Source organism: Anguilla anguilla, chromosome 11, assembly GCF_013347855.1.
Source record: "Anguilla anguilla isolate fAngAng1 chromosome 11, fAngAng1.pri, whole genome shotgun sequence".
NCBI classification, from domain to species: domain Eukaryota; kingdom Metazoa; phylum Chordata; class Actinopteri; order Anguilliformes; family Anguillidae; genus Anguilla; species Anguilla anguilla.
The window spans coordinates 5,796,885-5,936,893 of NC_049211.1; the positions used below are offsets into that span (position 1 = coordinate 5,796,885).

The 140,009-nt window shown below is 44.9% G+C and overlaps 9 protein-coding genes and 2 long non-coding RNA genes across 23 annotated transcripts in view; 8 read left to right on the forward strand and 3 right to left on the reverse strand.

Annotated features, from left to right (window-relative positions):
* The first annotated feature begins 418 nt into the window (after positions 1-418).
* On the forward strand, positions 419-8,982 carry LOC118208616 (Golgi integral membrane protein 4-like). Of its 3 annotated transcripts, XM_035383465.1 has the most exons (14): positions 420-875; positions 1,193-1,369; positions 1,599-1,983; positions 2,808-2,882; positions 3,019-3,068; positions 3,161-3,214; positions 3,931-4,081; positions 4,514-4,596; positions 5,080-5,208; positions 5,853-5,933; positions 6,591-6,739; positions 6,845-7,035; positions 7,483-7,538; positions 8,034-8,982. In XM_035383465.1, the coding sequence occupies exons 3-14, from the start codon at positions 1,797-1,799 to the stop codon at positions 8,118-8,120; spliced, it is 1,293 nt and encodes a 430-aa protein (XP_035239356.1). In that variant the 5' UTR covers positions 420-875; positions 1,193-1,369; positions 1,599-1,796; the 3' UTR covers positions 8,121-8,982. The 3 variants fall into 3 exon arrangements, with proteins under 3 accessions (XP_035239357.1, XP_035239356.1, XP_035239355.1); XM_035383464.1 differs by lacking the exon at positions 1,193-1,369; XM_035383466.1 differs by lacking the exons at positions 1,193-1,369; positions 3,161-3,214 and having other exon boundaries at positions 419-875.
* On the reverse strand, positions 4,103-14,258 carry LOC118208617. Its single transcript, XR_004761597.1, has 3 exons — positions 13,902-14,258; positions 4,998-5,251; positions 4,103-4,617 (listed from the first exon to the last, which is right to left on the reverse strand). It is a non-coding gene; the product is annotated as an uncharacterized LOC118208617 (long non-coding RNA).
* A 410-nt stretch (positions 14,259-14,668) lies between these two features.
* tmem240a (transmembrane protein 240a) lies at positions 14,669-26,914 on the forward strand. 5 transcript variants are annotated; one of them, XR_004761375.1, is made up of 5 exons: positions 14,669-15,820; positions 16,207-16,313; positions 19,105-19,316; positions 25,226-25,890; positions 25,922-26,914. XR_004761375.1 is itself a non-coding variant. In XM_035380904.1 (4 exons), the coding sequence occupies exons 1-4, from the start codon at positions 15,770-15,772 to the stop codon at positions 25,381-25,383; spliced, it is 528 nt and encodes a 175-aa protein (XP_035236795.1). In that variant the 5' UTR covers positions 14,669-15,769; the 3' UTR covers positions 25,384-26,914. The 5 variants fall into 5 exon arrangements, 2 of the variants coding, with proteins under 2 accessions (XP_035236795.1, XP_035236796.1); XR_004761373.1 differs by having other exon boundaries at positions 25,226-25,775; positions 25,818-26,914; XR_004761374.1 differs by having other exon boundaries at positions 25,226-25,733; positions 25,818-26,914.
* A 542-nt stretch (positions 26,915-27,456) lies between these two features.
* On the reverse strand, positions 27,457-40,529 carry LOC118207313 (ATPase family AAA domain-containing protein 3-like). Of its 3 annotated transcripts, none has more exons than XM_035380778.1 (17): positions 40,137-40,529; positions 39,240-39,316; positions 37,748-37,849; positions 37,462-37,521; positions 36,067-36,136; positions 35,710-35,875; positions 35,211-35,280; positions 34,888-35,043; positions 34,219-34,275; positions 33,190-33,315; positions 32,376-32,500; positions 31,621-31,672; positions 31,420-31,490; positions 31,130-31,297; positions 30,458-30,566; positions 27,966-29,099; positions 27,457-27,914 (listed from the first exon to the last, which is right to left on the reverse strand). In XM_035380778.1, the coding sequence occupies exons 1-17, from the start codon at positions 40,327-40,329 to the stop codon at positions 27,594-27,596; spliced, it is 3,057 nt and encodes a 1,018-aa protein (XP_035236669.1). In that variant the 5' UTR covers positions 40,330-40,529; the 3' UTR covers positions 27,457-27,593. The 3 variants fall into 3 exon arrangements, with proteins under 3 accessions (XP_035236669.1, XP_035236670.1, XP_035236668.1); XM_035380779.1 differs by having other exon boundaries at positions 27,457-28,040; positions 28,368-29,099; positions 40,137-40,527; XM_035380777.1 differs by having other exon boundaries at positions 27,457-29,099.
* Positions 40,530-48,554: 8,025 nt separating this feature from the next.
* Positions 48,555-78,860, forward strand: atp13a2 (ATPase cation transporting 13A2). 2 transcript variants are annotated; one of them, XM_035382084.1, is made up of 29 exons: positions 48,555-48,690; positions 52,553-52,629; positions 55,330-55,497; positions 56,324-56,382; positions 56,915-56,984; positions 57,081-57,160; positions 57,644-57,721; positions 58,055-58,124; positions 58,272-58,406; positions 60,515-60,581; positions 61,360-61,491; positions 63,779-63,940; positions 64,819-64,929; positions 66,075-66,121; positions 67,250-67,438; positions 68,874-69,080; positions 71,808-71,921; positions 72,147-72,303; positions 72,654-72,765; positions 72,967-73,091; positions 73,411-73,574; positions 73,989-74,081; positions 74,481-74,560; positions 75,075-75,227; positions 75,578-75,674; positions 76,237-76,460; positions 76,928-77,079; positions 77,591-77,763; positions 78,455-78,860. In XM_035382084.1, the coding sequence occupies exons 1-29, from the start codon at positions 48,681-48,683 to the stop codon at positions 78,614-78,616; spliced, it is 3,468 nt and encodes a 1,155-aa protein (XP_035237975.1). In that variant the 5' UTR covers positions 48,555-48,680; the 3' UTR covers positions 78,617-78,860. The 2 variants fall into 2 exon arrangements, with proteins under 2 accessions (XP_035237975.1, XP_035237976.1); XM_035382085.1 differs by lacking the exon at positions 48,555-48,690 and adding an exon at positions 50,623-50,773.
* On the forward strand, positions 78,860-85,410 carry LOC118207902 (microfibrillar-associated protein 2-like). Its single transcript, XM_035382086.1, has 9 exons — positions 78,860-79,070; positions 80,889-81,012; positions 81,827-81,892; positions 82,169-82,198; positions 82,405-82,476; positions 82,576-82,617; positions 82,740-82,827; positions 83,549-83,622; positions 84,296-85,410. The coding sequence occupies exons 1-9, from the start codon at positions 78,885-78,887 to the stop codon at positions 84,397-84,399; spliced, it is 786 nt and encodes a 261-aa protein (XP_035237977.1). The 5' UTR covers positions 78,860-78,884; the 3' UTR covers positions 84,400-85,410.
* Positions 85,411-89,541: 4,131 nt separating this feature from the next.
* On the reverse strand, positions 89,542-94,016 carry szrd1 (SUZ RNA binding domain containing 1). 2 transcript variants are annotated; one of them, XM_035381043.1, is made up of 4 exons: positions 93,810-94,016; positions 91,610-91,659; positions 90,835-91,104; positions 89,542-89,696 (listed from the first exon to the last, which is right to left on the reverse strand). In XM_035381043.1, exons 2-4 carry the CDS (start codon positions 91,654-91,656, stop codon positions 89,585-89,587), a joined length of 429 nt encoding a protein of 142 aa, XP_035236934.1. In that variant the 5' UTR covers positions 91,657-91,659; positions 93,810-94,016; the 3' UTR covers positions 89,542-89,584. The 2 variants fall into 2 exon arrangements, with proteins under 2 accessions (XP_035236934.1, XP_035236933.1); XM_035381042.1 differs by having other exon boundaries at positions 93,822-94,011.
* Positions 94,017-95,133: 1,117 nt separating this feature from the next.
* Positions 95,134-103,981, forward strand: LOC118208456 (F-box only protein 42-like). Of its 2 annotated transcripts, none has more exons than XM_035383161.1 (10): positions 95,134-95,588; positions 98,245-98,505; positions 98,749-98,865; positions 99,568-99,702; positions 99,853-100,006; positions 100,189-100,299; positions 100,743-100,839; positions 101,005-101,061; positions 101,325-101,441; positions 101,950-103,981. In XM_035383161.1, exons 2-10 carry the CDS (start codon positions 98,250-98,252, stop codon positions 103,036-103,038), a joined length of 2,133 nt encoding a protein of 710 aa, XP_035239052.1. In that variant the 5' UTR covers positions 95,134-95,588; positions 98,245-98,249; the 3' UTR covers positions 103,039-103,981. The 2 variants fall into 2 exon arrangements, with proteins under 2 accessions (XP_035239052.1, XP_035239051.1); XM_035383160.1 differs by having other exon boundaries at positions 95,135-95,588; positions 98,249-98,505.
* A 2,075-nt stretch (positions 103,982-106,056) lies between these two features.
* Positions 106,057-110,359, forward strand: tmem82 (transmembrane protein 82). Its single transcript, XM_035383162.1, has 6 exons — positions 106,057-107,106; positions 107,292-107,364; positions 107,946-108,132; positions 108,575-108,989; positions 109,636-109,823; positions 110,026-110,359. The coding sequence occupies exons 1-6, from the start codon at positions 107,022-107,024 to the stop codon at positions 110,116-110,118; spliced, it is 1,041 nt and encodes a 346-aa protein (XP_035239053.1). The 5' UTR covers positions 106,057-107,021; the 3' UTR covers positions 110,119-110,359.
* Positions 110,360-116,767: 6,408 nt separating this feature from the next.
* LOC118208474 lies at positions 116,768-119,246 on the forward strand. Its single transcript, XR_004761573.1, has 2 exons — positions 116,768-116,932; positions 118,287-119,246. It is a non-coding gene; the product is annotated as an uncharacterized LOC118208474 (long non-coding RNA).
* A 990-nt stretch (positions 119,247-120,236) lies between these two features.
* spen (spen family transcriptional repressor) overlaps positions 120,237-140,009 on the forward strand; it is a 48,558-nt gene continuing 28,785 nt past the window's right edge. For both annotated transcript variants that reach the window (XM_035381192.1, XM_035381193.1), the window contains exons 1-2: positions 120,237-120,657; positions 132,922-133,242. In XM_035381192.1, coding sequence (XP_035237083.1) covers positions 120,575-120,657; positions 132,922-133,242 — 404 coding nt within the window. In that variant the 5' untranslated portion in view covers positions 120,237-120,574. The remainder of the gene's footprint in view (positions 120,658-132,921; positions 133,243-140,009) is intronic.

Below are 140,009 nucleotides of genomic sequence, written 5' to 3' on the forward strand. Positions count from 1 at the left end.
CGTAAATGGATATTGTACATTCATATTTTAAAGAAAGATTTCGCATCAAGTGCGTGAGATGATTCCCATATACAATACCATTTTATCCAAATATATTTTTATTTTTGTTCTGATAAATTACATTAGAAAACCAAAATACCCTTCCCCAGTAATACAATATCAAAGAAAATGCAACAGGTCCAAGATTTGTGATGACAAAATGTGTTTTCTGGACTTGGATTTAATTGACTGAATGTAAATCGAGAGGACCAGCAAGAGCGTGCACTAAGTGCACAAAAGTAAGTTAGGCCTATATGTTGGCATATGACAATGTGTTTCATCGTGAATGGCAAACTGTAACTGGTCAAAAGTTCACAGTCAAATATTTTTGCAAATAAACCGGGGAGTTACTTTCAATCTGGCAACCTCGCAGGCTCCTCTCCACATTTTGACATCAACACAACAAGACGTCGAACTACGCACGAATACGGCGCTATGGGTGTTTCGCTTTCCTAGTCAAACGCGCACTCACACTTACGTGTCCGGCGGGACTTGTATTGATCCGATCTGCTCGCTTTGTTTGCAAATGCACTTGGTCTAAATAGTGATCATACACAGAGGAGAGCATGTGTGGAAATAATTAAACGGCAAAGGGGATGGCTAGCTAGTTAACTCTGGCTAGCTAGCTTCCTACTTTCTGAACGCGCAAAAGACAATTGAAAAACACTTTTTTTTCGCACCAGATCCCAGGAGAACTTGGAAGAAGGGAAAGAGAGTCAGAAACCCGGAGGTGGGAAAGAGATCGGAATAAAGAAAAGAAACAAGCTGGAAAGAGGGAAAACAGATCTTCTTACACGTCTACATGTCGGGAAATTTGGCCCGGTTCCCGCTATATGGTATGCTTTCTAATAGTCTCTACACCTGACTAGCATAACAATGTTTTAGGTTCCAGACTAGCGTAGCTAGCCCCCGCAGGTGTCAGGTTAAGTAACTTGCCAATAGCAGTTGTAAGCACCTGTAGCTAGGAGGCTAGTGGTTCTGCTGTAACTAATGCATAGCTAAGTTAGATTATATATTTTGCTTGTATATCAGGTTGTAATTATGGAAGTAGACGGTGTTATCTGTGCTGCATGTGACTTGTAATCTTTAATAGTGGCAGCTCTGACAGCTGAAGTAGCCTGGCTGTATGCGTATTTTTTTCTGTGCATTTCAGCGTGTCTGGGTGAACAACTTCAGTATCCTTCGTTTGAATGGCAAATGCAATGACTATCCCACTACTGACTGCAATATGCAATTCCCAGGGAGTTATTTGGCAGTGAAAATTTTTAGGAATACCACCTCTTGGATAATAAAAACGTGGGGAGTAGTTCCCCAACAAGAGAAATCGAAAGTGAGTGAGCTGTCCGTTTTATTTATGAACCTTTCTGTTATTACAGTGGGCTACCAAAAAAAAAAAAAGAAGAAAAAATCACTGTTGGGATGTACTGCTTGAAAGGCACATTTACTTTAGATAATTTCACTAATAACATTTACTCGGGTTGAAAGTACACTGGATGAGCATATTCATAAGTACTTATAATCTTATTTTCCACCCCCCCCCTTTCCCCCTCCTTCCATAGTGAGTCAGTGCCATCATCATGCCTGATTCAGTGTGACCGGGACACCTGCCAGCACCCCAAGCCCAGGCCATCGCCCTAAACACCCCATGCCCCCACCCCCCCACAAAGACTGTGCCTGCCTCTCCCTCTCTGTGCCTCTCCTACACTCCCGTCCCCCCGTCCCCCTGCCGCCCCCCCTCCCCCCTCCCCTCTGCCGCCATGTTGGGGCTGTGCTGGCGCAGGCAGAAGTGCAGCGGGCTGACTGCGCTGTCGGCGTTGGCGGCCTGCGCGGCGTGCGCGGTGCTGCTCCTCCTGCTCACGCGGCTGCGCGAGAGCGCCGCGGACCTGGCCGCGCAGGCCCAGCGCTGCAGAGACCAGCAGGAGGCGCTGTCCGCGCAGCTGCAGGGTGAGTCGCCCGCAGAGCAGAGCAGAGCAGCGCGTCAAATCCGCTTATTTTTCTGCGTAAACTTTTTTTTTCTTTTTTAACACAGAGAACTGGCGCAAAAAATGCCTTAACATTTTAGAGCAGAAGGAAAAATTTGGCAGAAACCAGGCCCCCCCCACCCCCCCCCCCCAAAAAAAAAGCGTGAGGTAAAAACTTCCCAGTGAGCACTCGAACGGTGCTGAGATAAAACTCCCCAAAGGGAAGAACTCTGGGGGAAGAATGCATGGTAGCAAATGTAATGAGATGTCTATTACCAGAAGTAATCAAATGAGTTTAGCAGGTTATAGCACGAGGCGTCTAACTAGCTGGTAGTAGGAAGTCCAAATGAACAGACGAGGTGCAAGGGCATGCAGTTGCAGACGTAGCCTCAGTTATCAGTGTATCGTGTGTGTGGGCAGAGGAGCAGCAAGGAATTGTGGGACCCCTGACAGAATAATGCTCTCGGCCCCTTAGTGGGTGTGAAGCATATCGCAAAAATCTTTTGTCTCCCCGCCCCCCCCAACTCTGGGCTTTGGGCCCATAGAATTACCACCTTTCTCCCCACTTACAACAGTGCTGCTTGTGAGGCAGGTGTAGCACAAAAACAGCTAGAGAGTGAGGCCACCATAGTTATACAGTTTGAAAGCATCTTTGAAAATTGTGAGAGCCGCCAGGCGATAATTTCACACGCTGAAACAGTTCCAATCGAAGAGTATTTTTTTTACATGTAAATATAAATGTGTGTACACATTTGATTTACATGTACGCAAATGCAAACACGTTTTGTATTTCGTTTTTTCTCTCAGTGGTGTATGAGCACCGATCTCGCCTGGAGCGGTCCTTACAGAAGGAGAGACTGGAGCACAAGAAGACCAAGGAAGGTCAGAGGTCACGACGTGTCATTCGCTCTCCCCCCCCCCCCCCCCCCCTTGTCGTGTTTCTTAACGCCTGTGGCTCTCTTGCCCCTGCGCCACCCCTCACCCCTGCTTGTGTTTTCGTCTCTCGAATCCGCTGCAGATTTCTTGTTATACAAGCTGGAGGCCCAAGAAGCCTTGAACAAGGAAAAGGTAAACGATGATTTAAGATTTCACCCTGTTCACCAGTTTGTTTTGTCCGCAGAGCAGTTTTGTAGCGATTATGCTTCTCTGTGTCTGAGCAGCAGGACGCCATGAACAGATACAGTGCCCTCAGCTCCCAAAACAGTATCCTCAAGGTAAAAAAAAAAAAATATGATCTATTGTGGGTTGTGGTGAAGGCAATGGGCCTAGAAATTTAATGTTTATAATTGGGTGTCTGCAGAGTGTGAAAAACACTGCAAGGACACTGCAACTCATCTGTTGACCAGGAGACTAGAACTGTCGCATTCTGTTTTGTTAAGCAATAAGCACATTTTTGGAGGTGGGGTACAAAAAAAACATGAAAATTGTAGCTTTGTATGCCAATGTTCTGTTCGCACAGTACATGTATCCATATTTCTCTTCTTTCATTAATTTTTATTATGGTTTTTCCAAAAAAAAAAATACATAGAGGAGGAGTCAATAAACTTAAACTACAATGTTCATAGGTCAGAAAATACCAATGGGCACTGTTTCTCCTCCAGTTCTGTTTTGATCACATTAGCAGACCTGGGCCAAATACGTATTTGTTTTGGGTTCAAATACTTTTCTGTGCTCTATTGATCTTGCCTGATGTGATTGAGCCTGCCAATAATGACCAGAAGGCGGGGGTTTGCACTTCTTGAGAGTATTTCATTGGTTCCAATACACCAGTCAAGATCAGTAAAAAAGTGTAGAAGAAAAGTATTTGGATCCAAAACAAATACGTATTTGATCCAGGTCTGTCACATAGAGTAACCCCCTCACCTCACCCCCCTGATGTTTCATATCCATGTTCCTCCTATGATAGTCGCTCGTTTGCTTCTCCCTGCAGAACCAGCTAACGGACATGCGCACGCAGCTCCTGTCCCAGCAGACGGCCAATGGGGAGCTGCAGCTGAGTCAGCGCAAAGCCCTGGAGGAGTGCAAACTCACGGGGGCGCTGCAGCGCACAGAGACGCAGGACCGCATCCTGTCGCTGCAGGGTTCGTTGGCCGACCGTTCGTGCACCGCGTAGCGCCGCAGCACGGACACGCCTTTAATTACAGACACCCGTTAATTACAGACACCGCTTCACAGCTACACACAGGCATCACCGTGCCTCGAGACGCCTTTAAGATGCTTTTATGTTCAAAACAAAGATATCTTGAGATATTCCTGTGTGTCTGTGAAGATGTCTTAAGACATTAATATTAATGATCTTCTCTATAAAAGTCTATAGACATCGTATACATGTCCATAGACATATCTCAAATTACTGAGACAAGCCCTTAAGACGTCTGAAGATCTCTTCTCCAATGTGTATTGTGATTTCCAGAGTCCATGTATACATTGTGGTTCTGTAGTTATAGACTCATCGGGTGCCTGTGAGTCAGGTGGTTGGTGTGATTCCTCATTCCGTATTCTCTGCACCTCAGACATGGTGATGAAGCTGAAGGAGGAGAGCAGGCTGCTGAGGAAGGCTCATCAGGATGTCCACAGCCAGCTCGTCAATGCCCAGGTGGGGGAGTAGGAGGTGTCTCTGTACTCACCAAATTCAAATAAATAAATAAATAAAAACGCGCCTTTTCTGTGTGTATTCCTGTGCTGGTGCACAGTAAAATGTCCAGTGTTAATTCAACCCACTCTGGAATGTGGGAGTAAATGTTATTTGTTAGGGGTTGAATTAGCACTGTTAGACTCTAATTAACATGGGGGGGGGGGGGGGGGGGGGGGGGGGGGGGGGGGGGGGGGGGGGGGGGGGGGGGCACCAGGGGTTGACACAAGTCGGATGCAAGTATGCATACACAGCAAAAAAGATTAAGATTAAAATGTACAACGATTTTATGACATTATTTTTAGGTACGCTTTTTCATTAAGCTCGATTTAATATTATTTGGCGCGCGTGCATGCATGCAGTACCTGTTACCTGTCAACCTCTGTGGGGCACGTGGGGTACTGCTGCCGTCCATGTCAGTGTGCTGTCTCCTCCTCTGCTCTTCAGGCACAGGTGGAGGGATTCCAGCAGGGGAAGCAGCCCCCGCAGAAGGCTCCTGGAGGGAAGGGGCTGTCAATCATCCTGCCGCACATCGACACGGGGAAACAGACGGGTCCTCAGCTGCGAGAGCTAAAGGTTCCTCATACGGACACACTGATTGGTCGACTGACCGACACTTCTGGGGGAAAAAAAAAAGCAGTGTTTTAGCAGGAAATGGGTGTGTTAAGGATCTGCTGTATGTCTTAGCCTTGCTCTATGTTGGTTTTTTATTGAAAGGATTTGGCTAACTCTTCTCCTCTTGTTCAGAGTTGCCAGCCATGCTCCTAGAAAATCATTATTTAACGTCTTCAAATTTAGTTTCAGTTTTTCCTTAGGGTCATATTTTGTGGTCATATTCAAGATCGATTATGCCCTTACAAGGTCATACTGGATCAGAGTAGAGTCTACATTCTACTTACTGTGATTGGGCTCTGAATAAAGCATGTACTTTACTGGTTGTCTCCAGCAGCTGTGATATTCTCCTCAGTAAGATTTATATGGGGGAACTGGACCTCGAAAAGACTCAATGAGTCCTTGACTTGCTGCTGAGAGTGAAGTAACCCTGCTTGTTAAAACTGCTAGAATTCACCGAGCAGGACTGGGGGAAAAAAATCAGCTCGATCTGGCGCATCTGGAATTACTCTAGAGCTGCTTCTCTTGGATCAAAGGGCCTGGCTTGATGCTTGTACACTGCAGTGTGGGGAATCCATTATAAAAAAAACACGTGGCTATTTTCCCAGGATTCAGTTGGATCACCAAGCTCTGCCCCCGGATTGAAATTGCTATTGGTTAATTCCACACAGTCTGGACACCATGGACAGGTATTCATCAACAGCAGCCTTGGTCTGTGGTTGGCCCTGTCTGTTTTATACGTTGTTACTTAATTTTTAACATCGGTATTTTGATTATTTCTTTTTTATCTGGTTAAGAAATTGGCAGTATTTGTGTGATTGTTTAGTGTTTATTTGTTAGAAAGGAAACCTGTCACAACGTATGAGTCACGGTTTTTGATATAATTGTTTTGATATGCAACTCCGACACTTAACCTGGAGCTTGGCCATTTTGGAGAAATAGAAATCTCAGTTAGCTGTCTTTTATCCAGTGGTGTTAAAAATATGAAAATGTCTTTTATATACACCATTATTCTAACAAAATGTATTCAGGTTTAAAAACTTTTCATGCATGCAATCAATGCCTATTTACCCACCATATACCAGTCTATAATATTTTCAAGGAATTGCTAATTGTGTTTATGTCATTGCATTATAAAAGCTGATGATTTATATCAGATGAACACAGTAGCAGAAACTGGCACGACTTAAAATAGTTCTGTGTACCGTCATCAGCTGTATTGCCTCCACAATAGCATTTGTTTACCACTGCACAAAACAGTTTGTCTCTCTGCGGTAGAAAGTGTGGATCTGGTCCAGGAAGCACATGCCAGTGGAATTAACTCATTCTAATTGCTCTTTGCATAGGTCACAATCGCTCCTCTCAGCCAATCCAAACAGAGGACACAACTGGACATTGGGTTGGTTGGCACACGCTCAACCAATCATAAGGACTCCATGGTGATGACCATGGATAAGTGGCCAGGTGAAGAAGGACAGGAACATCAATTAGACAGGTATATTGTAGGTAGTTTATATAATACTTCTCCTTTTTTGAGTTCAGTTATGGCATACCTGTTACTTCATTAATTAGTGATACTCTCTGCTCTCTTTGCTTTCAGTTGGAATAGCTTGAACAGGAAGAACAATTACAACCAGAGTCCGGACAAGAATTTCCTCTCAGCGAATCAGAGGGCTTCGTCTAAGCACTGGCGAGGTGTGGCAACCAATGAGATTAAGAGCACGGTGCCAGAAGAGATTAATGAGGACAGAGATTTTGTAGAAAGGCTGGATAATGGAGATCTGGAAATTGGTGAGACTGAGCTTTGTTAATTGTATGGTGAGCATGTTTTCAGCAAAGGGTGGTGCACAAGCAAGCAAGAAGGTCCCGGGTTCGATTCCCTGGGTTTGTTTGTGGAGTTTGCATGTTACCCCCGTGTCCACATGGGTGTCCTCCGGGTACTCTGCTTTCCACCCACAGGTTGGTTAATTGGAGACTCTAAGTTGCCAATAGGTATGAGTGTGTGTGAGTGAATCATGTGGGTGCTCTGCCGTAGATTGGCAGCCTGTCCAGGGTGTATTCCTGCCTCTCACCCAATGCATGCTGGGATAGGCTCCAGCACCCCCTGCGACCTTGCCCTGGAATAAGCGGGTATAGATGATGGATGGATGGATGGATGGATGGATGTTATCAGCACAGCAGCTTAGTTAATGCCGCCCTCTTTTCCTCTTCCTGTGTACCTCCTCTTCCTGTCTCCAGACTCCCAGGGGGAAGAGATGGCACAGGGCCCGGGCGCCATCGCCCAGGAACCAATGGTGGGTCCAGAAACCGCACCGCAGGCTTTTTGATTGGGTGCAAGCACTCCCCTATACAGCGCATTAAAAAAAGTACACTGCACATTTCGTACTCGTCATTAGCACAAAAGCAAAGCTGTTCACCCCCCCCCCCCCCCGAGAGAAAGATCCAGAATTGTAATTCCTTTTAAATGTTTTTGTCCTTTTTATGGCTCTTGTTATTCTGGGAATTGCGCATCCATTTCCCTGTGGTGGGCCAATCGCTTGTTAAATTGATAAACTTTATTTTAAAGTGGTGTTTATAAGGGATGACATGTATCACCACCTATTAAAACTTGAATGTTGCATCTTTCCAAACTGACTTTTAAGCTCATGCACCCCATTGTATTTCCCATAACACACCCACAAAGACAGAATTATGATGTATCCATAAACTGCCATTTCTTACTTTTAAGTAAGTACTGTTTGCAGTTTGAATGACCAATGTCTTGAACTCTCATAACCTCTCACTCCCAGGAGGACGGGAGAGTGGGAGAGACGGAAGATCAGCTCGAGGAGGAGGATGAGGAAGACGACGACGGCGGAAACGAGGAAGAATATTAACACCCAGAGCTGCCTTTTGCCCTTTCCGACAAACCGCCTCTTCTTTCTCCCAGTCGCAGTTCAGCCATGCCACTTTACCTCAATTCTCCACCGTTGGCCTTTACCTCTCTCTCGTTCTCTGTGTCTCGCCCCTTCATACTACTGCTCCCTGCTTCTGCCTCTCTCCTTAACCCTTTGAAGAGTAGGTTTTTTTGGAATGTTTTTTTTTCTTCTTCTGAATTCCAAGTCAGTGTTCTAGAACTCCAGTTCTATCAATCCCCAGCAGTGACTGTTACATCAGCATTAGAATGTTCAGTTAACATTCGAATCACAGTTATCACTACTCCTTAACAGGTTAATACATCACTACTTACTGTGAGTTATATTTCAGGAAATAATGTTGCCTTATCATTCCATTTTCCCTCACAGGGAACAGTTGGAAACCAGTAGTTATACTTTATTGGACTGGAGTCACACTTGTTTGCATCAGATGAAACCAGTTTATCGATGTGCGTACAAGTTACATTGCAGCTATTAATACTTTGACTGTTATATACAGGTACATGTGATTTGAAAACAAATCTTTTTTTCTCTGAATTATAATCCAGGCAGTGGTTAGTTGATGCTTTTTTCTACTTTTTTATACAACTTTTTTCCTTCATAAAGGAGCAATAGTGTTTTAATGGTTAACTTTTCACTTTTACTGAAATGTCAGTACAGTTGAACACGTGTTGCCACAAAGTTTCCATTGTGTATGAACAGGCTGAAAACAAGAAGTATGAAAGCAATAGTATTGTTTCTCTATAAGTACCAATTTGTTTAAATGTTAAAACACCATTGTCTACTCTTTCAATAAAAAGCAAGTTTGTAAATATCAGCCATACTTTGGCACCACTGTGTCTGCTATTCTACATTAGTGAGGTAAAAGTATATTAAACAATGAACACATATTAAGTGAATACTATTTTTAAATGGTTCTAATTATTGCCTTGCATCAGGTTGTCTTAATAATTATATGGAAATTATTTGAAAACTGAATGCTCTCAGTACTGGGAGAAATTAACTGAAATTCATGAATGCAAAAATTCTATATATGACCAAAAGTACCTAGACACCCTTGGTGTGGGATAGGTCCGTTAGTTCCAGTGGTGAAGCCCAAGGCAAATATTAATGCTACAGCATAAAATCACATTCTAGACAATTCTGTGCTTCCCCAGCAGTTTGGGGAAGGCCCTTACCTGTTTCAGCATGACAATACCTTCGGGCACAAAGCGAGGTCCGTGTAGAAAATGGTTTTGTCGAGAGTGGTTTGGAAGAACTTGATTGGCCTTGACCTCCAACCTTGACCTTGAACTCCAACACCTTTTGGGATCAAATGTAAGGCCAACTGCGAGCCAGGCCTAATAGCCCAATCAGTGCCCGACCTCACTAATGATCTTCTGGCTGAATGGAAGCAAAACCCTGCAGCAATGCTCAAACAACTAGTATAAAGCCTTCTCAGAAGAGCGGAGGCTACTATAGCAGCAAAGGGTGGACCAACTCCATATTAATGCCCATAATGTTGGATGAGATTTTGGATGACTGGTGTCCACATACTTTCTTTGAAATAATACTGATCCCAACTGAAGCTGAATCTATTTTATGCAGCCCTTTCAAAACTGCTTAAATACAGCATTTGCAATCTGCTAGGGCATGTTTTAACATGTTTTACTGTTTAAAAGCCCAGTTGCTGAATGTGTATAAAGAGCTGCCCATTGAAGCTATTAAAGGGAGCATAATTATCTTTTCATTTTATTCTATTTGTCAAGATTGATTTAAATGGCTGACATGACATGAATATTAAACTTACAGTTTGTTACATCTGTTTATGCTGTAATTAGAAACAATTCCTACCATCTGTGTTCTAGTATTGTACATACATGTCATTAATATAGCTTTTAACTGAAATGAAACAGAACACAGAAGAAAAAAACACCATTAAGTTTAAAAAACCTTTAGGGCAAGATTGACACACAGCTCCATCTGAAGTGTATTTTGCTTGACTCAGAGAGAGGTGGTGGGTGGATAGCTACTCGGATTAAGTTGGAACACAGTGAGTGTGCGTGTGTGTCTGTGTGTGTGTCTGTCTGTGTGCGTGTGTCTGCGTGTATGTGCGGGTGTGTGTGAATGTGAGTGTGTGTGCGTGTGCGGGTGTGTGTGTTTGGTTGCATGTGGCCACACCAGCTTCTCTCTTCCTACCTTCTTCCTCACTTCTTCTTTTCACACGGCTGTAGTTTTTTCTCTCACCACTCCTTTAACTCTCTTGGGATTTCCCTCTCTTTCTTCTTGCATCATAGTGTGCAATGGGGTAGCAGTGTCATGATGACAGCGTAGGTTTTGCAAATCGTTAAAACTTCCCTCCTAGAGCTCAGTACAAGTTGACTATCAACTGCTAGGGCAGTGGTAACAGCCATATTCCTGTTGGCTTTCACTCCAACTCTAACAAAGTACAACCTCATTTAGCGGCTAGAGATCTTGTCCAGCTGTTACTTAGTGGAATCAGGTGTGCCAAATTAGGGTTGAAATTAAAAGCTACAGGACGGTAGATCTCCGGGAACGAGGGTTGGTTACCACTGTGTTAGGGTGATGGGAGTGGGGGTCGTTGCATTAAAATTATTGGAGAATATAATGTTCAAATAAAATTTAGTTTAGGTCTGTTTGTTTTTTCCAGGGCACCCTGTAATGTTTCCCTCTTTTGCAATTATTTATGTACACTCTCCTTCATCCAGTGATGGAAGTGGGTTTGTACTGCAGCGCTAGTATAGACAAAGCAAACTTTTTATAGTCTTTAAGCTTTACATTTTAGGGATTGTTCATGTGTTTATTGTACACTAGAGGGCGCTGTAGTATGCTTTTCGCTGACCACCAAAACAGTGTGATTAAGACAGACCTCCACCATGGACCTCCATCTGTTACTCTGTGTTTACCATTATGCACGTCGACGTGCTTGCAGGCATGTACAAACACACCCTTTGGTACGTTAATGCAATGGTATGCTTCCGTGACAAACCTTGGCTATGCTTCTACTGATTTCTGGAATGTTCCGTGGAGAACGTGAAGCATCTATGCTCTATTTTATTTGGCAGCTGGTTTTGAGCTGAGTGTTCCGTGTGCTGCTGTATTAGATCTTTTTTTCTTTTCTTTTCTTTTTTTCCCCCGCATTCCTTGACCTGAACCCCTTGCTTCAGATGTTGACAGAATGGAATCCTCCTCAAGCTTTAACTGCGACCAGTGAATAAATAAATAAAAATCTCTGTCTGAACGCTTCCAGAGCCGCTGGAATCGGTTTGACCGGGTCACCGCCCAGAGCCGGCTGCTGGCATGAACCGTCTACGCGGTCGTTTAGGGTCACAACCCAATCCTTGGATCGCCAAATTCAGGTTTTAAACATTTTTTTGAAAGGCATTTTAATTGCGCGGTATTCACAGGCTGGCGGATATGTTTTTTTGATGCTTTTATTCTTGTGTTCTCTGGTCCGCAAAGGCTGACAACACCCCCCCCCCCCCCCCCCCCCCCCCCGCAACCCAATTCCACAATTGGTTCCACCAGACTCATTCCCCCTTCCAGACTCACCTCACCTCTCAGTATATGATCAAGTACTGAAAACTGCAAGTGACCTAACTGAAAGCTTAGCAAGCTGTGGTACTACATTTTTTAAAATCTTTTGTCTAATGTATGCTCAGAACCCTTAATGTTGTTTTGTTTTTTATGCATGGCAAATTGCTTATGCATGGAAAATTGTGGTCGGTCACTCACTCACTCACTCACTCACTCACTCACGGACGACCTTTGAGGGACGTTTTGTGGGACGCCGTCGCAGGTGGTGCCAGCTAAAATGTGTCTGCGGAAGTGAGTTGCTTCTGTGGGTCTGGATGGTTACGTGCTTGTTTAATTTTTTTATTGTAGCAACACTGCCTCACTTGTTACATTCCTTCAATTACCGGTTGATTTGGGACCCCTGTGAACATGACAATCAATGTATTTCCGTCATCCCTGGTATTACATTACAGGCATTTAGCAGACGCTCTTATCCAGAGCGACTTACATGACTTTCTACATAACATTTTACATTGTATCCATTTATACAGCTGGATATATATACTGAAGCAATTCAGGTTAAGTACCTTGCTCAAGGGTACAACGGCAGTGTCCTACTCAGGATTCGAACCTATAATCTTCCGGTTACAAGCCAAGTTCCTTACCCACTGTGCTACACTGCCGCCACATGATATGCTGATGGTACAGCACGGATGGTTCATTTTGAAAGGGAACTAACTGACAGGATAAAAAAATATGTGAATTTTATGTGTACCTTTTATTTGGAAAAAGTAAAATAGTTTTAACTTTGATAAATTTGATCATTTGCAGCAGTGATCAAGGCCCAGATTGCCTATATGTTTATGTATTAAAAACATGTTATGTTGATGAATAATGTTGAAATCTAGAGTTGGTCCTTGTCTATGATAAGCAACTTAATTGGTGGCACATTTCTTGTAGAAACAGGAATTTAAGGGATATGACTGAGTACTGACCTTTACATAGCTACTGTCGTAGCAACTCATAACGTAATAATGACGTATAATGTAATAACTGCATATAATGTAATCAAACATTTAATCAGAAACTCCTAATGTAATCTGCCTATAATGTAATGAAAATAAAAATGCATAACATAGTAACTTTTTGCTTATTACATTACACGCCAAAAAAATTAATTCCACCTCCTGGCCATCCAAAGCCAGGATAGGCCACCCGTGCTCTATATTATACGCAAACAGGTTTTTACGCTATGCGCTCAACATTGCTATTACATTACAGGCAGATGATTACATTATGAGTTTTTTTATATTAATCTTTTTATTGCATTATATATGCAGTAATTAAATAATGTGCAGTTATTACATTATAGGTTGCTATATGTATGGAAGGTTCAGGGTGGCTGCCCAGCCCCACCTTTTTTAGTGAATAGAACCTTTGGTGCACCATTTTGGTCTGATAAGCAAAAATAAAAAGCACTGGTTTAACGTTTCCTATACAGTAAATGTACCGGAGGGGGACTGACATACTGGGAACGTACTTACTTTTGCAGTGCGGAAACAAGGGTAGGGCTGCACCGGTCCCAAAGCTGAGCAGGATACCCATTTATAAACATGTTACAGAGCTACAGTGTATGGCATCACACTGTGTAATGCTTCCTCTGTCAGGCCCCTGTAACAATACTGGGCTAATGACAAGGGTTATATACTAAATTACATTTGACTGACAAATACCCGACTGCCTTTTGTGGAGGTCTGGACCCAAATTCCATCTGAGACACTAGAGAAGAACCAACCATCAGAACCTGCTGAGAACAGGAGCATCAGACTGGTATTAAGGAATTAAGATATTTGGAATACTCAGCTGATGCTCTTAAGGTGCTGGGCTGGGAATACAATTGGGAAAATAAAGGCCAATACACACAAAATGTCTTCTTTCTTGCTTTTTTTTTTGTTTGTTTGAAAAAGCACAAGCCTCCATATTACATAGGTGCATTTCAGCCTAATGTCATCCTGTCATCCAATAAAGGACATATCAGATAATGACTTCATTTGAAGAATTTAAATGGTCTGACCTAGAAGTTTGCCATACCATTTTTTGAAATGATGAGAAAATGTACAGTTAAAAGGTGCGTAAATGACAGCGATGCATATGTTACAATCTCACAACAGTCCATAAGAAAAATACAGAAGCCCATTTACATACAGTTTTATAGCAAATACTTACTGTCTTGGTGTCAGAGTGATGAAAATGTTAAAATATCAAGTCCCCACATTCCAGAGCAGAAATGCCTGAGTAGATGGGTACACAATAATCATTGAATTCCATGTTAACAGCCAGATATAAAGATGTGTCATACTGTATGTAATATCTCCCGGATCCTTAAAAGCTCACAAGCCTCAGTGTGCTACTGAAGATGAACTGCTCACCAGTGTGTAGGCTTGAAAGCTAAAATTGTTCAAGAAGCACTGCCTGCTCCTTCTACGCCCACAGAGAGCACAGAGAATGTGATGACACCTTTGCCCTCCCCTGTAGCCGTGCTCCATAATCCTAATATTCAATATTTTCAACAAAAAAAAAAAGAAGACAAAGAAAAAAACCCAAGTGGGAGACTGCCGGAACAAATCTTTTCACAGCGCATGCATAGCTAAATTAAACTGTGTATTGTGGCAGCATGATATGCGCTCACATCCTGATCCCCTTTTTTTTTTTTGGTCTACCCCCCCACCCCTCCCTCCCTCCCTCCCTCCCTCCCACCACGCACCACCAACTCTGAACACAACCCAAATTCTGTCTCCTCCAATATTCCACTGATCAAAAGAGGCTACAGTTCTGTGGGTGGGCATCATAAAACTCAGTTTACATACGGACATAGAATACAAATGTAATCTGCAATGTACATGTAAGAGAGAGAGAGAGGGAGGGAGGGAGGGGGAGAGAGAGAGAGAGAGAGGGAGGGGGCGAGAGAGAGAGAGAGAGAGAGACAGAGAGAGAGAGAGAGAGAGAGAAAGAGAGAGAGAGAGAGAGAGAGAAATCCCTTACTGAATCACTGAGGAAGGTTTAAGTTAGCCCGCTTTAGATTTGGTTCTCATACCCAATCTCTTTACTCAACCAATTCGGAACAATAGAACCGCACTGACTATGTGACTTTTGATCTCTCTCTCACTCTCACGCACACACAAACACGCGCGTGCACGCAGACACAGATGCACAAGCACACAGGCATACGTACACACAGTGGGGGAAAGATGCTCTTTACCAGGGATGGCGGCGACTGTACGAAGACTGGACACGTCCGTCTGCCTCGGGGTGTTAACAACAGAGCCGCTGCTGCCTGATTTCGGCTGGATTGGGTAAAAGGGATGAGAGCCAGTTCCGTCTTCGATCCGCCTCGGCATTGATGCCGTCTTCGCCACAAGACCCGAAAAGAAAAACAACAGCCCCTCAACCTGCCTGCCCGACCTATTTAAAAAAAGAGTACGGCGCGGAAAATTGTTTAATTAGCCTAATAGCCAAACAAACATAGTCTGTTACAAATTAATGAACGAATTAAATAATTAATGTGTTGAATATTTAATTAATAAAGCGGGGGTATCTCCATTTCCAACGACTTGTTACAGGGGCACACCGGGACAGAACCGTGACACCCTGCAGTTCGCTGTCCTTCGACCTTGCCAGGGTTTTATGATTTTTTCCCCCCTAGCGCTATGGAGTAAACATTAATCGTTGCGCCGTTGAAGCCGAAAAGGCCACCTTCTGTTGCATAGTTTCGACCGTATAACCGCCGCTGGCCGCAGCACTGAACTCAACACAGCAGTAGGCTACTTGGTTCGCTGGGTCCAATCGCCGCATCGCCGGGCGGGGAAGAGCCGCAGGTGCGTTAGTGAGCGGAGAGAAAAAACCGGGCCACCCCACCTTATGCCCCGTAAGATCATACCCCGAGCTGGCGAGCACAGACGGACGGAGAGTCGCACACAGCGAGGAAGCCTCCGTGAGGCGCATTTTTCGGAACTGTGTTCGCCTTGAGTCAACTGGATCCGTTGACTAGAAGCGGGGAGAGAGAAGGAACCGCGAGTTTGGAAGTTTTGGCGCATATGATCGCAACCACCATGATCTTTATGATTATTGGGGCTTCTGTTGTTATGGTAAGAGGATCTTTCTACACTCACACCCCTCGCAGCTTTAGAGCATCTTTCAGCGAAGCAATAAGCGTACATTTTTTACATAGCATATTAAAATGAGAAAATGAATAAGTGGACATTTTTGGCAGAGAAAACTACAAGAGGATAACGATTCCAAGAATACGTACAGACTTGTAGAAGTGTTCGTACAAACAGTTCTATTTATCATGCATAAAAAGCGAAGGACATTTCTCCTGGAAGCACTTTTTTCGTTTTTATCCTTTGGTGGATTATAATACTTATTTCGATGTGATGTGGCTCCAGTGAACCGCTTTGACAGGTCGTGTAGCGGTTCCTGGTATCGGAACACTTGCCCGTTTGTCCCAGTTGACTCGAATGATTCTTTGCAGGCGATAGCGTGTTTAATGGACATGAACGCGCTACTGGATCGCTTTCACAACTATATCTTACCGCATTTACGAGGGGAGGATCGCGTCTGTCATTGCAACTGTGGAAGGTAAAAAGGCACAAATATGAACAGAAAAATAAAAAAAAATATTATTTATTTTTTTTAATTATAAATTATATAAACCCCCCAAATGAAAATGTGTCAGGAATGTTTTATTTTTGTTCATTTTTTATTATTTACAATTTATTCTTATTTTATTATTCTTTTTTTTTTTTTTTTACAAATGCATCCCAACTGTAGCTACAATAGGCCTGTCGCAGGTAGATTTCTGTCGCTGAGCAAATTTTCACTGCCACCAAATCAGAACAGCGCTCTCTTCGGATTCCGACGCTCAGCTATTTCGTTGGTTTGTTTTCATCCCCGAGGAGGGCTGCATATTCTGCGAGTGACGGTGGAATGGTCGAGACGATTTAGGAACTAATGAGCTGAGGATGGCGCTTTGTTCATTCCCTTTTTTTTTGTTTGTTGCGTAAACAGCGACAGAATTCCCCACGAGCTCTATGCATGACTCGAATACATTCTTTGCGTGTGCATGTGCGCGTGGATGCCAGGAATCCGGAGTTTGTATAGTCTAAAAGGAAGCAGGTATACTGACGTATTTGCTGAACAGAAGCAGGGTCCACACGCAGAGATGTATACGCATGTGTTCTCAGATTTCTTGTATATTAGATGACAGTCGACTTATTTGAATTCATAGTGAGGAACGAGCATCGGTGTGTGTGTGTGTGTGTGTGTGATGATGAGATTTTTAAAAATCATATATGCATCTATCACAATGCACCCGCTAGTACATGTATGTAATGTATAGGGACTGACATTAAAAATAAAATCTCCCTGCCTGTAAAGGTACACGTGAATTGCATTGATACAGAGCACACTACGTATTAGTCTGTTTTAGGAAGTGGGAATATGAAGTAAGCCTCCTCCTGAGGCCCAGCTGTAACAAAGCTGAAAGCATCGACATTTCATGACCTAGGGCCTAATACGAACATTGCAGTGCAAAATGTTTCCAAAAATATTATTTCTTTTATTTTTAGCGAATGCCTTCTTGTGGTGCAGGTTTCAGCATAGTAGGATAGGCGGGCCCTTTGAGATTAAGCCTCACGTTCCCTACAGGGGACTGAAATGAATCGCCAGTTCTTAGGAGGGTACGACCGCAAATGATTTGAGAATTGTTTCTATTGTAATATGTAATAACGCTTTTACCCAAAGTGGAATTCCCACATACCCGGGCCTATGCTGTTAGTTTAATTGCTCTTCAGAATTTTATATCCAATTTGATATCAGTTGTTGTCTCAAGAGTGCTGAGAACCTGAGAAGGTTTTTTGAAATTCAGTCACACTTATTCCCACAGTGTTTATATACGTGTGATATGTATCCGTGCTACTCTTCTTGAGCATTTGAAATACACGCACAGATAATGTATTACAGTACAGGCGCACTACTTCATCATGCTTTTTTGCATTAGTGGTAGCTGAATTATTTTTGGATTTGTGAGGAACCTGGGTTTTAATTTAAAGGCGGTTTGGTATTCCATTTACGTTTGCCATATCAACAAACGTAAAAATTTAAGGACAAAAACCGATTGCATTTTTTGGCAGATTAAATTTCATAAATTTGCATGCCTGAAAGTGCATTATTGCATGACCCATATCTTCCAGTGGGCTGCAGATTGGAAATATGCTCTGCTCCTCCAGTTTATGCACACTGCTGTTTAGCACTTGCTAATATGATAATATACTTTTTTTTTTTTTTTGCCACGGCTGGATGTCAGCTTTTTGATATTATGTTTTTATTTATTTATTTATTAATTCTGTTTTCTGTTAAACTGTAAAACACTGAAAGTGTTATGCTGTGTATGCTGAAATCGGTAGTGAAACCATGGCGAGAGAGGTAGGAAAACGATCTCTCACGTCCTGCACCTTTTGGTTTCTGTGTGAGAGCCCACTCCTGTACCTGCTCTTTCTCTCTGTCTCTCGCTCTCACTACGTGCACTCTTCTTCATCTTTGTTTCTCCCTTACTATTTTTTTTGTTTTTTTTTCCGAGCACATAGCCCGGAGAGATGTGTAGCTCAGTAGGAACCCTTCCCTGTCTCCCCCAGGGCAGTGAGCTCTGCTGGGAGGGTGAAGGTCTCTGCCCCATTTGCCCTTCAGCTCCAGGTCCTTTGCCCTCCCTTTTAACCATTTGAGAAGTAGGGTTTTTTTAAATGATTTTTTTTCTTTCAAAATCCTAAGTCAGTGTTCTAGAACGACGTGACCAGTAGTGATTGTTACATCAGCACTAGAATGCTCAGTAATTAACATTCCCATGACACATTTGTGATATCACACCTTAGAAGGATTAAATGCTCACTTTATATAAAACAATCCCAAGTGACAGTGGAAATGTGTTGGTAAATTATGTATATATAAATGTAAATATTATTATTAATCTAGATTTTTTTAAACAGTGACCAAAAATAAGTTTCTACATTTAACATGGCCTCACTCAATCAATGCTGAAATGCATAGCCAGACAGAAGACTTATAATGTATTACTTATATTTTTAAGTTTTAAGTGTAATGTGTATAATTCTGTGACAGGCCTCTTCAACCACAACCCCTTGTTTCTATTCTCTCTTCCCCACAATCTAGTGTTTCCTCTCAGTATTCCTTCGTCTCTCTTTCGTGTCCTTATTTGTACACGCTTTCAATCCACCACTCACACTCGTTCCACCTACCCCAACCTCCCCTCTCTCTTTCTCTCTCCCTCTCTCTCCCTCCTCTCCCTCTCTCACCCTCCCTCCCTCCCTCTTGCCCCCTCTCTCTCTCTCCCTCTCTCTCTCATCCTCCGCCCCAGGCACCGCGTGCACTACGTGATCCCGTATGACGGGGACCAGTCCCTGATGGACTCCTCGGAGAACTACTTCGTGAGTGACAGCGTGACCAAGCAGGAGATGGACCTGATGCTGGGGCTGATGCTGGGCTTCTGCATCAGCTGGCTCCTCCTCTGGCTGGAGGGGGTACTGCAGTGCGCCCTGAGGGCCTGGAAGGCCAGCCCCCGCCAGTATGGTGAGTAGGCTGGGGCAAGGGGGGGGGGGGGGGGGCACAGGTTAAACCATGTAGAATTTGGGGGGGGGGGGGGGGGGCACAAAGGTTAAACCATGTAGACCGAAGGGGGGTATAGGGTGAAGCGTGTAGACTGGAGGGGGGGACACAGGGTAAACCATGTAGATTAGGGGGGATGGGGCATGGAGGTTTGACCATGTAGACTGAGTTAACATTCACGTTTAAAATGAGACTTTTTCAATGAAGATGATCTCAAAATATGGTCAAATTATTGTTTGGAAAGGGGATCTTGTAAAGTAACAATTCCATCCATTTTGCATTATTATACTACCGGAATGCTTCACAATGTAGCAGGATAACCGCTGTAGATGACAGTAATATACTCCGATTTGAATCTTGAAACGATAAAACATCATCCTGTGCGGCAGCATTATTGTTCCCGCGCGTGAGTGAAGTCGCTCACAATGGCTGGAGAGTTATGCCATCCGGAGAGCGTAATTCAGCTGTTCTCATTGCATAATTGCGTTGCTGTCGCTTACGGAACGCGACACTCTCATCCAGAAGCGGCTTACAGAAGTAGGAGAACATCGTCGTTAAGTCTGAGGAATACAAAAGCGGGGATTCACCCGGTTTTGTAATACCGGCCTAATTGTATTTGTCAGGTGAAGTGTAGCTCCAGCAAGGCTGCGTGCTGTACGTGCATAACATTCTGTCGCGCAGAAGAGGGCCAACAGTCAGTCAGTCATTTCACGATGTCAACTGAAAATAAATCATATGCAACGTATTCACATCATTGTGTCATATTTACATTTTACAGAATGGATTCTCAAAACGAACAATGCCTTAGACTTCGTGTAGTCGGAATAGTAGACGGTAGTTTTGGATCTAAAATTTGATGTAAAATCAAAAGGGGGGGGGGGGATTAGATTAAAAAATCCTTTGCGTGACATTGCGCTTTGGGTTTTAACCCAATTCTATTCTGTTTATGGCGGCGATGAATCTGTACTTTCACCTCAACTAGAAGTAATGATACGCAACTTCACCAGAGTATTTTAGAAAGGGGATACAGAACAGGCCTTGCATGTGCTGCACTGAAAACAATGCTTCGTTGGATGAACCTAAAATTTTGCTTAAGTTTGTTTCACCTATATTTTTTTCAGGTTTTAGGTTCATTTAGTAGAGAAATTGTTCATTGAGAAAACCCATAGGTGTAACAAAGTGAAGTAAAAGTGTTTGGTTTGTCCAATTAAACATTTTTTTCAGCGCAGGTGTTGCATGTGCTATGAAGTATCCTAATTTAGCACATCTGTGGAGAACCCATGATTGTTTCAGTCTGGCTGTAGGATAGAACAGTTTCTCTGGGCTGTCAGTTCTGGTGGGGGGGTTATGGGGGTGTATGGGGGGGGGGGGGGGGGCGCTCTGCTCTCCATTGCACAAACGCCTGGCTTGCGATAAAACTCCTTAATTGCTGTCAGTTTAGACAAGTTTAAACCTGCTTTCTTCAACCTTTGCCTTTCTCACAGAGAGTGTGAAAAGAAGTACCTCTTGCCACTTCACGTCGTTAAAGAAAAATTAAACATTTTTGAAACGGTGTTTCTGTCGATGTTTCATGCGTCACCTGGCTTGTGTAGTGTCAGTCGTGCAGTTCCTTCGTGTCAGTTACGGAGTTCTCTTCTGCGATTGGCTGCCGTTGCTTCTCCAGCTGTTGGTGTTCAGTGTGGGTGGAGTTGCCGGGGTGATGTTAGGCAAGCTTGGGTAACAGTTTAGCTGAAGCATGACTGGCAGGCGGGTAAATTAAGGGCAGAGTGTAACAGTAACCTTGCCCCTGCGGGGGGGTAAGTGAACACCTTTCCCCCGCGGGGGTAGGAGAACACAAATGCCGGAGAAAGTTGTTTATAAAGGACTGGTAATGTATCTCAGGGTTGCTTTTAGAAGTCAAAACGTCTGGAAATGAAATGTAAGTACAGCAGCAGACGGCTATAGGAGAGAGCCCCCCCTGGGAAGATGGTAAAAGCAGGATTTAGATGGAGGTGGGGAGGGGGGGCGGGAGGGGGGGGCGGGTTCAGTCAGCAGTAGGATGGAGATGAGAGATTAACCTGAGGAAGAGACAGGGAAGGGGGAGCGGCGGGGGTGGGGGTGGGTTTGGAGCAGACCGATTCATTTAGCATCGCACTTGGGGGAGAGCTGTTAGTACCCGGTCACCTGAAGCTCGGTCGGACGGTGTTTAAAGGTCAGCGTGTGCTTCTGCACAAGTAGGCCACCCGGTTAACACGCACTTTCAATTAATGTCTGCATGCTATCTCTGTGATCCAGCATTGACAGGATAATGTATTTTTTTTTTGGTTTTTTTTTTACCCCCCCACACACCCCCGTTCATTTTTCGTGTTGCTCTGAGAGCTCTGTGGGAGTACCCCTTGAGGGTCTGCCCTGCTCCCCCCCCCCCCCGAATACGAGGCCAGGCAGGCGGGTCGGCCCCCTCTGCCGGGGTCAGCGTCCTCTGCGCGGGTCAGCCCCGCCATGATGGGGGGCGAAGAGGAGACTGATGAGGCCAGGGGCATGATGGGAGACGCTGTCACTCCCCCACCCCCACCCCCTCCAACCACCCCCGCGCCCATCCCCTCCCCCCCTCCCCCCGCCATCACACTGCACCCTCTCGCCTCAGCAGCTAAAAATAGCACACAGCGAGAGCAACTGGAGAGAGGGGGTTGGAGAGACATAACCCCCCGCTCACACACGCACACACACACACGGACGCACACACACACACACGCACACACACACACACACACGGACGCACACGCGCACACACACACACGCACACACACACACACACACACACACACACACGGACGCACACACACACACACGCACACACACACACACGGACGCACACACACACGCACACACACACACGGACGCACACACACACACACGCACACGCACGCACACACACACGCACACACACACACACGCACACGCTCACACACACACACGGACGCACACACACACGCACACACACACACACGCACACACACGCGCACACACACACGCGCACACACACACACACGGACGCACACGCACACACACACACGCACACACACACGGACGCACACACGCACACACACACACACGGACGCACACGCACACACACACACGCACACACACACGGACGCACACACGCACACACACACACGCACACACACGGACGCACACACACACACACGCACACGCACACACACACGGTCACACGCGCACACACACACGCGCACACACACACGGACGCACACGCACACACGCACACACACACGGACGCACACACGCACACACACACACGCACACACACACACGGACGCACACACGCGCACACGCACACACACACACACGGAAGCACACGCGCACACACACACACGCACACACACACACGGACGCACACACACACACACGCACACACAAACACACACACACGGACGCACACGCACACACACGCACACAGACAGACATGCACACACACACGCTCGCTCACACACACACGGACGCACACGCACACACACACGCACACAGGCAGACATGCACACACACACACGCTCGCTCACACACACGCACACACAGACACACACACACACACACACACACTGTCTGTCTGCTTCTCTCATTTTCCATCTGCAGTGCAGTGCATAAGTGTTTGACCATCGACAAAATTTTTGTTGTTTTGGCTCTGTACTCCAGCACATTGGATTTGAAATAAAACAATAAATATGAGCTTAAAGTGGAGACTGTCAGCTTTAATTTGCAGGTATTTACATCCGTATTGGATGATTCATGCAGCACACGGGTGTCCAATCTTATCCAAAAAGGGCTGGTGTGGGGCCAGGTTTTTGCTTTAGCCCACTATTTGATATGATGCCTGATTCAACTAATTAACTAATCGTGGTCTTCAATCAAGACATCGATAAGTAGAATCAGGTGTTATTGCTGGGCAAGACAAAAAACTTAAATTCTAATTGGCCCTCTTCGGATGAGATTGGACACCCCTGGTGTTGCAGTTACATTACAGCCATTTTTAGACACAGTCCCTGTCCAAACGCTTGCGCACCGCACTGTAGTTCCGGTTCCCTCTTTCATTCCCCCCACCCTGCTCTCCATCGATTAATAAATTAAATAATTTATTTAAAAATATTTTAAAGTAATAATTCTCCTCGCACAGCACCGACGCTGCTCGTGCTTGTAGAGCTTCTCTCAATCAATCGATCGTTTAAAAAGAGGCGGTTATTTTCAAAGCAACAACAACGAGAGGATAAAATAGAGCAAGGCCAATGCAATCAGCGACCTGGTATGGATAGTTCCCCTGCTCACGGACAGCGGCCCCTTTCAATTAATTTGGAATTATAGCACATACACAGAGAGCCCTAACTCTCCCTACCCCCCCCCACCCCTCCATCTACCATTTATCAATGCACTGCATGCTCATTCCAGTCTCCTCCATCTCTCTCCTCCTTTTTATATATATATAATTCCTGGTATTCAGACAGGTGGAGAGTAGAGATGGTAACGGATGGAGGAGGTGTTATAGCTCAGAAGGTGCCGTGGTAGGGGGTCAAACCTCCCAAGAGCTGGCTGCCGTAGCAACTGTGCTGCAATCTTGCCATTTTAAAATATATTATGAAGATCAAAAAAAATATTCACAATATTTGGGTTTATATGGGCATACACATTATGGCCACTTACAGATATATACAGTATGTTTTTCAAAACGCGCATTGCGATGAAATATATTAATAGTTCACATATTTACAATATATGGAAGTGAATTCTGTTTTACATTCAGTTTGGTCAAATTCGTTGTTTTTTTTTTTTTGGGTGTTTCATGGTCTGATCAGCTGGTATGCAAAAACAGGCGTATAATCACAGTGCCTTGTAAGTGTTGCATTCATAATTACAAAATTTGGTCCGGTGTGTGGGGTCATCTTTAGGGTTTGCCAAAGGGTTTGTGTAGCAGAAATTATGTTTCACATTAGCTCAGTGGTTCCCAGCCCCGTTCCTGGAGATCTACTGTCCTGTAAGGTTTTCACTCCCAACTCTACAAAGCCACACCTCGTTCAACAGCTAGAGATCTCGCTGAGCTGCTAATTAGTAGAATCAGGTGCAGAGGTGGGTAACCCAGCTTCAAAGAGTAAAAAGACTGACCATGTATTTGCTCCACCACCATGCACTAAACCAGCTGATCATAATAATTAGTTCTCCTATCATGCTGAAGAGCTATGCTAGAGTCAGCTGGTTTAGTGCATGGTGGTAGAGCAAATACACGGTCAGTCTTTTTACTCTTTGAAGCCGGGTTACCCACCTCTGATCAGGTGTGCCAGAGTAGGGCTGCAATGAAAACCTGCTGCACAGCAGATCTCCAGGAACAGGGCTGGGAACCACTGCCATCGTTACCGACCTCATAGTTCACACATACCACAGCCTACACACGTTTCAGTCTGATTTCATCAGTAAATTAGCATCACACTCTATGAATGAGTGGTGGAGAAAGGTGAAGAGCAGGCTGAGGAGATACGTAGGCTGGGGCGTCTGTATATAGGGCGAGATGCTCAGACTCACAGTCAAATCACTCACACACTAGCACACAGCCAGCCGTGCAACAGCAGCTATATAAAGCAACAAAAAGCTCTTGGGGAAAGTGAAACCAGCTGTGGCAAGATGTGGAGTGAGAAGAGAATATGAAGGGGAAGATTATTTGGGGGGGTTGGGGGGGGGGCTATGTCTTTGATTCATAGAGTGTGACAAAGGAACTGAAAACTGAAAAGAACAGTCTGACCTTTTTTTCCCCTTTTTTGTCATCCTTGTCCTCCCTTCTACCCCCCCCCCCCCCACCCCCCCCATTTTGTTTTTGCCTCTGTTTCCCCCTCTCTTAGACGGCCCGTCCTGGGCGTGGCTTCCCCGCTTCTGTAACCTGCGGGAGCTGCGCAGACGGCTGCAGCTGCGCAGACGGCTGCAGGACTCCGGCGGGAACATGGTGCACATCAAGCAGAAGCTGTACCACAACGGCCACCCGAGCCCCCGCCACCTCTGACTGTCACCCGCAACCCAGGCCGGCTCCGCCTTCTGCTGCTCCCGCCGAAAGCCTCAGCACCAACCGCCCCTCCCAGGCCCTCTCAGGCTCCGCCCCAGGTCACCCAAGCCCCGCCCCGGCCCACTCAGGCTCCGCCCCAGGTCACCCTAGCCCCGCCCCGGCCCTCTCAGGCTCCGCCCCAGGTCACCCGAGCCCCGCCCTGGCCCTCTCAGGCTCCGCCCCAGGTCACCCTAACCCCGCCCCGGCCCTCTCAGGCTCCGCCCCAGGTCACCCTAGCCCCGCCCTGGTCCTTTCAGGCTCCGCCCCAGGTCACCCTAGCCCTGCCCCGGCCCTCTCAGGCTCCGCCCCAGGTCACCCTAGCCCCACCCCGGCCCTCTCAGGCTCCGCCCCAGGTCACCCTAGCCCTGCCCCGGCCCTCTCAGGCTCCGCCCCAGGTCACCCTGGCCCCACCAGGCTCCGCCCCAGGTCACCCTAGCCCCGCCCTAGCCCACTCAGGCTCTGCCCCAGGTCACCCTAGCCCCGGCCCGAACCAACCCAGGTCACCCTAGCCCCGCCCTAGCCCACCTGGCCCCGCCCCGGCCCAACCTGGCTCCACTATAGGCCACACTAGCCCTGCCCCAGCCTAAACAGGCCCCGCCCTAGCTCACCCTGGACCCACCCCCCTTTGAGATTGGCTACAATTATCCATCCAGACACAGCTGATGACCTGTCCATTCCAACTCCAGCAAGAGAAAGAATATTTTTTTATTAACTAAGCGCCCCCACAAAAGCATCCATTGTACGTGGGATCCATTTTTAAGAGGGTGTCGTCTGGACAGAGAAGTTGTTGAAACGCTTTCCATGCCGAGAGGACAGGGTTTTGGGTGCTTTTGAGGCACGAATGGGGAGGATTATTTTGTGTGCACAAAATGTGTTCAGGGGTGGGTGGGTTTCAGGGTTTTGAGATTAGGCAGTTGGGAGACTGCCACTTATGTAAATAGATATAAATATGGGTTCGTGGGAACTAACAGGAGGAAGATGCCGGAGGAGAGAGACAAGCCTGCAGAGGCGAAGAGCAGAACAGACGGAAAATTTTCAAAAAAAAATTTCCTTTTAGCGAAACGAAACGGATCGGAGGAGAAACGAGAGTAGACGTGACCGCAGTACAGACTAAATTAGCTTTGTTTCTTAGTGACTTTGATGATGAATGTAGTAATTTTACCTGTAAATACTTGAGGGGAGGGGGGAGGGGGTGGGTAAGAATTAAGTTGTGGTTGAGGTGCTCGTGTTGTACTGTTCTGAGGGTTCGTGATGTATTCGTAGAGGAAGAGACACAACGGTATAGGAACAGCACAGAGGGCCGAGGAGGAAGAACGTTTGGCCTGTCGTACCTTGCGGTGTCCAGGGCTTGAAATAACCTGCTCAGCAGGTGCACACAAGCCTGCCAAGTAGAGAGGTGTTTGAACCCCCTCCCCCCTCCTCATCCAGACATTGCTGTTGTGAAGATAAAATGTCTGTTTTAAATAAAAGTGCCACTGAAGCACCACAGTGACCCCTAGTGTTTGGATACGTGTTTTCCCCTGGACAAAAAAAAAAAATCAGACAAAAACGACGACACACAAGACAAACACACTCCGTCGCGTATATGGGTAACAGAAGATTAACATTCATATCCAGGCTACATTTACAATAGTGCTGTTTTCAGACAGCAGGGGAGAGTGTCGCAGAACCTTTTTTCTTGTACTCCTTTAGCCAACAGGTGGGTTTAGTGACAAAATAGGTTGTAAAGTCAATTTGAGCAACGGACAAAGAATATTTTTGACTAGCAGATTGGCAACACGGTGTTTGGAAAGGTAAAAGTGGTTGTGAACTCTAATCCGGAAACAGTTCCTGGGTCAACCGTCAAGAGTACTGCAATGTACAGCCTTAAAGGGACCCTCCCTTCAAACCCGTCACACAAATGTCACCGGTCTCATTGGTCACTCATTCACCTGTACGCTGAATGAACACTGTCAAATGTTCGCCAGAGAGAGAGCGATTAAGAACCATTCTCCCCTCGATGGTTCCAAAAAAAAAAAGAATCGGATGAGACACTGAATAACAACAGTATTTTAATCACAGGAACCCACAGGCAAACCCACCACCGCACTACAGATTTAATTTCCTTTACCAGGCCCACCTAATCCCATCCGACCCCCGCCTAGCCCAAAGCAGCCATTTCCCTCCACCCGCTACACAGGCGTCCCATCCTTAGGGCCGCTCCCTGCGTCCGTCTGCTTTTTCGGGTCCTTGTCCTTGAGTGCAGGGCTCTCGGCCTTGCTTCCGCCATCTGTGCCTCCCTCCGCGGGCGGGACGGTGTCCTCTGAGGAGGCGGAGTCTTTAGGGGCGGCCTGATCGGCTGGTGCACCGCCGTCCACCTGAGGAGGAGTAGCCTCTGCCTCTGCCTCCTTCGCTGCGGGGGCGGCCTCAGCTTCTGCCTCCTTTACAACGGGGGCTGCCTCAGCTTCAGCAACAATGGGGGCTGCCTCAGCTTCAGCAACAACGGGAGCTGCCTCTGCTTCTGCCTCCCTTACAACCTCAGGTTCAGCGACAACAGGAGCTGCCTCTGCTTCTGCCTCCCTTATAACCTCAGCTTCAGCTACAATGGGAGCTGCCTCAGCTTCTGCCTCCCTTACAACCTCAGCTTCGGCAACAACGGGGGCTGCCTCAGCTTCTGCAGCCACAATAGGGGCTGCCTCAGCTTCAGCTACAACGGGGGCTGCCTCAGCTTCAGCTACAACGGGGGCTGCCTCAGCTTCAGCCACAACGGGGGCTGCCTCAGCTTCAGCCACAACGGGGGCTGCCTCAGCTTCAGCCACAACGGGGGCTGCCTCAGCTTCAGCCACAACGGGGGCTGCCTCAGCTTCAGCCACAACGGGGGCTGCCTCAGCTTCAGCAACAACGGGAGCTGCCTCAGCTTCAGCAACAACGGGGGCTGCCTCAGCTTCAGCAACAACGGGGGCTGCCTCAGCTTCAGCAACAACGGGGGCTGCCTCAGCTTCAGCTACAACGGGGGCTGCCTCAGCTTCAGCTACAACAGGGGCTGCCTCAGCTTCAGCTACAACAGGGGCTGCCTCAGCTTCAGCTACAATGGGGGCTGCCTCAGCTTCAGCTACAACAGGGGCTACCTCAGCTTCAGCAACAACAGGGGCTGCCTCAGCTTCTGCAACAACGGGGGCTGCTTCAGCTTCAGCAACAACAGGAGCTGCCTCAGCTTCTGCAACAACGGGGGCTGCTTCAGCTGCAGCAACAACAGGAGCTGCCTCAGCTTCTGCAACAACGGGGGCTGCTTCAGCTTCAGCTACAATGGGGGCTGCTTCAGCTTCAGCCTCCTTTACAACCGGGACTGCTTCAGCTTCAGCTACAATGGGGGCTGCCTCAGCCTCAGCCTCTTTGATGAGTGGAATGGCCGCCTGGACCAGAGGGATCACCGCCTCCTGAGGCAGCGCGGCCCCCGCCTCGCTTTCCAGCGCCTCCTGGGCCAGCGGGACCCCTCCCGGGGCCGCCGCGAAGCCCATCTGCCCCCCCGGGACGCCCCCCTCCCTGGGCAGCGTGATGCCGATCTTGCTCCCGCTCTCGGGGCCCCCCTCCCTCTGCAGCCAGTCCATCTTCTGCAGGTGCTGCTGCACGGCGTCCACCACCCGCGCGTCAATCATGGCCTCCGTCAGGACCCCGTCCTCCGAGGAGTACGCCGCCGCCTGGGGGGGGGGGGGAGGAGGAGGAGGAGGAAGGGGAGGGGGGGTTAAATTATGTGCTAGAAATTACAAATCAGCAGAGGGGAAACGACAGACCGCTGTTATTCTCACTCTCTCTCTATCTCTCTGCCAGCTCTAGTGTAACGTCGCCATAAATCAATGGACTTGGGGAAAAAAAAAAATCAGCCGTCTTGACAGATGATGTAAACACAATGTCCTTTTTTTCCCCATTTAAAAAAAAAAAAATTCAGCGGGTTGGCCTGTTTGGTTTGACCCACCGTCATCGGGATATTTAAAAATATGCCGTCTGCAGATCTGCTTATACGGATATAATTTTACAGATAAAATTTATTCTGAATCTGAAAGCCGCAATCACACTCAAATCAGCTCACTTTAAATCACTACACTTTGTCTAGATAGAATCTCCTATAAAGCAATTTTAAACATAATTTCTCAGTTGTTACGATTTCTGAGTACTTTTTAAACATCACGAAAAAATGCACAAGTGTCTGTGTGCAATAGCAGACAAATTAAACCCCCATCTGCCAGCTGGCCTGAAAAAAACACCCTAATCATGTTACTTTTTATGCATTTACTAATCCTGTCACTTACCTGAAGAGAATACGGACCAATCAAAATGAAACACTCAAAATGAAATGCTCACTCTAAATAACCTGAACCACGAAGGTGTACTGTTAACATAGTTATAAATAATTTGTCAAGTTTCACACCAGTAATGCGTCAGTTTCATAACTGCACAACATGAAAAAAAGCCATATTGCAAGTTGGCAACAAAATAACACACAAAAAAAAACAAGGATAATGTATGGTAATTACATATGGGAATTAAATAGAACTAAATGTATTAGATTTCGAATTCATTTAAACTCTGGTTTTTCCACTGCTTCAGCAAGTCTTGTGTACAGACTTTGAGCTGAAATGAATGTATTACTTCTGTTTTTAATCCAGCCGTACACAAAGTATTTTTATTTATAAAGCGATTTTATCTTCTCCCTAAGGTTCAATAAGGAGTCAGCTCTCTAGTCCTAATGCTCCAACCACGGCACATTTTTATCTCTTATTAGTTCTTCAGAATACAAACAACTGGGTTTTCTTATAACAACATTGTCCCAAAACCTATTTCTTGGGTAAATCTCGTGTCATGGCAATTAAGTCTATGCCACGGAATGGAACTTAATTGAACTGAATTGAAATGAAATGAACTGAACTGCAAACGAATGGAACTGAAATTAACTGAATTAAACTGAACTGCAAGTGAACTAAACTGAAATGAAAGGCACGCTCGGCTGAAATCGCTCCCAGCAGGCCGAGCGGGTGAAACGGGCGTGCGCCCTGCTCACCTGCCAGGCCACGCCCAGTTTGGAGATTTCTCGGCCGGACATGCCTTCGACCCGCTGGGCAATCTCCGAACACTTTTCCCCGTAGTCAAACTTGGCCAGCTTCAGTCTCCTATAGAGAAAACACAGACGGGGAGGAAGAGAGCCACAGTAAAAACCTAACTGCCTCTTCATTTCACACCTTCTTTAAATGCAGCTGTTTTACATTTGAAAGGATCACCTTTTGAAAAAAAAATGTACCTTAAAGTCTATTTTTTTCCCAGTACAATTTACATTTACATACATAAAATTGGTTTTAAAAAAGTGCAGGGGAGGGGGGTTGGGGTGGGAGGTTCAAGTATTGTAATGCATTTTCACATGTTGGGAGAGTCTTCTTTAAAGTGAGGTTAACAATTTAACAGTCACGTTCCTTAACAAAGACTACTTGCGTACTGCATTATGCGAAACACATTCGTTACCATGACAACGACTTAATAATAATACCACAACATCATGCACTAATCTGCCGCACATTGATGCTGAAGAACAAAAGTTGCATCAGCTGCGGGACCCCGGGGACCAATAGGACTACGGGAGGCTTCCGTCTGTCAGCTGCAAAAGACCAATCGATTCCAGTCTATTCCAGTTGTACAGAACAAGTTTCAATGTGTCAGGACTGCAGCAGCGTGTACTCACTGGCGCCCTCCGGTGGCAGGCCCCAGCACATAACGGTCAAAGTACAGCCGCACCAGTCTCTCCCGTTCCTCGGGCCCCGGCAGGGCGAAGTTGACGATCTCATCGATCCGGTCGTTTATCGCCCAGTCAAACTGCTCCGGCTGGTTACTAGCTAGCACTAGCATAAACCTAGGGAAATATGAATACATATGATGCACAAACAGAGCTAAATACGCACAAGAATTATTTGCACTGCCTGGAAACCAGACAAGCTAGCTGTGGCCTGAAGAAGAGAATGTTTTTAAACACACTTGTTGCTCTGCTCTCCTGTGCGGTAGAGGAATGCGTTCAGTGTGGCCCTGAGGTCCTCACTGATCTTCTCCTGAAAAAATTAACAAAAAAAAAAAAAAAAAATTTAAAATCACAAAACCTCACTGTGCAAGTACACAGACAAAACCCCGCCATACCGCCATTTTCCCCAACATGAGCACGCGCGCACACACTCAACTCACAGTGGCTCGTTTCCGTAGGAACGCGTCGGCTTCGTCTACGAAGAGCAGGACTCTGCGGGAGGGGAGACAAGACAACGTCAGACGCTGAGGGAGGTAAGGAATTCCAGGTCGGCCCAATGTTTCCAAAAACGTAGCCAAAATTCTAAAGCAGGACCAGAGAAGGAAACCGAAACCCAAAGACAGGGGCGTAATGGGATAGGTCCCGTATAATCTCTCCCCCATCACTCGCTCATAAAGGTGTGTGTGCATATGGTGCTGTTACTAAAAGTACGAGTACGATCATATAGGGTGTAAAAACTTTCATTTGACACACACAAACACATGCAGTCAACAATCAGGGGTTTACATCCTTTTCTGATCCAGGGAACCCCACACAGGTTCAACGGGCAAATCCTAATTATACAGTAAACAGGAAAAAGGGTCCTCATTTAAAAAATATTACTATTTAAGTGTTATATCTAGGAAAAGTGTTGATACGAAAATTATTCCAAAATATTTAAATCAAAATTTTAAATACATAATATATTTTATAGGTTTAAAATTAATTGAAAATACGCCCCTGTCCTCCGCTGTCAGAGAGCTCCTTATGGAGACTAAACAGGGGGGCGGAGAAGGTGGCGGGACATTTTTCGGAGGTTTTCGGAGATTTCAACAGTCAGAGCGTTCTTGGGAAACGTCTGCACTGCTGACACAGACGCACTCTGACCCCCCCCCCCCGCCCCCCCCCCCAGCGCCGGCCCGGTCGCCCGTCCTACCCGCGGCGGCTGGTGCTGGCCCAGTCGAAGACCTTGTGCATGGCGGTGACGCCGTCCCGCCCCATGGGCGCCACGTCCCCCCCGGTCATGATGGCGTAGTCCATGCCCGAGTGCGAGGCCAGCTTCTGCTCGGCACAGACACACAACCGTCTACGATTAACGCCCCCCGGGGAGCAATGAGGCCACATCGGGTCCTTCACATCAACCACGACACAGACACTACACATTGCAATGTTTTACTAATACACAAACCGAAAAACATGAGTGGGGAAAAAAACATTTAAAAAATGTAAACTGTAAAAATTTTTCACTGAATCAACCAGTTTTTCTGGATTAGGGAACGGATTAGGGATTTTTAAATAGTTTACAACAGATGGGCAACAAAGATACAGCTTTACCGCAGAACAGCGAAGAGAACAGTTGAGAGAATAACTATTCCTAATAAATACCCCTTAACCTGACAGCGGTACAGGTTACAGTACAGTATCTTACGTATAGAATAACACAGGCACAGTAAAATCTGACCCCATGTTTACAGTCTCCCGCCATTACTGTGCCTGTAGTTATAGTGTACAGGCACATGAGGTGTGCATCGGCACAAAGGGATGGTTATACAAGCTCAACATAAAGGTCCTTAACCCATGCAGGCAAAACATTATCTCAACTTATCTAACTTTTTTATTGTGCGTTACGCGTTTGAGCACGGCACGTGCCGTGCCTCGCACATGGAAGTTCACGCTCCCGTGACAAACACTGGTAGTGACAAGCTCCGTGGCAACAGTAACGCGTGGCGACAGGCAGTCCGGTGCGCTACCTTGGCAAAGAGGGTCTTGCCGGTGCCGGGCGGGCCGTACATGAGAATGTTCCGGTAGAGGCCGCGGTTCTTCCGAGTGTTCCGGGTCGCTATGGCGATGTCGCGCACCCGTTCCTCCAGAGGTGGCTTTGAGAGATGGGGGTGGGGGTGGGGGGGGGGTATGGATGAGAGCGAGGAGGGATTATACACACAGCACACTTTTTTGGTGTCCTGGTAGTTCAGCAACATTTTGTGCAATGGTTACTGCAAATTGAACCCATCAATAATGCACACCAAACATGGGGGTTAGCACTGACAACAGAGAGGCCATTTTGCCTGTGTATTATTTATTTGCAGTTAAAGCTTGGAAATGCATTCCTCCACACTTCAACGCTGAATGCATCAGAAAGCCTGTCTTGTGTGATGGTACAGTAGGTTTGGCTGTTATCCCGCTCATTTAGCTCGGACAGGACAACAGCTCAAATGACGTCAAAACGCAATAAATAAATAAATAAATAAATAATTGAACCATGAACCTTTCAGCCAAGGACATGCAATGTCATAGGTTTTCATGTTGATTCAGTTTTGTGGGCTTTGCATCTATTCCTCGGCAGTCCTTTTCCCCTGGCTGTTCCGGCATTACCACAGTCTGCGTGACGCAGGATGTCAATATGCAAACCTGCAAATCCTGAGGCCCAGGCTTCAAGCCCACAAGAGCTCATGTGCTTTTTTTACCCCCCAACTGTAGAATTAAACTACTAAAACCTTTTCATATTACCACAGAAACTGAAAAAATAAATGATTCTTTGTTTCTTTGTCTTATACGCTCAGATCCCTTCATATCTGCTTACAGCTATATTTAAAAATATATATATATATAACATTTATTATTTTTTGTGCTAAAGCTAGATTTATACATGATATGAGGCTTCCAATATGAATTACGAACCTTTTTTCCCCCAGATATTAGCCAAAGGCACTAATTAGGCCTGCTGTGTGTTGTCTTGGTGGTTCTGTATTTATAGTGCACTGAGTTCTGTCAATACTCACACTGAGCACCACTCCCTCTAGGGCATCCTCTGGCTTACTCATCACCCGCTTGGTCACCTGGAGAGGGGGGGTGGGGGGGGTGAGGGAGGGCAGAGCGAAGGGGGGGGGGGGCACAGTGAGAGAGTCACACCTTTCATCAACTACCCAACGTCAGTATGACACACAAACGATCTTGGATATTCTGAAGCAGTGGTTCTCAAGTTCGGTCTTGGGGATCCCCATGTGTGCTGGTTTTCGTTCCAACCACAGTTGCAATCCCAGAACTTTAACAAACTGTTCATTTTTATTAATTACCCTTTTCACGTTTTGAGTGTTAGGTTACCTTCAACCACATTATGTCAGAAATAGCTATGACTATCATCAAGAACAAAAGTCCGATATTCACATTTTGCTATATTGCCAAGAGGTAAAACAAAACAAAAAGTTATAACTGATCAAACTAAAAACTAAGGTGATTCAACAGGCTCCTAATTGGCGATAGTGTGTTCAAATGGCCACTAAAAACTAAGTGGTAGGTAGATAATGAAGAATTCTAAGACAAAGCAAATGATAACAAGTCCAACAACCTTAACTGGGCCGGAGCAAAAGCCGGCATACACAGGCGTCCCCAGGACTGGGGAGCCACTGCTCCAAAGCACAGCCCTGGCGATGCTCTCCGGAGTGACGCACCTTCACGGGGTGTTTGATGGCCTCCCCCACGGTGATCCTGGACGTCTCTCTGACCAGCGAGGGCTTCCCCAGCCTGGCCTCGATATAGCGCCCTGCCACGGCGGTGGCGTTCCGGGCGGAGTACACGCCCACCGCCAGCAGGGTTAGGCCAGCCGCCTGCGGAGAAATGGGCACCGTCAGCCTGGTTAAAGTATCCTGAACTCCAGGTGAACACTGGTACAGGTGTGGGGGGGATGTAAGGATGCTGTAACATTCCAGTAATCAATAAATAATTCAAACAATCAGAATAATTCTCTCATCTAGTAGCAAAAGGGAATGTTCACCGTCACTGTGACTTTGTCCCAGTCCGACACAAAGGCTCGAAAACCTTCCCCAAACACAGCACCAGCGGTCCTGATGGGGGCAAAACACAACCAGTCCCAAAATGGCTCCTGATCCAAAGTCCACAGTACAATCCCAGCCGTCAAAAATAGTACCCATGCACGTGTCCTTCTCTGGGCCTTCTCTTTCTCTTAACCTGGGGGTATCAAACTGCAGTCCTGGAGGGCCACAGTCTGCTGGTTTTTGCAATTTCTTTGCAATACATTTTGGGCTCAAAAGCAAGGTGTGCAGACTCTTTAGCAAATCAATGACTTAAATTATGCATTTCAGTAACCAGCAGGCACAGTGGCACTCCAGTTCAATGCATATGCATCTCCCAGAATAACTCACATTTATACAAGAAAAAAAAAAGTTGAAACTTATTGGCAGCAGAAACTGAGCACGACCAGCATCATCTTTCCTAAATAAAATAACCCCGAAGCCGAAAACGCAGCCTCTCACCGAATGGACTCCAGGACAGTCTGACGGTGCTCGGCAGCTTTCAGACGGATCTGCTCGCGGTTGATGTCCGCGTTCTCCCGCTCCACGCGGGCGCGCGCTTTGTACTCCGCGTCCACGCGCAACAGTTCGTTCTTGTGCCGCAACTCCATCTCGTGCTCGATCGTTGCTAAGAGACGGATTTAAACAGTTACGCGGCAGAAGGCAACTCTCCGCGCTAATTATCAACGCTTGACTCTCCCGCAAATACAACTGCAAAGAGGCGACATTTATAAATGAATGACGGCGAATGCGTTTGAAAGACGTGCTCTTGACAGAAACGCAAAATGGATCACGGCAAAACTCGGGACACCGCAGCACCTTTCCTCATGGCTTCCTGTTTCTGCACGGATTCTTCCTGCTTGCGCAGGTTCTCCTCGTTGATGGCTTGCTGCAGAAACAGAGCAGTGTGGTCAGACTCATAGACAAATGAAGACGTATGCATGTGAGAGGGCTCAGTGCTGGACAGAGAGGAACCCAAGTAGCCTTAATGGAGAACAGGAAAGGAAGAGGGTGAAAATGTGTTGCTTGAGCTTTCTGTTCCTGTCTACAATAGAAAGGGCTTTAGACCTTTGTCTCAGACTGTTTTCAAACTAGATCTTCTGAATTAGGCGACCAGAGGATTAAAAAAACAGGCCGTTCTCGCATATAGAATTATAAGTCATAAAACACACAACAGCACAGCTCAGCTAATAAAAATCTAAATTAATTTTATGTATTTATACCTTTTATTGAGGAGAGTAGTCGAGCCACTGAATTTAAACGAGATGCCGTTTCATGTTGGCTACTGAATTTTCATAAAAGTAATGCAGCCTGCTCAGAAGTCTGATCACCCAAATCTTTTGTATTTGAGATGTGACAACCAATATGGAAAAAGTCTGAGACTAGAGCTCTATCTGATCATGGAACAAAATGTGCTTAATTTAATTTTGTTCCAGGGACCAGCACCCAGTTTCACAAGGCAGGATAACAGAGTTAGCTGGATAACTGTGCTGAGTAAAACCCATTGCCCTCCCAAATCTGGAATATGGACTGAAGTAGAAAGAGCGGTTCTGGGTTTTACTCAGTGCGGTTATTCAGAAAACTCATTAAACCTGCTTCCTGAAATACCCTCCTGGTCCCAATGCCTATGTTCACATGAGGAATGACTGGTCATTAATTCCAAAAAGATTCTCAGCCAACATTCCAAATAAACAGTTTATATGACCAATATATTCAATAGGTTATTCAAGGTACCCAATTACGATGTAAAAACACAAAATTTGAATAAACTATTTGAATAACCTATTAATTTGCATTGTGTCGTTTGGTTTCACAAATGTTGTTGAGTCAAACAGAACTGCAAACAGATATGCCATTCTGATTGATCATGCAATCTGAAGAACAATTTTACATGCTTAACATTCTCTTTTCAAATTCATGATCAAAGTTATAAACCAATTCTTATTCATATTTTCTTTAAATTATGGGCTCGTTCAGAACTGTGTATATAAGGTTCTTTTGTTATGACTAATAACGGATTATTAGCCTGCATGTAAAGGCCAGTCAAGTCATCTGGAATGACAAAATATTCCACATGTAAAACCAATGGGAAAGGCCCAGCAGACAATTAAACAGACAGACAGATGGAAAATACAAACTTTGAGAGAAACACAGATAAAACATATGAGAAGGACAGTCTGAGGCAAATCCCTCAGGGGTCCCAGTCAGTCTCACCTGTTGCCTTAATTGATCCTCGTACCTCTGCCTGGCTAGTTTGTCTTGGTACTGTGCCCTCTGGAAGGGGTAGAGAGACACAAGAGAGTGACAAACTGTCCATATTGCCATATTGAACTTTGTCCCCCATCCACCTGGGTCCACACTGCCCCCCACCCCAGACATGCATGGTAACACCACCCCCGACCCCCCAATCCACAATCACAGTGTCTCTCTTCTCTGCTGTCTCTGGGATCTTTAAAAAAATGACTAAACTTTCACTCCCCCCTCCCCCTTCCCCACTCACTGCCTGATGCTGTTTGGTCTCCTCGGCGACGGTCTTTCGCCGCTCCTCCCCCTGGGAGCGGATCTGTTCCCCCTTCAGCTGTTCCACAGCGGCTTCATATTCCTGCGGGTCAAAAAAATTAATTAATAAACAAAAATATGATTTCAAAAATCACTTCACTGCTTTACTGCAGCCACCCCCCCAGTGATTCGTTTAAACTCGGGCAGACCCTACGAACCCTGTTCCTGGAGATCTACCGTCCTGTAGGTTTACACTCCCAACCCTGACAAAGCCACACCTCAATATTACATTACATTACAGGCATTTAGCAGACGCTCTTATCCAGAGCGACTTACACAACTTTTTTTTTTTTTTTTACACAGCATTTTACATTGTATCCATTTATACAGCTGGATATATACTGAAGCAATGCAGGTTAAGTACCTTGCTCAAGGGTACAACGGCAGCGTCCTTACCCGGGAATCGAACCTGCGACCTTTCGGTTACAAGCCCAGTTCCTTACCCACTGTGCTACACTCCGTCCTCCTCAATAAACAGCTAGAGATCTCACTGAGCTGCCAATTAGCAGAATCAGGTGTGCTAATTTAGGGCTGAAATGAAAACGTACAGGACAGTAGAAACAGAACAGGTGATGATTTACTAATGCTGGAATTAAAACAGGTGCGATGTGATATGAATGTAATTGATGCCCGGTGGGACTGCCCCTCTGTGGGACCTTTGAACATGCAACGTGTTCTGTGAACTGACCCCCCATCTGCAGAATAACAATCACCGATTATTTACAGTTCCGGATTCGAAAATTCTTCTACCAACTCTTGGAGCCTTACAAGAGTATCCCTAAGCCTCATCATGCAATAGTGACTTCTCTTTGTTATTTGGGTACCACCTGCAGTCTACCTGCTACGGTACACTCTTCAAATTTTACAGGGGAACGTCTACAGAAATGGGATGAACATACAAATATCAATGTGCACTGAAAATTGTAGAGTTTTTTTGTGTGCCAGTGAGCAGCGACAGAACCGTTAGGCCCCCGCACTTGAGTTAAGAACAGCAAAACCAGCTCTGCCCTGTGCCAGGGACCAGGGAAACTCTGTGCGATCGGTCATGAGGAACACTACTTTACTGCTCCACAACAAAGATTAACACATTTTCAAATGATATGTACTGCAAGAGCTCCTCACGCAGACAAAGTTCACAGGGCAGGAGGGAGCGTGTTGCACGTGAGGCTGACTGTTTGGCTGCAGTGTAATAATAATGGGTAAGGAACTGGTCACGGGTTCGATTCCCGGGTAAGAATAGACACTGCCGTCGTACCCTTGAGCTTAACCTGCATTGCTTGCTTCATTCATTACATATCCAGCTGTATAAATGGATGCAATGTAAAATGCTATGTAAATGTTGTGTACGTCGCTCTGGATGAGAGCCTGTAATGCTAAATGCCTGTAATTAATGTAATTAACTGTCACTCAAAAAGGAAGTAGTCCCAACCAACCTTCAGCTTGCTCTGGTGCTCCATCTGCAACGTCTGCTCTTGCAGTCGGGCCATATCCAGCGCCTCCTTTGCATGTTCTTGAGGTGAGAGTGGCAGAAAGTGAGTCGCACTGCTTGTAGCTGCACTTACTTTCTAGTCACTCACATACCCCAGGTGGGAAGCTCATACCAACGCAACAAAATATGCCACTTCAAAGTTCTGATTTTGATTAAATAATTTCAAATTTGTTCTGAAATGTTACAACCCCAGGACCAAAAAAAAAAAAAAAGATTTTTTTCTTTCAAGTGGTATGTTAAGGCCACAGAAAGGCCAACTGGTAACGACATCTGAACTTTTAACCTTGGCAGTGCTGTAACAGACACAATTACACACGCCATACGTTCTATATCACTCATTCGCAGACAGTTTCTAAATATACTCCTCCATGCGGTTAGACTAGAAAATTTTTCTTTCGCAGCTACACAAAAATCTAGTGATACGCACTCGTTGGACTTACAGCCAAGCACCATGCACTAGTTCTTTACGTTACCCCATGTACAAAAATATACCTATACTGCACACAGAAGAACTGGAGTCTGTAGATCATTTTTCGAGTATTTGTTTATTTTTATTTATTTATTTTTATTTAATCATTCATGCATTCATTCATTCATGAATTCATACCCATTACATTCCATACTCTCGGGCGATTAGTACTGATGTTCGAAAAGGTTTCCTGGTGTACTTAATGTTCTCCCCAAAATGTCCGGCAACATCATTACATAAGTTTTCGAATTCCGCGAGCAGCGGGGCTGTTTCACTTGTTGGTTTATTTTAACTGATGCCATTCATGTCGCCAGCATTTTTCAGTAGCCTATAGTTACATCTATTTAGTTACCGTTATAGCAGTTTACTTACGGGACTTGTCCAGTTCTCTGGCCGCCCGTGCAGCTCGTTCCAGTCCAGTCGGGTCGAAGTTGCTCCATTTGTCCTTGGGTTTATCGTCTCCATTTCCCCCCGAACCCCCCTCTGACTGAGGAGTTGACGGTGTTTCAGAAGAATCAGGTGGTGGAGCGGACTGCCCCCTTCTCCAGCCGAACAGCCAGGACATTTTTGACAAAAATAATTAATTCACACCTGCAGAGCACTTTGCAATCTGGAATCCTTTCTTTGATTACACACACCCACCACACACGCGTCCTGTCACTGCGCAAGCGCACTCTCCGATGGGCAGGCGTACAAAATACATACATTTTCTATAGAATAGGCAGTCTGTGCTTCTTATTGGCTACCAAGAACATGGCTAGCCTATGTCATTTGCTGTTGCACTGTCACATGTCAACCACGCCCACACTGTTGCTTGTACCCAGTGAACTGCCTGTTCCTGAGCGAGGGTCGATTTTCAGTGGGTAACGTGACAGTCTGTGCTTGTGGAATCGACGTTCTGCACGTGCAGAACAGAATTGCCAAGAACAAAGCCACACCACCCGCACACTTAAAACCATATTTAACGTATACATACAATACATCTCGCGTAGTGAAATCGGCCTAGTCAATATTTATGTAGTAAGGGTATTCGGTCACAGCCAATCTAACCGTACATGTTGCCTATAATTAAAAAAAAAAAACTGTCGTCACAAAGATACGTGACGGAGGGGTAAGGGGTGTATTGCTAGGTCATAAGGAACAACATGGAAACTAAGTTGTGACCAAGATCTTATAGCTCAATTTCGGTTTCAGTTAAAACTGCGAATAACTAAGCAAAGCTATTCTGCATCAACGTAGATTTAAGCGCTAACTATGTCCCTAGCATGATGAAGATGAGTGTTTAAATAACAAAGGCAGGCATTTTTTCCCCTTCTTTCTGGACCAGGATTCTTAAACAATATTTTTTCCACCTGGACCGGGTTCCTTTTAACAGTGCCTACAGGGCAGATACAGTATTTTCCTCATACAGTTTATAAAACACATGAATAATATGCATTGCATATGCATGCAAACACTATACACACCTTAAAATATGTATAGCTTTTGGTGGATGTTGTTTTTCAAAGTAACTTACATTGCTAACATGACCATACAAAGATCAAGGATCAAGGTACTGTAATTCTCTAGAGGGAGGAAAGCATCATCTCAGGAGAGAAACAGCAAGTGTAGACTTGATTTACAACTAAATACGCTATTAAACATGAAACTAATTTGGACAATTGGCCATTAAACTACATCATGCAAACAAGAGCAAAGAACTAACAGCTCTGAAAACTGAAAAATAAGTTGTACCTAAACAGGTGTAGGGGCCAGGTTAGAGATGGTAAGGGTGGAGGAGCTGATACAGTCTGAAGAAGTGTGTCTTCAGTCACTGGAATATGGCTGATGCCTCCGCTGGTCTGATCACTGTGTGAAGCTCGGTCCATCAAGGAGGGGCCAGAACAGGCAGAAGACGTGATCAGGAAGTGCGGGCACAGACCGTGGGAGGAACTACATGTCCCAAGGTTGTGGAACGGAGGGGTCTGGCTGGTATGCGCAGCCTGATAATAATTTCAAAGGAAATTCCTTTTGCTAGCCCAGCTGGTTAGAACCAATGGGCCTCATTCACAAAACATGTGTACAATCACATTTGATCATAAACTGTGTGTAGCATTCCAAAGAACATTTTGGCATTCATCATTTTTTTCTTATCTGTATTTGTACGTATCTGTTGTCTGTATTTGTAAATCCCATTTAACATGATTGCACATAACAAATTTACAAACAGCCAGCATTCGTTGTCTCATACACCTGGCATATGCACAAAAACAAAGGTCTGTGTGTCATTAATCTGAATTTTTTTCCCCCGTAGGAACATAATTGTGAACGAAAGAAAGAATAATTTAAGAAAATTCTTGTGAATGAGACCCAATGTTTTAAATGTGATGCAATGTGATTGCCAGTAGCCAGTTTACAGGCATTTAGCAGATGCTCTTATCCAGAGTGACTTACATTGTATCCAATTATACAGCTGAATATATACTGGAGCAATGCAGGTTAAGCATCTTGCTCAAGGGTACAACGGCAGTGTCCTACCAGGAAATCGAATCTGCAACCTTTGCAAGGTTACAAGACAAACTCCTTAGCCATTATACTACACTGCCAGTGGCAGGCAGTGAGGAGGAGATGACATGGGACATGGGAGACATTTGGAAGTGTCTGTTACTTCTTATCCTGTCTCTATTGGGAGGTCTGTTGACAATAAACAGACGCAGAACTGAATGTAGTCACAATTTTTGATACATCTGAGTAACACTGAATAGTCAATGATCAAGGATCCAAGCAAATATGGATTAACTTTTTATGTTTTTCCACTGTACTGTCAGTCGGATAGTTCTATTCTATACACTCTAATAGCCATTTACATGTGACATGGGGTAACAAGATCAGCAAGAGGAGAGAGTACTTTGTAAATGAAAAAAAAGGATTTTATATCTAATGTAATGCACTCACTGAGGACACAGTAGGACATTTTATGGTGTGTTAAAAAGCATGGTTTGTCAAAATGATGCCAGTTTTGCATGTTTTTATATGAGCTAATAGATTTTTAATAACACCTCTGAAGCCCATGTTACTAAAAGAAATTCACACACAAATATTATCATTTGTAATCCAGTCCTCCCAGTACTGTTTAATGTAGCAGTGTAATCTTACCTGTAGCACAATCACTGCCGAACCATAAGAGACATCAGTCCTATTTCATGCAAATTAAAGGCGCATACAATTTGGAATTCCACGGGACCAGTGTCCAGGCTAAACAAAAATGTTCTAACTGCCCACACTACATAATCCCATCGCTGCTTTCGAGGGGCGTGTTGTAGGCTACTTGTAGCCACAGACAGGTTTACCAGTCTCTGTTGCAACGAAAAGCACATGGCCGGGTTGAAAGGGGCGCTATCGTTCCGACTTGAGCGTCAATTGGACGGACGGACTGTGATGACGGTTTCCGAGTTACGTAAATCAAACGAAGGATACAAACATTTTAGAGTTTAGCGAGAAGCAAGCCGAATAGTGTGTAAAAATATCAATTGTATGTTTCTCCTTGTGTCGCAGCGGCGCTGTGGCGATTCGTTGCAACACTGCGATGTTCGTAAGTTTGAACAGTTACAGTTAACCAGAGAAGAGGAACATTGAATATTGAGAACGAGATTAGTAAATTATAGTAAAGGGGTTAATTTACAGAACTCCCACGAGTGTTAGCGACAATGTTAGCTAGCTAGCTATCTTAACGCTACTTTTTCGAACGTTAACGGAAGCTAGCCACCTCGTATTTGTTTTTGTGGAACGTTACACCAAAGTTTAATACATTCAATATATAACTACTAAATCAATTGGCTACAATGTTTTGTCATCAGTAACTCGTCGTAGACATGACTAGTAAAAGTCAGCAAAAGTCCTCGATGATGCTCAATATCTGTGCGTGATCATGAATGGGCTCACATTTTATTGTGAGAACCTTTTTTGGTATTTTGAACAGACTCACACAAACAGTCCAAAGTCTCGTGGAAACCATTTCCCAGAAGAGTGGAGGCTGTTATAGCAGCAATGTGGGGACCAACTCCATATTAATGTCCATGGTATTGGAATGAGATATTCAGCAAGCACATATGGGTGTGATGTTTGGGGGTCCACATACTTTTGGCCATAGGCTACATACTACATGCACACTACATACATATAATCTCCAACACCCTAGTCAGGTTGTGAATCATTTCATTTAAAATCCCCTCTTTCAATGAGTATTGTACCTCAAACCTGTGTTTTGTAGTCGTTCCAATGACCATGATTATGCACTTTTCTACGTCGCTTTGGATAATAGCCTCTGCTAAATACATGTAATGTAATGTTTAGACGGTTAGGTCAGGGGAAATGGTTATAACCTTCAGAACCCTTTGATGCTACTAGAATATGGGGCACTCAGCTGCTGAGGTTGATATTAGAGAACACAGATTGTGTAAGCATGCGCTGCAGTGTGATGTTTCTTCACTCTCTTTCTCCAACATGCTGACTAAGAGGGTCACTCAGACTAATGACTCTGCAGCATTTTTCCACAGAAAGAGCTTGCATCTAATTCTAACCCCCCTCCCCCCCCCCCCCCCCCCATATCATTGAATGAAGATGCATTTGTTAGCCTCAAATACCAGTGTTTCCTCAGAGATGGGTTTTTTTTTTAAATTTATCGATTGATAAGCCGTTTATGCATAATGTATTTGAACTGCTCACAGTTTTTCCTCGATGTGTCTCCTGCAGTCACTGCGCTGTGTGCAGATGGCTGCCGCCCTATTGGTGCAGCCCAGGATAAAGAAGTTCCAGTTTTACCAATGGAACCCTGACGAACGTGGAGACAAACACGCAAGTGTGGCGAAACTGCCAAATGAGGCTAACTGCCAAATGAGGCTATACCAGGGGTAGGCAACCCTGGTCCTGAAATGCCATATGGCGTGGACGAAGAGGACAGGAATGCTGAGTGATGACATCACAGTAGACGGGGATCTCAAACTCTAATGCTGGGTTACTTTTGGTTTTTGTTGTGTCTGTCCATGTGACTGCTTGATTTAGGTCATTGATATGACTGAACAATCCACACAGCCTCATTTCCATGGCCTAAACTGACTGCTGACCGAAAGGGGTTCACAAAAACCTGCGCACAGGTGCCCCTCCAGGACTGTAGTTTGTTGACTCTTCGTGTGAATGTGCTGCATCTGCCTTTAAGGCCAATAATCTGTGGTAGATTGGCGCTGGGCGGTGTCTGCTCTCCTTTTAGCTGATATGAATGTGAAGCTCTGACCAGGGTTTGTAGCGGGGCTTCGTGTGAGCTGCAGGGTTCGCTGTTTTGCGTTTTAACCTTAAAATGTCCAACACATTCAAACTCAAATAACCTGGGTCCTGGTTCATGAAGCAGGGGTTACTGGATAACTGTGCTGAGTAAAACCCAGAACAGATTCCAAATCTGGAACACAGACTGAAGTAAAAAGAGCTGTTCTGTGTGCAGTTATCCAGCTAACTCAGTAACCCTGCTTTGTGAAATACCGCCTAGGTGAGTTAGCTGTGTAATCAACTGCTTTCATTGATTGACAGCAAAGCAACAACAAAGGCCAGCCACGCGGGGGCAGGATCGCAGGCTCCCTGCTTGGATAAATTCAGTGCTGCTAGTGCAGCTGCCCATTTATCTGCAGGGCTGTATGCAGAGTTGTCCTGTCATTTTGTGGTTGCCTGTGTGTCTGTGTGTGTGTGTGCATGTGTGCGATTGTCCAGGTATTTGTGGCTCGTGTACAGTGAACATTAATGGGGGCAACACGCTCGTTTGCCTGGACAAGATTGACTCCAACACAATTATTATTATTATTATTATTAATTACATTTATATAGCACTTTTCCATATGCTCAAAGTGCTTTACAGTGAAGGGGAACTCACCTCACCCACCACCAATGTGTAGCACCCACCTGGGTGATGCACGGCAGCCAATCTGCGCCAGAACGCTCACCACACATTAGCGAAGGTGGAGAGGGAGAAAACATTTATTTAGCCAATTAAGTCTTGGGGATTTTTAGTGGCAAGTTTTTGCGAGAGCCAGACACTCTCAACACAAGCAAGGTGGCAAGGATCTACCCTTTACCACACATGTAGGTCATCAAGGACCTGGTGCCCGTGAGTACCTTCGTCGCAGTGGTGATGCGAGTATCGGAACTATGCCAGCATGATGCATCCCTGTATGTCTGTGTGAACGTGTTTGCCAGCGTGTTGATCAGTAGAACCCCTTCTGCAAATAAGTTCAGCTGTCTGCAGCTGTCAGGATGGCCTGCGATGGAGCTATGGTTGTTGTGCAGGACATGAGTAACTTCTATGGTCAGTATAAATCCATCGAGCCCTATCTGAAGAGGAGGGATGAATTGCAGTTAGGCCAAGAGCAGTACTTGCAGTCTGTGGAGGACAAAAACTGGTATGAAATTTGACTCAACTGCTGAACAGGCAGAAGAAGAAAAAATCCTATGCGACTGCAATAACTGACACAGCCGTGTGCTTTGAGCTGAGATGTGTGAAACTGAGCAAAACGGATTACAGTTCCCAATGTCTGCTGCGACCACGGAGTATTGCAGTTCATGTTCGTTCCTGCGAACATTTTCCAATGCACGTGTGTTGTATGCATATACTGTATTTGCAAGCATATATACAGTCACCGGCCACTTCATTAGGTGACTGTGTGGCATCCGTTGTGGTCTTCTGCTGCTGTAGCCCATCTGCTTCAAGGTTTGACGTGGTGTGCGTTCAGAGATGCTCTTCTGCATACCTTGGTTGTAATGGGTGGTTATTTGAGTTACTGTTGCCTTTCTATCAGCTCGAACCAGTTCTCCTCTGACCTCTGCCATCAACAAGGCATTTTCGCTGGATATTTTTTCTTTTTCGGACTATTCTCTGTAAACCCTAGAGATGGTTGTGCGTGAAAATCCCAGTAGATCAGCGTTCATTAGCATTCATGTCCTTAAGACTGGTCATATATAAACTATTACTCATCGCGAGCTTGGGTAGAGCCGGTTGGAGCAGATTGTCCCCTGCAGTAACTGTACCCTACCGGACAAAACAGAAGAAAGCAATGTGAACTAGGCTCTACCGTCGTATAGTTAAACCTGAAGATCATTCAGCGTGTAATAACGTTGTAACACTGAGCTACTGTATGTGAACATCAGACTCTATAGCAGTCTCAAACTCCAGAAATTACACCCAAATAAAGGAAGTCTTTGATTCCACGTGTCTGAGCTTGAAAGCTGTTTTATTGTCGGTGGCCATACTTACCGATCCGCCTCGTTCTGCGACAACTTCTGGGTGAAAATATGCACTGAAAATGCTAACTGTACTGGTTGTTGTAATATTGCAGTGCCCATGGGCTCCAGAAATAAAAACCCATTTCTTTTTGGCCTCTTCATTTTTATGAAAATAAAAAGAACGTATTGCTGTCTCTGCATCCAGAGGTGGGGCGATGCTCAGGCATTTCTCGACTAATCTTGCCATGCCTGCACAAATGTGGCAAGAGTGTCATGTATGTATTACATATAGAGAGGATTTCACTGGACTTAAGGTTGTTTTGTTACATAACGTAACACCTAGTTAACCCCGCCCACTGAAACCCTGGCGTTTAGACCAGGGGGGAAAGCAAGCCAATTTCAACACAGGCTGTTATACTTTTTTTTTTTTTTTTTTTTGGCACAAATCTTTTCAAAAATAGAAAAATATGTCTTGGCTGTTTGTGAATGCAAAAGTATTAAAACAACACATCAGCAAAGAATATAAAACTTAAGGTAACTAGTTGGAACAAAAACCAGCACACAGACCAGCCCTCCATGACTGGGGTTTCACCCTTGCTGTAGACAGAGCTGCGAGTTGGTATGTTTCCACAGCTCATTATATCACGATGGATAACTGCCATAATGAAATGTATGGGACATTGCAGGTAACAGGAATTGACAGGACAAGGGTTGAACAGTGAGTGAGCGACTCGGAGGGATTATACTCTTGAGAAGTCACCTTTTATTTTTAAAGACACAACTTAGAGAGATCATACAGGTGATGGTGAACTTTGAGTCTAGTCAATTTACAATCAAATCATTTAATAGATTTTATTTTTTGTTTTTGCCTTTTCAGCGACTTACAAATGTCCATATTAATATGGTGAGCAAACAACGGTTGGAGTAAGAGATAGGCAAAATTATGAACGTTAGTGTCACCGTCAGAGTGCATGCCACGAAGTCCTCTGAAATAAAGGGACAAAAATTATATTTGTTCATTAAATAGAAAACATTAAAATATTTTCTCAAATGTGACATGTTTGACAGCAGTGAATCTGCCTTCCTGATTCATTATTCAAGACCAGGCATTTAACAGCATTGTCACCGAACAGAATCATTTATGAAAAACCATGAGGTACGACTTCTCAGTGTTATAACCATAGTCTGTACAAAAATATAACCTAGCCTGAAACTAAAAGATGCAAAACTTTGTCAGGGCTTTGAATGGTGAAGTTAAAGATTGCTTCAACAAAGATCGTCTCTCACTACCTCAGTTAACTTAAAACGCGTTTTCACATTGCGACAGTCAAGTTCAATTTTTCTGCTGTTCTTAATTCTCCTGAATGAATCGCAGCATGTGCCTCGCTATCTGTTCTGGTCAGACCGTTTGACAGCGACGGTCAGTTGCAGTGGACTTGCGGACCCGTTTCGGTACTAGATCAGAACTGGATGAAAGAGCAAGTCGTCTGCCGTTTTGACAAATGAATGGTCTCTGTTTATAGGCGGAGCTTTCAATCCGCAAGTAGGGCCCGTATGTGGATAGAGTAACGTCACACGCTGGGAGTCAGTATGGCGAACACAGCAATGTTGAATGGGCGGTGCGGAAGTATTGTAGCAAATATTCACACACGGATACCGGCTGGGCTATGAGATATGGCTTCAGGTAAGTTATTCTGGGCTGAATGAAAGGGCTGCCTTTTCAGAAACCATTATTTACATTTTATTTTAGTTCCGTCTAAAAATGTCCACCCTATTCCGGTTTGTCTGCCACGACTAACCTTGCTGCATGTTGTTATTCATGCTGGTGTAACTAGCTGTCTACATAGTCATTTACAGAACGTTAGGTTGTATATTTTCTGGTGGAAGATTATCCTATACTGGAAACCAATATTGCCAGTCATTTGGAGGGGTCTGTGATGCTGTTTGCAAACAAGTGATTCTGTCTGGTTTACAGTTTCAAGTAGACTAATCTATTCTCGGCTGGCTAACGTTTGTCTACTACTTTGTGATAGTTAACCAACATTATAGGCTATGTCAAACGTTATCTAAGCTAGCTCCCTGCTTTAACGTAGCAAGCTTGGTTAGCTGGTTTTTAATGTAAATTGACCCGCTAGCTCCCATCCATATGCTAGCTGTTAAGTGACTTATTCGCCTTTGTCATGTTAGCAAATTTATATGGGCTGGAGCTAGGCAAGAATCCGTTGTAGAACTGCCTCGCACTTTATCTAGTCAAGTTTAGATTTGTGGGAATTTTATTAGAACACAATGTGTTTTATATGCGTTGCTACTCCTTTGAAGCTCTGTGGGGTGCTTAACCCCGAGAGAGTCAGAACCTCGACCAGAGAGTAATTTGTTCGTACTAACGTTATACACTTCTTCGTGGTGCATGTTTAAAAAGTTGGCTACATTAGGCATTTGTTCATGAAGTTACGCGACTGAGTAAATTCATTCACTCGTGTCGTCGCACTGTCTTACTGGGCTGACAAATCGTCTGACTAGCTTTGTTTCGAGATCCCTGTTTTGCTTTTCCACATATATATGAACTGTATTCGTATTCGTGTAAATGTGCATGTAAGTTGCAATATTAATATCGGTAGTCTCAACGCATGCCCAGAGCTCAGTCTTCGGACTGTTCTTAATTTACATGCAAGTTATCATTTGTTCCTTGACATGGAGTCTATTCCACCCTCTTTGCCTCAGTTTTTCATCTAAAAAAAACTCTGCTAAGGACTACCCTATCACTGCTGGGGCAAGATATTTCTCTGGGGTCCAGAGGAAAGAGTTCCCCCTACTGGTCCAAGTCCTGTTCCCGCATCAACTTTTGGTTTTCAAGTAGCCTGCAAACCGAGTTCACGCATTACAGTGCCCGTGCTTATCTGACATAAAAATTATTGCTAATTAATGCTCTGTTGTGACAATTTACACCTTGGCCTAAAGGGAATGTAGTGAGCGTAGGATGTGAATGTATGATTTCTATTTGTGATTGTAATTTGCCATGTTTTCTGCCGATTGAATAAACTTGAACCTGATATAGAGTTGGCTTTGACTTTGGATAATTTTTTGGATAACTATTTGGATACTTTTTTATTTTTACTGACCTATCAGTAACTATGGAGGGCTTTTATTCACCAAACCCGCTTACCTACCAGTGTAACCCCAGATGACACATATTGCTGAGTTATCTTGCATAATCTTGATCATAGTTTCACTGGACGTGCGTTTGCGCAGTTATGTGCAAGGAGGCTACAACACATTTGCCGTAGTTTTATACATTTATGTGCTTAAAAACATTTTTTTTAAGATGACCAAATACATACTTTTACTCATGAAAACGCGCTTTATTTGTTTCTTGGGTTGGAGGGGAGTGGGGGACAATAAAATATTGTTGACTGATATTGCAGTGTGTGTTGTGTTCCTTGAACCGTTTATCCGGACGTGATATATTCCTCGCAAATTTCAGTCTAAAAACGGAAAACTTGCCTCACCAGTCCACCTGTTTAAGCCCCGTTCAAAGAACCTCCGGATCAAATAGTAAAAGTAACTTTATTTTGGCAATGACAGGTGCATAAATCCTCTGCCGTAACTAAGATATTTATCGGAAGTAAAACACTGGGAGCTCGACGGAGAGAACAGCTGAGCGCCTGCGTACGTGGAATCTAGCAGTGAGTACAATATCGCGCAACACCGGCAACAACGGCGCATATTACTGGCCATCGTATGAGAAGTTTATCGCCTCGTTTTACCAGGTAAATCGGGTATGGGTCGGCATTCGATTATGTACAAAGCGTTGTCATTTAAAGTAGCCTACATTTGAGGTTCGCAAATACATTCTTGCCCAGCAAGTTTTAGCTAGGCGACGTGCTGTCAACCTGTATGAATTGAATGGAATTTGTTGGGTAATTGAGAGAACTTTTATGAACTTCTAGAATTGTTGAGGTTAATAGCCTACATTCACATTAAATTACATCGTTACAATAAAAATCTATGATAATTGGATTGCCCCGTCCTAGTTTCCGAGGACTGGATGTTGGAGTCGCTATGGTATGGAGTCGGTTTCGACAAACTCGTTTCCTGGTTGATGAAAATAAAAAGACGTAGGCTAGTCTCTGGAATCCTGTTTATTTCTCTCTCAGCATTTCGTGAACTAAACATTTTATCAGTGTCCAACGAATATCATGATACAGATGTACACGATTGACTACTGTAGGCTACAATATGTCTGTTTATAGATAGTTTGTTTTTCCATCTTTGACACCTGTCGTGTTTTTTAGTCATGCCCACTCAACTGAAGTTAATGGAGCGGCAGACCTACATCATTTGAAACGGCTTTGCGCTTTTACTGATGAATATAGCTTGATTCAGCCATAGACCCCAGGTTGTTACTGAACTTAATGCTAAGATGTTCAATTTACACGTGTAGTTGTAAATTGTTTAATTTCCACGCACTGGTGTCTGTGTAGCTAGACTACTTCAGGAACTTACTGTTCAGTTTGCTGTTGGACAAGACCATGTTATTGGCCCGCTGTATAAATTACATTACATTACATTACAGGCATTTGGCAGACGCTCTTATCCAGAGCGACGTACAACAAAGTGTATAACCATAACCAGGAACAAGTATGACGAAACCCCTAGAGAGAAGTACCGGTCCAAGTACAGGGAACAACCGCATAGTTCAACCTGGACCCTGGTGGTTAAACTGATTAACACTAACAACGAGAACGGCAACAACGCAATCTATGGAAAAATAAAAATAAATAAAAATACAAGTAGTCGTTAAGTCGTTTTCACTTCAGTGGAAAGCCTCAGTGACAATATCATGGTCATCTTGCATGGTTGTGTGTGTGTGTGTGTGTGTGTGTTGTTTAAGCTGTGGACAATGTGAACCAGGTGATCAATATAGCTTATATTGTATTTTAGTTCAATGAGTTGTGATTTCTTGCAAATGCAATTTGTCTACTTTTTTCTCAAAATACCTTTCTGGTTATCATATGCACTTCAGCTTGTGGAATTTCCCCTGTCTAGCGCTCAGTGCTGCACTGTGTCTTTTCAACATAGCTCTGATCAGTAACCTACCTTTGGAGATGACGTGACGGAAGGCCATTGCTGGGGAGGAGTTCGAATACATAGTTGCATACACATTGGGCTGCACTGTCGCCTCACAGCAAGGAGGTCCCAGGTCCAAACCCCAGCTTGGGGCCTTTCTGTGTGTGGAGTTTACATGTTTTTCCCTGTGTCCGCGTGGGTCTCCTCTGGGTACTCTGGTTTCCTCCCACAGTTCAGAGACATGCAGGTAGGCTAATTGGAGACTCTAAATTGCCCATAGAGTGTGTGAGTGAATGGTGTGTGTGCCCTGCGTCAGACTGGTGGACTCCAGGGTTTGCTTTTGCCTCTCGCTCCAGCACCTCCCGCAACCCTGCTCGAGAATACGCGGCCATAGGTAATCGATGGATGGATGTATGGATGGATGGATGTGCTCTGTTTTCCAGATGTGTGAAATACGCATGGCTGCTTTTGTTTTGCAGAGAACGGAGCGCCGCCATTGGGTGAGCCTTCCACCCTCACCTCTGGCCCCCCGCCCAGCAGCAGAGTTTCACACATGGTACGTTCCTTCCTCTCCCGCCTTAACAAATGGTACGCTCCTTCCTCGCCCACCTTTAGTAAACAGGGTGATGTTTCTTGCTCATCTTGTTGTTGCACGTGCTTATTTACAAAGCTAGTAAATGTACCTGGCCAAAAAGCTTCATTTTGGTCTCTGACCATATAGTACCTGGTCCCAGTAGCATTGAAACAGCCAATTGGAACCGGGTATTTTGGTGAGATGACGCCAGAATTGAGCTTCTTAGTGGTGGGATCTGCGTCTGCAGAAGCATGACTGTGTTGAAAAGGACGTCATGCCTGTGGTGATGTATTGTGGTGGATCTTTGAAATTATGGGGTTGTGTTGCATGTGTGCTTCCTGGGGATCTTGTTAAGGTAAATGGAATCATCAAGTTAAATGAATAACAGTAAGTTGGTCACAGGAAGTGGCCAATATGGTGGTTTGACCCAAGACACATGTCACACTTACAATACATCACATTTACCTTGTACATGAAATAATGTTATGGGTTAGCCTAATACTGAGACAAAGTAGCCAGAATGTGGGTCAGTCCATGGCGAATATGCTAGATAAAAGGACATTTGTTGCTTGTCCATGTCAGATGTCTACCTATTGAGCTGTAAAGGTAGCTGTGGGAAAGCTGTCTTCTCCAGGAAACAATATTCCCCAGGGCTCATTTTAAGTAATGTATAGCCACTATTTTCAGTTATTTCACAGATTGAATTATCGCATGATGTGCTTGATTCCAAAACCGATTCCTTGCATGGGGAACAATCTATTTTTAGAATGCGTCTTGGCGGCACCCCAGGTTGTATAGAAAATGCATATGTGCATAACAATACACACTAGTACCCAAGTGTTTCCATCATAATAAAGTCTTAATGCTTCACCTATTGTGTCAAAAAACACAGTCAGTGTGAGAGATGATACAAAGAATTTTATTCTCAACACACAAATATTGCGTGCCCGCAAAACCAATATACAACAGCTTGACTGAATACTCAGTTGTGATTGGCTGGGTCGATGCTGGGTGATGACAAAATTGTGAGACCATTTTAACCAAAAAAAAAAAAAAAAAAACAAACAGAATTTTAATATTAGGTAACTCAGTTGAGGTAGGCCTGCTTAAAGACACATTCGTTGCTAAGCGGTGTAGGGTATGGAATATTTACTGGAATACTTGCGTAACCCAAGTTTCCATGGCAATGAAATCACATATTTTGAAATGCAGTGTTTCATTACAGTTGACGGAGGCAGTGAATTCACCTCTGTAACTTCCTCAGCGTGAGGCATTATGCATAACTGCCTAATGCTATGGGCGGGATAAATTCATTTATCCCGCCTATGTAACAGGCTTACCAACAAAAAGGACAATGGCAATCAAAATGTGCCTTTCAAAATATACATTTGTTTTATTCTGTTCATATTAGATGAAAAAATACCCTCTATTGTAATGTGTTTTTTTTTTCTTTCTTTTTTTACATACATAATTGGAGTCAGGTTCCGAGACATAGTTGTACATGCATAGCCTTTATGAGAGAATAAAAAAGAGAGAGTAGACCCTTTCTAATAGCCACCTTGCTCTTTTGAGAGGAAGTACTCAGGTTTAACCTACCGCCTTATTATTATTATTATTATTCTTCTTATTATTATTATTCTTCTTGTTCTTCTTGTTCTTGTTCTTCTTCTTCTTCTTTCCGCACATTTCCACACACCACCCACTACCCACTTTTTTTTTCTTCTTCTTCTGTTTTCTTGGAAACCGGTGCTGACTTACAATAGATCTGTCCCCTCTGGCTGAATCTGTGCTGGTGAGTGATTCTGGAATGCAAGTGCAAGCGTACAGGATGTGCTCACTCGCGACCTGTCTGTGCCTCTGTCTCTCTCAGCACATTCAGGGGTACATGTTCGTGACCTGTCTGTGCCTCTGTCTCTCAGCACATTCAGGGATACGGGTTCATGACCTGACTCTGCCTCTCTCTCTCAGCACGTTCAGGGGTACAGGTTTGTGTGCTGCACACTCGTGACCTGTCTGTGGCTCTGTCTCTCAGCACATTCAGGGGTACATGTTTGTGACCTGTCTGTGCCTCTCTCTCGCAGGACATTCAGGGGTACATGTTTGTGACCTGTCTGTGCCTCTCTCTCTCAGCACATTCAGGGGTACATGTTTGTGACCTGTCTGTGCCTCTGTCTCTCATGACATTTAGGGGTACGGGTTTGTGACTTGACTGTGCCTCTGTCTCTCAGCACATTCAGGGGTATGGGTTCATGACCTGACTCTGCTTCTGTCTCTCAGCACGTTCAGGGGTACGGGTTCATGACCTGACTCTGCCTCTCTCTCTCAGCACGTTCAGGGGTACAGGTTTGTGTGCTGCACACTCGTGACCTGTCTGTGGCTCTGTCTCTCAGCACATTCAGGGGTACGGGTTTGTGACCTGACTGTGCCTCTGTCTCTCAGAATATTCAGGGGTACGGGTTTGTGACCTGACTGTGCCTCTGTCTCTCAGAATATTCAGGGGTACGGGTTCATGACCTGACTCTGCCTCTTTCTCTCAGCACGTTCAGGGGTACGGGTTTGTGACCTGTCTGTGCGTCTGTCTCTCAGAATATTCAGGGGTACGGGTTTGTGACCTGTCTGTGCGTTTGTCTCTAAACACATTCAGGGGTACGGGTTTGTGACCTGTCTGTGCCTCTCTCGCAGGACATTCAGGGCTACCGGTACGTGCGCTGGCGCACGTGGCTGTACTACGCGGCCGGGGTTCTCACTCTGGGGCTGCTGCTGCTCCTGTTCCACTGGCGCCCGCGTCTCCGCGTCCTGGCTCGCTGTCGAGCGTGCTCGCTGGGCCTGGCGGACGTCCTGCTCCTGAAGGTAACGCCGCCGCGCTGACACACGCCGACGCGGGGCTGCGCGGGAGCATGAAGACCGCTTATTACGGAGATACTCAAGATGCTAATGTAGCGGGCGTGGCTCGGCTAGTTCACTAGCGAAGCACAGGAAAGGCGTCGTAAAAGCTAAGGTTTTTGTATTACGTTACCGTGACAACACTCCCTGTTGATGCTACCCTCAAATTAAGATAAATAATTTTTAAAAAACTGTTGCCCTTGGCTAATGGCGATTTTGCCTTTAGCTGACTGGTAATGCGCTTACCTATGAAACGAATGGATCAGTGAGAGGCCCGGGTTCAAATCCAACCTCAGACTCTGGGAAGTCTCTCACTCGTTCATTACACGCAGTTAGCACTCAGTTTCAGTTCCAGCTGAGCTCTTGCGTCATCCAACGAGGTTACCGTGGTCTTACATTCCATCCCAGATGTGAAGAAACATTTTCTTTTCCCATTCAGAAATGTGTTTTCTTGACCCACTCTGAAATGCATTTTTTTGTATCTTGTCACATCAACTCAGTTCAGAAATCCTGTTAACATGGTTTGTTGCAGCCAATTAACAATTAACCCCCGCCCCCTCCACACACACAAATAAAAATAAAAACTGAAATTTGACTCTTTGACATTTGTACATATATATATATATATATATATATATATATATATATATATGGCTCTGACAAAATGACTATCAATTTCATTTTAACCCATGCTGAATCTTTAAGAACCACTGACAACAGATAATTGCACTAAAAAGCTCGTGTTAATTTTGTGATGGAACCGTGCATTTCTCTGTCTGTCTTCCTCCCTCAGGACAGCTGTGGTCAGCATTATGTTGTGGAAGTGCTGACAGCGGAGATTGAGGAGGGCAGGTGGGTAAAATCTATGCTGACTGGCTGTTTACCTGCCCACTGACCCGTGAACTCACATGCACCTGTATGACCGACAGTGTGCTTGCCCTGTGCTGGCTAGATTTGAAATACCATTGACAGTGCAGGTTATCACAGCAACATAACATATAACATAACATAGCATATAACGTAACAAAATGACGAGAACAGGCCATTCAGCCCAGCAATGGTCGCCATTATCCTGACTAAATTGTACCTAGTGCTCTGATTACCTGCAAACTTGATAGTATCTTAACACTGTATCAAATCCACAGATTTTCTGACTCTACTACGTGACCTGACAGAGTATTCCACGCATTGGCTACTCTCTGTGAAAACATTCTTCCTAATGTGTGTACGGAATTTACCTTTTTGCTAATTTCCATTCATGTCCCCTCGTTCTACTGACAGAACTCAACCTGAAGAATCTCTCGTAGTTCGCTTTGTTGATCCCCTTTATGAATTTAAAAGCATCAATCAAATCCCCCCCCCCCGTGCTTTTATTTGTCTTCAGTTTGGAGCAGCCAGGGACCGATATTGAAGAGAATGAATTGAGGGACACTATACAGCTGTACAAAGATGAGGTACAGAAAGGGATTCTGGGGGAAAGGGGGGGGGAGATGATGTCATATGGCATTGTAATTTTTTTTTTTAACCCAGTCAACTTGCCTGTCTTTCAGAAAGCTCTGCTACGTTACTATGTGTTCGAGGGGCTCCGTTACGTGTGGATGTCGAAAAAGGGAGCCTTTTGTCCGGTCAGGTACTGTGGGGGAGCGGGGGTTGGGGGGGGGGGGTGGTTTGGTGGAATGGGGGTGCGCCCCCCCGTGGTGGGACCAAAAAGCGCAGATAAGGGAGGGAAGGGTCTTCAGCTGTTCATCTAGAACCTGCAGGACGGTAGATCTCCAGGAACAGGGTTGGGCAGCCCGGATCCAGGCCTTTAAGCATGTAAACCCCATCAGCTTTGGTTCCTGTTCAAGGAAGAGGGATCTCGTTTAACCTCATTCTGTTCCTCGTGTAAGGAAGGGGAATTGAGTGTGGGGGAGTGGCTGTTGAATGAGTGGGTCTCTCTCTCTCTCTCTCTCTCTCTCTTTCTCTCTCTCTCTCTCCCTCTCTCTCTCTCTCTCTCTCTCTCTGTCTCTGTATCTCTGTCTAGATCTCTCTCTCTCTCTCTCTCTCTCCCTCTCTCTCTCTCTCTCTCTCCCTCTCTCTCTGTCTCTCTCTCCCTCTCCCTCTCTCTCCTCAGCGCACTGAATGAACACTGGACCTGTGACGATCTGTACAGGCAGCAAGCGGGACTGAGTCCCCAGGAACAAAGGGCCCGGTGAGTCATTCCAAATAGAAACACACACCCACTATACACACATAATGCGCACATACACACACACACACACACACACACACATAATGTGCACACATCATGCACACATACTGCACACATACGCATACACACACACAATACACACACACACGCACGCAATGCACACACACACACACACGGACGCACACGTGCACACACACACACACACACTGACACACACACATACATGTACACACACATACATGTACACACATTTTTTCGCCATGAGAACCTGTTACTGTGACAGAAAAGGTAATGGATCTCTTTTCTTCCGTCTCTTTTTTGCCCTCTGGTCAGGCGGACTGTGTATGGCGAGAACTTGATCGACGTTCCAGTGAAGTCCTATATGCGGCTGCTGTTTGAGGAGGTGACAGAGTCTCTCTGCCATGCTGTGTGACACGGGCGTGGTCCCTAGGGACTGGGCGGTGGAGCACTATGTAAAGGTCAATGGTCATCCCGTACACTGACTGATCCTTATTCTCTTTCTCTTTCTCTCTCCCTCTCTGTCCTCCAGGTGCTGAACCCGTTCTACGTGTTCCAGGTGCTCAGCATCATCTTGTGGATAACGGATCACTACTACTACTACGCGGGCTGCATCATCCTCATCTCCGTCATCTCCATCGGCATCTCTCTCTACGAGATCCGCAAGGTGAGAGCGGGAGTGTCGGTGACTGCTCCTGTGCTGCGGTCCTTTGTCTGTAAAGTAGGCAGTATACTTCGTAAGAAGTAGAACTTTTTGAGCAAAACGAAGCAATGGGAACAACTGAGGAACAAAATGACGCGGTGTTGTGTGTTCTCACGGTGCAGTGTGCACCAGCCTCCAGGGAGAACTTTTCAAAAACTTCTTTCTTGTTCTCCGACCTCCCCCCCTCTCAGCTATTGGTCCAAATGTCACATGGTTGGGTACGTCACGGTTGAGAGTTCAGAGGGCAGACTTCACATGCTAATGTAAGCCAATCTCTCTTCTGTAGAGATGGGAATTCTGTGAGTTTGTTTGCATGTTTGATGAATGGTGCTACTCGTTTCAGCAAGTCATCAAAACGCCTAGCACACATTCGGAAATAAGAGAAAGTGGACCCCCTCGTCTAAACTCCGCATTTGCCGAATGTACAGACAAAACCATCCATTCTCCGTCCTACTCTGATTTAGAGGGCGAACGTAACCATCACCTTCGCCTTTTTTTCTTCTTTTGCATAGCTAGATAAACCAAAGCCACTTTAAACACTTTAAACTTCTTGTTTTGCGTTGTGATCTCGCGTAGCCCTTCTCTTTATACGTCTATGGCGTAGCCACGAGACAGAGGTCTGGGCTGGATTCCGGCCCCGGTTAATGGCTGCCTCCTAATTATTCGTGATTATTCACACCCCAGCGGAACAGTGCGGTGTTCTCACCGAGCGTACCGACAACGGTGTTCGGGGACATGTTCACCGGTGGTTCTCAATCCTGAAGTTCTTTCTTCTTTCTGAGTATACTGCCAGCTTAAGCCAGCGACGGCTGCCTAACGCGGGAAGTGTCTGACGCGTGTGTGGTTCGTCGCGTTTGCGTTCGGTCCGTGGTCTGCCTGTTGTGGCGGGGCCCTTGTGACTGCTCTGATGACAGAACACAACCCTTCGTGCGGGAATCTAAACCACAACGTCTCTCGAGCGTGGTCTCCGAACGCGCGCTCGCACTTCTCTACCGTGGTGACGGCGCGGCGCGGCGCGGTCGAAAGCGGTACGCTTCCTGTTACCTGGCACCTGTCATCACCTCGAAACTGCACAGGGCGCCAACTGTGGCGAGCGCGTGAACTCAGAAAGCGCCTGTCAAGTGCAGCGGCTCCAGCAGAGAGGATTCTGGGAGCTCGTCGTGGAGCTCCGGTGTTGACGGGCACTTTCTCTGGCGGTAATTAGCAGCAAGCTGCCACACGCCAGTGAGATGCAGTCATGGACGTTGAGTTCACTGCGATCATGTTGACGGTGTTATGCGTGGGTAGATGCTCGGGTATAACTGTCTGGAATCTAGCTAAATGCAAGGTTCTACATGTAAAAACACAAGGCAAGATTACTTTATGTGGGATGGACAAAATTGGAGTGTGCTCACGTTGAAAAAGACTTGGGAATAATGGTCTATCAAAGTTTATACTTATTTAATACAATATGGTTTGTTAGACCACACTTGCAGTATTTTGTGCAGTTCTGGGGACCGTACTGCAAGAAAGATATAGTGGCTGTAGATAAGGTTTAAAGACGGGCCACAAAATTGATTCCTTGTATGAAAGATAAAAGCTATGAGGACTTAAGATGCTTTATCTCTTCAAGTAAAAGGAGACTTAGGGGTGATTTGATTGAGGCTTTGAAATACATAAAGGGGATTAACAAAGTGAACCGCAAGAGGTTCTTCAGGTTGAGTTCTGCTCTGTTATCTACTGACATAAATGGAAATGAGCAAATTGAAATGTTTATACTTGTATCTTGTATATGCTGGTATTGGTGTTACACACAAAATGCATGCATTAATCAACCCAGCACTGGACCTAAGCCTATTTTGGTAGTTACAAATTTATTTGGTTGCATTGCATCATAGTATGTGTCACATTAGACATATTCCTCTTCAGATTCAATTGGAACTCTCGCCGACTGCACCAAAGAAACCTGGCTTTATGTTGCCAGGATTCGAATGGCTTCATTTGCATATAATAACTGATCTCGCGTTTGCCGGAAGCCATGTTGATTTTCAGGGGAAGACCTTCACGCGACTGTACTGTTGTGTCTCTTTCAGCAAAGCGTCACCCTGCACAACATGGCCCAGCTGATCGTGAGCGTGAGGCTGAGGAGAGGCGCAGAGGGTGAGTCTCCACTCCTTGGGGGGGGGGGGGGTTTCTCCACTCCTGGGGGGGGTCCGTTTCCGGGACGATTCGTTTGAATTCTCCCTCCTCGGCCCGGTCCCAGTTCACCTCTTAATCGCTTCACCTAACACTTGTTCTGAGCGTTCACGAGAGTCGCCATCTTGTACGAGGGGCGTCCCAGAACTGAGCGAGCCAAATTTCGGCGAGGGGTAGTGGCTGTTCGGCCCTCCGACGCTTCCTTGATAATGAGGAAATTAAAGTGCTGGCTTGAAAGCGAGTGCTGACCCAGCATGCATTGCGTTGCTTAACGCCGTTACCAGGGTCATTAAAGCACGGCAGAGCTGACCACATTTAAATGCGATTTGACTGCCATGTCATGCCCTTTCAAAAGACGGTCATCATGGTCATCGCAGTTTTGTCTCGTTTGCACTGATAACACAAATCTAAATTGCCGTAATCGTTATTTGTAATGCAAATGTGGCAGTGCAAGGTGGCTCACTGTGGCCAACTCTTAAGTGATGTTCTTTTAAACGGTCGTGATTTATTATTTATAATAATTAATTCTTCGTAAATTCCCATCTGTGAATTCCGATTCGTCCGAGCAGAACGAAAGTGCGTCCCACGCGCCTGCTGCTATTTATGCTCCCTATCACCACAATGTCTGCTCTCAGTGGAGTGACTGGAAATGGGCGGGAGGGGGAGGGGGAGGGATTAGGAGGTGAATCGGACCCGGGGGGGGGGGGGTCCCGTTCTGAAACGATGCCCTTCTCTCCCCCAGCGGAGGACCTGGTGAGCTCGACGGAGCTGGTCCCCGGGGACTGCATCGTGATCCCCGAGGAAGGGCTGCTCCTGCCCTGCGACGCCGCCCTGCTGGCCGGGGAGTGCATGGTCAACGAGAGCATGCTGACCGGTGAGACGCGGTCTTAGCTACCGCTTGTATTTTTCTTTCCATAGACTGCGCTGTTGCCGTTCTCGTTTGTGTTAGTGTTAATCAGTTTAACCTTCAGGGTCCAAGTTGAACTATGCGGTTGTTCCCTGCACTTGGACCGGTACTTCTCTCTAGGGGTTTCGTCATACTTGTTCCTGGTTATGGTCATACACTTTGTTGTACGTCGCTCTGGATAAGAGCGTCTGCCAAATGCCTGTAATGTAATGTAATGTCTTAGCCCGGCACACACAAAACATTACATCACATTACAGGCATTGAGCAGACGCTCTTATCCAGAGCGACTTACACAATTTTAACATAGCATTTGCACTGCATCCAATTATACAGCTGGATATATACTGAAGCAATGCAGGTTAAGTACCTTTGCTCAAGGGTACAACGGCATTGTCCTACCGGGGAATCGAACCTGTGACCTTTTAGTTTACAAGACCACCCATTATACTACACTGCCGCCTGAGTGTTCTCACGGTGTTGTTGTAACGCAACATGGCAGAAACAGTTTGTGAGAATGTTTCATGTTGGCTGGGTTTGTTGCCCTCGTTCTCACTTAAAACCTTTTTGTGGCTGTCCTGGTTCTTCTTTCTTTTTGCAATTCCTCATCCTTTTTCACCCCGATGGCAGTACTTTCCAGCGTTGCTCAAACGCTTGTTTCGTTTGCCCGTGGTTCACGGTTATAAATTGCATGGTGGAAATGGACTTTTTTTTTCACGTACACCAGCTGCTTTCCACCACGTGCTTATTAATATGGCATAATGCTGCAGGCATGGCCTGTGCAGCTGTGCAGGCTTTTTATAGCCTTTAGTTTTTTTTATTTTATTTTTTACAGAAGTTTAGCATCATTCATGGCACACATTTATTGTCCATACACAATGGTATAAATGAATTTTTTTTTGAATTGCTTGCAGCCTTTTTGTCGCCTTTGGTTGGTATTTTTGTTTGGCAAGCCATTCCTGGTATGGTTTCTAATGAACTTTTTTTCCCATCTATTCTCAGCAGCTTTTTAGAGCATATACAAGTCCTTACAGTACTTAAGCAAATTTGCCAAATTCATCAGGTGACCTTGTGCCTTGTGATACCAACTACTTCTGTGTGCTGTTATAAACCCTGTTCTCAGTCTTTTCTTTGAAGGGGAATTCATCTGAGTGATCTCAAATGGATTTGCTGTTTCTTGTAAGAACAGCTGGTGTAAAAATCACAATTGTAATTTGATATTTGCCCTTAAGTTAATTTGCCAGAAGAGTTTTGTGTCCACATTGCAAGGTGAATATTTGGTGCTTAGTGAAAGTCTGTAAACTGATGTTTAAATTCTATTACTCTCGTTATTCCGTCACTTCAGTGGTTGGCTACTTGTCAGATTGTTGGCCAATTATACATTGTGCTTTGTTTGTAATTAAAATATTTTGTTGGGTTGAATGAAAAGCCCTTGTCTTCTTCTATGGCCAGCAGCATACATTATCTCCTGCTCTCCCTCTCCTTCCCACGCACGGCCTGGGGGGGGTGCGGGGGGTGGGGGGTGGGGGTCGGGTTTGAGATGGGGTACAAAAGCAGGCTGGGCACAATGGAGCCCCTAAATGAGAGAGGGAAAACAATGAAAGGGGGAAGAGATGAGAGAGGATGTGTCATTGCCATATAAATGCGAGGATGACACAGTGAATATATAAAAATGAAAGTGGCGATCCTGTTATGGTGTATTGTGATTGGCTTGGAGCCCCATGACTGCCCCAGTGCTGCTGCCACTGTGGCTGACCCTTGCACTCTGACCTGTCTGAACACACACTGCATGTATGTAGGGCGACTATAGACTATGTGTGTGTGTGTGTGTGTGTGTGTGCGCGTGCGTGCGTGTATCTAGGAGAGATATGCGCAAGAAACAAATTCCTGTTAGCTTGTGTTAGCCATTGACAGTGTAAGATCACAAATGTGTGATTAGAATGTCATTAACTGAACATTCTAATGCTGATGTAACAATCAGTACTGGTGATGCAGTGGAGTTCTAGAACACTGACTTGAGAATTCTGAAAAAAAAAAACATTCCGAAAAACCTACTCTTGAAAGGGTTAGAGTGACTCATACTTGCTAATAACATGCGTAAGTGTGTGTCTGTGTGTTTGCGTTCCTGTTGCCTGTATGAGTAAGATTAAAAAGCGGTAGCCCATGTCTGTCCTTCGCCTGCTCCTATCTGTGGAAAGGACAGAATGGAGCGTGTTGCTCCTCCCTCACCCCCCCCCCCCCTTCCTTGCCTTTCCAGGTGAGAGCATACCTGTGATGAAAACCCCGCTGCCGACCGGAAAAGCGCATTACAATGCAGAGACTCTGCGCAGACACACCCTGTTCTGCGGCACGCAGGTCATCCAGGCCAAAAGGGGGCAGCAGGGAGGCACTGGGACGCTCGCTGTTGTCACGCGAACAGGTGAGGTGCACAGACGAATGGAGGCCAGGGCTGTTTTTATGTGGTCACACAGCTTGTTCGTCTTTTCCATTTCCGTCACACATTTAAAAAAAAATCACAAACGGCGCCATACTCCATTAAAGCTTGCCATACATGTGTAGAGAAAGCTAAAGTTGCTATAGTCTTCCAATACACTCACCCACAAGCCAGCAGCCATTGTACCCACCACAAGTGTACTACATCAGAGCTCAGCTGGATTACTAAATGACACTGATAGTGGTGCTGGCACTCATGCTGGTTCTGCTTTTGCCATATCTGACCTGAACCCATCCAGACCCATGTGGAACAGAGCCAGTTACACCCTGCTGCTGCAAACCACTTGCCACAGTCAGCTAATAACAGACCAGCCTTAACCCATTAACGTGTGAGGTCACAGATGTGTGATTAGAATGTTCATAACCGAACATTCTAATATTGACAATACTAACAACCACTGCTGAAAGTGATGGAGTTCTAGAACACTGACTTTAAAAATAAATGAATAAACCTACTCTTCAGCGGGTTAAACTAACAACCTTACACCTATAGGGATGAGCGTTCTTAACAGGGCCACCAGGGAGGCATTGAGTGTTCGTTTTGTGAGTATGGTCTGTTTGGTACTTTTTTTTCCGAAAATTGAAAAGCAAGACCAAGGCAGCCGTGTTACTGGGGCTCTGTTGAGAAATGAGGGACAGTCTACCCTTAACCAGGTCGTGACATTGTAATGTCATTTGTACGTTACGGTTTGGAAGGAATGAATGCACTCATTCATGTGACCGTGTGTCATGTGACCGTGTGTCATGTGACTCTGTGGCCTGGTCATGCCCTGTTCACATGATCCGTGCGTGTTTGTCTTCCAGGGTTTTTCACCGCCAAAGGAGACCTGATCAGCTCCATCCTCTACCCGCAGCCCCTCGACTTCCGCTTCTATCGAGACGCTATAAAGTTCCTGCTGATCCTGGGGATCGTAGGTATGCCTGACCGCACCTGGGTCTCCCTACGTGTCTGTTAGGATGGCCAGACGTCCGGTTTTTCGACCGGAACGTCTGGATTCCGACCGAAATGTCCGGTTGTCAAATTATTTGCACGTGTCCGGTTTCTGATCCCAACTGGACGATATGATGTCCGGCCCGTGTAATTGATGGAAAAAATCCACAGGTAGTTCGTAAAAAAATTTGCGTCAGTGACTCCCTGATCCAACATTAGGTTCCTTGTTTCTGAGGTGATAATGCCCCCCACCCCCCTTTCCCCCCTCCCCCCCTTGGTCCTACTGCACCCAGTTTTGTTCACAGTTTCGCTCCCAGCTGTGCATGTTGTCCGGTTCTGACCCACTCTAAAACCCCAGCCCTAGTCTGTGTTCACCTGGGCAGTGCAGGTGTCTGAAGCTTCCAGCCACGTCCCTTTGCCTCGGGGGCATCCCCTAGTCTTCAGGCTCCCGTTGCGCTCCTGTCAGCGTGTAAATACTGTTTGCTTGTCCTTTCCATTGACGTAGCCTCTCGTTTCTGCATGAGGACACAACGGCCCTGTTTACACTTGGTTTTAAAAATGCGTTTCGGAGATCCGAACACAAGTGGACGGCCGAGACACATCGCCGTTCACGCCTGCGTCTATCGTGCGTCTCCAAGGTGTCCAGCTGACCTCTCGTGCTCAGATTTCGTTACTGCCTACGTCACTTCCGCTAGAAGGTCTAAAGTCTGTCGCCAGATTTGTTTATTTGGCTATTCCAACTGTTGAGATGGGCAGGACAAAGTCATTTGCGACTTGCAAAAGAGCGCAGGACAAGACGAAAAATTGCATCGATGATGTATTTTCCTGTTAGGTCCTTGTCGGGGACGCATCAGGACGCATTAGTGTTTACACTACAAAAGATATGTGGTCAAATGCGTCCCAGACCCCCTCGGCAAGTGGTCTGAGTGATCGGATCACAATGGGTCTTGGTGGTCGTTTCACTTGTATTTAGCGCTGTCCACTTGTGATCCGATCGCCCAAGACTCATTTTAAAACCCGAGTGTAAACAGGGTCAACGCCCCGCCTCTCCTCTTTCTGTTCCCCGCTCATTCCTCGTTCGCGTTCCAGCCAGATATCGGAATATTAATTTGTGTCTTTTGATTCGCAGCGTTGGCTGGCACTGTGTACAGCATCGTGATCCTGAGCAGGACTGCGGTGAGTGTCTTACCGTTGATGATGCGGCCGATGCTGCAGTAAATGCATGTGGGATGCATCCTACTGATTACCAACTCTTTACACAGCATTTACACTGCATCCATTTATACAGCTGGATGTATACTGAAGAAATGCAGGTTTAAATACCTTACTCAAGGGCACAGTGGCAGTGTACCTGTGACCTTTAGGTTACAATACATTACATTACAGGCATTTTAGAAGGCGCTCTTATCCAGAGCGACTTACACAACTTTTTTACGTAGGTGCAACGACAGTGTCTTACCTGGGAATCGACCCTGTTACCTTTAGGTTGCAAGACCCATTGTACTGCACTATCACTTCTGTTCTTCACATCATACTCATTCAAGCATGAAGTACGCCCTATTGCGTAAGAGTAGCTCGTCTATGCAAAGGGCCATGCGAAGCTCACCAAACTGAAGGTGGTATGCAAAGCCATCGTGCGTGTTACATTACATTACATTACATTCATTTAGCAGACGCTTTTATCCAAAGCGACGTACAGCATGTCGTCATACTTCATGGGTTGTGGAACTGATTCAATGACCCGCCAGATTTTGCCATAGGAAGTAAATCTACCCTTTTAACTTGTTTTTTTTTTCAAGTGAAAAGGCCTGCTTTTAACTTGCACTTAACTTCCTTTGTGGCTGTGTTAAACAGCTCTCTGCATATATAGTCTTATACCGCTGAACTCACTGGTTAAGTGTTCTTGGTTCCACTTGTCTGAACAGTTTATACAATTTAAAACTGTTTACACTGTTCACGCTGAACACTCGGACACGCCCACAGCGGCAGCATCACTGGTAGTGCATTTCAAAGGCGGTAAGGTAAGGTTTACTTCCTGGAAAGCATGCTCCTGAATATAGTCAACAAAACCCTCGGACATTAGCATATCATCCTGGGATTTTAAGTAGACTACATTTATAGAAAATGTTGCCTACTTAACAACTTTCAACTATCCAGTGCACTCAGCAACTGCACTCAGTAGTACGCAAGTGTGCTGATTGGGACACGGCCTGTCTCTCTGACACGAGCAGATCGTCACAGCGAGCATTTTGTGCGAAAACGAGGTCTGAACTCTCGGATCTGTGCGTCGATGCCGTTTCCCAGACCACCCTGAAGGAGCTGGTGATCCGGTCGGTGGACGTCGTGACCATAGTGGTGCCGCCCGCGCTGCCCGCGGCCATAACGACGGGCACCATCTACGCCCAGAGTCGGCTGAAGAGGGACGGCATCTTCTGCATCAGCCCGCCACGCATCAACATTGCCGGGAAGATCTCCCTCTTCTGTTTCGACAAGGTACTGCGGGCTCGAACCCCCGACCGAGGGGCCCTTTCTGCATGTTCTCCCCGTGTCCGCGTGGGTTTTCCTCCGGGTACTCTGCTGGTTTCCTCCCGCAGTCCAAAGACATGCAGGTCAGGCTAGTTAGGAGACTCAGAATTGCCCGTAGGTATGAGTGTGTGAGTGAATAGTGTGTGTGTGTGTGTGTGGGTGCCTTGCGATTGATTGGCCCACCTGTCCAGGGTGTATTCCTGCTCTCTTGCCCAATGCATGCTGGGATCGGCTCAAGCACTGCCACATGACCCTGACCAGGAATGAGCGGGTTAGTTAACAGATGGATGGACTGTACCGGGTGGCGGTGTACAGTAGCTTAATGGCTAAGGACACTGGGCCTGTATCTCCAAGGCTGTAGAGCAGGAATCAGCAACTCGTGGTCCTCGAGGGCCGAGAACTGCTGGTTTTCCACCCTCCCTTTGCCTGGGAGTCAGGTGTGAAGACAGTCTGGCCCATCAGTGGCACTAATTACCCGGGAGAAAAGAAAACCAGGGCTGGATTTGGATTTGAGGGCCAGAGTTGATGATCCCTGCTGTAGAGTCAGCTCACTGGTGGAACGCTGCCATTGCGTCCAAGACACCTGAACTGGAGGTGCCTCAGGAAGGATCTAGCTGTCTCGACGGGTTTGTATGTAAAAAGAATGTAAACGCTGTAAGTCGCTCTGGATTGAGAGTTATCTCTTCAGTGCCGTAAATGTACAATGCAAATGGCCCCAAGGTGGGGGCAAATTGCTGAAAACTTTGAAAATGTTTGCATTTTCACTGCTTGAAGGGCCAGTTGTCCAACCTAATTTACTTCAAGTACTTTAAACTCTCTCCTGTTTTGTCTTCAGTTTTTATTGGCCATATGATTGTTTTTCCAGCTGTCAGGCTCAATTTCGGTTGTTTTCGGGGTTTTTTTTTTAGGTTTTTCCTGGCATGAACAGTGTCCTTGGTGCTCCCTGTCTTTGGGCTAGTGCTCGTGGTCGAATGTCGGGTCGTCCCACGTCATTCACGTTAAATTTCTTCCCATTTTTCTGCTTCAGTGCCCGTAAACTTTGCTTTAGTACACATCAGAGATTTCTCTATGCGGGAAAAACCCTGAATTTAGAGTGCATGTGCTGTAAGTCAGGGCTGCCCAACGCTGTTCCTGGAGACCTACCGTCCTGTAGGCTTTCACTTCCAACCCTAACAAAGCCACACCTCAATGAACAGCTGGAGATCTCCACTGAGCTGCTAGCAGAGTCAGGTGTGCCGAATTGGGGTTGAAATGTAATCCTACAGTTCTGTAGATCTCCAGGAACAGGGTTGGGCAGTCCTGCTGTAAGCTGATTGTTCTCTCTCTCTCTCTCTCTCTCTCTCTCTCCGTCTCTCTCTCCCTCCCTCCCTCTCTCCCTGTCGGCCTTTGACTCCGCCCTCAGACAGGCACTCTGACGGAGGAGGGCCTGGACGTGTGGGGGGTCATGGAGGGCAGCGGGGCGGGGTTTGGGGAGCTGGTGCCCGACCCTCGCCTGTTGCCCCCCGGGCCCGTGCTCTCTGCCCTGGCCTGCTGCCACACCGTGGCCCTGCTGGGGGAGCAGCTCCTGGGGGACCCCCTGGAGCTCAAGATGATCGAATCCACTGGCTGGGTGAGTCGCCCCCACGGGCTTCCCGCCAAAATTCTGCCTGGTCTTCTATTAGGAAAGAAGGATGAGATCACACAGTTTATGGTTCAGGTCTATTCAAGTGCCATTGAAACCACACGAATGTCTAGTACAGGGGTCCTTGGTCTTATCCACAAATGGCCAGTCTGGGTACAGGGTTTCTTTAGTTTTTTTTTTTTCAACCAAGCAGTTACACAGCTGATTCTACTTAGCAAGGTCCTTAGCTAAGACTCTAGATGTTGATTAGTAGAATCAGGTGTGTTACTGCTTGGCTGGAAAAAATATCTGCACACACACTGGCCTTTTCTGGGTAAGATTGAGGACCTGTGGTCTAGTAGCACAAAGATTAAACTTAAACATGTACACCAATTGCAGAATAATGACCTGATCAGACATACGCTACATGGTCAAAAGTATGTGGACACCCGAACATCACACCCATATGTGCCTGTTGAACATCTCATTCCAAAACCATGCACATTCATGCTATGCTACGCGCTTCAGCACTCTGCGGTCCCGTTCTGTGAGCTTGTGTGGCCTACTGCTTCACGGCTGAGCTGTTGTTGCTCCTAGACATTTCCATTTCACAATAACAGCTCTTACAGTTGACCGGGGCAGCTGTAGCAGGGCAGAAATTTGAGAAACTGACTTGTTGGAAAGGTGGCATCCTATGACAACGCCACGTCGAAAGTCACTGAGCTCTTCAGTACCACCCAATTCTACTGCCAATGTTTGTCTATGGAGATTGCAGGGCTGTATGCTTGATGTTATGCACCTGTTAGCAATGAGTGTGGCTGAAGTAGCCAAACCCACTACTTAGAAGGGCTGTCCACATACTTCTGGCCATATCTTGTACATGCGTGTCAGAATTGAGCAAGTCTAAATTTTACAGGGAGCAAATGGGTAATTGCTCAGTTTCTTAACTGTAAAGACAGCAGCTTCTCTCACGGGATGGCCTTGAAGGTAAATATTGACTTCTCCCAGATTAAGAGAACAGTAAACTCCCGCTCCACCGCCTCTGGCGTGGGCGATGCACCCGAATTATCTGACTCCCTCATTTAAACAGTGAGGTCCATTTCTAATCCATTACATTATATATTACATTACAGGCATTTGGCAGACGCTCTTATCCAGAGCGACGTACAACAAAGTGTATGACCATAACCAGGAACAAGTATGACGAAACCCCTAGAGAGAAGTACCGGTCCAAGTGCAGGGAACAACCGCATAGTTCAACTTGGACCCTGAAGGTTAAACACTAACACTAACACAACGAGAACGGCAACAACGCAGTCTATGGAAAAAATACAAGCAGTAGTTAAGACAGTTAATGCACCTAAGTCACCTACGAAACAGCTGCCTAGTTACAACCCTAAGCTTACAGTCATTTACAGGGGGGTAGGGAGGGATGGGGAGAGGTGCAATCCATGGTGGGGTCTGGTCAATCCAGATTGACAACCTCGCAAAGTGCCAACTTTTAAGCGGATACAGTGACATTTACACGGTGTCCATATTTGGACTCTGTGCAAGCTCGGACTACCTCCCTCACCACACGTGATTGATTCCAAACAAGAATTGACTCCCCTTAAATACTGTAACGGTCTGCTGTCTGTTGCCTGTTAAGTACTTTTCATGTAATTCTGAAAGAATGACATTGATTAAACAAATTTGTCTTTTTTTTATAATTTCCTTTTTGTTTCCGCTATGTTCATGCGTATGCCAATGAAATCGTGAAAAAAAATGGCATTCCATACCGTAACCAGTGGAATCTAATAATTTGGTCATAAGCCTTTTTGAAGATGGGGTTTGCGAATGAATTCATTCTTGCATATTCGCATTTTTATTTTCCGTCAGCTGCCACTCTTATTTGAATTTTTACCGGTTTATCTGGCGCCTCCTGTATCCACCGGAGGGGAGGTTGGTTACGCGGAAGTTTTGTTTGTTTAAACATTTGCATGACGTGCTCGGTAAACAGGAACACTCACACTTGCTTTGGCTCACTAGTCTGGCTTTGATGTTCCAGAGCTGTGCGGCATGTCAGCCCTGTGGTCTGGGCTGATGACTTATTTTCCGCTGACTGTTTCTTCAGGCTTAGCAAGAGAGGAGCCGGAGAGCCTGGGGGAGGGGGGAAGGGGGGGTGGGGTGGCGTAGGTGGGTTTGGGGTTAACAAGTGAACCACGATAGATATTTCAGGTTGAGTTCTGTCAGTGGAACAAGGTGATATAAGAGGAAATTTTATTTGAAAATGGGGGGGGGGGACAAAACAAGCTTTTTAGTTTGTATGTGAATTATGAGCCAAGATAGGCCGAATAGTCTTTTATTGGTAAACTGTGAGTCTGGATAGACTGAATCATCTCTTGTAAGTGAATGGCAGGCCTAGGTAGACTGAATAGTCTCTTGTAGGGAGAAATTGTGAGCCTGGGGTGAATAGTCTGTTGTCTGTGAATTGTGAGCCAAGATTAAGTGAATAGTCTGTTGTAGGTGAATTGTGAGCGTAGGGTGAATAATCTCTTGTAGGTTGATTGTGAGCGTAGGGTGAATAATCTCTTGTAGGTGAATTGTGAGCGTAGGGTGAATAATCTCTTGTAGGTGAATTGTGAGCGTAGGGTGAATAATCTCTTGTAGGTGAATTGTGAGCGTAGGGTGAATAATCTCTTGTAGGTGAATTGTGAGCATAGGGTGAATAGTCTCTCATGTTGTTCTGTTCCACAGGTGCTGGAGGAGCCCGGCGCCGGGGAGAAGGAGGAGAAGGACGGGGAGTTTGGGAGCGCCCAGGTGCTGGCGGTAATGCGGCCTCCTCCCCCTGAGCTCCAGCCCCAGGGCATCGTGAGTAGCGCTCCGGGCTTGGGCCGGAATGGGGATCTGGGGCAGAAAGAGGATCTCGGGAGGGTGTCGGTGTGGGAATGAGCGGCGCGCGGTGACAGCTGAAGTGTAATGACATGGGCTGGTCGTATTTGAAGAGCATAATCTTGTTTTCTTTTGCCACGCTTACTGTGTCTCCTTCCCCGCGCCTCTTGTGCGTTTTTTTTCTTTTTTTTTCTTTTCTTCCAGGTCATCCGCGAGCCCGTGGCCATCGTGCGGCGCTTCCCCTTCTCCTCCGCCCTGCAGAGGATGTGCGTGGTGGCCGTGGACCCCGGGGGCCGCAACACTCGCGTCTTCCTGAAGGGGGCGCCAGAGATGGTGGCCAGCCTCTGCCTGAAAGAGAGTGGTGAGAAAATTAAGAGGGACAGAGATAAGGCGGGGGTGGGGGAATCAGGGTCAGTTTTTGTAAAAAGAAAGATGGAATTTTGTGGAGATTTGATATTCTCATTTATTTTATCTTCATTTTATTTTACCTGTATTTAACCAGGTAGGCCAGCTTGAGAGCTTGTTGCCTTGGGATAAGGTCAGGAATTGTTGTTGCTGGGCAAATTGGTTTTTTTCCCAGTAAAATAGCTACCTCTGAGTGCTTTTTTTCCCTCTCTCTCTCTCTCTCTCTCTCTCTCCCATCTCTCCCCCTGTCTCTCTCTCTCTCTCTCTGTCTCTCTCTCTCTCTCCTCTCCCCTCTCCCTCTCTCAGTGCCTGCTCAGTTCTCAGACACGCTGCGTCACTTTGCCAGCGAGGGATTCAGGGTGCTCGCCCTGGCCTGCAAAACGCTCGACGGACAGACGGACATAAGCACTGTGGAGAGGTGAGTCAGGGCTGCAGACCTCCAGAACCATTTCCATGACACCCTGCCACCCCCACCTTACCAAAAAACAATGCCCGTGCCCCTCCAATCCTTCTACATTCGTTGAAACAGTCAAACAGTCATATAGCTATGATATAACTGGTGTTTCTTTTTTTTTTTTGGTCACTCTGATGCCATGTGCACTTCTGGTGGTGTCCACAGGAGGGCACTGGAGAGCCAGCTGCAGTTCCTAGGCCTCCTGGTGATGAAGAATCTGGTGAAGCCTGAGAGTGCTGATGTCATCAGCACACTGAGACAGGCCCAGCTGCGCACTGTCATGGTCACTGGTGAGAGGGGGGAGGGGGGAGTGTGCCCGGGGAGGAGGATAGAAGGGAGGAGGGAGTTTTAGGTCACGCACACCAACACACACACACACACACACACACAAACGCGCATGCACATGCACACATAGGCACACAGACACAGGCACACACACACGCATACATAGGCACACAGACACATACACACACACGTGCTAGCACACACACACACACACACACACACACCACAGAACATAGCCTACTTCCTCATAGCAAATCATTTATGTCTGAAATAAACACAAATTTCTGTTCCCCAATGCCCACCCCCCCATGCCCCCCCTCCCAGGAGACAACATTCTCACGGCTGTGAACGTGGCCAGAGGCTGCGGGATGGTCCGGAAGGACGAGCAGGTGTTTTTCGTGAACGCGTCGCCCCCTACTGCCCAGTCGCCGCCGTCGCTGCAGTTTCGCCGGGCAGCTGTGGACAGCGATGTCGACGCCATTACACAGGTAGCTGTGCTTTACCTGCGCACTGGCACAGGTTATTACTACTATGTGAATGACTTTCTCACACAGGCAGCTGCGTGTCACACATGTACAGACACAGAGTACTGCTGCTGATGTCCCTGTGCTCAGTGCTGTATTTCCTGTGTATGGGTTTATGTGTACTACTGATGGCCTTACATGGATTACCCCACCACTGATATTCTCACAAGCGAAAATGTTTCTGCTCTCACAGACCATATTCCTCTGTAATGCTGTTTGTGATGAACTGATATGGATTGATAAAGTTTTATTGGTGTGATTTCTGTTGACGTGTAGTATTTATTACTGAATCACTGTAGGCGGCAGTGTTAAATCGGTGTAACCCCCAATCCCCCCCCCCCCCCCCCCCCCCCCCCCCCGCCCCGTTCTGATCCCCAGGGTCTGTACCAGGGCAGTGTCTACTATCACCTGGCTATCAATGGGCAGTCCTTCTCCGCACTGTGTGAGCACTTCCCAGAGTACCTGCCCAAGGTAACCTTCACACGGACACAACGCTCCACTCAGTCTGCATCACATTCAGCCTCCTGAAAAGAGAGAAGCAACTCAGACCCTGTTATAACGTGCATACTGAAGCCTAAAGGACAGTGGGGTTGCCAAAAACAACAGACATACAAACATCAAGGGTTTCAGCATCAAGGGTTCTTGACTGTGCTTGTAATCAGAAACGAGCACTGATGCATTGTGGGACACATGCCTCTTGACTGTGCTTATAATCAGAAATGAGCAGTGATGCATTGTGGAACATATGGCCTCTTGACTGTGATTATAATCAGAAATGAGGTGTGATGCATTGTGGGACATATGCCTCTGCATTGTACTTACAATCAGAAATGAGGAGTGGTGCATGATGGGATGTGCTGTTCACTGCAGGTGCTGATGAGAGGTACTGTGTACGCTCGAATGGCTCCGGACCAGAAGACTCAGCTGGTGAAAGCGCTGCAGAAACTCAAGTGAGAGAGAGAAGGAGGGGAGAAAACAAGGGAGGGGGAGAGGAGGTATAGAAATGGAATGGAGAGCAAAGAGAGGGAGGTAAAGAGATGTGGAAGGGGAGAAAACACAGCGAGATGCAGGAAAAATATAGGGGCGAAAGGGGAACGTAAACCCATGGAACATAACACCGGAGCAGAAACTTAGTTCATTTAATGGGCCTACTTTATAAAAATATATGTATTTCCAGTGATGTCATGTGAAGTGAGATTAACCCTTTAAGGTGTATTATCAGAAGTATGTGATTAGAGTGTTCTTAAATGAACATTCTAATGCTGATGTCACAATCACTACTTGTGACTGAAAGCTATGGAGCTCTAGAACACTGAGTTAGAATGTTGGGGAAAAAAAACCCTACTCTTCAAAGGAAATTAAATCTGGTTCAATCCAGTTAGAACTGTGTAAGATATGAAAGAAAGGAGTTAAATAGGTAAACCACGGTTCTCACGATTCTCCCCTGGCCCCGCCCCTCTCCAGTTACCGCGTGGGGATGTGCGGCGACGGGGCCAATGACTGCGGGGCGCTGAGGGCGGCGGACGTGGGCGTGTCCCTCTCCGAGGCGGAGGCGTCCGTGGCTTCGCCCTTCACCTCGAAGTCCGACAACATCACCTGCGTGCCCCTGCTGATTCGGCAAGGACCCCCCCCCCCTTTTCTCATCGCCTCTCCCTGTGTCTTCCCTCAGTTTTCCAGAATGTTCTGTCCAAGAGCAGACCCAGGGGCAGTCAGCTTCATTGGCGTCACACAAACAGAGTGCTGGCTATCAGTGCGAAGCGGCTCTGTGTCCAGCAGGACAGGGTCCAAACCGCATTCGCTATTATAACCATGTCTTTAGTATAAGGGCTGCAGCTGAATGGCTGCCTAGGATCAAGCAGACTGTCTTCTGCGGGATGGTGAAATGCAGTTTTGATGCACGTGGCTTTCTGGGGAAAAAAATAAGGCAAATCAATGACAGGAATGAGCAGAGTGTCTGTCTTTCCCAGGGAGGGGAGGTGTTCGCTGGTGACCTCGTTCAGCCTCTTCAAGTACATGGCGCTGTACAGCCTGATCCAGTTCTCCTCGGTGCTCATCCTCTACACCGTGAGTGTCCCGCGTCGCTCGGACCGGTGCCCTCACCGCCTGCTGACGGGCACGGCGAATAAACGTGAACTCGCTTGCAGACCTGGGGCAAATACGTGTTTGTTTTGGATATAAAATACTTTTCTATCTGTTTTGGATTCAAATACTTTTCTGTGCTCTGTTGATCTTGCCTGGTGTAATTGAGCCCTGCCAATATGAACAGAAGGCGGGGTTTGCACCTTTTGAGAGTGTTTCATTGGTTCCAATACGCCAGACAAGATCAGTAAGGCGTAGAAAAGTATTTGAATCCAAAAGAAATATGTATTTGACCCAGGTCTGCTCACTTGTATTGCTTATTAAGATTGTTTTTTTTGACAGTGCTGTGTAATCTAAATTTGTGTAATCTAGCACAGTGTGCTACTTGATCTATTGTAATTATGTCTTAATAACTGCGTGCACGTTTTTTGTGGTGACAAACAGATTTCCCTGTCCGGGTTAATGAAATTAATCGATCAGTCAGTCAATCAGTCAATCGACCGATTGATCAATCTCTCAGATTCTTTTTTGCGTCCTTTCGTTGCAGGAAAAGACGAACCTGGGGGACCTGCAGTTCCTGTTCTTCGACCTGGCGCTGGTGACGTCCCTGGCCATCGTGATGGGGCGGGGGGGGCCCAGTAAAGAGCTGCACCCCCAGCGCCCCCCCTGCAGCCTGTTCTCCCTGTCCGTGCTGGCCAGCCTCCTGCTGCACACGGCCCTGCTGGTCCTGGGACAGGTGGCGGCCCTCCTGATCACCAAATCACAGGACTGGTGAGCGGGCGGGACCGTCTGCTGCCGGGGGGGGTGGGGGGGTGTCTCATCATTTTATTTATTTAATTCATCTTAGTTCTTTTACTTATTTAATTTATTTATCTGCTACTGGTTTATGGCGTTTCACTTGTTTATTGTGTCTATCATACCTTGTAATGTCCTTCTAAGATGCATATAAGCTTGTTTTTTGTCCTTCATTTTATGTTAAGCCCTTTGAATTGCATCTTATGCATGAATTGTGGTTTATAAATAAAGTTTAATTCAGTTTGATTGATTCTGATTGGGAGAAAATGTTCCGGTTTGACCCTCCTGTCATCCTTTGCTCCTCCAATAGGGTGATGAACAGGAGGATCTGTGGGGGAGGGGCTTGGGCTCCGTTGGGGCGGGGCTTGGGCTAGGGAGGTTTTCTTATTGGAAGAAAATGTCCTCTGTTTAACTCCCCCTGTCATCCTATGCTCCTCTGATAGGTTTGTGCCTCTCAATTCGACGGTGGCGGGACCGGCTAACCTGCCTAACCTGGAGGACACGGGGGTGTTCGCTGTTTCGGGCTTCCAGTACATCATCATGGCCATAGTGATGACCAAAGGCCACCCTTTCAAAAAGCCCCTCTACGCCAACGGTGAGAGTGTGCTTGAGTGCACACGCTTCAAAACTTGACGTGCTCACTGACTCGCACGCACGCACGCACTCACTAACTCACTCACTCACTCACTCACTCACTCACTCAGGCACTCTCACATTCACTCACTCAGACAGACACTTACTCACTCACACTCAGTCACTCACTCACTGAGACACTCACTCAAACACTCACTCACTCACACACTCACCCACTGACTCACTCACTCACACACACACACACACACACGCACTCACTCACTCACGCACTCACTCGCTCACTCACATACCCACTCACTCAGGCACTCACTCACTCACACTCAGTCATACACTCACCCACTGACTCACTCACACACTCACCCACTGACTCACTCACACACACGTTTAGCAGGCAGAAAGATTCTCCACCAGGGGGAGCCAGTAGCACTCCCGGTGCTTTGTGTCCTTGTTCCATACGTAAGTAAGCCCGTCTGGTCTAACTGGGCTGCACGGTGTGTCCCTGTGTTGCGCAGTGCTGTTTCTCTGCGTGCTGCTGGCCCTGTGCGGGATCATGTGCTGGCTGGTGCTGTACCCCGCGTCCTTCCTGCGCAGGGTCCTGCAGCTCTGTGACATCACCGACATGAACTACAAGCTGCTGCTGGTGGCCCTGGCGGCGCTCAACTTCTTCACCTGCTACCTGCTGGAGGTAGGAACGACTGCTGGGGGGGGGATTCGGGAACGACTGCTGGGGGGGGGGGACGTCTGCTGGGGGTGGGTGGGGGGGGGGGACTTCTGCTGGGGGTGGGTGGGTGGGTGGATGGGGAACGTTTGCTGGGGGTGGGGTGGGTGGGAGGGTGGGTGGATGGGGAACGACTGCTGGGGGGGGGAAGGTCTGCTGGGGGTGGGGTGGGTAGGTGGGGGGGATGTCTGCTGGGGGGATGGGGGGGGCGACTGCTGGGGTCGGGGTGGGGGTGGCGGTGAACATTTTTGGCATGTTAGGGCGAAAAATTCAATTTTTTTTGTTTCAACACTGCAGTGATGATTTCAACGATGTATAGTGCATTGTTTTGAATTGGACTGCTAAATGATTGCAGTTGTGCACCTAGTCAGTAAGACCCTTAAATACTCACGTATCGGTTTTGGAAAGCGGATATCGTAGGAGATGGTTGTCCATGTACAGTATGGTACTACAACAACGATTCTTATAGTGTTGGTATGCTCCATTTGTTAACAAACCACAAAGATTTCACATTTGAAGCATTGCGCGTGTTGCTGAATGACCACTACGTGCTTTGTAACCCTCGGATGAATGAAATGTGTCACGGAGAAGGATCTTAGGTCCACCCACAGTTTCCGTCCATCTCATTTTTGCCTCACCTGTCTCCCCCCCCCCGCAGGCGCTGATTGACAACGGAATGTTGAACTGCCTCCGGAATCTGAAGGGGCAGCGGGAGTCGAAGAAGCAGTACAAGCGACTGGATGCCTTGCTGTGCGAGAGCCCGAACTGGCCCCCGCTGGACCAGCTGCTGCCCTCGCAGCAGAGCAGCCTCTGGCCCTAGCATCACCTGCACAGACCTCCATTTTAGAGTATTATGAGTGCCACATCTCTCGTGAAGAGGAGCCCGTTGCCAGGGCAATAGGATTGCCGAAAATTTCGGTCTGTTACTAACCTCTGTGCCACAGTACCGGATGACAAGACAGTTTTTTTTTATTTTATGATTTCTACTTCTGGAAGACCATTGGAAAACTATTTTAAGGACCTTGCATTTCTGCAAACATCTGTAATAAAGCCTTATTAAAATACACTCTTGTCCCGAGTTTTGTCGAATGATGTGCGGCCCCTTGAGTATGCCCGGTCGGTGGACGCTTGGACCTACTGGAACAAGGCAGGCGGGGGGTAGAATACTGGGGCGGAGCGACACATTGTCGCGGTGTGTCAATCGGTGTTGCGCACAGAGGTCCTGTAGTTCCGAAAATCGGCCGGGAGGGAACCAGGATTTGTATGCGCAGAAGGTAACGCTGAAAAATTATTATAGACTGGTCGGTTGATTTTGCCGGCGAGAACTGGAGAAGGTCGTCTGAGAAAAGTATTGTGATTTTCCCATTACTTTTAGGTGTCAAGGAATATTTGTTAAAGCCGGGTTGTGTGAGTAGGCTACTGCGACATGTTTAGTTAAGTGATGCCAATTTGTTTCAGTGAGAGTGACTTACAAAATTTGGATTGCCAGTAGGAAGATGCTTATTGACTTTAGATTCATATTTTGTGTAACAGAAAACTTCTCATTAGCATATATTCGGTATTAAGTTTATAGTCCCTATTAACGCTATTTTGGGTGTATTTTAATTTGTGCGTTAACGCGTTTTTTTGTTGTGAAGACTCAGACGTTTCCCAAGTTTATCAGTAACGGACTTTTCTTTGAGCTGCTTTTACTTTCTTTATTCAGCCTAGACAGATGATGAGAGTACGACTTTATGTTTTGGTATCATTTAAAAAGAGGGGGGTGGTGGGTGGAATACTGCTCAAGCAATGACGATGTAACTGAGTGGATGTCGCGAGCAACTGGAAGAGAGTGAAAGAAGTTGAGAGGGTTTGGGAAATGTTCGGAGATCCATATTTTTGCGCTACATCACGTAGCGTGTATGCTACGTGATGTTCCATTGTGTCTGAGTAGCCTATTTGAAATGGGAAAAACGTTTTTTCATCACTTGAACTTTATTTCATCTTTTGGGGGGGTGGGGGGGGCTTTGTTCTACAGTCCCCTAGCAGTGGAGGAGGGGGTAGTTAGGGTTGGGGGGGGGGGGGGGGCGGGGGTTTAATAGTTCCCAGATGTGTGCTGTGAAAATATGGTCTCTTATAGCCCGTGCGATGCACTCGAGGAATGTCTGGGTATATGCATCGAGAGGCGCTCTTTGACACACATTTAACTGGAACACGCCGAAAATGACTCGAAGAAAATAAACTTGCATGCCTGGTCAATATAGCAGCTAATATGCCACAATCCGGGAAAACTTAATAAATGGGGGCGTCTCTGTGACTCGTTAGCTTTTTAATAGCTAATTAATAGGCTACACGATACTTTGTGTGGTGCATGGGAATTAAACTTCTGCATTGCGGAAATTAAGTAGGCTTACGCTTTTAGTACGGTGCGAATGAACTAAAACATTGTGATCATGTGTTTGTAATTACTCCTACCAAGCGCTTTATTTAGTTCTGTGCACAGGCTGTCTTTTTCCATGAGCAAATCTCTAATCTCGTGGCTCATTTGAGCCATTTCAAACATGAGATGTCTAGGTTTTGCATCTGTCTAACTAACACATAAGGTTTTGCAATCCGCCCCCAACCCCCCTTCATCTTTTCATCCCCCTTGCCTGTGATGTGTGTTAATGCTGCTATTAACTCACTGACTCAGCCTAGCAAAACCTCATACTTGTGGGGTAAGTGGATGCGGGCTTTATGGTTTCCTTCTTGGAATTGATGCCTTCCTCTCCCCATTTATTTCCAAATAGGAGACTCCTATTTCTGCAACAGGAGGAGGGGACAAAAACGGAGGGGTTTGTTGAGGGAGACAAACGTGCCACTGTCCTTGTGCTGCTAGGGTTTCCTTTTTTTAAATGAGTGCTGTAAGTCAGGGGAGGCTGAGGGGGGTCAGAGTGGGATCAAGTAAGGGGAAAGAAGGAAATTGAAGTAGATCTAAGGTTAAAGGGGGACCGGCACGGCTTGTCCCAAAAAAACAAAAAAAAAAACAAAACAAAACAAACAAAAAAAAAAACGAATGCTGTTTTCGCAATCCTTGCTCACAAGGTCTCCTTGGTTAACTTCTGTGCTCGCAGGAAGGGCTGTTTTCGTTTGACTCGCTCTCGCCCCCGTCCCAGAGGTCCCTCGGTACCAGGGGCCCGTCTGCCTCCACAGGAGCAACCATGAGGGCCGGCTGCCTGCTTCTGCTGTCCGTGCCCGGTCAGTATGGCTACACAAGCACACTGCACGCTGCGCGTGAACAGCGAGAGGACTTGGGGGGGGGGAATGGATTCGTTGTCATTCATTTGTTCTCGTGTTGTTCCTGTTTCCTGGTGCTTGCTTTCTGCGATACCAAAATGAAATTGCATTTAAGATCCCTAAGAGTGAGGAATCTGGCTGTCAACTGGACCTCTACTGTAGCCAGGGGCAGCATAAGGTGGATAGGTGGGGGGGGGGGGGGGGGGGGTGGGTTAGGACAATTCCAAGGGGCCTGACTGACTAGGGGTCCTCAAAAAGTATTAGGACAGGATTGTCAGGGGTGATGGGGCCCCCAATGTGAGGCCTTTTCATGGGGGTGCCCCCTGATCGTTGCCCTTCAGTATCATGTGGCCTTGGCCTTGAAGGTCACAATACAACCGAGAAGATGTGCGTCACAAAGAGTGAAATTCCCACATTGACGAGTTGGATAGGTCCTCAGAAAACTTATGCCTAGAAAATAAAAATGAAAAAGTAATTAAATAGAAAGAGATAACATTTGTACTGCATGTTTACAGGCTGGCAGGCAGCAGCATAGTATAATGACAACTTGAAAGGTTGCAGGTTTGATTCCCAACTTAGGACACAGCTGTTGCACCCTTGAGCAACGCACTTAACCTGAATTGCTTCAGTATATATCCAGCTGCATGAATGGATGCAGTGCCTGCAATGTAATGTAACGGCAGACAGAGGGAGAAGTCCTAAACGCAGAGAGAGAGGAAGCAATAACTGTCCCTCAGCGTAGCGCCATTGTGTGGATGTGCTTTGTCCCCCACAGTTCTACTCTTTGCACAACAGCTTGACGTTACAGAGGATTATGGCCCCCAACAGCCCATTTCCTGGGGTGAGTCTTAAAAGGAATCGTCTGCTTAACACACGACATACTGGAAAAATCAGTCACTGACACAAGCTCTAGAGTGCATGTATTTGGTCACAGCACTGCGGCCAATGTGGCTGTTCCCAAGTGCATCCCACTGTGTTCTTGCACCTTTTAATCCTACGTTCGTGTGCATATCTGTCCTTAAATCAGTATGTTTACAGGCAGTTTCTCAAACAGATTTGAAACCTTTTTTTTCAATTCTGTTAATCCAGACAAATTTTTCCTTCTTTCAATTCACAGAGAATTATGTTTCTGAAATTCAATTTCCTGGTAAGTGTGTGTGTCTGTGTCTATATGCATGTGCATGCATGTGTGTTTTTTAAAAGCTATGTTTTAGACTGTTTTCAAACCAGCCATAGTCTTTCCTGCAGTTACAATTTTTTCGGTATACTTAACTCTCATTTTAAAATATGTTTTATAAACATAATTACGCAACAGTAAAGCTCACACTTGTCCTTATCTCTTGGCCTCTCCAGATATTCCTGAGCTGGACTCTTCTTCCCAACAGCAAGTCATTTTAGAACCCGAAGCCGGCCCTTCTCCTACGGGTATGGGCGTGCCCTGTTCAGTAACATATTTTTATTTTTCATTTTTAAGATGACCTCAAGAAAAAGAAAGAATTCATGTCTGTGTGTTTCGGGTTTCAGAGATGGAGTTTCAAACGGAACCAACTGAGCCCGGACCCTTTGGTAAGGAAGAGATTGGCCAGAAAAAGTTTGCATGTGCGCACTGATACATTTAGCTGGACATGTGCATGAAACTGAGGTCCTGAATAGTATTCCTCATTTATTTATTTTTTGTTGTTGCGCAGATTGTCGAGAGGAGCAGTACCCCTGTACCAGACTTTACTCTGTCCATAAGCCCTGCAGACAATGCCTGAAGAGTCTTTGCTTCTACAGGTAAGACTGTAAATCAGGCCTCCAAACCCCTGGCACCAAGGCCATTGTGTGGACTACCACATTTTTTTATTTTACAACTGTTTTCTTGTGTGTGGGCACGCGTGTGTGTGCGTGTCTGTGCACTTATATGGGTTTTTGTGTTAGTGTGTGTGTGTGTCTGTATACTTGTATGTGTTTTTGTGTGAGTGTGTGTGTGTCTGTGACTGTGCACTTGTATGGGTTTTTGTGTTAGTGTGTGTGTGTGTCTGTATACTTGTATGTGTTTTTGTGTGAGTGTGTGTGTCTGTGACTGTGCACTTGTATTGGTTTGTGTGTGTGTGTGTGTGTGTGTGTGTGTCTGTGACTGTGTACTTGTATGGGTATTTGTGCGAGTGTGTTCGTGTGTGTGCGTGCTTGATGTGTGCGTGTCTATGTCAAATAAAAACCCATGTGGTAACAATGACCGGCTGGCAAGAGTATAGCATTGCACCCAACAACACTTCCAAGCCTCTCAAAGTGATGTTGTACATGCAAGACTAAACAGCAACGTGGTGCGTAAGAGCACCAGCCTGAGGCTGATAATAATTGGCATAATTCCTGAGCGTTCATAATGGTGGGACAAAAAGAGGCTTCAGAGCAAACCTCTCTTTAGTCCTATCACCGATACTTTCAGTTACATTTTCCTTTTTCACCTTTTATGCAATATTCACACAAATACCCCTTTATGTCTCTGTCTGTTCAGCCTACGCAGGGTGTACGTGGTGAACAAGGAGGTGTGTGTGAGAACGGTGTGTGCACACGAGGAACTGCTTAGAGGTGAGGACTCCAGACTCGATCCTGGGAACACCGTGTGCATGCTGGTTTTTGTTACTTGCAGCCAATTAAGGTCTTAAGAATGAAGTTTTTTCACAGTTTGTTCCCCCCATAAACTTACCACTATGCAAGTTTGGCTCATTATCATTGGCTTTATGTTTGAATTCTTCATTATCCACCAAATGGTGTTTTAACGGTCAGGTGCCTACGCTTTCACCAATTAGGAACCTGTTGATTCACCTCGGTCTTTAATTTCAGTTAAAAATGTAAAAAGTCAGTAAAAAAAAAAAAGTACCTATTTTTATGTGACCGTTTGCAATATAGCACAATATGTAACAATACCACAAAAAAGTCCCATAATTTGGCTTAAGAGGGGAAATGATCTCTCCAGAACCAAAAATGAATAGCTTGTTAAAAAAGTTCTGGGATTCCAATTGTGGTTGGAACGAAAACCCAGTGTACACAGGGGTTCCCCAGGACTGAGTTTGGGAACCACAAATACCATTCATCCAATTCCTTCACCTTTATGCATTTACCAGCTCGCACAGTCCTGGATATTGCAAGTGTGCGCACATGTACAGTTTAGATTTCAATGCTGTACAAAACTCTTCTAAAATCCTGTAATGTATTATATAATGTTTACATATATTTATTGTTCACTGTGTTGTCTCTCCAGCTGACCTGTGTCGTGACCAGTTCTCCCGGTGTGGCGTGGTCGCCTTGACTGGCCAGTGCGGCATTATGGGTAGGAGCTGCCTGAAGAGCTGCAGAAGCTGTTAAAAGGCTGCTGGAGGTAGAGAGAGAGAGAGACAGATGAGCTTGGATACTTCCGGAAACTCCAGCATCAGAACCCGCTTCCTTAACCCCCCCACCTCTGCAATTCTACTCCCCTCAACTGAGACCCCCCCCCCCCCCCCCATATATCTCCATCTTGTTTCTCTCCACTTCTCCACCTTCCACCCACAAATCTATAGAAATACAAATATATATATATATATTACTTTCATGCCTTAAAATGTATATTTTAGTGACAGCATGTCACTGACATTAAGCAGCAGTCGTTCAGATCCACATGAACTGCTGTATTTAATCTTAGCTGTTTTGATAATGGAAATGTACTGTATGAATGGATTTATCTTCATGCTGTATTTTTTTTTTTTTACTAACCTGTCATTCCTAAGCCAATGCAATGGTGAAAAATTACTCCCATGCTGGTTTCTCTAAAGCCACTGCAGTTCATCAATGATTACCATCAAACTGAAGCCAGGAAAGCCACATGCACTGGGGCTGGTATAGCCAAGCAGTCAAGAGTTAAGACCTGGATAAACCTGTACAGCCATCAGCCAGTGTAAACATTTGCAAAAAAAACTGCACAATGTAGTAAAGAATAGAATATTGATAATATATTTTATTGAGCCAGAATCTTTTATCTCATGTTATGCTATGTTTACAAACACATCCCTTTGTAAATATTTTATAACTTATCAGCAGAGAACTGTTGAGCTTAAATCACAATAGCAGAGATGGAGACTGTGCTCTCAATGCTAGGAATAAGGCACTGGACATGTGGTCAGTATATGAATCTTCTGTGCTGGCTTGCACAGATTTATCCTTTTTTGAGGCTTACGATGATCTGGCTCAGTGCTTTGCTGTGCACAGAATGACAGTGAATAAATTTCAGAGGCTATAAATACTTTATGAAGATAAACCACAAACTTACTGTAATCTACACGAACCGTTTTGTCAGATTTTTTTTTATTTTTTACCACAAATAAAGTCTTGCCAACAACATTTGTGCATTTGAATGAGGCTGTGTTACTTGGAACTGGATCATTCCGCTTCACTGAAGCGTAACCGAAGGAGAAGACAGAAACGGTGATGGGAAGAGACAGTGCAGGTGGCGAAGCTGTGTTCTTCAGCCAGAACAGACGGAACCAATCCGCTCACCTGGAAGTAGCAGCAGTGACGAAGACTCCGTAGGTGAAGAGCAGGCCTGGCAGGGGAGAGGGGGGGCGATGGGATCTCAAACTGAAATCCTGGAGGACCGCTGTGCCTGCTGCCTTTCCGGTGTGTTACTGCACTTAGGTGCTTAATATAAACCATTGTGATTGGCTAAAGAGGCCTTTTTGCTTGCTGCCAGCAAGATCTTTAGGAGGTAGGTATCATCGTTACTTAGCCCGTCAGGGATATGTCCAAGATAGAGGGATATGAATGTTGTACTGATACTAAAACCCATGGTTTTTGAGATGATTGTTCCTACTTCCTTCCAGAAAGTCTGACTAGAGGGACAAAACCAGAAAACATGAGCATGATCAACCATGATTTCTCCACATCCCCTCCAGCAGCAAGGCTGTGCGCCAAAAAATACTTTTTACTTGTGAAATTTCCCCCTGATGACTTGATTGAAAATGTGCAGGTTTATATAGAAATGCACATACTGAATCAGTGCACATCGGGGGACGTGGTTGGCGGGGGAAAAAATGAATGAATCAGTGCTCTCTGTGGAAATGTTCTAGAAATACAAGACTTTTCAGACTGACCCAGTAAAGTGAGGTAAAATTAGAGCGAGCTGGAGAGAAACAGAAAATGCATCTGGTTTTTCCACACCTGGCACAGTATCGCCGGATATGCAGTGGCACAGAGCTGTTCTATTCTTTGCATCTGGGGGAAATGCACTTCACATACAGTACCACAGGTTTACTCAGGTTCACAGACTCGTCTTCAACCAATTCATTTACAGCTGCAGTCCACTCATTTGTGATCCTGCAGAGCCGTGAACGCATGCAACTTTGTTCACCAAAATGCCATTTGCAATCATTCACATTCTTTTGTATAAGGCTTTTGTATATGTAGAAATATGTGAGACAGCCCAACTGGTTATTCTCTTATGCTAAAATGTATAGATAACACAAAATGAGATGTAGCCTTATTTTGTAAATGGGCTAAATAACTACAAAGGCAAGCAGGATTCCAATCAACAAAGGACTAGAATTCTTTCAAATTGTTGCATTTTCAAAAGCTGAACACATTTCTGAGATGCGAATAAGCTTCATTCTGGATTATTCTGTTTTACGAAGCATCAGAGTTAAGACACTTCTCTGAGGTAAGCACTCTCACTACCTACTACTACAACCAGAGGTGGAAAATCCCAGTTCAGAAAGTTAAAAGTCCTCCCCAGTGCTTTGTTCCAATCACCTGGATTTGCAAATTAGCACAATTCTTCAGCCAGGAGGTAGAGCCGATTAGTGAAATCAGCTGGCTGATTTGGGTGGAAGAAATGCGTGGCAGGTCTTTCACCATCTGAACCCTGGCCTTTCAACCTCGGACTACATTTCCTTACAGATATTTACACTAGACATATTCACTTCAACAGTCACTTTGGCTCTTGACCAATCGAAAAATGTCTTTCACGTTTGAAATGAGAATTGTTCACCTTTGAAAGTTGTAGAGATTGTCGGTTGAACGTACTGCGATGCATCTTCATATCCGACACGGTGTGCAATCACAAAAGCAGCCACGTGTTCGTCACAGCATTTCATCTCAGAGAAATAAAGCTTCACCACTTGCGGCACTTTTTTTTTAAAAATCATTTTTTTATTAAACGGGCATCTTTTAAAGTATTTACAGACTGATTTTGTTCTTCCTCGGGGTGAAACAAACACTGACCATCTTTAACCTGTGTCCGGATGGCTGCGAGCCAACGGCCATTTTGTCACACTCCCCAGGCAGGCACGCGGGGTCTCGCACCGGCTGCCTGACGACTGACGACCCGCAAAGCGAGTCAACGGTCAGCAAGACGTAAAGCAGCCGCAACCGACCCTGTTCCTGGAGATCTACCGTCCTGTAGGGTTTCGCTCCAGCCCTAACAAAGCACACCACCTTGTTCAACAGCTAGAGGTCTTGACGAGCTGCTAATTAGCATGGTCGGGTGTGCAAAATTAGGGTTCAAATGAAAACCCACAAGATGGAGACCTCCAGGAACTATTCAGGAGTCGACTACCACTGATGTAAAAAAGATCGGGGGGGGTGGAGGTCTAAAAAAAAAACAAACAAAATGGCCGTTTTAAAATCACAGCAGCCCAGCGTGGGAATCGGGGGGGGGGGGGGGGGGGGGGGGAGGTTGAACGCTCTAAAGAAAAATACACATCTGTGTGAAACGCGTACAATCCATGTCGGTTCCAGCACAATTCATTAAACAGTCAAGACATTTGTCTCAAAACAAATTATGATTCACACACAAACCGTTGGTGGTGGTGGGGGGGGGGGGGGGGGGGCTGTATAAATTTCCACACAGTTCTGTCCCTCTCCACAGGAGTGGGACAGTTCGCCTTTCCACTAGGTCCAATAAACTTGCGACCCGCTACAAAAATTTTATATATTTAAAAAATAATCATTTTCAACAATCTCCTTAGCTTGCCCATAATTTTCAAACTGGTATCAGAGAATGAAGATCCTCTTTTCCCCATGCGAGAAGTCTTAACTTCAGATCTCCTTCAATCTCCATAACATGCACCTGAGTTCCTGTTTGTAATGCACATCGGAACAAATGGAGGATGCTGTTGACTGCAGATGTATGATTTTTTAAAATGTATTTTTTAAAGAGTAGTACGAAGGATATCTTTAAATCTTCATTAAGTGTCTAAATACGCTAAACAAAGCAATACTCAGAGAAAATCCTTTTTCCTCCATGCATTTCTGACCATTCAGTTCCCTCCAGTACCGCTCCAAAGTGTGGACATACTGCTATTTACAGGATGAAGTTTTTCCAAAACATCTATTTCCTGTTGTGGCTGATTTCAATTTTAAAAAACTATTCCTTAATAACTACCCCCCAAAAAATAAAATAAAATAAAATAAAAAAACACCACTTTAAAAACTGACTTCACTCCGCCAACTGATTTGTTTGTCACTATTCTGTCATTCCGTTTTGCTGTGTTAATTCATTTTGTTTATAAATAGAAACCAGGACAGGAAGACACAGGGAAGGCAAAATAATAATAATTAAAAAAAAGAAAAAACCGTAAACAATAGAACTGTACAGAAATCCAACAATCGTCTTAAGCTCGCCATCTTAACTCTCCCTCTCCCAATTTAAAAACTACAAGTGTAATTAGCAAAGTCACCAAAAAACTTGAAAATAAAATAAAATTTTAAAAAAAAACACATAGGTTTAAAACACTGCCAGGTGTAGAGTGCAGGAAGGTGTGATTATCGTTAATGATGTTATTCGTATTATTGCCGGGAGATGCCAGCACCCAGTGTGACCCCCTCTTCCGATGCGAGTGCACTTCTGTCGCCTCTTGGTTTCTCTGATCCAATGGCGCGCTCGAGCACTCTTCAACCGCTTCCGAACTCCGCCCCTTTTTCAAACTCAAAGTCTTTCACTCTTCTTCTTCCTGCAGAGTTATCCAAGCCTAATGTCCTGGGATTGGTCGGTCATGACCCCCTGCGCAAAAGGTTTTTGTCTCCCAGCAACAGGGTGCCAGTCACAGTGGGGGGTGGGGTGGGGTGGGGTGCGGGAGGCAGGTGAGGAGGAGGGTGGGGTATTGGGGAATGGGGAATTTGTATAGGGAGGGAGTTCTTAAAGGGGGATATCACAGTGAACCGTGTCCTAAACGAGCAATCTCCTCATCACAGTGTTGACCGAGGGGGAGGGGGGGGGGGGGGGATTCCTTGCCCCACACTCCTCATCTCCCTTTCCCCTGCTATTAGCATCCTGCCCTAACCTTGCTAACACCCCCTGGCAGGGGGAGAGATAGGGGGAGAGGAGAGGAGAGAAAATGCATACATGATCCTGTTCTACGTCTCCCCTCCCTGATTAAAAATCGATATCGTCACTTTGATTGGTCCCCCCCCCCCCCCCCCCCCCCCCCCCCCCCTTTGACATCCGCCCATCACCCCACCCCCTCTCTGTTCTGCTCTCCTCTCCTCCCTCCCTCCCCAGGCAGGATGTGCCCCCCCCCCCCTATCTGCGCGGGCGGAAGCCTTGCGTACCGTCGGGGCCTGCCGGCTGCCGGACCACGTGATTGGTTGATCGGGACTCCTCCGAGGGCGGGGGACCACTCACTCGCGCTGGCCTGGAGTGGTCAAGACAAGAGGAGAGCGAGAATGAGCAGGAGCAGGAACGTGTGCAAGCGTGCTCACGTGAACGCTGCCTCACAACGAGCATGCCCACTGGTTTAACAGTTTTTTTTTGGCTGGATCGCAACAGCGGGGCCAGCCCTATAAAAGCGAATGTCTGTGATTGACTGAGTGACTGAGTGATGAAGTTACACCAATGGTCGGCCAGTTCAGCCATACACTAGGTTTTGACCTAGTCTTATTTTGTACCAGAAGAACAACAATAACCCTACCCAAGGATCGGTTAACACACTTCCAGACCAGCTAAATAGCTCCACAGGTTAATGAACCAGTTGAAAGTGCCTGTCGCACTGAATTTGCACCGTACTATCCCAGTCCCTGGTACTGTGCAATTATTGGCTGAAGAGTAATTATGCTGACAGTCCATTGGTCGGGGAGATCATGGGAGTTTGTAAAGGTACTGAGACTATGACAGCAACGTGTCCAATTGTGTCTGTGGACGCTACAGATTCCAACATCTGTGGTTGCTGTGAATGACTAATTCAATTTGTACTCAACTCAAAATACGTTTCGCAACATACTGCATGCCCAAAGTGATGGAAAACATGAGTCAGACATTCTTTCTTTTTTTTTTTTGTTTTTTGCAGTCAAATGATTACCTGAGCACTAAATACACAATTGGCCATCTAGTGTCCTCCCAAGGGTAAAAACACACTGTTTTAGGAACATTTAATAAAATGTTCGGGCCCTGTCATTAAAACGTACTGGTACAAACGGAAGTGTGCAATCCACAGGATTTACGTCCAAGGAAGGGGACATATCTCCATCACAATAAGTGTGTCAGCCAATAATAATAACAATGATATTATAATAATTTAACTCAAACATATTTCATGTTTGCATTTCACCAACTCCTCAAAATAAAATGACACTTTGGGTCACTACCTGGAGTCAAATGGGGACAGTTTAACAGGACGACCAGGCACATCGCTCTCTTACACCGTCTGCATCGGCGTTCAACCGTAAGGTTACACGTGAAGTTCGGTGGGTGCGCGGAACCCCCCCCCCCCATCAGTGTTACTAATGCGAGCGTGAGCGCATGTGGCGCCCCCTGCAGGCGGGCCGGCTCCGTACCTGTCCGCGTTGGGCCTGTCCTGCGGCGAGTCGTCGGGCGTGGCGCTGCCCAGGATGCGCCGGCGGGCCTCGGCGTACTCGGCCTCCCGCTGGGCGAGGGACTTCACCTGCGGGACGGGGCGCATGGCGGCGGCCGGGGACCCCAGCGAGCCGTTGCTGGACGGCCGCTTCAGGATGCGGATCTGCGGGGGAGGGGCCGCGGGGAGCGAGTCGTCCTGGATCACGATGGGCGTCCTCAGCGGGGAGCGTCCCGAACTGGCGTTAGACATCCTGAGGGAACAGAATTTCGGTTTCGATCAGCCACAAACGCGATCGAAAGGACAGCCCCGCACCTTCGAAACATGGGGGACGATGCTAAAGGTTTGAATGAAATGGAACCCGTTTAGACTGACAGGAATCATAATACTTGTGTATCATATCAGGCAGTGTACTGATACAAACACATGCACCTTATAGTTAGCACAACTATAACTCTTTGATTACAGTTTCAGTTTTCCTCTGCAAGTTAAACTGACAAAGAATGCCTCCATAATTTCTGATTGTTCCTTGTTAATCTGGATAATGAAATTTTTTTCATTTCAACAGCTGCCCTGCTGTGTCTTGGGAGTGACAGACTGTGCATCCCCCTAAACCTGCAGGGAGTAAACACGCATAAGTTACAGAAGTTGTAAGAGTGAACAGCCTGTCTGACTATGGGCTTGTGGCTGTATGAGGGATCAGGATCAAACCTGATCTATTTTTTTTTTTAACAAGGCACTAAAGAGGCGTCACTCACTTCTCTTTCTGGCTGATCCTCAGTTTCTCCTCCAGTCTTCTCTCCATTTCCTGCGTTTAGAAAATAAAGTCATCATTACCGCGCAGCTAATCCACCAACGGAAGCCTCAGTGGGAAAAAGAGCGCCACTATTTCCAGCAAGAGCTCAACAGCTTCCAAATCACTCGGGAAAGAAGTTCAACTCGTAGGCGATATCCTCCCCATGCTAATTTTAGTTTGCTGGAGAGGTTACGATGTAAATGACTTCCGGTGCACATTTCACAACTGGAATTACTGGTTTATTGTTTTCATAAATTAATCATTTTAGTGGCCGGTAATTTATTACAAGCTTAAATTACAAGTTGCTATTTGCGCACATTTACTCTTGTCACCCGACCCCCATCTTAGTGCATTTCACGGGCCTCAGAGAGCTATGACTACTGGTATAGCCCAGGGAAACACCAAACTGACAGAGGGAGAGAGAGGGGAGGGTCGAAGAGAGCTTGAGTGACAGGAAGAGGGGAAATTGTAGGGGTGCAGGGCATAAGGGTATTCAGTTTCAAAGTTATTTTTGTTTTGCAGCTAGAATCCTGGAGAGACTGAAAGACACACTGAGGGAGGAAGCAAAATATCAGTTTGCCAATCAGAACGCCCTTCCAACTTTCTCAGACCTGCCAATTACTGCATAACACACTGGCCCAGTTTCAAATTCCCGCAGTAGTGACAAATCCACAGCTCAAACTACCAGTACAGCGTCTCTTAAACATCACAGCAAGTTGAAATGTAAACATTTCTTAAAATATCCAAATGAAGATATCGCGTTTCCATCGTTATACGACCGGGTTTCCATCACGCAAATTATCACGCTAAGCCTTAAGTCTCAAATTGCCTAATGGCTCGGCAGGTGTAGAGCCGAAATGGAAAACACGCTGCACAGCCAAAACCACACTTGTGAACAAAGTTTCAGAGAAAACTAGCCAACTTATACTTCGCAGCTAAATTACCGAGTAAAGCGACGTTAAGGAAAGTTAGTTGAATAGTAAGTTAAACGCCAGACCATTCAAATTTAGAATATATTGCCTAAACCGCTCTTTATATCAAATAAAAGGACAAGGTTTACTCTCTATCCAAAGCTCAAATTCTGAAAGGGCTCGCTGTAGCATTTCTCAGAAAGGAATGTCGGAGGCTTCAGCGGCAAACTTCAACCATGGATGGCGGGTCACTGATTAGCGACATAATCAGCTAGCTAACCAACAGCACATACTGTAATATAATATACAGCTAGCATTTTATCCAACAATATTAACTATGAATTCAACTGGGGACAGCTCACAAGCTGGTAAGTGCGCTAGTCGCCTCGTTAGCAGCTCGTTCCTCGCGTCCTCGTGTGCTTAACACGAAATGAACCTGCAGCTAGCTACAAGCTAGCGTTAGCTACATAAATACGGTTGCACTAGTTGCGCTTAGCAAACAGCATTAACGTTACCCACAATGTCATTCAGTGAAACGTTTATTATCGAGCTAGGTCATGTACTACGTTAGTTAAGTTGGCACTGGCTAACGTTGTACGATTTAACAAACTAGCTCTCCAGATCGACAGCTAAATAAAATCACAAACGTCATCGCAGCAGGCAAGATTAGTTCGCCATATAAAATGAACTATCAAGTAGTGAGGATCTGGAAGTATGCAGACACTATATTGGCAAAGCACTTGTTTTAATCACAGTTTAGCTAGCATACCAAGCTTTGTAACTAGACTAGTTAGTTCGTGCTAGCGAGCTAAAATTTGCTTGAAACGTTTCAGCGAAATGCTCAGCTAATAGCTAACTAGCCAGTTTCTTTAGCTACTTGGCGAATCAGCAGCTTTCGTTAGTAAGGACATTTAGACAGTAAACTTTGACTTTGCTTCTTATTTTGTTGTGACTTGGTTGGCTAACCAGTAAAACAGTTTTCACGCGCTCTCTGGTCGGCTGGATGCTAGCTAGTTAGCTACGTGCCATTCCTCGCGCTCCCTCATTCCGTATCCCAACCCCAACACAACCCCAGGCCTCTGTCCCTTTAAGTTGTGGCCTACTGCGCCTTGCCGTGTTTCAACCTGGCAAAGCAATGGACTGGACTCCATCGTGACTTCGACCCTATCCCACAGTTAAACGAAATCCGTTGTTCTAACATAAAGATGACTGGAGATGATCAAGGGTGCCCTGGAAAAACAGTTCACCTACTCCTCATCTTACCCCGCTGTCCGCTGCTTCCTCCCAATTCTCCGTAACCTCCTCATCTTCCATGTTCCAGCCTCCCACACACACTCCAGGAACAAATTCTTCTTCTATAAACTATCGGCTAGTAATATTCGTAGTAAATTAGCATTGCCGCCACCTGTTGTTTTGGATGCTAACTGCACCAGTGCCCCCATTTCATGGAAGAACAGCAGTTCTGTTCAGTGCCCCAGACGTCACTGTCTGTCTGTCGTCTGTCAGGCTAGTTTTGTGAGATTGGCTTCCTGAAATCTGATTGGTCCTTGTGCGTTTTAGCCAGACGAACAGTATATTACAGTCAGTCCAATGTCTGCTTTGGCAATTTAAAACTACTTGCTGACATACAAATTGAAAGATAACTCAGAAGTTTTACTGTTAGGTACTATCTGCTTATATAAATCCTGTCTACATTACACCAACTGCTACGTCTGATGTCTGGAATTTTGATGCAAGTCATGCGACCACTAGTGAAAAAATATTGAGAATATTAAGGACCTACCCTGGTGCCGTACATTGTTTTTTGGTCTTGGCCGTTAAATTTAAAATACTTGTACGTACATGCAGTGCATTAAAATACATAACTCAGCCCCAATTATTTCATGGATCTTCTGACTCCTTATAATCCATGTTAAAGTGAAACAGGCAATTTGTCAACTTTTTGGCACCCCTCTATAAGTGAGGTGGGTGCCCCTTACAGGCAACAGAGGAGAGGGTGTTTCTGCAGTTGTGGAGCCATTGGAGGGTGAAATCGTTGCTGAATGTACAGGGGGTTAAATTTGCATTATGTGGTGTTTGGCTTGTAAAGCCCATAGCTCTGGTAAGACTGGTAAGAAAGGGACATTTGAGATTGGATCATGCAATTATCAATATGAGAGCATCACATTTGATGAAAAATTAACATCCTTTAATTGCAATGTAGTCAGTAATTGCAATCATCATTACTACTAAGTGGGGTGGTTCATTGAAAGGGCAACACAGTAACAATACATTATTGTACAACAATAATGTACATATTGTAATAATGTATCCCACTCGTATATATAACTTGCTGGCAATTTCAGGCCCTTGATAGATTTAATTTTTATCCAAAAGACATCCGTTGTACTGCATAAATCACTTTCTAAATTAAGCCTAAAAGAACACATTTTTCCATATCTGAAAAGCAGAAATACCTAAACCTTTTAATGGTAATAATATCCGTTCACTTGTGTTCACTGATACATGTACGTCATCGATCCCGTCTGGCGCGCCTAACACAGGCTCGTCAACTTCTTTTATTCCTCCTCTTTTTATACGTTGCGTGCGCGCTCCCGTAGTTACTGGGAATGGTGATGCCGCTTGCGAGGAAGATGGCGTCTGTGTGGATAGTGATGATCGGTATCAAGGTATAAGTAGGAAAGAAAGACACAGAAAAGACATAAGCGAGAGGAGGGGATAGACAGGTAAATAGGACATAGAGAACGGAGACAGGAAGGGGACGTTCAGGATACGGTTCGATGATCGATCAGTACTTGGACCCTATAAACCCAAGCAACTGCTGAACACCGGCAGATAGCTAGCTACCTAGCATAGCTTGCTAGCCTAGTTAGAAATTGCCCCTCTGTAGTGGGGCCAAGGGGAGTTCGGTAGTGTTGCTGCCGGTGAGAAGGAGACGACGGTGTTTCTGCATCTTGGAGATACAAGTGAGTGCTGCTGGAAGTCGCAGGGAGGCCGGGATAAAGCATCGCCACCGGGGACAGGGGCGAGGTGAGAGGGGAAAGAGTAATTTGTTTTTGGGAGTATGGGTACGAGCTGGGTGGAATTTGGTTCATTGGCTATCTGTTAGCTGGACACATTTGCACCCATTCTCCTTAATAATGGGCAGTACCCCTTCTTCATGGAATTCAGCTAAGCTGGTTAGTTCGCGTGATGGCCACGTTCGGAATTTGGGTAGCAAGGAAGGTAGGTTACCTAACTGTTAGCAATCTAACAAGTTAGCGTCTAGCTAACTAGCTAGCTAGCTATCACTGTGTAACAAGTTACATGTGTTGCCTAGATTCCGAATAATATTACCAACGACGTTAACTAACGTTACTTAAAAAAACTCCAGCCAACTGATATAAAGACCGGTAGGTAGGTCAATGCACGATGGACTTTTGGATACGTTGAACTAATTGCAGTTGCTCCTGAAGTAGCTCGCAAGCTATAGCTGACATTGCGTAAGTTAACTCCACTGGCGTTTTGGCGAACGTTGTTCATCTCCCCAAAACACTTAATATTGACTTGGTTAATTCGCTATTGAGCTGTTCATAAAACTAATAATTAATTAAACTTGAGAGGAACTACAAAGTGAACTTGAAATAGCATTAAAGAAAGCTTGGTACGTACTAACACATTAATTCGTAGTCGTGTATTCGTACGAATCATTTTAATTTTGGCACACCTAGTAAACACTCACACACGGATGACATCAACTTTACACCCCCCCCCCCCCAACACACACTTCCCAAACCACCGTGTGCACCATTCACACGGACCCTCCAGGAATTATTATTACATTTTTCATCCTCAAGTGCACACGTATATTCCAAGAACGTTGAATATATTAGAGGTGGTAGTGATGTAGCGGCACAGATGGCTAACAAGGTTGTGTGATGGGGGTGTGGGAGGAGAGGTGGTGAAGTGGTATTAAAACAGGTGAAAGAGGGAATTAACATGGATGCACTGAAGAAGCACATAGGTGTTACATTGCTTTATTATATCATTTGTCACATTGAGTGTTCCTGGCACTCTGGGTGATGTCACTGCTCTTCTCTTGGCCAGCTCTAATGTGGCCACTTATTTCTCTGTGCTGCAGACAGACAGTGTATCTCTAACCTGTAAGGAACAAAGGAATGACATATCTGATTGACTTTGGGAGGGGGGAGGGGGATTCAGTGATAGAAGCATGGGAAAGTTTTGTGTGTGTGTGCATGTGCATTCGTGTGTTCATGTTACATTACGAGCATTGAGCAGACGCTCTTATCCAGAGCGACTTGCACAACTTTTACATAGCATTTACATTGCATCCATTTATACAGCTGGATATATACTGAAGCAAGCACCTTGCTCAAGGTTACAAAGGCATTGTCCTACCCGGGAATCGAACCAGGGATCTTTAGGTTACAAGACCAGTTCCTTACCACGTGTGTGTGTGTGTTGGGTGGAGGGGTTATTATAGCCAGAAGTGGGTGGCACCTTAACAGGCTACAGGGAACATGTAAAATAAGGCAGAAAGAGGCAGCTGACGAAGAGAGGCACACGTGCTCTGACTTCACCTTGCTATTGGACAGTGAAGTATTACCAGGGCAATACATGGAGGTCATGTGACATTTCTTCAACTGAACGTGCAAGTAAGCACTGAGTTTAATGCTCCGTCCTGGTGTCGGATGTCTGCACAACATCTGAGAAGCTGCTTGCAGATATTTGAGATTATGAACTGTGTATGTGTGTGTGTGTGTGTGTGTGTGTGTGTGTTGGGGGCATTTTAATTTATTCTGTAGGTCACAGTTTTTATCTGATTGTGGAACTTTCCCTCTGTGTGCAAATTAACGTGTTGTAAGTGAAAATTAGTCATTATGCGCTATTGGTTTGGCTAGGGTCCTGTCCTTGTTTGGAAACAGACATGTGCTTGTCTTTCAAAGACATCCCCCATCTAACCTGTTCTTTCATTTTCCTCTTATCTTCAGTGATGTCGTGTTGCCTGTGTGCTTCTTCTTTGGTCTTAGATGCTAAAGTGCTCTCACCTCCACCTGCTTTCCTTCCCTTTCCTTTCACAACCACTTGTGAATTTATGCTAATGCAATTAAAGCACCACAGGTGTTTTCCGTGCCAATTCCAGCAGTTGTTGAGCAGGAGGAAATGGCTAATTAGGCCTGTGCTTTCAGTGTAAAAGACTAGGGTAAACATGATTTTATTTTTATGTCACTTATTTTTAATGATATACATTGTTAGCATTCTGTATGATTCCTGCAGTGATAAAACCACTTTTTACTTTTTGATTTATCAAGGTTTAAGGCTGTACCTCAGTGGTTCCCAACCCTGTTCCTGGAGATATACTACCCTGTAGGTTTTCATTGCAACTCTACTTCGGCACGTGCGATTCTACTGATTAGCAGCTCAATGAGATCTCTAGCTGTTGAATGGGGTGTGCTTTGTTAAGGTTGGAGTGAAGACATTCAGGACGATAGACTCCAGGAATTTGGGAACTGCTGCTGTACCCCTTACTAGGTGTTTGTAACTGAGCAACCAGTATGTATTTTTCCATAGTTTTTTTTTTCTTCCTGTGGAGAAAGAAGTGATTATTGATGGTTCTTGAATTCTTCTTTTCCTATCTTTTTTTTTTTTCTTCTCCTTCCTCCCTTTTCCTTGCCCTTGCCGCCAGCCAGAATGTCCAGCTCCTCAGACAGTGAGGATGACAGCTTCGTTGCCATGGATACGGAAGAGGGCGGGGCCGGGCCGGGACAGTTCGCCATGGGGCACGAACAGGAGGAGCGCCGGGCTGGGGGTGGGGCGAAAGTGAGCGAGCGAACGATGGGCGAGCTGCCCGAGGAAGTGCTGGAGTACATCCTGTCCTTCCTGTCCCCATACCAGGAGCACAAGACCGCCGCCCTGGTGTGCAAACAGTGGTATCGCCTCATTAAAGGTAAGGCCCGGCTAATCGATTAATCAATATTGATTCACTGAGGCATGGTTAATCGCAAATAGACTCAATCACACATCTGACCTTTTGACACAAGAGTACCTTCCTTCTGCGTGAAGTCCCTTGCATTTTTAAAATGGTTTCTTTGAGAATAACTCTTAACTATTTTTTTAAAGAATTTTCAAGAATGTTCCATTTGGACTTGGTCAGCAGATTTCTGAATTCTAAATTCTGTCCCCCCCTCAGGAGTGGCCCATCAGTGCTACCACGGGTTCCTGAAGGCAGTTCAGGAAGGCAATATTCAGTGGGAGAGTCGGACGTACCCCTACCCCGGGACACCCATCACACAGCGCTTCTCACACAGTCAGTCGCTCTACCTTCCCTCCGCAATCTCCGAATACCCATCTGTTCTTCGTTTTCCTCTTCAGCTCTTAATTTTGAAGTGATTTTGAAACAGATTTGCTCATTCGTGTCACGATTGCATCTGCGCTTCTGTTTTGGTCCCCTTTCCTGTCTTCGTATCTGAATGTTTTTGATGTTGTGTAAGATGAAGAGCTGTCCAAGATGTGCCGTGAATTCAGTGGGAAATAAATGGGAAGAAGTGTCTTGGAGAATTTCCAGTACTTGGATATTTACTGTTAAAATTGTAGGAAGCATAAATGGACCGTAAAATGGAAAACATTTTTGTAATAGCAGTGAATGGCAGTTACCGGTCATAAATATGAGATGGCCAATGCCGTTATAAAAGAAATTAGTTGGGCAAGGGGGGGGAGGGTAGAGGAAAAACAGTCTGTCAAAATTTGTGTCTTTGATCGGAGAAATTAACTGTCCAGCGTCCATGCTGACAATATAGTTCAAGATACAAGAATCCTTTAAAACCATGTACAAAAAAAAAAAAGAACTTTTCCTTGTGGCATGACTGGAGTAATTGGCATATATTCATGAGATGTCCTTAATTGCACTGTCAATGTGTATGACATATGTACCAGTTAAACTAGGAAATAGTACATTTGTGTGATTAATGTGTGGTGAGGAAATGGTGATGCAGCGTGTTGTGTTTTGCAGGTGCGTGCTACTATGACTCTAACCAGTCCATGTACGTGTTCGGCGGCTGCACTCAGAGCAGCTGCAATGCCGCGTTCAATGACCTGTGGAGGCTCGATCTCAACAGCAAAGAGTGGATCAGGCCCCTGGCCTCAGGTACGCACCGGCGAGCTCATACTTAACACCGGTCCACTCGCGTTGCCATGGTCTCACGTGTACATATCTGTGCTTGGTTTGCTCCTGAAAATATTGGCTAACCCCCTAATCCCCCCCCCCTCCCCCCCCCCACCCCAATTGCCCCGTCAGGTTCGTACCCCTCTCCAAAGGCTGGGGCTACCTTGGTGGTGTACCGGGACCTGCTGGTCCTGTTTGGGGGGTGGACCCGGCCCAGCCCCTACCCCCTGCACCAGCCCGAGAGATTCTTCGATGAGATCCACACCTACTCGCCCTCCAAGAACTGGTGAGTGAGAGACGTGTCTGTTGGGGAAGACGATGTGTACGAAGAAGGAAGTAAAACCAATAACCTGGTTATCTGCACTGTGAACATGCACATCTTTATTTTCTTCTTTGACCATTTCTTTACCCCATCTTCCAACCTCCCTCTTTTCCTTTCTCCAACCCTCTCTCCATCTCTCTGTCCAGGTGGAATTGTGTTGTGACCACCCACGGGCCCCCTCCAATGGCGGGACACTCCTCGTCAGTCATTGGCAGCAAGATGATCGTTTTTGGGGGTTCCCTTGGCGCGCGGCAAATGTAAGTTCCAATTTTGCAGCGTGGTTATAGTTGCTCCTGCCTAGATAACAGGAAATAATGTAAAACCACACCAAAGGCAAAGAGCTGAAAGGATTTTGCTGCCTGGCAGTCTATGGCCAGCTGCACCCAGTGGTGCTGAATCATGGCAGGAAGTGATTCTGGAATTTGTGCGAAGTTGTCAAAGTGGGAAGCTAGCTTGGCAGTGTTCCATGGGCACAGGATGTGCCAGCCGCAGTGGGCACTGACATCGGCATGATTCGTTGCCAGGGGGATGGTTTGGTGCCAGGGGGCTTTAGCAAGGCACACCACCTGGGAGGGCCCACGTTCTTTAATGCAGTTTGGTATTTGAAGCATTTTCAGATCAGCTGCCTGTTGTCACCTGTGTGAACTCAGCAGAGCAGTTCACTGCCCTAACTGACTCTCCTGAATCCCCCCCCCCCCAGGAGTAATGAGGTCTGGATCCTGGATCTGGAGCACTGGACCTGGTCCAAACCCCCCATCACCGGAACCGCCCCCCACCCTCGGGGAGGTCAGTCACAGGTAAGTGTCACTGTGTGTGTGTGCGTGTCTGCGTGTATGTATGTATGTATGTGTGTGTGTGTGTGTGTGTGTGTGTGTGTGTGTGTGCGCGTATAGCGTTTTCTTCTCATACGTCTACATTTTTCTCTTGTATTATCCCTAAATATTTCTTTTCATCTTTCCCAGGTTGTCCTTGATGACAAGACGCTGCTGATTTTGGGTGGCTGCGGGGGACCCAATGCTGTGAGTACCGTCTGCATGCGTGTAACGGGCTGGTTTGCCTGAATAGGTGTGTTAAAGTGCTTGAGCAGCTGCATGTAATTGACAGAAGCACATCACATGATCACATGGAAGCCGCGTGACCTTGTAATGCACCATATGGTGGCTACAACCATTATTGCATTGGATAATTATCGTCGCAATGTATCGCCTGTCCCTAGGTCGTGTCGTTTTGCTGTATTTTCAGTCCTGATGTTTGTTTGTTCCTCCTTTCGCGTGCGTCCCAGCTGTTGAAGGATGCCTGGCTCCTGCACATGGGCGTGGCCCCGTGGACATGGCAACAGCTGCGGGTGGAGAACGAGGAGCACGGAGCTCCGGAGCTGTGGTGCCACCCCGCCTGCAAGGTACGTCCGCGGGGCGACCCCTTAAATTGCGCCTGAGTTACCGTTTTCTCTGTTTAGTCCCTGTCATTTTGTTTGTTTAGTCCCTGTCGTTTTCTCCATTTAGTCCCTGTCGTTTCCACCATTTAGTCCCTGTCGTTTTCTCAATTTAGTCCCTGTCGTTTTTTGTTTGTTTAGTCCCTGTTGTTTTCTCAATTTAGTCCCTATCGTTTTTTGTTTGTTTAGTCCCTGTCGTTTTCTCAATTTAGTCCCTGTCGTTTTTTGTTTGTTTAGTCCCTGTCATTTTCTCAATTTAGTCCCTGTCATTTTGTTTGTTTAGTCCCTGTCGTTTTGTTTGTTTAGTCCCTGTCATTTTGTTTGTTTAGTCCCTGTCATTTTGTTGGTTTAGTCCCTGTCATTTTGTTTGTTTAGTCCTTGTCATTTTGTTTGTTTAGTCCCTGTCGTTTTCTCTGTTTAGTCCCTGTCGTTTTCGTTTTCTCCGTTTGGTAACGCGCTCGCTGCTGTCCCGCAGGTGGGCCAGTGTTTGGTGGTCTTCTCCCAGGCACCCTCTGGCCACGCCCCCCTGAGCCCCAGCCTGAACTCGCGGCCGTCCCCCATCAGCGCCACGTCCCCGCCCCTGGCCCCGGACCCGCCCTCCCTGCGCTCGCAGTCGCCCGTGCGCGGCGGGGCGGGGGGCGGGGTCCCGGGCGCGTACGAGGAGGCGCCGTGCGTCAACGGTCGCTGGGGGACGCTGCGGCCCCGGCCCTCGGCCAGAGGGGGCGCCAGAGAGGCCAGCCCCTCCTCCTCTCTGCAGCAGTCGCCCAGCCGGGGGCCCGACAGCCCCCCCTTACCCCTCCCCTTACTCAACGGCTCCTCCCCCTCTCCCCGCACCAGCCCCTCCCAGGCCGCCTCCCCCCCGCCTCGAGCGCACCCCGCCCACCCGCACCCCCCCGTCCCGCCCGACTGCTGCTGGGACTCCTCCACGGTCGCCGCCTCAGGCTCCGCCCCCGAGCTGACGAGCGCCAACGGTGTCCACACCCCGCCGGGGTCCCCCGCGAGCCCGCCGGGGGCCGTCTCCCCCGGGGCCCTGCGCAGGGGGCTGGAGGCCGTCAAAGCGCTCTCCTCCTCATCGTCGCCATCTTCCTCCTCCGCTTCCTCCCAGGGAGGCGGAGCCACAGGCGGGGCCCCGCCCCCTTCCGCTTCGTCCGGCAGCCCGCCCCCTCCCGGGCAGGCGGCGGCGGCGGCGGCTGACGGACACTCCATTCCACCAATCGCGAGGCGCCTGGGACACCACCCCCCGCAGAGCCTGAACGTGGGGAAGCCCCTGTACCAGTCGCTGAACTGCAAGCCCATGCAGATGTACGTGCTGGACCTCTCACAGGCCCGGGGGCCGGGACTGGTCTCCTGGAAGGTGTTCGGCAGCAGCAGCGGCAGCGGAGCGGGAGGGGTGAGTGGCGGCGGGGGGGCCGCGACCGTGGTGGGACCCCCCGAAACCAGCCTGCACACCGTGGTCCAGGGAAGAGGGGAGCTGATCATTTTCGGGGGTTTGATGGACAAGAAGCAGAACGTGAAGTACTACCCCAAAACCAATGCCTTGTATTTTGTGCGCGCCAAGAGATAGTGCTGAGAGAGGGAGCGAGCGACAGAGAGATGAAGGGAGAGAGAGAGAAAGAGAGAGAGAGGCAGTTAGAGACAGAGAGAGAGTGTGAGAGAGAGCGAGAGCGAGAGAAACACTAACGACATCCAGTCTGAATGCAGGGATGAGAAGGACTCACTCTTGACTCTGTACTCCTTGGATTGGCTCTGGCTTCTTCTGGAAGCTGGAAATGGAGGGAAGACAGAACGGTGACTGGCTGCCTCAGATTCAGTAAACTCCCTCATCTCTCATATTCCTTGCTCTATATTTTTCCTTTCTCTCGCAAAAAAAAAAGTTTCTTCAATAAAAACTGACTTCATAAGCAGAAGAGACACCTGACTATGATTATGGTCAGCGTTATATAAGTTACTATGAATAAACTTGTTATCAGAAGTTGCTATAAATAAAATTTTTACTTCCCACCACTGTCTCCACCGGAAGATAAGAGAAAAAATGGAGGTTTTTTTTCCATCCGTTTTTGTCTCTGGATGACAGGAGATCCAACGGTGCAGTTCTGGCTGTCCAGGGGAGCTGCAGACCTGTGGAAGGGGAGCGATCGGTGGACTCTTGTGTATAGCCTGTTTTTTAATTATTTTGTCTTTTGCATTGATGGAGGAACGCTTTCAAAGTTCATTGTTTACAATGGCGTGTATGTGTGAGTGTGTTTGTGTGAGTGTGTGTGTGTGCTTTTAAACATACAAGTGGTTTTGACTTGAATATATTCCATTTTTGCCTGGGGGAGGGTTGGCGGGTGGGCAGTAAGGGAGAACTGTAAAGAAAGAAAGAAAGGATGCCATTTAAAGAAAATAATTGAAATGGAGAGAGAGCAAAAATCATCATGACATTTGGAGTATATTTGAGTAAATGTGTATGTGTTGAATGACTGAATGAATCATTAAAAAAAAATAAAACCGGACGTAAAGCTGAAGTTACCTGTCTTCATGGAGTCATGAGGTGAAAGAAAAATGCAGCCTATTTAAAATCTGTGTTCTTCACAGTCCAATTCCAGGTTCCTTCAGTGTAAAATGTAGCTTTCCAAAAGGGGTTCCATGCCCACCAGTAGTGTTGCACAGAACAATAGGGAATAGGGAAACGAGATGAGATCGAATTTCAGTTTTACAGAAGAAGTATAAAATAAGATGCAAAAGAATTTTTCAAATGTCCGTCTAATGATGTTTTGTTTCTTCCCACTATTCACTGGGAAATACTGTGGTCAGGGCAGGGCAGGCCATTCCAGTCCTGGAGGGCCGGTGTTCATCCAGGTTTTTGTTTCGACCCGTTACCCTGACCAGATGATCTAACTGGCTGAATACACCGGCACTGGTTCACTCGTAGGTCAGTTCACTGTAAAGCGTTTTACATAGCGGGACACAAGAACAGTCTTCGGCAGTACAATTTATTATTTTTTTTTTTAACTGAAAGGGCAAGAACACAAGTTTATATTGCATTACTAAAAATAGAACTTAAAAAATGGGAAAATACAGCTGAAAGCAGCAATTGAGGGGCCAAAGCTTAAGGCTTCAATAAGCACATTGTCACAGAAGTGTCTGCAAACGCATTTCTCACACGTGTTTACAATGAAATGGAAAGTTTTATCGTCTCATGTCACAGTTAAAAAAAACAAATGGCAGACATACACACAGGCTCTGGTTGCACTTGAACCCTGGGCCAAAGCAAGGGTCAGTGACTTGATGGATGGCACCAACGGTCCGTTTGTTTCAGCAGAAACAAGGTAATGGGCAAAAGAACAGCTAAACATATTTAAAACATTATTTTCTTTGACTCAACAGGAATCTTGAATACATATAAAACTATGCTTCATTGTATATAGTTTTAGTTTCAGAACCATTTCAGTACAAATTACTAAAAAATAAGTGGTTATTTAAAACTATCTGGAAGTATTTAAATATTTATATAGTAGTTGTAATACACTGGACTACTATAAACTGAATTTTAACATACAGCAGCTTGGTTATTATCCAGAATTCAAAAGGTGTTTAAATTAGACTTTTCTGGTCTTAAATTCCTCAGTGTGTATGAATTGCGTTCATTAACTTGAGAACCACTTGAACCCATTTAACAAAACTTTATTTAATATATTTAAATATATAATGAAGATAATAACACTGCTATATATTTAATAACCAGGCTCATTGTTATTATCGGTTTGTTTTTTTAAAAAGTCTCCAACCCTTTGCATAAGAACAATATGCCTTTGTCCAATCTGCATGTTCCAGCTGCACATTAAATTAAATGGCACCTCTGACGGTGACTGGAGAGGGAACAGAACTCAAACTTAAGAGCAGCTACAAATCTAACAGAGTATCCCAAATATTTAATATCAGTAATATTTGGGACAAAAATAGAAGGCAGAATAATTCAATTAGGCGACAGCATGCCGACTGAAATGTTATTTTCAGGCCAAAATATGCCCAGGACCATTAGAAAAAAGATCATGCTCTTGCTCCCATGATTTACTATGATGGTACCCCATTTTGATAATGGCTTTTGGGCACGTCACTCCACAGGTACTAAATACAATACCTGGGAGCCCCCCAACCGTTATAAATTTGAAATCAGCTGTACAAAACACGAGTGAGATACGTTCACGTGCGTTTTGCACGAGGTACTATCCTAATTAACAGCTCGTTACCATTTGTAGGACTGTATCATTACATATTTTCATTATGGCGACTGCGCTGGGATTGGAATATTTGGTTAAACTGTACTTTTCTTTTAAATACTCCAGAGCTTAGAGCGGGTAGCCAGATGTGGAAATGGATATCACGTGCTCACAGACAGATACGACCTTTGCATACCTGCCATCCCAGATAAAATTAATATAATAGAAATTGTTCATCAGATTCCTGGGTTCTGTTCCCTGTAGGCTATTGTCTAAAAGCAGTGCCGCGGCACGGTAAACGGCGAGCATACGCACCTGAATACGAACGCCTTGCGGTGAGACAAAGGTTATCCAGATTATTTAAAAATATATTTAATTGAGAATGGCATGCTACCACGAGGCGGCGCTGTTTTCTCATTTATTAATATGCGCGTTGTTCTAAAATTTACTCTAGCGAACCTTGATACGCGTAAAGTGCTTGGCATAAAGGTCCTTGACAATATTGGTCTCAAAGTGCTCTCCATGTTGATCTGAAAAGTAATAAGCACTTGTTGCATAACATTTCAGAGACAAAACACTGGCTAATTGTCATATTTTTATAATAACTCGGTGGTTCTAAATAATTTAAAACAACATTACCGACGGTCCTATCTGAGTTATCTACGGCTTTATCTTTCAATTTGTTTTGTATTTTACCAGTGATATGATTATTCAACAAAGTATGCCTTTACAAAAAAGTTTATAAAAGTATGCCTTAAGTATACTTTTTCTGAACTAAATCCCAGATAACGGTCCACTTTCACTTTACTTTCCCGAAGTAAACTTAGATCACGGTTTACAGTACTTCACCAATTTAGGATAGAAGGTTTATTAGTAACCTGCTTAAAGAAGTATAGTTCCGGGAAATTATGCATACTTAAAATTGGGCAATTTAGTTCTAGAAAGTACTTAAATATACCAAAATAAAATAAAAGGGATGAGTTTAAGCATAGCCTACTTAAAAAGAAAAACTACTATGGACTACTTTTTCGCGAGGGCAGCCGTAGTACGACCTCTGCGCAGCAAAATATGACAACGACCTTTGAACAGGGTCGGTACACAACACACAACTCATTGAGAAAGAATGAATAATTTTGCCGGCTGCTCGAAGTCCGGACAGCAAGCTAGTATGGAAAATCGTTTCAGTTTCATATCACGTATTTATTGATTGATTGATTTATAAGCTTTCCTGGTGTGTGTTTGAAGATTTGTCTTCAAGTCCGGCATTTGGAATGAACGATTACTTCCCTAAGAAAACAATATATCGTTAAAAACAACTTAAACTTTTGATTGGCACGTTGGCAACATGGTATCCTTCATTGGCTCGGGGCTGTCATGGATACCGGACTGGCTGACGTTAGAGACTACCCCCATGAACAGCTTCCTACAAGGTGAGTTGTATATTAGTTATAATATTATATAATGTTTATTGTCGTTATTATTAGTCATGTCTTGAAATCTAAAATTTCATTACAACATTTGTGTTACTTTTAAAAAAAGAAACAGGAACAACTTGCTTCCTGATGTAACTCTTATTAAACATTGATGGTGATTCTTGTGTTTGTGTGATGCACAGGGCTGGTGGGTGCATGTGGAATATCTGTCCTGCATAATCTGATGAGAGTTCATCTGTTCATCAAAAATATTAGGTGAGACAGGGGACAGGCTGACAGAAAAAAATAAACTGCATGTTCCCTGTATGTTGCTATGATCTGGACAGGCTGGTAGTGGACATGTGATTGCACTGATCTGAAATACGAAGATTAGTGGATCAGTGCAAAACACCTGCATTGAAATGATATCCATAAAGAAACAGTGTGTGCATGTGTGCTTGTTCTCGTGTGTCTGTGCCTGCAAACTGGTCTGCATGAGAAACGAATATGTGTGTGTGTGTGTGTGTGTGTGTGTGCGTGTGTGTGTTTGTTTGTTTCTGATGTGTGGTGGTCCCTTAATAGACAGTTTTAACCAGTGCCAGAGGAAATATAATCAGGAACCATGAACCACAAATAAAAACCTGGCAGCTTCTCCTATCCATGACCAGAGCAAGGCCCATTAGAAAAATTAGATAAAATATCTAACGTTACACAAAGTAGAAAACTAAACCTATCTTTCTGGAAAAGGGTCTGCTTTCAGGTTTCTAACAGCAGAGAGTATTTATTTTTGGTCTATCTTGAAATCAATAAAGCAACGGTATTAATCAGTTTCTTGTTTCTGTTAAATCTTTTGGCAGAGATGGCGATGAAACGAACGGCAAGGACAGATCGTTGCGCACGAGCGGCGCCAGCGGCCGACTCGGCACGTGGCTGCAGTTCTGGTTCCTGACCGCGGTCCTCTCTCTGGTCGGCTCCAGAGTCGCCTCCCTGGTAGTTCTGGAGTTCTGCCTGAGAGCGATCTCAGCGCGCCTTGCTGCCGGATCGGTACGCCTCGTTCGCAAAACTGACTCACGTAACAGCATATTTGCGCGCGCCGACCGGCTCGTGCACTGGTGCTGTAATTAGCGGCAGTCTTGCTGAGAGAGACGCATTGTGTCTCACCGGGCACATGGTAAATGGACTGCATTTATATAGCGCTTTTATCCAAAGCGCTTTACAATTGATGCCTCTCATTCGCCAGAGCAGTTAGGGGTTAGGGGTTAGGTGTCTAACATGCCCAGGGCGGGGTTTGAACCGGCAACCCTCCGACTGCCAGACAACCGGTCTTACCTCCTGAGCTATGTCGCCCCTATGTCGCCCACATCACTGTTCCTCTCACGGCCCAGATCAACGCGCGCCATTCTGTGATTTTAAAAGCTTGATTTTAAACGCTAGCGCTCAGCAGCTCACCCCTCCTCTCTCCCGCCTCCTACCTCTCCAAACCCAGGAATCCCGGTCCAGTACCCAGCAGCTCATGGTCCAGTGCCAGTTCTCCCTGGGCTGCGCTTTGAGCTGCAGTCTCCACTTCCTCCACGAGGGGGCGCCGCAGCGCCTGCTCGCCCTCCTCCTCACGGCGGGGCTGAGCTGGCTGCTGGCCGGCCTGAGCGCGCGTCTCTGGGGGCACGTGAAGGCGCTGTACCCGCTGCACAGCTCCCAGCGCTACTGCGGCGTGTGCATCGGGCTCCTGAGCTCCGGCCGCGCTCTCCCGTCGGCCCTGTCCCGCGCCCTGCTGCTCACCTTCGCCGTGGCCGCCATTGCCGCTGTGTCCACCATCAACCGCCACTTCCTGTCCGCCACGGAGGCCCTCAGGTTCTGGACGCCGCTGACTATCTGCTACACGCTGCTGGTGGTCTACATGCAGGGTGAGCAAGGGGAGGCAGTAGGCCAGGCGGGAGATTAGAGATGGGCTTTGGGCCTGCTCGTGTAAAACAAAATTGCATACAAAAGTATACCTGAAGCACACTACTTTATACTTAAGAATACTTGGTGTATAGGTAACGTTTATATCAAGTATTCTTAGTATACAATTTTTTCACATGGGTGCAGTATGTTAGGGAGAGTGATGGGTCTCTGGTAAACAGGACGGCAGTGCAGAATTAGAATAATGGGTAAGGAGTTGGTCTTGTAACCTAAAGGTCACAGGTACACTGCCGTGGTACCCCTGAGCAATGTAAATGGTATGTAAAATGTTGTGTAAGTCGCTCTGGATAAGAGCGTCTGCTAAATGCCTGTAATGTAATGCAATGTAATGTAATGTAACCTAAAGGTCACAGGTACATATCCAGCTGTATAATTGGTTGCAATGTCAATGCTACATAAAAAAAGTTGTGTAAGTCGCTCCGGATAAGAGCGTCTGCTAAATGCCTGTAATGTAATGCAATGTAAAAACAGGGGATTGGACAGGATGATCAGAAGAGCAGGTAAAAGGCACAGCATCCCTCGCTTTTTGCCACCCAGAAAAAGAAAGGTAGTGAATTAAAAACAGCTGCTTCTGCGCGCCTCCTGCAGACGAGCAGAACCGGCACCCGGGCGGCCCGGCGGCGCTCCAGACGGTGGTGGTGCGGCTCGGGGGCCTGATGGTGCTGATGCTGACCGTGGGTCGCTGGGGCGACGTGCTCCACATCCTGGTGTGCTTCCTGGGCGAAGCCGGCTGCCTGGTGCCTACGCAGGACCTGCTGGACGCCGCCGCGCCACAGGTGAGCGCGTTCGCCGTCCGGATAAACCCAGTCCGCCCTGCATCTGCTGTCCGATCGAACCGTGGGAGGGATCCGCCTCTCAAGCCGTTATCTGTTGGACGGTAGCTGCGAGTCGCTTTGGTCCGTCTGTGTCGATTTCCGCTATTTTCCCGCACAGTAATTGATACCCTCTCCTTGCCTGTTTTTTTTTTTCCCCGCGTAGGATGCGAGCGAAGAAATTCCCAGAAATCCCAGAGGGCAGTTGCCCGGGAACCAGAGGAGGCATACGGGGACATCCCCACCACCTGAGTCCTGAAAGGGAACAGCTATCTGAAGAAGCTGAGCCTCTCTCTCCTGGGTGATCGTCCGCATTACGTATAACCCTCAGTGAGGTGTGCAGCATTGTTGACTTGTGATTACAACAAGAAATGGACATGAGAAATGAATACAGGAAGAACAGGAGCAAAGCGGCCATTATGGGTCCCCCTTAAAATAAAAGGAGATCTGTGCGCCCTTTAAAAAAAAAAAAAAAAAACATTCATTCATTATAATGAATTGCAAATATATTGATTTGATTATTCACAATTATAGGAATGTTTTTATATCAGATAACAAACGTTTTAACATTTATTATCATTCCATGGTTCTGCTAATCTGGTATTTTTATGGCCCGCACCATTTGGAAATGCATCGTGTCAGTGCAGTAGTGGAGTATACGCAGTTTAAAAGATTCAGTAAGGTGGTACAAGACAGGCAAAGCAAGGGAGCGAGGGAAAAACAAATGAAAATAGATGCGATGATTGAGAAAGAATGAAAAAACTGGAGAAAAGATCACAGGCTGCTCTTTTGAGGTGCTAAACCAGTGGTGTCAAACTCGTGCCATGGAGGGCCGTGTGTATGCAGGTTTTCATTCCAGCCTCAGATCTTGATTATATAATTAGTTAAATTATTTGCTGAATTAGGGATGCAGGTTTGTGCACAATGGTGACCCGACGTCTATGGTGACCCGCATTGTCTAAATAAAAATGTTCTTATATTCTGTGCTTCAATGCAGTTAAACGCATATGGCTGAATGAGTAATTGGACTCAATTAAGGCAGCATTAATTGGTTGGAATGAAAACCTGCATACACACGGCCCTCCATGGCACGAGTTTGACACCACTGTGCTAAACAAATAGTATCACATTTTTGTGCGTTTTTGCTTATTTGCATAAATCTTCCCACAAGGAAATTACCACTATTACTCCAGTGATAAAGATAAAATAAGTTTGTAAAAATAAAACAAAAACAAACAAACAATACAGTTAATGAGCTATATTGTATAGTAATACAATTGTTACAGCCTAAATAGAAAATGGTTGAACAGTTTTTCTACAAAATACGTCAAATAATTATTTGAAAAAAATCCAACTAAATATATCTACAATAACATGATGTTTCACAGCGGGTATACAAATTAAGTGAAACGCATGTAAAAACCCATGTGTCATCCATTATCACCAGGAAGGACAATGAACTCCCAGAAGAAACAAGATAAAGGGTTGTTGACTTTCACAAGTTAGGACAGGGTTGAAATAAATACACCACTTTCCACTATTTGGTGAATAATTAAGATGTATAAGACCACAAAAAAAGCAATAAACCTGCTTGCTACAGTACACAAGTGCATCTTGAGACAGATGGTTTGGGAGGCAAGGAGAAATTCAACAGCCACAGTTGGAGGTCTACAAAGCTTGGCTACATCTTGGGAGACATAAAATCTCCAAATCTACTATTGGAACTGCATGTTATGACCAGATGAGACCGAACTGAGCTTTCTGGCCATGTACACAAGCAGTGGGTTTGGCATCCAAAGCAAGATGCCTCATGTTGAAAAGAATATCATTTACGGTATAAATGCTGTGGTATTTATTTATTTTTGGATTTACTGGTCCTCATTAAGGTTTGTGCAATCATGAACTCCAGTAAGTACCAAGATATTTTGGCAAAATTTTGGTTCCCTCTGCCAGGGAGCTCAAACTTGGCTGCAAATGGATCCTTTGGCAAAGGCAATGAAAGCAAGCATACCCCCCAAATAAACCCAGAAATGTTGAACTGACTGCATTATGTTCTACAAGGGCTACCTCAGTCTCCAAATTTATAAATACTTACTAATAAAAAATTGTGGTTTGAAGAGGGCAGTCTACAAGGGCTGGCCAAAGGATGTCAAATGATTCTGTATGAAGGAATGGTCAAACCCCCCCCTCCCCAATATTTTGATCAGTCTTATAAAACAATATAGAAGACAGCTCAGTTATCCTTGTGAAAGAAAGGTGCACACAATTTGTGGGGAAATGTCTTTTGGGTAAATGAATTTACAATTCAGAAAATGTTCTTTTTGGCTTTTGAATAATTATGAAAAATATGTCCCACATTCGAGAATTTAAATATCGTTCAGAACACATTATACTACAGTCTTTTTGTCCGTCTTTATTGAGGGTGTGAATAATTTTGCAGAACACTACATCCAGCTTTTTTTTCTTCTAATTGATCAAGATTTCATAAATAATGTGTGTGTTTGTGTGTGTGTATGTGTGTGTGCGCATGTGCGCGTATGTGAGTGTTGTGTGTTTGTAAATGTGTGTGTATGTGTGTTTGCGAGAGAGAGATTGTGGATGTGAAAGTTTCAGCCTTCGGTTGCTGATTAACTGTTAACTTTTACAGTTAAGGCAGAGCTGTTCACACTGGGTGGGACTGGGAGGTGGGTGATAAATATTCTAAATAAATATAGTGGCTCTAGATATGTAGCATCACAACTACTGGGAATGACGGGGCCACACATTTAGCAAACCCTCTAACATTGTCTTGTAGTCCCACAACAGACTGTCTGACTGATACCAAAATAGAATATACACCAAGAAAGCGGTTTAAAAATCACTCAAGACTCGACATGTTCTTAAGGAGCTATTATATTATTATGCACTCTGTATGGTAAAAGATTATTATGGTTCTGCATAATAAATATTGTTTACCTTTAATAACTTAAGATATGAATATGGATGTTATACATACTGGCAGCACGTTCAGGCACATGTGAGTTAAATGCCTGTATTACCTTACATGGCCTCCAGAGGGCAGACAAGCTTACATAATTTCGCACAAGGTCAGGCAAGGTAAGACCAGCTGCTGCGCGTTTTCGGAATGTAATTCCATTTTATGGCCACAAACTCAGTGAGTGGGATGATCAATGCTATATTATATCATACTAATGTTGCATAAAATATTGAAATATGTAATACGCTATTTCAAAACTCTTCCCGTAATCTGTCCCCTATAGCAATTGTGTTGAATCCTATCCAAAAACGGCCAGTGTAGGTGCAGGTTTTTGTTCTAGCCCAGCACTAAGACACCTGATGCTGCTTATGAAGGTCTTGACTGAAGACTTTTTTTAATTAATTAATTGAATCCAAGAGAGTTCTGGTACAGCTCAACGCAATCTTCCTCAACGCAGTCAGGTCTGCGATTTGTTCCCTCGCCACCAGCCTGCTCAGACCAGGTCTACGGCATAAAATTGCAGCCCAGCTAATTTCGGGGCTTTCCCATGCAATGCACGCATGATAACTGCCCATTAAAAATCTAATCAAAGGATTTTGTGGACTGAATTTGACTTTGACATAAATCCTACAGCAGGAAAAATGCACACTTTGCAGTTGTTTTCATTGTCTTTTTTAAATCATTTTAATTCATGTATTTATTTCTGTTTTTATACTGAACCGTGGTCCCAGGAGTACAGTATTCCATTCTTTTCCTTACACTCGTCTGTAATGAGAAGAATGACAATAAACGCAACTTGAACAAGCTTTTTAATTTTAATTATGTGGCTGTAGTTTAAATGAATGTGTGCGCCATGATGCATGAAGAACAACATTCACGTGAATATTTAAAAGAAGAAGAAGTTATTTTCATAAAAGGGTTAACAATTGACAAATTAGGCTGGTTACACATACACAATGTATCAGTATCAGGCCTAATATAAAAGTGGCTATGATTACGTGATTCTGTGAATTAAGGGGGCTATTTGCAGAGACAATTCGAGGAGGATTTGACAAATCGTGCAGGAGAAGGAGTAGCCTGTTTGGTAAGACAGAAAAGTGCTGTTATATTTCTGTGATTTCTTTGGTCATATATCTATTTGGATGACCATTCTTTATTCAATTGCTCACTGCAGGTACAGAAGGTGTAAAACACATATTTATAAGCGCTGACATACCTTCTGTGACCTGACTGAGGAGGAGTGCCGAAAAAATCTGCGTCTATCCCATGCAGTGCTGTAGGAGGTCTGCGGCATAGTTGCACCTGACATTAAGGGCAACACAGCAGGTTTCCTGCATACTCCCACTTGTGTTCAAAGTAACAGCAGTCTTGCATGCTCCTCATCTCCACCCTGACCACCCTTGGTATCTCAGACATTGCATTGTAAGTGGACTGAATCCTACATCTCTGGATGGTCCTGTAGGGATCTCCAGGTAAGGTGGCTTTTCTCATGTTCATGACCTTCCTACAGGTGTCCCCCAAGGCTCCATACTCGGTTCCCTCCTCGTTTTAGTTTGAGCCTGTTGCCTCCTTCCGTGGTTTTTTCCAACCATTTATATGTGAACAATACTCAGTTTCTTATCCTGCACACAACACTCAGGGCTCACTTCTCGTCTCGGTTTACCTGAAGGACATCTCATACTGGAGGGCTGACTGCTGTCTTGCCCTCAACCATGAAAAGACAGAGGTGCTTTACATTCCCTCCCAGTTCACCCTGTTAAATGATTTCTCCTTCAATATTGATATAGAACAGCTCGTTCCAAGCCGTTTTACTGCAAGAAGCCCAGGCATAACCCAAGATCACTAACTTTCCTTTTCAGAGGCAGTCGAGCATGCATTCTTTCTATACAACACCTGAAGAATTCACCCTTTCCTCAGACCATGAATCTACACAGCTGTCAGTCCAGGCCCTGGTATTCTCACACCGGCCTATTGCAAGTTTTTTTCCCCACCAGTCTCTCCCTGCTTGTGCTACTGAACCCCTGCAGCTGACACACATAAGTCAGCCACACGATTGTACAAACTTACAAAGCATGCACAAATCCCACTTCACTGGCTACCGGTTACAGTTTGCATCAGGTTTGGTACATGTTACAAAGCCCTGGTGCTTTAGCGATGTTACATCTATATTCAGGGAGCTGACAATGTTGTTAGTCAGATACGGCACTATTGCTAAAATCAATTGGGTGAATGCACTGCTAGCCTGCTATATAAAAGTCACATGTAAAAAAAAATACTACTCAAAGCAATTTAAAAACCAGTTGAAGATTTTCAAATTTAATTCGTTTCCTAGTAATTATTCTCCAGTTTAACTGGTTACAATTGTTCTCTTCCCCTCCACCTCCGCTGATGTGTGGTGAGCTCTCTGGTGAAAAATGGCTGCCATGCATCACCCACAGTGCTACACATTGGTGGTGGTTGAGTAGATTTTCCCCCTCATCGTTGTTAAGCACCTTGAGCATGAGAAAGGTGCTATATGAATGCAAGGCTATTCATTATTATTATATTCAAAAGTGTAATTCGCATTTAAAGTGTTTGAGGTACATCTAAATAATGAAATGCAAATAGTCAAACATGTCTGAAGGCTATGTACAAAGAAATATAGTCTCTCCATCCTCCTTTTCCAACATTACACAATTGACAATGGGAGTGACCAAGTCAATAAAAACAGTGTACATTTTTGTTGCCTAAATGTTTGCATTTAGACTTCAGGTTATTTCGTATCCAATTTCATCGCTCAAAATATGATCACGGAGTATACATAAAGTCTATATTACAACTCGCTGGTTTAATTAACTTGAGATTCATGCATGAATAAAGTTAACGTGGCCTGAAAATAATAAGCATAAATTCTGAGAACCTTGTCACACCTCTGGGCAAAAAAAAAAAAAGTCTTGTGATCAACCGAAGAAAACTCCCCAAGCTTTTGAGGCCATGTTATGCTTAACCTCCCTTTGCCCTCTTAATCCTACATAACAAATTAAAACAATGTATTTCCCCCACTGTAGAAACACAGTCCTTTGTAAGCAGGCCGACTACGTATAAATGAATCCACTTCTAATTGCAATGCTGGTTCTGTGAATTCATAATTATCTGAAACACATCTAAACCTGCAGATCTTCTGTGACGTTATTAAGTGTGGCTATGTGTGCTGCTGTACGGGTGTTGGGGCATGCAGGCTTTGTAGAACAGACAAATGCATTTTTTGAAACTATGCAAACGAAAGACATTCCAGTGTAGGCTAATCTTTGACTGGTGGCCAGGCAAGGTCTGACAAAGGCATAACACTGTACTGTTGCTATGGATTTTAATCTTTTTAATCTTTAATCTTTTGAGTGCAGACCAAATTACCAACAGCTGTATGAAGGAATCGTGTGAAACAGGCACACTGTCACTGGAGGATACCTTGTCAAAAGACTCGGGATGCCTTGCACAGATGCTCATCTTACAGTCGTATCACGTGAGAGTCTAAAGTTACTGGTTATCTTGATTACTTGCCAAACACACCTCATTATGGTGAAATTAAAATAATATTTTGATACACATTGAGAAAAAACAGCATAAATGGTAGCCCATTTGTCAAGTTCAAAGATGCACAATCCTGTATTTTGATGTTACCCAAGTTTTATAGGGTGTATAGACAATGAGACAACTTAGCCTATTGACACACTGTGTTCATAATGCATATTCTTCATTGATCCTTACAAGCCAATGTCCCAAGACATCATTATGTAATTATAATATACATGAAATATCCAGAACCTTTTCTCTTATATTAAAAGGAAAATCTTGGAGGAAAAATCCACACCACAGGGATCAAGGGGGAAAATCACTGAGCGCTTATGGGAGAGACTCCGGGAAAATTATACTTTCTGCCAAGAATACATTTGCTTGCACTTTGCTCAGGAGTCCAATCAGCTACTATAATATACATTCTGTCAATGTGTCAATAGATCAACATTTGTACATTGTGTGGGCCCATGTAAAGGCAGCCTACAAGTCTACGTCTACTGATAAGGTCCAGTACTGTGCCATAGACCTCAATATTACAAACATGGTAAGCATACCATTTTCATTTGACATAATGTTACTAGCAAGCATGACCATTTTAACATGTCAGTTTGTGACAGTGGATAGTTCTGGTTAATTTCCACTCCGTTTGGTTCCCCAACCAAATACACTGTAGCTTGCCAACCGTTTTGCTCAAGACGACCAAAAATTACTCAAAGTACTCGTTCGATTGCACGGAAAACGCCCTACTGGGTACCCAAAGGTACGCTTAAACAAATAGAATAATCTACTACTCCGTAGTAATCGGAAAATGTGGAGATGTAGACACGCAAAACGAGCTAATTTAGTTGGTGGATAACCAGACAAGTCGCAAAAAAATCTTGTCAGCCATTTAACACATCCGCGAACATACCAGCATTGCATAGGCAATTGTACGCGCAGAGAACTAGTAATAGTACTTGAACTAAATACAAAATGGCCGAAGTAAGCAAGTCATTGTGGTTTCAGCCCATACAAAATGGCGTTTTATGTTACAACACCCCAAAAAGAAAACAGGTTATCGAACTCGAAATATTATTCCAAATAGCACACAAACAAAATTTAATATGGTAAATTACCCTTACTAGCCATGAACCCATTGGCAATTTTACCACAAACAAGTTATAGTCTATACTTAGCCAGTGCGATTTTCAATGAACCCAGCTTTGTCTGACGAGCTAAATGACTAAATTAACTTAATGCGATTTTCATGGAACATAACTATTGCTTGCCGTGGTCGTAGCATAGTTACTATTTGGCAACAAAATGTTAGCTAGTTGCATATCCTGTGTATCTAAGTTACATATGGGGGACGTCACTTCATTTTGCTGTGTTGCAGGCGGTTTAAACCACAATGATGATGATAAACATGGTTAGGTAAATCCACTGGTTCACTTTGTTCACTCTTTAGTCCTTCCAGTGATAGCTCCAACACAAGTAACGAGGGGTAGAAGACGAAGTTGTTAATTCAATAAAATCCCGCATAGACCAAGCCCGTGTGTGTGGGATGGAGGGATTTAGCCAGCAAGCAAGGTAGCTAGCTAGCGACTCATCTGAGTCTGGTTGTAGTTCCATTTCATATTATGTAACAGCCAGGCAGTAAATCTCCACCATAAATTCCAAAAAGAAAAGATTTATAACTATCTTTATTACTCCCTTCAATGTTTCTTTAATGATTATGGCGATACCAGCAGTTTTGCAGAATGCAAGGTCTACATCTTATTCGTGAGTGGAAAGCGAATAAACTCCAAGTATTCCCCTGTTTGGATTTTGTCTGAAGAGCATTGTGGTGGTTGTGTATAATTTCCTCAGTGACAGAAAGCTGCTCTTTTCCATCCTTCCTGTCGTCGTCTGTTTTCCAGAAATTTCTGCCACTCGAACCCAGCCGTGGCTCCGTTCCCTGCTCGACCAACCCGCAAATTGGAGGGCGTGGAAACGCATGCGCATTCTGTCCACTGCGGCTCCCCTGCTTTGCCGCATTGTAGCGCGTGCGTGGTATGTGGTGCGCGCTGACTGACAGCAGCCAAGTGAACAGTTTATGTATACGTGCGTGTGTATGTGATGTTACGTGTACATGTTGATTTCGTCTTAGGTAACATACAAGCAGTTTTTGAACGCGTTTTTTATGTTTCAGCGTATGGTTTATAAAACCAACAGTCTGAGCCTCAGCCAGTTTCCAGAGCACGCATGATTTATATATTTACTGCTGAGCAAAGCACAGATAGCAGAAATAGAGAATCATCACTTGTACAGCAAGTAGAGCTCTCGTGCCTGTTTCTGTTATCCTGTATGTGACAACGAAATTGCAAGACATCTAGCATCGTTTAATCATGCTCAAATTGAAGTTTGATTTGTTCTTTCTCTGTTATGGTATTTCATTTTGTTTTGGTTGAACTGTCCTTGATGTGCACATATCATGCTGAAGTTGTGTGATCAATAATTAATCAAAGTTTGAAAAGCTAGCAACGGTTGCAGTTGAATGGTGTGCATGAAGTTTGGAGGTGTCTCTCTCTTTCAGGTTGAGCTTATCAGCCTCTAAAAAGCGAATGAAAAAAATTCCAATTAATCTGTGTGTGTGTGTGAGTGTGTGAGAGAGAGAGAGAGAGAGAGAGAGTGCATATATGTGGCTGGACTTTTTTGAACAATAGGTTTATTTTTTTAAAAACTATAAACATTTTAACAAATGCTTCTTTAGGTTCATCTGAATAATAATCATAAATGGTGTGTACAGATTACATTTTCACATTAACATTGGGTGACAGACACCTCTTTTGTTTAAATATGTATAAAATATGATTACAATTAAAATGTTTTCTGTTTAACCCTTTTCGTTGTAAAATTAATAAATCAATTAAAAATGGTTTAGATCCTTCAAAGAGGGGGTCTAAATGTGTTATTTCCAAGCCAACGTTGCAGTAGCTTCAAGGTTGTATACCACATTTACACTAGCCACTATGAGACTCTCTCTTTAACAGAGATATGCATGCCTCTATCCCACTTATAACAAAACTGTGCACAAAGAATTTACAAAGGTATATGACCTTTAATCTGCATATGAACCAGTGGTGAATAAGCCAAAAACGAAGGCAATATATAAATAAATAAATATTGCTTTTGAAGAATCAAAACAGGCTTTATCATTGCTGGTTGCTTCTAAACACAATTAAAACATTTTAAAATAATTTTCTTTCCAATTATGTTTTAACAACAGCAGCAAAAATCTTAAATTCACAGAGACTTAATAAAAAAAAAAAATCTTGTTCAAGAAATGCTCACAAAATAATATGCATGCTTGTAAAACAATTGCTAAATTTATGATGGGATTTGTGATGGGAATTTCTTGTCTTATTTGAACTTTGATTCATAGAAACCTTTTGCCCATTTGGTGACAAGTGTAGATAGTGAGATTGAAAGAATCCAAGGTTTGGCCCTCTATGTCAGTTGGCATTAGTCCATGTGTGACCTTTCATTCATAATACTCATTGCAACAACCGTTCTCTTTACCTGAGTTAAGCACCACCAGGAGCCACAGCTTTGCACTGCCCAAGGTATAGTCTTCTGATTATCACGACAACCGGGAGCAAAGTGGAAGAAAAATGCCTGTTTTTGTTAATATAATTTATAGTTATATTCATTTGGCGATTGAGTGGTTATCTCCCACCCCGAACGCTGTTCTTTAACTACATTCTCACGGTAACTGAGTATTGCCATAGCACAGTAAGGGTTTTGCTGTGCCCCTTCCCCCTCACCATACCTGTTTCCAAACACCTTTCCGGCGCATGCGCACGAGAAAAAAAAGAGATTTCTTTCATGGAGACGCCTGCGCTGTTGAAGTCCGAATAATCAAGATTGCAGCATCTTTTATGTAGCAGGAAAATAATTTCATAAAGGCATAGGTCGCGTGGTATCGGGGACGCGCGCAGTCACGGGAACTGGAACAGAGCGCGTCCCCGTCAACAGAGATCGCGCTCCTAGTCAGCAGAGAATCACACACAGCGCAAGAACTAATGGTGGGATCGGGTCGGAGCAAGCTGGCGTTGATCTGTACACAAAATCTCTCGGCGCTCATTTTGCAACGCGAACACTCAACGGGCAAGGATTAAGACGTAATAAAACATATGTGTATGAACGGGGGACAAGAACGCACAGTATGGTCCGGGAAACCAGACACCTATGGGTGGGGAATTTACCCGAAAATGTACGAGAGGAGAAAATTATCGAACATTTCAAACGGTGAGTCAACGTTTCAAAAATCACATTGTAAAACGGGCTAGCTAGCTAGCGTGCTAACCTCCAGCGGATGCCTCTTTCTCTCGGCGCCTAGAAGGATGGAAATCTAGCAAACTGGCCAGCTACTCGCTTCGCTGGGAGGAATGAGCTGTGGGTGCACGGAGACAGCGAAATTGTTCTTTACCTACGTGGATGTAAAAAGCACATTTGTGCATGGGAATTACTTCATTTAGCAAAGGATTTGGCAAGGCACGTTCTGGGACTGAAATGTTAGAATGTGGCTAGCTACCTGGCTGTCTTGGTAGCTAGTTCGCAAAAATATTATTAGCTGTACAAACTGGCTAGCGCCGGGCTCTATCGAAAGATATGTTGGGTAACGTTAGCTAACTACCTAGCAATCTGTACACTCGTAGCTAGCTAAGTTTGTTTGCTGACTAGTCGGCAATGCAGCATTTGAAACATTGTCTGTTTCTCGCTCAGTTAACCTGGTCAGTTAAATGTGCAAGCTGTATCTGAGGTACTACCAGTTGATTCACTGTATTCGTTGCACTAATGTTAGCTAGTTATCTCGTAAAGTAACTAGTCTAACAAATATACGAGTCTAGCGCTAACTTTGTTTTTGCATACATGTGCGATACACCACATTTCAGTAATTTCAGTTGAAATGTTAGCAGGCTGTTTAGTTACTGTCCAACTAGCTGTGTGATTATGAATGATCGCGAATCATTTTGCTGTTGAAATTTACTAGCTAGCTTGTTAGTGAGCTTTCACAACTTGGGTAAGAAGCAAGCTAGCAGATAACTACCCTAAAACTGCTGGTGCATAGGCAAGAGTTTTTGAGCCATTGGCTGACAGTAGTTAGCTAGCTGAAATGAATAGTTTTATTAGACAAAATTATGAATTAAATGTTGTTAAAATAAACGTGCATCCTATTTGCTGCTGGCCAGTTTAGTTAGCTACGTGTTTTGCCGGTTAGCCAGCCATTATTTCTGCCGTGCCCAGGTAGACTGGGAATAGTGTCGATATACCGACTTCATGCTCATCAATGTCCAGGTACCTCATTTTACGTTTAATACATAGTATAGCCTATTAAATATGTTTGTTTTTAGGTACAAGACTGTACACAATTTCGTAATTGGTTGCGAATTTATTCTACACTATGGATAGACCAAAATCAGTGCGACATCAACGTCAGTTTCGACGCTGAACTTTGCAGACCGCCAAATAAATACTGCCAAGCTGAGAGCCTCGCGGTCAATTTGCAGGTGTGATTCTTGTATGGGGTTGTGCTGACGTAGGTTCCAGCTCGCGGTATGTTTTGTGTATTAATTGAATGGTGTGTGGTTGCTTATTCCCACCTGATTTGTTAAGTAAAACAAGTAAAATGAACTTGGCTAGTTATATATGTGCTACTTTTAGCCACATCAGTGCGAATAGAACATTATTTGTAAAGTTCTGTGTAACCACAAATAGGTTAGAGGCCCAGATCCGATCTAACATTATTTTGAGAAATGAACGACCCAAAAATCGATCCAAAAAATTCCCATGGATTAACACGTACATATCCAGCTGAGAGCGATGGAAAGGAGTCAAAGCAGGTCGTTCACAAGGAAGTGAGCAAGAATAGCTTCATTTTGAATAATGGAAAAACATCACTTTGATGCTTAATGCCTGACGTTTGCAATAATTAAGGTAGCCCATTCACAGAGTGGCAATGGTCCTTATTTATCGCATACTTGAAATGTTTTGTTGTAATTATGGTTTTTGTAAAAAATAAAGTAAAACACTGCTGTGGAGCTGTGACTTAGCCCAGGCGATACATTTGTTTTGATTGATTAAAAAAAATCTGAAATCCTGTGTGTAGACTAACCTGACTCTGAAATGGAGAGAATGACAACAATCGATCCCAAGTACTGTATGCACATCTCTTCCCTCCTTTTGATTGGGTTTGCTCCATCGTCAGATCGCTGACCGAAGTCTTGTTGAATGCTGTCTCTCCAGCTGCCTGGTTTCGTAGGGTGGGAAAATGTTGCCGAGCGACCTGACGAGATTAACTGTTTTGTTAGTCTTCTGAAACATTTTCCGTGATATGAGCTCCGTTTAACCTCTGTGTGTCACGTTGGTTTACAGTAGCCTAACCTATTTATTAGAGTATTTATTACAGCAGTAGTAACCTACTCATTGAATAATTATACTCTCCGTCAGCACAAATAAACTACATTGGTGAATCTGTACAATTGGTTTCTATAGAGCAGGGTTGTCCAATCTTATCCGAAAAGGGCCGATGTAGATGCAGGTTTTTGTTTTAGCCCAACACTAAGACACCTGATTCTACTCCTCATGGTCTCTTGATTAAAGACCCCGATTACTTCATCAGTTGATTCAGATATCTTGGTGCTGGGCTAAAAAAAAAAAAAAAGACTGCACCCACATCAGGCCTTTTCCCGATATGGTTGGACACTGCTATAGACTATATACTCAAGGGAAAAACGTATCGCTGGTGCACATTGCATACTAGGTAGCCTAATTCATTTGACATGGGCATTGTCCTGACGATCACAGAATGGTCTGTGTATTTATGAAAAAGTATTCTCAGTGTGCGAGTACCAGGATAATCAATATGGACCCACTTAATAGCAAACAGTATTTATGTAATTATTGGTAAAATGCGATTATATTTGCATATTTATTGAATTACCATGGTCACTTAGCGAAAGTAAAATCACTCTTTTTAATGCTGGACTCTGCAATGGGAGCATCATTTTCGGTTGCACTTCGAAAGTGATGAATTGGTGTAATTACACATATTTAGTAGTATGGTTAGGCGCTGTAAAGCTATAGCCTATGACTTGGCCGTTTGATTGTAAACAATTTCATATTTGGTTTGCTCGTCCCGACGACGATAAAACGCGTTCGATTATTTAAATCGTCACTGCTGAGTGGCGATTTAAGCAATAGAATAGCCTAATTGTATTTTGTAAAAATATTATAAACATCAGGGGATATTTTTGATATCCTTTTATGCAAAATTCTAAATTGGTTAATTACGTATCGAGTATGGTACAGTTGGTTGCTTCGTTTCAGTCTGAAGAGCACTTGAATGTTTTTTTTTTTTTTTGCACGAAGCATTGGTCGTGGATAGCATATTCTATCCCTCAAGCGAGAGAAAGTCAAAATGCGAAAGCGTGCCAGAAGAATGCGGGAGCGGAAGGTATTGAAGATGGGGGAAGGGACAGTGAGTAAGCAGTGTGAATGGGTTTGTAAAATGGCGTCGAGGATTGTGAAGTCAGTGTGGGAACTGTTCTGCTGTTAAACAAACCACACACACATGCAGCTAGATACACAGTATCGATTAGACTACGCGCGCAGGTCTGTTTTGTAGACGTACCTTTTTTTGAATGCTTGGGTAAAATACGAAGTTGCTACGAGTTTTGCCACTTATTATGCTGTTTCCGTGTGCGCTGATAAAGGGTTAGAAATAATGCGAAATTAAGACAATTCATTTGTCCCGTTTCTGGTATTCCAGTATTTGCAAACACGACAAATATCTATGCAACAATTGATTGCAACACATACACTAAGAGAAAAACACGCACTCATAAACGTTATCACTTTTCAAATAATATATTGAAACCCAAAACAGGACGCATCATAACTTAAGCTACCTGGATATGGGATGAACGGTGTTGCATTTGGATGCACTATTTTATCAGGAACTGGCAAGACATGCTCGATAAATGCCTTTTAGGGAGACGGCCGTTTAGAAAAGGTAGAAGGCGAGGCGGCAATTGTGGGCAGTGCCATATAGAATATGATGGAATATGGTCTTTAATATCGGATATGCATATTTGTATGCCCTACTGGGAAGCCTGATTTCCAGTGTAACATTAAAATGATCTGTCGTCCAGCTTTGCGTCCTCTCACAGTGCAACGAAGCTGCGGTTTCATCCTTAGGATTAATAATTTCCTACAAGCAAAACAATGTCGAAACACAAGAACGTGGTAAAGTCACGTGCTGTATTGTTCATTGGAAATCGCACATTCCGTTACATTTCCATCGTTTCCCGATGTGTTGCTGTTTTTTTTTCTTTTTTTTTTTTCTTCAAGTGCTTTGGTGTTGGGTTTTCCATTGGAGTTGCTTGGTTACTGTTGCTTAGTGAAGGGAAGATCACATAAAAATGCAGCGGTACTGAATTAACCCTTTCCACAAGTGTTCTGCTGTTACCTTTCTCAAGCTTCCAGGCCCGTGTTATCCCTCAGTTTTTCGCAACCTTTATTCCATCAGCCTGAAGATGGTGTGCCGTTTGTTACCAGAACGAGTGGATGTCTTCTGCACCAAAAGGATGCTCATGCAAGATTGTTCATTCATTAATTTGGCAATTGCTCCTGCCCAGAGCGTCTTGGGCCACCCTAACAAGATGCATTATATTATGCACTTACAGGAGCAGCAATAACCAGCGTGAGACGGCAGCGACACTTAAGTCATGCGACCGCACTTGATTTGTCAGTCATTGAGCATATGGCGTATGACTGGATGCGCATAATGCACAGTGGTCAGAGGATGAAGTGCAGTTGAGTAGGCTATTGCCCATAAAAAGCTTTAAAAATCCCTTTTTTTTTCCTGTGTGATTTGAAACAATTTTGGATTATTCTAATTGATGAATTGTTCTATGCTGGTCATATATGAGCATGTAATGGTTTCAGAAATCATGCCAGTTATGCCTTTTCCATTGCAAAATGTATAACAACAAGCTTTTTTTTTTTGCATACCAACAGCCTATATTCTCCCTCTTATCCTCCGTATCGGATACTTTGAATTTTGCCTCTCGGCAAATTCTCTCTCTCCTTTTGCCCCACAATAAAGGACACTATTAACAACCTTGTGTCTAATAAATAAAAAAAAATAAAAAAAGAAGAAGCTCATTGGGTCTGGTGTGAGTTGCGGATTCAGTCTTTTTATTTTTTTTCTGCTTCTTCTCACAAGTCTCACAAGGACCGCTCTGTTCGACTGTCCAAGAGCGTCATGTGTGAGAGAGAAAAACGCAGCCATCTCTCTCTCGCCTGTCTTTGCACAACAAACAGGACACAAAGTCAAACTGATTCACTGTTTACCCAGTAAGGAGTATGTGTCGAAATGCACATACTGTGGACCAATCCATATTATAGTTGATTTATTTCCCCCCCCCCCCTCGTTTTGCACATTTCCTTGTGATGGTTGGCCTTGAATAGTTCTACATCTCTGGCTCTTTTTCAGTCATCTGTATGTGGAGAAAGTAGGATTTCTTCCAGTCTGGCGTGAGCCCTCTAAGACTGAGAACTAGCATTTCTGTCTAAGCTTTAGTGAAAACAGAAAGTCACGGATCTGGTTTCTTTTTAGCCGTTTTTGTTTTGTTTGGAATTGGCCTGAGTTAGCCTGCTGAAGAACGTGCCTCTTTTGCTTGAGCTTCTTCAGCACATGCATTGCTGTGTGTGTTGCAGTGCAGGGGGAAACTAACTGCCCTGCAATATCCAGTAAACTCTTCAGCAAATGCACATTTGGCTGTGAGCCAGTGGACCTGGCAAACAGGCTGGTTTGTATATTATGCATAGAGCAAATTATAAACAGAATGATTTCTATTGTTTGGTGTATTGTTATATTGTTTGGTGTGTACGGTATATTTTTGGTGTGGTGTTACGGACTTCCAGATCATTTCGAACAGATGTTGCGGTTTTGGATACAGTTCCTGATCTTTAGCGACTTGGTAAAATGCATAAAATTTTAACATTTAAATTTCCCCTTTATTGCGTTTACCGTAAGTGAGCCTGATAAGAATATAATTAGAATCAGAATGCCAGAATAAACCTTAGGAATGGGAAGTGCATGGCATGTGGGACTTCAGTGATTGTTTTTGTGTTGGACATTGGTAAGAGCTGGCCAGGTTTGCCGATGCCTAGTGAGCTGTACATGCATGGCTCATGAAAACTGAGTAGGTGCATATGCGTGCATAAGACCAGGGGCAGGTTTTTCCCAGGAAAAGGGTTGGTCTCGATTTTACAGGGTTATTATCCACTGTAAAATCGACTGCTTTCAGGTTCAGTATCAGAAAGGATTAATCTTGCCTGCTTTGTCCCGCTGCAATTAGGGCAATTTCTATGCAAATATGGTATAGAGTTGTCACTGTTGTGGATTTTTGGGGGAAAAAAAAAAAAGTAGTCTTTTTGCCTCCGATGTTTCGGTGAGCCTCATAGTTAAATCCTGGTGTGCGTGTGGTGAATTGCCGCTGAGCAGCGAGACCGTGTGATGGAGGGAGAGGAAGAAAGGGAGTGAAAAGGGAGTGAGAGAGAGAGAGAGAGATGGTTTTGGAGACGAGCCAGAGGACTGACGCGAGGAGAATGCAAGTTCGGTGTCTGCAGCGTTTAAATTACCGAGGGCGGAGTTTGAGAAACATCCCCTGCAAGCCACTTGTCGACGGAGCAGATCCGTCTGAAAATTAGCCTTTTCATCTGCAGTTTGACTAATGTTGGGGGTTGTTTTATTTCGGTGTGTATGATCAAGTGAACCCCATTTGGAAATGAAATTGGAATAGATGGCTGACGCACCAATTTTCTGTCTCTGATTAATGGGCAAGATTAAGATTAAAACTGTTTCTTTATCCTGGATTTTTTAAATGTTGGATAGCCTCTCAGCTCATTCGGGAAAAAAGAGAACTTTGTTGTTTTTGACCTGGGGCCAGTAACACAAAGCAGGGTTAATGAGTTAGCTGGATAACTGCGCTGAGTAAAACCCAGAAGGGCTCTGTTTACTTGAGTCCATGTTCCAGATTTGAAGGGGTTTCCGGGTTTTTTCTACTTGCAGTTATCCAGCTAACTCTGTCATCCTGCTTCACGATACAGGCCCCTGGATGAATTTGTGTAGAATATAATGCTAAAAAGCCCCCAAGACCCGACAGTCCTGGGCTGTCTTGGTACGAGGGCGTTAGTGTCAGAATTCGTAATGCCGTGGTTTCTAGTGCATGAGGCGTTAAACCTCATGCAGTATGCTGTGAAACTTTTAAAAGTGATACATTACATTACATTACAGCCATTTGGCAGACGCTCTTATCCAGAGCGACGTACAACAAAGTGTATGACCATAACCAGGAACAAGTATGACGAAAACCCTAGAGAGAAGTACCGGTCCAAGTGCAGGGAACAACCGCATAGTTCAACTTGGACCCTGAAGGTTAAACTGATTAACACTAACACAAACGAGAACAGCGGCAACGCAGTTTATGCAAAAATACAAGCAGTATTGACAGGTGCATTAACTAAGTCACCTACGAAACAGCTACCTAGTTACAACCCTAAGCTTACAGTCATTTACAGGGAGGTAGGGTGGGATGGGGAGAGGTGCAGCCTGAAGAGGTGAGTCTTCAGTCGTCGCTTGAAGTGGGTCAGTGTCTCAGCTGTTCTGACCTCCACGGGGAGGTCATTCCACCATCGTGGAGCCAGAACAGACAGGAGACGTGTTCGGGAAGCACAGGTGCGAAGAGGGGGAGGTGCCAGGCGTCCTGAGGTAGTGGAACAGAGGGGTCTGGCTGGCATGTAGGGTTTGAATATCTTGTGGAGGTATGCTGGGGCAGATCCCTTGACTGCCTGGTATGCTAGGACCAATGTTTTAAATTTGATGCGAGCTGTAGCAGGCAGCCAGTGGATGGTAGTGAGCAGGGGAGTGACGTGGGAGTGTCTGGGGAGATTGAAGACCAGCATGTTGACCAATAACCACCACATTTAAAACAATTTGAACGGCATTGGTACAGTGTTTATTTTCATGCACAGTGTCGGGGGGGGGGGGGGGGGTTTCCCCATGCCAATATTTCCAACCTGGCTTTTAAAAATTTGGCCACCTAAACCCTACCCCTCATTAATTGGCCAAATAAATCCCTTTATCTCGGCCTATGCTGATGTGTGGTGAGCACGCTGGTGCAAATGGTTGCCATGCATCACCCAGGGGCAGCTCATTGGTGATGCATGAGCCGATTATCCCCCCCACCCCCTTCCTCACTGCAGAGAGCTTTAAGATTTACAAAAGGCAGCAGCACACGCTGGCCAAAAAGCCATGGAAGCCTTTATTATTATTATTAAATGACATGGAACCATGAAAAAGCCTTCAGCAAAATGTTGGTCACAAATTTATTAATCGGCATGAATCAAACGTACCTCCTTAAGCCCGTGTAACACCAGGGCGCGTATATCTTGCTTTTATTCAAAGATGTTTGCGAAAAGTAGAGACACAAGTTAAAACTAGTTTTTCTGCAAAAAAGATATCCAGCATCTTGCTATAATTTTGAGATGTTTCAGATGATAAATCTTGCTTGGATAAATCGTGCTCAAGGCAATGCTGTCTGTCTACTGGTACCCTGCAAAAGTGTGTGACATCATCAAAATCCTGCACTAGCTCAGTCCATTGCTGACAGGGCCTAGAGCCAGCCCAGAAAATGTCCTCACTTTGAGATTGTCATGCACAAACATAAATGCGGTTTTGCAATATGAAAGGACCAGCCTAAGATGTTGCTGCTGAAGGATATCAGACATTTGCAGTCGGTTACTGTACATCACGGACTGCGTGAAACTAGCTTGCAGAGTTAAGATGACTTGTGTGGAATGTTGAGACTTTGTGACCAAGCTTTTAAAAGTTTCATGAAGTTAATGTAGTTTTCTCAGTTCACCTCCCCCCCCCCTAAATCCTGATCCCAAGAACGTATGTGTGTGTGTGTGCTGAGTTGTATGCTGCTATTCACCCATTTAAATGAGGTGTTCTGCGTGCCTGTTTTGATTGGCTTGCGTCCTGTATTGTTTGATCGTTGCCAAAGCAACTGCATATTTCTTCCAAAAGGTAGTGTCCAATACCTCTCATAGATCTTTGGTGCTCTGCCTCTCCTTCAGCCATTACTGAGTGCAGTAGTTATACATTCTTTGCGGTTTCTTGCTAATGATCATCATAGGATCGCTACGGGAGAGATGGTCATGCCACAGCCCACAGGTTGCTGGCATGCAGTGAGCTAATATAGAAGAAAAAGGTACAAATTCAAGCTGTGCTCTCCAGGCGAAATACCCGTATATGGTTTGTGCTCTTGTGAACTCCTCCTCCTTAATCTAATCTAATCTAATCTAATCAACGGAGAACCCAAAAGTTATGATCATAATTTTTTACGCCGTTATTCTCATATGAACAACAAAAAAAAAAACAACCCCTAAGTTAATTTGAGCTACTAGTAGTCCCCAGTGCATTTTTATAATTTCCCTCGGTTAAGTGGTGAAAATAGAAGAAAGGATTCCGGAGTTTTCCCCGACTCAAGATGGGGCTGCGGTGGTGACGTTGTGTGTGACGTCCGTCTGGATTTCCCACCGCTGTCAACTCGACACGTCGCCTTCCTCTGTTTAGCTACTTTTAGAATATGAAGTTCTGGCCTTCAAGAGACCACCGCAGTGCGTTCAGATTTAGGCTATGAAATGGAACAGAATGAAATGTGTCGAGAAAAATAAAAGAAATTGGAACAATTTGAATATTTGTCGAAGGGTTACATATTGTAAGTGCTAAAACTGGGGGGGAAATATTGCCTATACTGAAGGGTTTAGGCTACGTGTTGTAAGGGGAGCATTCTACAGGAATAGGGGTGTTTGGAATTGTAATGTCTTGAAATGTGTTTCATTTTTTTTTCACTCAAAAAATAGGATACAATGTTAATTAACCTTGAAACTTCATGAATCCACACAAATGCCAGCTTACTGAATTTTAATTATTTTTATACATTCACTTAACAAATAGGCTACTTTCATCATCCTTTTTGTCACCAGTGTTTCGTACTCTTCACAACATTGAAGACTTTTCAGAATTTCATTTCTTAGTTCAATCTGATGCAGATAGGCAAGAACAGCGTAGGGTAATACAGTAGCATAATGGACTATCACATTATTTGGACATTTCTCATTCAATCCATTGTATTGTGATGGCATATTTGCATAAACCATGAGCGACATCCTTTTTGTATGTCTGAAAACGTGTTTTGTGAATTCTTCCAGATATGAAATTTACTGAGAAAGATGATGTACGCATTTTCAACCATCTTTAAATTTCCTTGCTGGAATGTTCTTTCCTCTTTTACAATTTTCATGATGTGATCACAAAACCTAAACTTCCTTTGTATATGAAGAACATTCATTGCCCTCCCTCAACAACCAAAGGAAATTATAAAAAGAAAAATAAAAAAAAAAATCATGGTTACAGAATGACATGAACCTAAGCAATTTTTTCAAACAAACACAATCTGAAAACATGTGTTTTATGATTTCTCCCAGATATGCAATTTACAAAGAAAGTTGATGTGTGCGATGATGTATGCATTTTCAACCATCATTAAATGTCCTTGGTGGAATGTTTCTCTACTGGCTCATTTTCATATTTTTGGGCCAAAATCCATCGGCCTTACTCCATTTTTATAGGCCTACGTGGACATCCTTGTAAATGGCGTAACTGACTTCATATTCCGAAAGTGTACACTTCCTATATACTAGCTTCCATTTCACACCAGATTCGATACAAAGTCCATTACTTGCAGGATCTGGGTCATCAGGACCTATTCGTGTGGCGTTGCCCTACTGGTGTCATATTGCAGGTGAAATCTTGGCGTTGTGACAGCGCTACATTCCTTTATGTTCCCAGCTAATCTCTTTTTACTGCCCTTAGCCGAAGCTGCCTGCCTGGGAAGTGATGACTAAATTATTCTCTGTGGAGCGTTCAGCAGCGTACGCAGAAAAACGTAAAGCGCCAGAAGATCGTTCCCCGATTGGGACGCAACGCATCCTCTGTGTTTTTTCGTCTCGGTTGTGTGAAGGAGTTGCGGTTTTGGTAGTCCGACCTCATGCGTTTTTGCCATTTAACTGTTAACTGTTGGTTATTTTAAAGGGAAGATGCATCAGGGTAGGAGGAGATCTGGTTGTATAAAAAGGATGTAAAAACATAATGCGAAGACGCTCTCTATGCATCTTTATGGTATTAGAGACCTCCCGTAGGCCTACGTACATGAAAAGGATTATTGATTAAAGAGAATAAAAAGGTTATTAGAAGAAATCATAAGTTCTAGTCTTTATTCTTGCATCACCGACTCACCCACCGAACCTAAGAAGGGGTTTTCCTCCACACGTGGTTCTTAAACGATGCTGGGACTCGTTGCAAGGATATTTCCATCTTTATTATTGATCATGCGGAGACTTTTTTAAAGACAAAGAAACATACTTTAAATCCTGGCACAAAGTGTCTCTGAAGTTGGATGTAAAGGATCCCAAGTTATACAATGTGACTTGGAACAATCCCCCCCCCAGTAGGGTGGGGTGACATAAAACAAAGAACACAGAGTTCGTATTGAGTGTACCTACAACGGTGTTTGGGGATATGTTCTTTCTAAATAAAACCTGAGGATGTTTTCCTGCCAGTACTCTTCTACTCTTCTCTGGCTGTTTTTGCGGCAACAGGCTCATCACTTTGTGTAATTAGTCCTGGAAGAGGAATTCTGTGGAGAAAGCCAGCCCGGTCATGTTTAACACGCATGGCTGAATTGCAGACTGTGTCCTGTAAGTGTGTTAAGATCTGTGCTACTTGAGTTGATGGCGTACACCGGCAGTCTCAACCAGTGTTTCATTGGGAGTCAACAGGAATGCAGAATGCTAGTCGAGAGGGGAAAGATACTCATTTCCCACTTGAGAGGAAGGCACGGCAATTATAGAAGTAATCAGACCAACTTTTCATTAGGACTTCAGTGTACTGCGGTGTTACTTGGGATAAAGATTTTTTTTTTAGAAGTCGCTTGTGTAAAGGGAGTAAATTGATTTTTGATGATGTAATACTTCAGCGCAGTAGTAGCCTGACAGCCGAAATTAGCGCTTTGATAAGCATAGCTAAGCAGCAGTAATAGGCTGTTTAGTCTAGCAGCGCTAAAAATCTGTATTTATCTGTCCGTATTTTATTCAGTGGGCAAACGCAGGAGGCTGTGCACGTTGCTCTCTGTGCCAGTCACCTTTTCGGTTTCCTGTCTGCGAATGGCTTGATCGATTTGAGTGCGATGGCTGCATTGGATCATGGTTGCCATGCAACACTCAAAAATGGTTTTGGCCGTTTTGTCGAGGACGCAACTTGCTTTGCCGTGGCCGGCGATGACGTCAGTGGTTTTTAATTTCGTCGTCCTTTGTCCCCACCCCTCCCCCCCCCATGGGCCCCGTGTAACCTTTCCCTCGCCTGTTCCCCCTTTGCAGGTATGGACGGGTGGAGAGCGTCAAAGTCCTCCCGAAGCGCGGTTCGGAAGGCGGAGTGGCGGCCTTCGTGGATTTCGTGGACATCAAGAGCGCCCAGAAGGCGCACAACTCCATCAACAAGATGGGGGACCGGGACCTGCGCACCGACTACAACGAGCCGGGCACCATCCCCAGCGCCGCGCGCGGCCTGGACGACAGCCTGCCGCTAGGCACGCGCACGCGGGACGTTTCGGGGTTCACCAGGGGGGCGGGGGGCCCCGTCTACGTGCCTCCCGCTTCGCTCCACAGCCGGGAGGGGCGCTACGAACGCAGACTGGACGGGTAAGTGGTCCCCCGAAATTCCAGGGGTGCTTTTCTGTTTTAAAAAAAAAAAAAAATTCTTTTTTTTTTGCTCCCAAGTTTTATAATTTATTCTTTTTATTTTATTTTAGGGGGGTGGGGGAGGGGAGGCGGGGGGGGGTTTAAGATGTAACAAGTAGCCTCTTAGGGATACCAATTCCCCCCACAACTCTGTCTTACTCAGAGATGCAGAAATGATTTCAGAAACGGGAAATATGTATTTTTTGAAACGTATATATTTGTTTATATGTAGGTGTGTGTAGCATATGTGCCTGATTGGGATCTTTTCCTGCCGAGCGTTATGTGAGGTTTATTCTGCTCGCGAGTCGGATGTCGCCTTTATGGAGAACCCAGGGCCAGTTTTCCAGGGATTTATGGATGCAGGAGAAATTCTGTTCCAGCGGCCTTACCTGGGAGTACTGCTCTGGAGTACAGTACCGCACTTGGTGGATTAATGTCTTTATTTTAAAAAATCTCTTATTACAAAACGCAGAGAGGAACACACACAAAAAAAACAAAAGATTTTATATTCTGTTAATTTTATGACTCGTTAATTAGAAATGGGATTAACCAAAAGAGAAAAAAAAAGAAATGTGTCTTTCCCACCTTTCTTACTGGTGGTGGTGTTGCTTAGGAATCGCGTTTCCATGGCTGTCTGGACTCTGGCGGATAATATTCCCGGGATATATACTGCCCTGTTGGATGTATCTTGGCCAAAGAAAAGGATATTCAGTCATTTGTGAGAGTGGTGGTGTGGGTTTTTTTTTTTTTTTTTTCGGTTTTCTTTGGGATTATATGTCTGGTTATCAGGGTTTCTACTGGTTTGTTCTGGGGAGACGTCTGCTATCGATCAAGAAAAAGAGAACAAAAATACAGACAGAAAACCAGAGTGAGCAAATTACGACTCTTGCTTTTAGTTCCACCATTTAAAAAAAAAAAATTCATTTATTTCTTCATTTTGTTTTAATTTTTCATTTTTAATTTTTTTGGAAGAACTAATGAACGTGGAAGTATTGGGTATGGGAAGTTGTCTGCTAAGGATGGACCGTTCTGGATGCTACAAAACGAGGCGGGTGCAAGCGAGTAGGATTTTTGGTCTACGGCTGAAGATGAAAGAAAGATGCATTCATTTTCCCATGGATGTAAACTGAGAGTTGTCTTCTGCTGATGGATTACTCTACTCCACCCCCCCTGCCCCCACCACCCCTGGATCTAGCAGCACATTGGGCCTTGGAAGCATACAGGGGAAAAGCAGAGAAACCATCCACAGCATCCTAATTTGAAAAGGACTCTCCGTGCCCCATGTGTTGTCTCAGCTGCCTGTTCGGTAGCCAGCCTTCCTGAAATGTGGATGTTTTGGCGTCTGTACCTGGTCATTTTGGACTGACCAAAGACGTGCTATCCTTGTGGGATTTGTAAAATTTGGAGGGAGCTGAAACGTCGCCCCCCGTCGAAGGATGAAGTTGGATTATTTCAAGAGAAGAAAATCGGAACTGCAAACATCGGCAACTTGAGTGGATTCTGGGGGAAAAAAAATAAACGTTTTTACCAAAAGAATTTCCCATTGGAGGGGGGAGTACCTCTGAGTTTGGATCGCTCCTGAAGATCTGGACTGCGTGGGCTGTGTGAATGGATGCATCTGCATGTTTTTTTTTTTTTTTTTTGTGAAGATTGAGACTCGCTGGGATTTCTGTTGACGTGAACCTTTTTATTCTGTGGGGGGCTGTCTGTACCACATCCAGCATAGCAGGACTCTTGTGTTTGCGCCGTTGAAACTGCAATGTGTCTTTTTCGCAGCAGAAAAATGACCTTTTACCCTTGGGCTGTTTTTTCCCCCTTTTTTCTCAGAATCATAAAATACACGCGTTTGAATATATTGCTTTTTTTTTATTTGGACATTTAGTGGGACCCTTTTCCCATTCTGTTTCCCCGTATACCACAAACGATTTTGTGACAGTTGAATCTGTTTGGATTAGCCTCTGCCCGCCCCTCCAAAGTCCTTCAGCATCCTGCCTTGCAGTTGAGGATTACTACTACACTGACAACCTCCTACAAGCTTTTGAACTTTTTCCTCCATTTTACTTTTTTTTTTTTTTTTAACTTTTTGTTTTTCTTTATTTTTTTTTTTGCTCACAAAGTCTGTCTCCCCATATTGTATTTGGGATTGTAGGTCTGGTTACCGCTGTCTGAAAAGGTTGGTATGTTCTGCCCTGTGTGTCTTGGCTCTATTGTCTAACCCCCCCCGCCCCCCCTCCCAGTTTGAACCATTGTCAATCTTTCCACATTTCCCACTAATGGCTGTAGCCAATAGAAGAAAAACCCAAAACTAAGCTGTTTTATTAGCCTCTAGGCTTTTACAGACTGTGTCCTTTTGCATTTATTTCTCTCCTACGTTTTCTTTCTCTTTCTTGCTTCCCTGGCTTCTAGTTTCACCACCCAAAGTCAGTAGTATTTTTCTCCCTCTACTCTGCTGAGAGAAAAAAATATAAAAGGCATTTTCTTATTACGTGAAATTTTAGAGAGATAAGTGGGCGGGGCTGGAACGCTTTTAGGGAAATGCAGTAGCGAGCATAACAACAGTGCTATGAGGTCACAGATGAAATTAGCCATAGGGCGCACTTTGATGCAGTCTGTCTCTCCCCTGTGTTTGTTCCATGTAGGGTCAATTATGACTGTGTAATTTAAATTTTAAATTAAATCATAGTGCTGTTACACAGCTTGGTTTTTGCCATGTAATTCTTGCCATAGCTGATGAACCATTTGTTTTCCATTTTAAAACTTCGGTTGAAAGGTTATTGATGTACAGGCATCGAATGATAACTTAATGTAAGTTTTGGGACAAATTGTGATTCTAGTGATTCATTACAATTATTTATACTATCGTGTAGCAAGATGGAATTCCTGTTCCATGCATTTCTCCAAATTCTTCGGGCACAGTCTGGCACAACGGAACCACTTAAAACCCGAATATTTGTTCTCACTTCATCTTCTAGAGAGGAAGTTCTGCTAGGTTGGTTCTTCTTTTTCACATTACAGGCATTTAGCATATGCCCTCGTCCAGAGTGCCTTACACAGCAAATGCATTTTTAGAAATGCTATCCGTTCATACAGCTTGGATATAGGCTACACTGAAGCAATTCAGTGGTTGCGCTAGCCCACGGAATAATGCGTCTTTGGAACGCAGAACATTTCAAAATCTTGCGTTCTGATAAAAAATGACTTTTTGTCATTAATACGCCAACTGTCAATAATAGCACAGTGAGTGTCCTTCATAATTTTACTGTGACGCTTGTGAAAGAAACGGGATGAAATGTTAATGTAATGTAATAAGCTACAAATTATATTTTGTCGTTCTGATCAAAACAACTTTTTGCTGATGATAGAAAACCCCAGGTGTAATTTCCGTTTTATTTATTTTATTTCATGTTGCCCATGCTACAGCGGCGTAGGCAGAAATACATTTTTGGGCCGACCTGTGAAAAAGTGTGTAGGCCGACTAGGTAGGGTATTTCGGAATACATTTTCCACACGCATCCTACGGACACTGCTGTGTTCCTGGCGACAATGCAGTCAACGTCCTAACTAATACAGCTCTACCGCTTTATGGTGGTACAAAAAAAAACAATTACGGAAGTACGCTTTTCTTTTTAAAATTTATTTTACAGTAAGACCAAGTATGCAACAAGTGGGGGGAGGGGGGGGGAGCACTGGCTCCACATAAAGCCAAACCAACAATGCAGCACCCCTTTTTATGAAGCAATGCGTCTGCTCATGACAGGCACAATATATTAACCCTTAATGAGAGAAAATAACTGAATTAAAATTGGACGGCTGAGATGTAGCCTACACTACACAGTCGAGGGAAAATCATTAAACAAATCGTATGCATTAACTTAAAAATAAAAAAAGCTAGCGAGTGCGACGTCTCATTTTCGACTTTTCATTCAGATTAAGTGCTTTCTCTTTGAATCTCACGATGCTACCATCCGCTTTGTAGGCTAAATATTATCAATAAAAAAAAATGGATTACCAACCCATGCGCTCAAAGAAGATTTTAACAAACTCGGCTATATAACAAATAAATTACACTTGTGAGCTGAGATATTTCGACCACTTGGTCTTTGTCAGCAGATTCATCAGGCTAGCGAGATTGAGGTTGTAAGTGAAAGGCTTGCTCTCCTCTTCTTGGTGACACTGCTAGGTTTATTTATGCTTTTTCCTAGTTATCATGGCTAGACGATTAGCTCTTGCTACCGCTAGCGAATCCCATTTCATTCAGCTACATCTGCAGCTTGCTAGCTAGCTTCTTAGCTGCCAACTAAGTTATTGGATATTTTTAGTTCTCCTAAAAACATTTGTTTGTGAAATTAAGGCGTGTTGCATTTGAATCTTGTTTTGAGCCATTTATCCAAAAATCATGATCCATTGATTATTAATTTTTTTATTATTCCATTGCGAATCACAATGACTAAAATAACCAGGGATTGACTGAGATTAAAGGTAGCAAGTAATAGTTTATGATTTTAATAATAGGCTATTCAAATAATCCTGTCCTCCCCACCGTTTCCATCCAACTCATGCATGCACACATACACATGTGCACGCACACACACTTCTTTGGTTCCACAGAAAACATAAATATTCCCCTCTACACACTATGTATAGGGTATACATACTTTGTTCACATAATAGCGCATGTGGCTGATATAAATAAGCTTGTACCATAAAGTGGAATTCTAAATTGTACTGAGGATGTTGTTTAGAGAGAACTACCGCAGAAAAAGACTGACCACTCCACTTCATTTAAAAAAAAAAATCCAGTTCGGTTCTCCAGTCAAATAAAAAATTCTGCTTTTTCACAGAAATATGGTAAATGGACTGCATTTATATAGCGCTTTTATCCAAAGCGCTTTACAATTGATGCCTCTCATTCGCCAGAGCAGTTAGGGGTTAGGGGTTAGGTGTCTTGCTCAAGGACACTTCGACACGCCCAGGGCGGGGTTTGAACCGGCAACCCTCCGACTGCCAGACAATCGGTCTTACCTCCTGAGCTATGTCGCCCCCTGTATATTAAATATTAACTTCTTGTTAAAGTTGTTTTTTTTCTTTCCGTTTTTGATAAATATTCCTCAAGCTCGCTCGATCTTAGAACAGTTTACTGGATTACTGTCGGGTTCCCAAGCAAGCTGGACTGAAAGAGGTGGTTAAAGAGAGTCCTAAATCCCAAAACCATCATATCTTAGTCCTCCTTGGCAGTGTCCTCCTGTAGAAGCTCTAACACGGCAACTGTCTTGTAAGGAAGTGCCCGTTGGACGCACCAGTCAGGCTTGTTTCTTTGGTTAATGCACGCGTGTTTGATTGCTTTGTGCAGAAAAGACAATGGGAAATTTTTCGAGGAACTGCTAGTCGCTCTACGTAATGTTGGCTAGCTGCCACACTCTTAAATACATTTCATAGCAAGCTTGTTGGGTCACTTCTTAGCTGGTGGGACTGTCTTGTATGCAGTTTTGGTTGTGTAGATATAGCTGAGATGGGTCTAATTTGGTCTGTAGTTTTGAACCTAGCTCATCATTGACCAGCAGCCTGAAGAAATGACATATTTTGTCTGGAATTACAATTATGTTTTAGTGCTACAGCAATTTTAGTGATTTTGAAGAATTATCATGGCAATAACATTGAGTTGTTAAATTTGGTGGACATTTGGTGGATTTTGGTGGAGTTCACCATTAAAGTCACCTGAAATCTCTTTCTCGCTGATTTTTTTGTTTAGTTTTGTTTGTTTCTTCTAGCCTTGTGGGTGTGCACAGTATTAATGAACAGCCACTTACAACACTTTTCCTGCATTACGTATAGAAACTGCTTTGTCATTCCCTTGCAGCTAGCAATTTTCACAGTGGGAAATTTATTTACTTAGCTAATGATTTGGGAGCCCAAACCTCACATTGATTCAGATCAAGTTGGCAGACACAAGGACTACATTATTTGGGATTTCACAGCTGTGTAGCAGGATGTTATTTTTGCTGGATGCATGTAGGAATGTAGTCGGATGTTTTGTGTGATATTTCCTTTAATAAAAATAAAAAAAACTGTTGAATAATAGTGTGTTGCTGTGCTTTTTTCCCCCCTCCTCTTAATATTGGCCAGTACAGTTATAGCATTTGAATAAGTGGGCTGTTGTTTTGCCGATGTTGATATAAACATGGTTCATCTGTATTGGCTGCGTAGGAAATTTTCTCATTGGACTTTTGTTAATGAATTTCTGAAGATGCTCAAGAGTAAGGACTCTCATGTGCTCCCCTACCTTTGTGTGATGAGTGCTAAAGACTTGGGTGAGGACAGGCTTCGACACCAAAACAAGGTTTCATTGTTGTGTATTTATTATGCAGATGTGTTATGCTGCTCAAGGACAAATGCGGTTAATATGGTGTTTTAATTTGTTCTCACCGCTCCTCCCCCCCCACCCCCCCCACCCAAGGACCGCCTCCCTAATTTCTGAATTGACGCACACGTCGGTTTCTCTGAACCTTCTAAGCTCCCTGTGGAACAGGTTCAATAAAGTAGAAAGTAGGAGTGGAGAGAGAAAAAAAAAAAAGAAAAGAAAAAAATAGTCGGAATATTTGATGGATGTACTCAGAACGGCAAGAACACAACACGTTCTTCGGGCCGTGGCGAAGGCGCAGCCGTTCGTGTGTTCGTTCACAGCGCTGGTTTCTGGGTGGCTTCGCGTCGGATTTGAATACGGATGGGGT

What these genes read in the sequence shown, in the direction of transcription:
- LOC118207313 (XM_035380777.1), bottom strand. Translation starts at nt 40,329, where the DNA reads ATGTCCTGGCTGTTCGGCTGGAGAAGGGGGCAGTCCGCTCCACCACCT. An exon ending in AGCACCAGAGCAAGCTGAAG is followed by an intron (nt 37,850 to 39,239) that starts GTTGGTTGGGAC and finishes TTTGACCCGCAG; the next exon opens with GAATATGAAGCCGCTGTGGA. An exon ending in GCAAGACCCTCTTTGCCAAG is followed by an intron (nt 32,501 to 33,189) that starts GTAGCGCACCGG and finishes TGTGCCGAGCAG; the next exon opens with AAGCTGGCCTCGCACTCGGG.
- szrd1 (XM_035381042.1), bottom strand. Translation starts at nt 93,872, where the DNA reads ATGGAAGATGAGGAGGTTACGGAGAATTGGGAGGAAGCAGCGGACAGC. An exon ending in AGGATCAGCCAGAAAGAGAA is followed by an intron (nt 91,105 to 91,609) that starts GTGAGTGACGCC and finishes CTGTTCCCTCAG; the next exon opens with GATGTCTAACGCCAGTTCGG. An exon ending in GACAGGCCCAACGCGGACAG is followed by an intron (nt 89,697 to 90,834) that starts GTACGGAGCCGG and finishes TGACCACTCCAG; the next exon opens with GCCAGCGCGAGTGAGTGGTC.
- LOC118208616 (XM_035383465.1), top strand. Translation starts at nt 1,797, where the DNA reads ATGTTGGGGCTGTGCTGGCGCAGGCAGAAGTGCAGCGGGCTGACTGCG. An exon ending in GCACAAGAAGACCAAGGAAG is followed by an intron (nt 2,883 to 3,018) that starts GTCAGAGGTCAC and finishes AATCCGCTGCAG; the next exon opens with ATTTCTTGTTATACAAGCTG. An exon ending in CCATCGCCCAGGAACCAATG is followed by an intron (nt 7,539 to 8,033) that starts GTGGGTCCAGAA and finishes TCTCACTCCCAG; the next exon opens with GAGGACGGGAGAGTGGGAGA.
- tmem82 (XM_035383162.1), top strand. Translation starts at nt 107,022, where the DNA reads ATGGTATCCTTCATTGGCTCGGGGCTGTCATGGATACCGGACTGGCTG. An exon ending in CATGAACAGCTTCCTACAAG is followed by an intron (nt 107,107 to 107,291) that starts GTGAGTTGTATA and finishes TGTGATGCACAG; the next exon opens with GGCTGGTGGGTGCATGTGGA. An exon ending in CTGTTCATCAAAAATATTAG is followed by an intron (nt 107,365 to 107,945) that starts GTGAGACAGGGG and finishes ATCTTTTGGCAG; the next exon opens with AGATGGCGATGAAACGAACG.
- LOC118208456 (XM_035383161.1), top strand. Translation starts at nt 98,250, where the DNA reads ATGTCCAGCTCCTCAGACAGTGAGGATGACAGCTTCGTTGCCATGGAT. An exon ending in GTGGTATCGCCTCATTAAAG is followed by an intron (nt 98,506 to 98,748) that starts GTAAGGCCCGGC and finishes TCCCCCCCTCAG; the next exon opens with GAGTGGCCCATCAGTGCTAC. An exon ending in GATCAGGCCCCTGGCCTCAG is followed by an intron (nt 99,703 to 99,852) that starts GTACGCACCGGC and finishes TTGCCCCGTCAG; the next exon opens with GTTCGTACCCCTCTCCAAAG.
- LOC118207902 (XM_035382086.1), top strand. Translation starts at nt 78,885, where the DNA reads ATGATGTGCGGCCCCTTGAGTATGCCCGGTCGGTGGACGCTTGGACCT. An exon ending in AGGATTTGTATGCGCAGAAG is followed by an intron (nt 79,071 to 80,888) that starts GTAACGCTGAAA and finishes CTGTGCTCGCAG; the next exon opens with GAAGGGCTGTTTTCGTTTGA. An exon ending in GCTTCTGCTGTCCGTGCCCG is followed by an intron (nt 81,013 to 81,826) that starts GTCAGTATGGCT and finishes TGTCCCCCACAG; the next exon opens with TTCTACTCTTTGCACAACAG.
- atp13a2 (XM_035382084.1), top strand. An exon ending in TACAGCTGTACAAAGATGAG is followed by an intron (nt 56,985 to 57,080) that starts GTACAGAAAGGG and finishes CCTGTCTTTCAG; the next exon opens with AAAGCTCTGCTACGTTACTA. An exon ending in TGCGTGCCCCTGCTGATTCG is followed by an intron (nt 75,228 to 75,577) that starts GCAAGGACCCCC and finishes TGTCTTTCCCAG; the next exon opens with GGAGGGGAGGTGTTCGCTGG.
- tmem240a (XM_035380904.1), top strand. Translation starts at nt 15,770, where the DNA reads ATGATCGCAACCACCATGATCTTTATGATTATTGGGGCTTCTGTTGTT. An exon ending in TGTCATTGCAACTGTGGAAG is followed by an intron (nt 16,314 to 19,104) that starts GTAAAAAGGCAC and finishes CCTCCGCCCCAG; the next exon opens with GCACCGCGTGCACTACGTGA. An exon ending in GGCCAGCCCCCGCCAGTATG is followed by an intron (nt 19,317 to 25,225) that starts GTGAGTAGGCTG and finishes CCCCTCTCTTAG; the next exon opens with ACGGCCCGTCCTGGGCGTGG.